Source organism: Nicotiana tabacum, chromosome 16 (genome assembly GCF_000715075.1).
Source record: "Nicotiana tabacum cultivar K326 chromosome 16, ASM71507v2, whole genome shotgun sequence".
NCBI lineage: Eukaryota > Viridiplantae > Streptophyta > Magnoliopsida > Solanales > Solanaceae > Nicotiana > Nicotiana tabacum.
In genome coordinates this window covers 10,726,069-10,870,247 of record NC_134095.1, presented here as the reverse complement: position 1 = coordinate 10,870,247, position 144,179 = coordinate 10,726,069, and positions in this window count along the sequence as shown.

Below are 144,179 nucleotides of genomic sequence, written 5' to 3'. Positions count from 1 at the left end.
ATTCTGATGTATTCTGTACAGTAACATCTCCGTCATTAGAGTTTAACAATCTGATTCTCATATTGGCTAGCTGATGAAGCTCTTTAGTCAACCCCCATCTACCTACCTTAATATGTACTAAGCTTCCCATGGATTACGGTTGAGAGCGTCTGCCACAACATTGGCTTTACCGGGATGATACAATATCTCGACGTTGTAATCTTTCAATAATTCAAGCCACCTACGCTGCCTCAAATTCAACTCTTTCTGCTTGAAGATGTATTGTAAACTCTTGTGATCTGTGTAGATGTCAACATGGATGCCGTATAAGTAGTGCCGCCATATCTTCAAAGCATATATTACTGCAGCCAATTCCAAATCATGGGTTGGATAATTCTTTTCATGCTTCTTCAATTGTCTTGATGCATAAGCAATCACCATCTCACGCGGCATTAATACGCACCCCAAACCTATACCTGAGGCATCACAATATACCACATAACCTTTTGTTCCTTCAGGGAGAGTGAGCACTGGTGCAGATGTCAATCGATTCTTCAGCTCCTGAAAACTACGTTCACAAGTGTCAGACCACTGGAATTTGGTAGCTTTCTGTGTTAACTTAGTCAATGGTGATGATATAGAGGAAAACCCTTCTACAAACCGCCTATAATATCCTGCTAGCCCCAGGAAGCTGCGGACTTCTGATGGTGTTGTAGGTCTCGGCCAATTCTTTACTACATCGATCTTCTGAGTGTCGACACTAATACCCTCATCAGATATCACATGGCCAAGGAACACTACTGAGTTCAGCCAAAATTCACATTTGGAGAGCTTAGCATATAACTTATGATCCAGAAGCGTCTATAATACTATCCGCAAGTGGCCCGCATATTCCGCCTCCGAACGAGAATACACTAGAATGTCATCAATGAATACAATCACAAACACATCAAGATAGGGCCTAAATACAGTATTCATGAGATCCATAAAAGTTGCTGGGGCATTTGTTAGCCCGAACGACATCACCAAGAACTCAAAGTGCCCGTATATTGTCCGGAAGGCTGTCTTTGGAATATCCTTCTCCTTAACCCTGACCTGATGATACCCTGAACGTAAATCAATCTTGGAGAAATACTTGGCACCCTGGAGTTGGTCAAACAGGTCATCAATTCTTGGAAGTGCATACTTTTTCTTTATAGTAAACTTATTCAACTGTGGATAGTCGATACACATCCGTAATGACCCATATTCTTCCGCACGAATAGGACTGGTGCACCCCAAGGTGAAGTGCTAGGACTAATGAAGCCCTTATCCAGCAAGTCCTTTAACTGTACCTTCAACTCTCGCAACTCTGCCGAGGCCATTCTGTATGGAGGGATAGAGATCGGTTGAGTGTCAGGCAACACATCAATGCTAAACTCAATCTCCCTTTCAGGAGAAAGGCCTGGGAGTTCATCTGGGAAAACATCTGGGAATTCATTAACCACGGGGATTGATTGTAAAGTAGGCGGTTTCGCCTCCGCATCCCTAACGCGAACGAAATGATAAATGTAACCTTTTGAGATCATTTTCCTTGCCTTAAGATAGGAAATAAACCTACCTTTTGGTGTAGCAATATTCCCTTTCCATTCAATGATGGGTTCACCAGGAAATTGAAACCTAACCATCTTCGTACGACAATCAACATTTGCATAGCATGAGGCCAACCAGTCCATTCCCATTATCACATCAAAATCAACCATTTCTAACTCAAATAAATTTGCCGAGGTTTGACGACTACAAATCATCACAGTGCAACCTCTATATACCCTTCTAGCAATCACAGAATCTCCTATCGGAGTAGATACCGCAATGAGTTTACTTATCAATTTAGGGTCAAGAACTTATCAGCTCTAGCTCGTCGTATCTCAACTGGCAAGTAGTAACGAAGAAAGGCCTCAGAAAATTCCTTTCACACAGCTGGAAGAGCGTCCGAACCCCTGGATCTCTCCCAACTATCATACTAGAGAACCGCTAAATCCCGTAGCCGATACGAAGCCAACTCTACTGCCTCTGTATCACTAATATGCATAACCCATAGTGTACGATGAACCTGGTCAATAAAAGTCAGCGGGTCCTCCTTGGGGTCTGATCCAGTAAACACTGGAGGGTCTAAATTAATAAAATCACAAACTCTCGTACTAACTGGTTTATCAGCAGCACCTGTATTCTGCCTCTGAGCCTGAGCAACTACCAAGCTAGTCAACAACTGCAAAACACTCCGCATATCCTGGTCTGTAGTGCCAGACGGAGGAACTGGAGGTGCTGGGTACCTCCTAATATCCTCTGGAGGAGACGGGGTAGATGAGGTATGAGACGACATCTCACTCTGAGCCTCACTTTGGCCTGCTCTAGCTTGGGGCACCTGACTGGTACCCTCTCCCGCAGTTGTATCAAGCCGTCTACTAATTGTTTGCTTCCTAGTCGAAGGCATTATTGAAAGAAAACATGGTGAATATTAGAGACGAACACTAACGACTCAACTCTACGCACGATCTAGATTCATGAATAAGGTAACAACCCTAGATGTCATGTAGCCTCCTGATTATAAATGTGGCGCGCTACACATCCATAATCAAGACTCTACTAGACATGGCTCATAGACAACCCCTAGGACAGACTTGCTCTGATACCAAGTTTGTCACGACCCAAACTGGAGGGCCATGACTAGCACCCGACCATACTTGCCGAGCACCAACGTACATTTTATCTAACCTTCTTTATTATCTTTTAGGGCTGATGAGATCAATATAAATGGTAGACATGGATCATGGACAACCAACCATAAAATATGATGGCATGAACATACATAACATGGGATGACCAGACAATCAAGAAACTATATATATATGGTACGAGCTACCACGCTACCATGAAAGACTATACAACAAAAACCAGCCGACAAGGCATACCAAACTATACATGAGTCGACACCTGTCTATGAGCCTCTAAAGGAACATAAGTGCTGCAACATAGCCGGAACAGGGCCCCGACATACCCATAACGTCTATAACAAAAATGCATACCAAGACCACGGCAAGTCCGAAGAAGGGATCTCGCCAATCACCGCTGAACTGGACTGCTTACTGTGGTGGGGGAGCTGCGCCTGACTGTCTATCAGGACATGCAGCATGACATGCAACATCCACAAACAAAAGGACGTCAGTACGAATAAAGTACTGAGTATGTTAGGCAGGGAACCATAAATATGAACAGTAATGTAAGCAGGGATAGAGAATATACAACATGTAACATCTGATTACCTCTGAGGGCTACTGACATGAAATGCATGATACATATACATAAATACATAAATATTTAAACCATACGCCTCTGTGGGCATCGCCATCATCATATCTTACCCGCCCATAATAGGCTCGGTAAAACATACCCGGCCATCATAGGGCTCGGTAGAATCGTACCCGGCCACGTGGAGCTCGGTAAAACCCAACTGATCAGTGGTTGCACAATAGGTGTCGTACCCGGCCGACTATAGCGCGGCTCGGTAGAGTAAAATAGATACATATATATAATGCATGCTCGACTCATGGAATCACATTCTAAACCTTTCGGAGTGGCGTAAGGTCGGTATCCTCTGTACACGTTATTAGGACTAACTCTTCACTATGAACCTTATAAGAATCAGGAAGTACCAACAACATTGATAACATAAGAATAAGAGAAGCAACATTAACATCAATCGTTCCATAAGAGGGAAACAATGTAAGTACTGCTAGTTTCTAAGAGTAGAGTATCTTGGAAGCTCGTTCATTGCATTATGTACAATCGGAGTCGTGCAAAAGAAGAAAAGGGATAGCCTCACATACCTTGTATATATTGCCCAAATCTCAAGCTATGCAATTGTCACAACTCCTTAGTCTACAATAAGAGAAACAATACTATCGTTATCATTTAAGCGTCATAACTATTATGTATTGACCACAACCTATTTTACGATGAAACGGACAACACCTCCCCTATATATATGACTTCACACCATTCAAAACAATCACCAAACAACCCAAACAACATCAATAATAAACATATTGAGCCTCCCAAAATAGTTCACACACAACCTAATCACTTCATACATATGACGACCACCGTAGTCGTGTCAAACGACCCGAAAATGTTACGAATAACTATCAGCCCACAACCCTACATATATATGGTGTTTCTCCACACCCTTCCTCCTCCAAAACTCCACAAAATAGTAGTAAAATTCGCAGCCCAACAGCAACGCAAAACAGTCCACAAAACAATAACATTACTACCAAGCCTTTCGATATATATTTCACAAGTTCTAGCTTCAATGGCTTAGCCGCTGTCACACCTCCTTTTTGCGCGCCCACCCCGAAGGATAAATGCGTGAGGGAGCTTTTCCAATTTAAGTGATAATATTCGAAATGGGATTATTTATTTAATTCAGAGTCGCCACTTGGGAAAGGTTTGTCTTTTGGTGTCCCAAGTCACCGATTTATCTTGAATCCCAATTCGAGGAAAATATTCGACTTTCCAAATAAAGTCTGTGAACCAGAAATTCTGAGTAAGGAATTTTGTTGACCCGAGGGAAGGTGTTAGGCACCCCCCGAATCCCTTGGTTCTAGCACGGTCGCTTAAATTGTTATAATGGCTAAATATCTGATTTTAATACATGTTATAACTTGTGTGCAAATTTTAACTTTTAGCCGCTTTTATTATTATTATTATTATTATTTTTCTTTTATAAGAATGTGAACATCGTTTAAAAAATGTCTTTGGATTGCGTCACATGAAATGCACCCGCAATCTGGAACACATTTTATTCAATGTTTTGGGATTTGGATTTGGGTCGCATGAAATGCTCACCGGAGTTTAAGAAGGTAAGATTATTAGAATGCGTGCCTAAAACAACTAGCGCGTGGTTATTTTTGGAAAAAGCCGTGAATTTCGCTAAGCGGCCGATCCCGAGTTCTAAGTAATTAATACATACATTTGTGAAGGCCCCACAATCTATACGTTTTACTAGGCGAGACTCATCTCATTTATTTTGACAATGGTCAATCCTAAAATGACTACATTTTTCTATTAAAATTAGTCTCTAAAATAAAGAAATAAAATCGTAATTAATTATGAGCTTTCAAGAAAAAATTAAGAAAACGTAACATACTAATTGCTAGATTAAGACAAATATTAAGGGAAAGGAATTTTACTAAAAAAAAGAAAATTCGAAATTATAAATAAAATAAGAAATTCGACAACTAATATTCAAAAGAAATCAAATATAGCTAGATTGAAGCTCGCATTGTTATATAAAAAAAACTATTGGAATTAATTATTCACAACCATTTGAAACTAGATTTAACCATAATTACTAAAGCTTATTAGAAAGTTTATTAAACTTAAACATTATCTAGTCTTGTTTGGCCTTAACTAAATTTAGCTACTCATTCATGATTAACCTACTGTTGACCATATTAAAACCTTCATAGCTAGTGAATTAACCCGTTTTGCCAAGCTGATTCACTAAAGACCAACTTATGTTATTTTCCTCTTATTCCAATTATTAAACAGTAATACATGAAATAGCCTAAATACAATCAGTAAAAGAGACGAAGAAAAAGGGAAATTAAAACTTCAAAGTTCCATTCTTCATATGTATTCATGCTTTCACATTTTCCAGCTTACAATATCGACAAGGTTACAGCCATGCACCTAGTATTGAATACAAGAGAAGAGGAAGATGAGAATCAGCAGCAGTAGTAACAACACGGCACAACAACAAACAGTCCAGCAACACAGGAATAGACCAGTAACAGAGTTAGCAAACCGATGGAGTAGTAGCCCAAGAAAGTAGCTTCAAGCTTCGATGAAAATAATAGCAATTAATGCTGATTTCAAACAATGAAGGAAAGTAGAAGATTTTCTTTTTAGTTTTGTTCTCTCTCCCTCTGTTGTTTTTTTTTTCTTTTTTCTAAGTGTTAAATGAGTCCTCTTATACCCAAAGCAAGACTATCCTTTTTTTTTACCTCCTTTCTTTTTCCCCAATATTCTTCTACTATGTATAACTTTTAACTTTTTATTATTACCTATACTATTTCTGATTTTTACTTAAGTAAAAGTAGTCAACACGGACCCCACGGTTCCCCCTTTTTGAATGGTCAAAGAAGACCTCATCATTAACCCCCACTTTTTGCTTTACATCATTTTGTCTTGTCCCCCACTACCATATGTCTTGTCCCCCACTATAATATTTTAATATTATTAATGCCTAGTGGACAGAGTACTTCAAATTAAATAAATTTGTAATTGATTAATTCCCGTATTACCCCTAAAACTACTGTTGTTGCCCTGATTCAAAAATCTGTTCAAACTTCAAACATTATCTAAAAACTAAAATCCAACTAACAGCTACAACCAATTCACCAAATCAATTAACCAAAATATAGTAGCTATAATCAATCCTTAATCAAATTCAATCAACAAATTCAAATTAAACGATGAACAACAAAGAAACAACTAGAATTATTTTAACTGAACAATATTTTTAAACAACTTCCTATTTTCAGATTCAACAACAATAACAAACAAATATATTCAAATTACTAAGTTCAAATTCAAATTAAGCTTAAACGGAACAAATAAACAGATTCAAATCACTGAACTAAATAACCAATTGAACCTCAAACTGAATCTAATAATATTACAGTCAAGATGAAGGATTCAAGTTATTAAACTAACATATTTCTATATTAAAACTAAATCCTTTTAAATGAACAAAAACAAACTGAAGAAATAATTAATTGAACTTCAATTTAAATCTAACAACATTATAATTAAACTAACAATTTCTATATTAAAAATAAATTAGAACAAATGAAACAACCTAAAGAAATAATCAAGAAATGATGAACACGAACAAAAATAAGAATCAAACATTTACTGATTCCAGATCCGAGAATATCAAACAAAATATGGACAGAAATGAAACTTAAACCCACTAACCGGATCGGAACGACGATGAACTCGAACGGAAACAAATCTGCCTGGAAACAATTATCGCACCAAAATAACTTGACGCCGAAGACGACCACGAACGGATGATCAAAGAAGATGGTCGTTTGGTGTCGTTTGAAGACGAAGCAGTGGCGGCGAGGAGGCGGTGAAGCAGTAGCAGCTGCTACTGCTGAACATGCTCGACGGAGGGCATCTTTGATGGTCGTCCATGGCTGGACGTAGCAGAAGGCAGCAGTAGCGACGCTGCAGCTCGTCCATGGCTGGACGTAGCAGGAGCAGCAGTGGCGACGAAAATGGGAGGTCGACGGACTGTCGTGATGAAGAAGATGAGGAGGGCAGCCATGGATGAGCTTGGAGCAGCTGCGTGTGGTTGGAGATGATGGAGAGGAAGCCATGGTCGTTCGACGAAGATCTGGTCGAGCTGCTGGATGTGACAGTGGTGAAGCAGCAGCGGTAGGGTGCTGGTTCGAAGGCAGTCGCGGGGGAGGCAGCCATAGTTGCCGGAGGTGAAGCTCGTTTTGGACTTGTTCGTTGCGTGTCGAAGAAGATGACGAAGCAGCGGTAGGTAGCCATGGTTGCCGGAGGTGATGGTGACGATGAGGAGGCAGCCATGGCTACTAGGGTTTGGAGGGATTTGGAGAAGAAGAAGAGGGAGGGGGTGAGTAGGTTCTTAGGTTTTTTTTTAGGTTTGTTTTTTTTTTGTGAAATGAAAGATAGGGAGATAAGGGTGTTGGGTTTTTTGGGTTATGGACTGGGTCGACCTAGTTTGAAATGGACCGGGTCGTAGGGGAAGGTTGGGTATATTTGGGCCTGTGGTTCAAAATTGAAGAAGAGGCCCAATTCTGATTTCCTTTGTATTTTTGCTCTCTTTTCTTTTACTTCCTAATTAATAAAACTAAAAATTCTAAATTAAGTTATAAACTAAATTGACTTATCAAAAATACTAATTAATCCCTAGCAACAATTATCGCACATTTGAATAGCAATTAACGATAAAATTGCACAATTTGGACATTAAATGCTAAAAATGCAACGTACATTATTTTTATGATTTTTTCATTTTGTAAAACAAACTTAATTAAATATCAAATGCGAATGCGACGTATTTTTATATTTTTTTTATTAATTTAACACATTAACATGCACAGGAAAAATACAAATAATTATCAAGAAATGCCAAAAATTGCGCACAAAGGAAAATTGTTTTATTTTGAATTTTTTGGGAGTAATTATCATATAGGGCAAAAATCACGTGCTCACAGCAACAACTTGGATAATATTAAATACATATAGAGTAAGAGGTTCCTTACCTTTATACATAAATAACAACTCCAATTTGACCTTAAATTTCCATAAAATATCCCTCCAATGCTGCCACGACAACAAGAAAGCGAAACTAGCGATCAATTAGTGTTTTTCGACACTAGAATCACTTTAGAAGACTTGAAATCACCTAGGATTGATATTAAGAACTTGGGGGAGTATTTAAAGAACATAAACCCTTTAAAAAAACCTCCCAAATGAGCTGGAACAACACAAAAATGAGCAACAACAAGAAGAACAAGAGACTTACTAGCGCCACGGAATTCCCGACACTTGATTTGTGTTGTTTGCCCTTTTTATGGGTCTTGAATCTTGAGAGAACCTTGAGAGGATATTCCTAGGGTTCTAAGGTCTGAAAATAGTGAAAATAAACGACTTAAAATGGGTTGGAGGCATCCTATATAGGTCCAAATATCTTAAACGGCCTTAGTGGGCCCCATAGAGAGGTGCTTGGCGCAGTCTCGCGAAAATGTGAATATCTCTCTACTACAAGATCGTATCGATGAACGGTTTAATGCGTTAGAAAATAGACTCATTGATATTTAAATTTTTGTGTAGATAATCCCGTAATTCCTTGTAAATTAGGAGAAAAGCTTAGAAACATTTGACCTAATGTTTAAGAAAAATGAAGAACCTAAGTTGCGACAACTTTTGTCGACTTTTGTTTCATAACTTGTTTGACTTCAAGACTTATGATACGGATATTATATGATTAAAATACCTTAATACATGACCTCTTGAGTGTATTAAGCACCGCTAGATTTACCTGAAAATACGAGTTACAACATCCTTGATTCGTTTAACTTCTAATACTTGTTAATCACCCTTATACACTCTTGTATCACTTAAGACCAATAGGATTAACTTCTTATCATCTCAAAGATAATTACTTCTTGGATTTATGTTAACTAATATATGGCATTGTAACAACAGACTCCTGCTACTCGCACTCCGGAGCAGGCAGCTCCCCGGTTTCAGACTCCAACAGTTCAGCTAGTTAGAGTAGTTTAGCCGGGTATGGTAGCTCAGACCGGTGATGGAGTAGCAATGTCTACCGATGCTTTGTGGAGGTTGGATAGGTTCACCAAGCTCTTCACTACTACTTTCAGCGGTGCATCTTCTAAGGATCCCCAGGGTTATCTAGACAACTGTCATGACGTTCTCAGGAACATGGGGATAGTTGAGACCAATGAGGTTGATTTTGCTACTTTTCTCTTGTCGGGATCCGCCAAGACTTGGTGGAGAGACTATTGTTTGGCTAGACCAGCTGGATCACCAGCCTTGACTTGGGAGTAGTTTACTTAGCTATTTCTGGAGAAGTTTCTCCCCATCACTCAAAGAGAAGCCTATCAGAGGCAGTTTGAGTGTCTCCAGCAGGGTTCTATGACTGTTACCCAGTATGAGACCAAATTCATCGACTTGTCTCGTCATGCTCTTATCATACTTTCCACTGAGAGAGAGAGGGTGATGAGGTTCATTGATGGAATTATTCAACTGATTCATCTTCAGATGGATGGGAGTGAGATATCTTTCCAGGAGGCAACCAATGTGTCCCGAAGAGTGGAGATGGTTCTGTCACAGGGAGATGGTCATGGGTCGGACAAGAGGCCTCGTCATTCAGGTAGATTCAGTGGTGCCTCGTCTGGAGGTAGGGATTCGTATGGTAGATGCCATCCTCCTAGGCTCTTTCAGTCAGAACTTCAGGTATCTCATGGTGCTTTAGGTGGCCGTTGTTCTCATATGTAGTATTCTGATCAGCAGCCCTATAGTGCACCGCCAGCTTCTATTAATGAACCGCCGCTCCAGAGTTTTCGGGGTGGTCATTCAGGTTGCCAGGGTCAGTCTTAGTTTCCTCAACCGCAGTACTCAGGTGGATGTTTCGAGTGTGGTGAGTATGGTCATATCAGGTGGGCTTGTCCGAGATTGGTGGGTACTCAGTCCCAGCAGCAGGGTTCCCGTGCTATGGTTCAGGCACCAGGTGTTCCACAGCCCGCCCAGCCAGTTAGAGGTAGGGGTAGAGGTGCTAGAGGTGGAGGTATAGGTGCTAGAGGTAGAGCTCAAATAGTTAGAGGTAGACGCCAGCCAGCCGCAGGCCATCCCAAAGATGTAGTCCAGGGTGGTGGGGCTCAACCCCGATGTTATGCTCTTCCAGCTAGGCCTGAGGCTGAGGCTTCCGACGCAGTTATCACACGTACTGTTCTGGTTTGTGACTGAGATGCTTCAGTTTTATTTGATCTAGGGTTTACATACTCCTATGTGTCATCTCATTTTACACTGTATCTAGTCATGCCTAGTGATTCCTTGAGTGCTCCTATATATGTGTCTACACCAGTGGGTGATTCATGGACTCTTGTATAGTTGTGATTGGGGGTTTTGAGACTCGTATAGATTTGTTGCTTCTGAACATGGTTGATCTCGATATCATATTGGGGATGGACTGGTTATCACCTTACCATGATATCTTGGACTATCATGCCAAGACTGCGATCTTAGACTTGCCGAGTTTACCTCGTTTAGAGTGGAGAGGGACTACTGGTCATTCTACCCGTATTGTTATCTCTTATGTAAAGGCTCGGTGTATTGTCAAGAATGGATGTTTGGCCTATTTGGCATATGTTCGTGATTCTAGTGTCGAGGTTCCTTCCATTGATTCTATGCCTATTGTTCGTGAGTTCCCTGAGGTATTTCTTTCAGACCTGCCGGGTATGCCACCCGATAGGGATATCGACTTTTGTATTGATTTGGCTCTGGGCACTAAGCTCATTTCTATCTGCCGTATTGTATGGCCCCGCCTGAGTTGAAAGAGTTGAAGGAGTAGTTGCAAGACTTGCTTGAAAAAGGTTTTATTAGACCTAGTGTTTTGCCTTGGGGTGCGCTGGGGTTATTGATGAAGAAGAAGGATGGATCGATGAGAATGTGTATTGATTAACGACAATTGAACAAGGTTACAATCAAGAACAAATATCCATTGCCAAGAATTGATGATTTGTTTGATCAGCTTCAGGGTGCCAAGGTATTTTCGAAGATTGACTTGAGATCTAGCTACTATCAGTTAAGGGTTAGGGCATCCAATGTCCCTAAGACAGCTTTCCGCACTCGGTACAAGCATTATGAGTTCTTGGTGATGTCATTCGGGTTGATAAATGCCCCAACAACTTTTATGGACTTGATGAACCGAGTGTTCAGGCCTTACTTGGATTCATTTGTGATAGTTTTTATTTATGATATTTTGATATATTCCCACAACCGGGAGGAGGACAAGCAGCATCTTAGAGTGGTTCTTTAGACTTTGAAAGATAGTTAGTTGATGCTAAGTTTTCGAAGTGTGAGTTTTGGTTGAGTTCAGTTGCATTCCTGGGTCATGTTGTATCAGCAGAGGGTATTCAGGTTGATCCGAAGAAGATTGAGGTAGTCAAGAACTAGCCTAGACCAGCATCAGCTACAGAGATTCAGAGTTTAATAGGATTGACAGGCTATTATCATCAGTTTGGGGATGAGTTCTCGTCTATTACAGCCCCGATGACTAGGTTGACCCAGAATGGTGCCTAGTTTAGATGGTCTAACGAGTGTGAGGCGAGCTTTCAGAAGCTCAAGACAGCTTTAACTACGACATTAGTGTTGGTTTTGCCCACAGGTTCAGGGCCTTATACAGTTTATTGTGATGCATCTCGTATTGGACTTGGTGTGGTGTTGATGCAGGATGGCAAGGTCATTGCTTATGCTTCACGGCAGTTGAAGATTCATGAGAATAACTATCAAGTTCATGATTTGGAGTTAGCATCCATTGTTCATGTGTTGAAGATTTGGAGGCATTATCTGTATGGCGTGGCATGTGAGGTATTTACGGATCACAAGAGTCTGCAGTATTTATTCAAGCAGAAGGAGTTGAATTTGAGGCAGAGACGGTGGTTGGAGCTATTAAAGGACTATGATATCACCATCTTATATCATCCGGTAAAGGCCAATGTGGTGGCCGATGCTTTGATTAGGAAGTCAACTAGTATAGGCAGTCTTGCTTATATTCCGGTCAATGAGAGGCCGCTTACTTTGGATATTCAGGCTTTGGCCAATCAGTTCGTGAGGTTGAATGTTTCTGAGCCCAGTCGGGTGTTAGCTTGCACGGTCGCTCATTCTTCTTTATTGGAGCATATCCGTGATCAGCAGTATGATGATCCTTATTTGTGTGTCCTTAGAGACACAGTGCAACACAGTGGTGCCAAGCAGGTTACCTTATGTGATGATGGAGTTTTGAGATTGCAGGATCGAGTTTGTGTGCCTAATGTGGATGGACTCCGAGAGTTGATTTTAGAGGAGGCCCATAGCTCCCGTACTCTATTCACCCGAGTGCCGCAAAGATGTATCAGGATTTGCGGCAACATTATTGGTGGTGGAGAATGAAGAAGGATATCGTTGCATATGTGGCTCGATGTTTGGATTGTCAGAAGGTTAAGTATGAGCATTAGAGGCCCGGTGGTTCATTCCAAAAGATTGGAAGTGGGAGCGGATCACTATGGACTTCATTGTTGGACTCCCACGGACTCAGAGGAAGTTCGATGCAATGTGGGTTATTGTTGATAGGCTGACCAAGTCAGCGCATTTCATTCTTGTGGCAGTCTCCTACTCTTTCGGTAGGTTAGTTGAGATCTATATTCGGGAGATTGTTCATCTTCATGGTGTGCCCGAGTCTATCATCTCGGATCGAGGTACGCAGTTTACCTCCCATTTTTGGAGAGAAGTTCAGCGATGGTTGGGCAAGGGGGTTGAGTTGAGAACATCATTTCATCCTCAGGCGGACGGGCAGTCCGAGCGGACTATTCAGATTTTGGGGGATATGCTTCGAGCTTGTGTCATTGACTTTGGCGGCACGTGGGATCAGTTTTTGCCGTTAGTAGAGTTTGCCTACAACAACAGCTACCAGTCGAGTATTCATATGGCTCCTTATGAAGCTTTATATGGTAGGCGGTGTCGGTCTCTGGTAGGATGGTTTGAGCCGGGAGAGGCTCAGTTGTTGGGTACGTATCTGGTTCAGGCTGCCTTGGCCAAGGTCAGGATTATTCAGGATAGGCTTCGTACATCTTAGTCCAGGCAAAAGAGCTATGCCGATAGTAAGGTTCGTGATTTGACATTCATGGTCGGTGAGCGGGTATTGCTTTGAGTGTCGCCTATGAAGGGCGTGATGACATTTGGGAAGAAGGGCAAGCTTAGCCCAAGGTTTATTAGCCCGTTTGACATTCCTGATCGAGTGGGAGAGGTGGCTTATAGACTTGCATTGCCGCCGAGCTTGTCAGCCATGCATCCAGTGTTTCATGTGTCCATGCTTCGGAAGTATCAGAATGATCCATCCCACGTATTAGATTCAGCAATGTCCAGTTGGACAAGGACTTGTCTTATGAGGAGGAGCAGATAGCTATTCTAGACCAACATGTTCGTCAATTGAGATCGAAGAGTTTTCCTTCTGTTCGTGTTCAGTGAAGAGGTCAGCCTGCCGAGGCATCGACCTAGGAGTCCAAGTCCGATATGCGGAGCCGTTATCCCCATCCTTTTCCCGACTCAGGTACTTCCTTCTTATGTCCGTTCGAGGACGAACGATTGTTTTAGAGGTGAAGAATGTAATAACCCAAAAGTTCATCACTTGTTTTTAAAATGAATTCTACGTTCTAAGTCCTTAAAAACTTCTTTCAGCATCACCTCGATTTACATGTGCAGTTTGAGCACATAACCAGAAAGCTATTATGTGAAAATATGTGTAAACGTTAAAATTTTAACTTAAAATACATTTAAGTTGACTTTGGTCAACATTTTAGGTAAACGGACCCGGACCCGTGATTTGATGGTCCCGGAGGGTCCGTGGAAAAAAGGGGACTTGGGCGTATTCCCGGAATCGAATTCCGAGGTCCCAAGCTCGAGAAATAAATGTTTAAAGAAAATTATTTTCTGGGAATTTCTATGAGTTTGGAAATTAAATGCATTTAGAATTTGATAGTATCGGACTCGCATTCTAGTTTCGGAGCTGGTACAGGTCTTATATCTGAATAAGATGAGTCTGTGAAATTTGGTAAGAAACGGAAGTCGTTTGAAGTGATTCGGTCCCGTAGTTGTGAAAATTCCTACTTTGAAAGTTTTAAAGATTTTCTTAGATTTCAATGCTAAATTCGTTGTTTAAGAGGTTATTTTGGCGATTTGATCGCACAGATAGGTTCGTATGATATTTTTGAGTTAGTGTACATGTATGGTTTGGAGCCTCGAGGGCTCGGGTGATTTTCAGAAGGTTTTGAACTGGGAAAGGATTGTAGGTTTTCAGTTTTCTGGTGAGCTGGTGTGTTCTTCTTCGCGTTCGCGGAAGGACTCTCGCGATTGTAAAGGGTTAGTCAGGCTGAAGGAAATCTCCTTCTATGCAAATGCGAGATGCAAGATGCGAACGCGAAGCCTTGGGGGTGTTTCCCTTCGCGAATGCGGACCTGCTATCGCGAACGCGAAGGCCTTTGGGCCTGGGGAGGGGGAAGGGAATTGTTTTCTACGCGAACGCGGCCACTGGCCTGCGAACGCGAAGGCTCGAGGAGTCAAAGCTCTGCGAACGCGAGCCCAATGTCACGAACGTGAAGGTCACTTAGGCCCAACTCTTCGCGAACGCGACAGGCCTATCGTGAACGCGATGAAGGCCTGTTAAGTGATTTTAAAACAGAAGCCAAATCGGGATTTAATCAAATTTCATAACTTCTTCTTCCAAACTCTAAATTGGGTGATTTTTGAAAGGGGATTTCACCATCAATCCTTAGGTATGTAATATTAGACTCATTTTCTTCAGTTTCCATTATCATCCATTAGATTTCTCTGCTTAAATCATGTTCTTAAGGGTAGAAAATTAGGGATATGGGTAGAGTTAGGGCTTTTTATATAATTGTGCTTTAGACCTCATTTTGGGGTCGAATTTTGGAACTAATTATATATTCGGTCTCGTGAGTGAATGTGTGATCGGGTTTTGGTCCGAACCTCGTATTTTGACCATGTGGGACCGGGGTCAATTTTTGACCTTTTGGAAAGAATGATGTGAAAGCTATAATTAAGCATTGGAATTGGATTGTTTAGGGTTTATTGAAGTTATTAAGTCAATTATGTCTAGATACAATTGATTTGAAGCCGAATTCAAAAGGAAAAGCGGTGTTTGAGGCTTGAGTTGGTCGTGGAAGTTCGAGGTAAGTGTTTGGGTTAACCTTAGCTTGAGGGATTAGGAGTTGTGTCCTATTTGCTACTTGTTTCTTGTGGAGTACGACATATAGGCATGGTAGCGAGTATCTATACGTTGGTGTCGAGCATGACCGTGAGTCTTGAATTGTAATTTATTGTGTTCTTAAATAATACTACGGATGCATAAGTTGATTATTCTCTGTATTGAGCAAGGATCGTGATTATTCTCGTGGAGATTACTTATGACTGAGTATTGGTGTTAGCTGAGGTAGTTAGATATTGGAACAAGTTTGGTTATTGCTGTTTCTCCCTTGCCGGGATGATGTTACTTATACTGTCGATTCCCTTACCGGGATAGTGTGGTTCTTTATTGATCCCTTGCCGGGACTCTTGTTATGATTATTGTTGACTGTATATGTGGATTGGGTTGCACTCCGCAACAATGATATCTTTAGATCGAGTAGCACGCCGCTATAATATTATATGTGGATCGGATTGCATGCCGTAACATTGTTATATTTGGATCGGGTTGCACGCCGCAACAATATAATATGTGGATCGGGTTGCAAGCCGCAACAATATTTTATGTGGATCGGGTTGCACGCCGCAACAATATAATATGTGGATCGGGTTGCACACCGCAACAATATTATATGTGGATCGGGTTGCACGCCGCAACAGTGTTGTTATATATTGGCATCAGGTTGCACGCCACAACAATTGTAGATACAAAGTGCTTGTAGATTGGATAGAATTTTCTTATTGTTTTGCCGTGAATTTCTAAGCTGTCCTTATGCCGTTACTCTTGATTTACTGTTGATATACCCCACAACATGTACCCCCTCCCAGCTTTACTTGTTTATTTATGTTTTATTTTCCGCTGTATATTATATAACTGCACAAGTTTATTTGGTAGTCTGGTCCTAGCCTCGTCACTACTTCGCCGAGGTTAGGCTAGGCACTTACCAGCACATGAGGTTGGTTGTGCTGATACTACACTCTGCATTATGTGTAGATCCCGGAGCTGGTTTTGGACCGTAGATTGGGTGGCTACCTTCAGTCCACGCGGAGATTCAAGGTAGACCTACAGGTGTCCGCAGGCCCTGGTGTCTCCTCTATCCATTTCCTGTTTAATTTCTTTGATTTGGAAACAGTGTATCTTTATTTTTTGACTTTGTATTTAGCACTCTTAGATCGTCTATGGTACCGTGACACCAGTTCTGGGTGATTAAGGCTTAATTAGTTGTATTAGATTCATATTTCTGACATTTTATTGCTTTTTCTTCCGCATTCTAAATTTCCGTTGTTTACACGTTATTGTTTTATAAATGTTAAAGTGTATAAAATGGGTAAATAGGGTAATTTTTTCAATAATTGGCTTGCCTAGCTTACATCAGTAGGTGTCATCACGACTCCCGAGAGTGAAAAATCCGGGTCGTGACAAATAGGATTGAAACTCTAAAGGCTTGGGCAGTGAGGTCGTCGCCTTAGGCCCCCAAAATTTTACGGCCCCAAATTTTTTTAAATTATTATTATTATTATTATTACTATATATTATATAAATAGTTAGTGTAAAGAAAAGTGTTATATTATTTTTTTTTTGTTATCTGATTGAGGTTAATTATTTTATATCAATATATTCATAAATTGCGATGATTTTCTTTACTAATTAATTAGTATATTTGCTTCAGTCTTCAATTTTAATTTTGTCCTTTTTATATAATAATTAAGTTATATATATTTACAGCATAATGAATATCTTTTACAATGTTCTCTCAAACTGCATGAACACAAAAGTATTCACGCATCGATTTTCTTTTAGTGTAATTCGACATATTATATTAGGTTATTTATAATTATTTTAGATATTCACCAATAAGTGTTGCTTAATAGAATAAACTACAATTATCGTTTAAATTGATTATAAGAGAAAATATTTTTTACACTGTTAATGCTCAAAACTTAAGCTATTACGTTATGTACGTTTATTTCTTTTTCTTGTTTTTGATGATAGCCAAATCAAAATTTGTGGACCTCAATATCCGATAGTCCACCACTTTATTTTGTGTTCTTCTTCCTATTTTTTTTATGAAATTCTTTTATTTTTGTCTTAAATGATTAATTTATTGTTTAGAAAGTAAATTTTGTTGTTAGTGTAAATTATTTAGAAAATAAATTTAAGGTCCTCTCAATATGATTTTGTCTTAGGCCACGAGATCCATTGAGTCACCCCTATCTTCCTCACAAATTTAAATCCCTCTGTAGACCAACTCTGTAAATAGAATCCAGTTAGATCATTGTTGTTTAAACATCTTTGTTTTTGGTAGAAAGACAAAAAAATTATTTATTAGCTAAACATCAAGTTGTTTAAACATCTTAATTTCTCTGACTATGGAAGAACTGTTGTGCCGTGGAAATCGTTCTCTATACAAGTTCTCGAACGAGGTTTTTGAATAAAACTTTGATAGGCGAAAGGTGTAAGCACCGAGAGGTGTATGCACCGAGAGGTGTAAGCACCGAGAGGTGTAAAGAGATCTCGTACAAAATGAAACGACTTTCAGTTTCCATAACAAAAATGAAATAAAGTCAACCTATTCCTGAAATTGCGGTCAGTCTCACTACCTCTCTAGTTACCGCCCCTACTTGCTCATTCGCAATTACTACCACTAGAAAGTCTCCCCTATCTCTAAAGGGGCTTATGCACTCCACAACTTTATTATATTAATGTGTCTCGAAGATTAAATTTAGTTGTCAACCCTAGTCAGCAAGCTGAAAAACTTTCTCAAGAACATGGAGAGCGGAGACTCTTTAATCTCGCAAAATATAGATAAAAAAATGAAAAAATAGGGGGGGGGGGGGGTCTATGCTGATTTTTTTTCTTAGATAGAATGAATGGAAAAAAGGGTGCTTGTGTTGTGATTTTCGTAGTTGCAAGAATGTTTTTTTCAAGAAAAGGTCCCCTCCTTCAATATCATGACTGGGTCAACCAGGCCAAATCATGAGTGAATAGAAAAAAAATGTACATAGCTATTCCATCTTAAATACTTGGAATAATTCTACCACTTCAACTAGGAGTAGACTTTTTAGTGTTAGCTGAACGTAAAGTAATGGCTTTTGTGCAACGTCGAAAGGGTCTTGATGTAGTGGGATCGTTTGGATTGTTACAACCTCTAGCAGATGGTTTCAAATTGATTCTAAAAGAACCTATTTCACCAAGTAGTGCTAATGTCTCCCTTTTTAGAATAGCTCCAGTGACTACATTTATGTTAAGTCTAGTTGCTCGGGCCGTTGTACCTTTTGATTATGGTATGGTATTGTCAAATCCGAACATAGGGCTACTTTATTTGTTTGTCATATCTTCGTTAGGTGTTTATGGAATTACTATATCAGGTTGGTCTAGTAATTAGTGGGCGGTCATTCGGTCGCCTATGATACTAGGACCAATAGGTTCAAAATGGGTTTGTGCCGCAGATGTTGAACGATCTACTCTACACAGGTGTGGGATTATAGGGCTAGGGCTCATAAACTCTTTCTTTCATTTATCAATAGGGCCCTGCCCTGATCGGTCACTTTTCTGGGCCGGGATCGATAAGTGGAAGTCATAAAAAAGAAATCTTTCTCTTCACACCTTAGATCAAGAGGAAGGGTTGCTTGTCAAGCTGGCCTATATATAATAATAAGAAATTTCTTTCTGTTTTATATTATTATATAATTATAAGAAAAATGGAAAGATTCGCTTTCTTTTAACCGGCTCCTTCTTCTTTGTCAACACTACTAAGGACCTATCGTTTTGCCTACTTTATTTATTAAAGATAATGAGAATGGGTTATTCAAACAAAAAGAAAAAGGCCCTATTGAGTTGACTGACAATGACAAAGGCTTGCGAAACTAAGAGGGCTTGAGGCCTCCTACGAATCCGTAAATTTGAGGAGCATGCCACAATAAAAGGATGGTCCCCTATGCATTTCATTTTTCCTTAAGGGAAAAAAAGTACCCCCATCATAGTGAACCTCTCATTGTGATCGAGATGAAGTAGATGACTCCCAGCCGGGGGGCAGATCGAATCGGAGTTTTGTTAGGTATCCACCGATCTACAGTTATTTTTAAACTTCCGTGCTTGGTAGAGAAGATGCGAACAAAAGTACGCTCACTTGTTGTCTTGTTCTCTATCGCGAACTGGGATCGTTCGCTAGCTAGGTCATATTGGAGAAAGATTTTATGAGAACATATTCCCCATATTCGGGGACAAGGAGCGGAACGACCTCTCTATCTACTTACTGTAGCCTAGGAAGAAAAACGTCGTCTAGGCGTTCCCTATTGCTCTGATCTTCCCTACGCCTAGGATGTTGTCTGGGCCAAGAGCCATAGTTGGTTGCTATTTCCATTTTGTTGTTTCTTCCTTGTTGTTGATACCGGCAAGACCCAGCCATATGATGTCTGCTGGTTGGTAGTGAGAGGACTCTTAGTACCTGTATACCCAAAAGAGGGCGCTGGTTATAAAACAATCATTCGATTTTCTTTCTTGCTCTCCCTTAGCTGCAGGAAAGGAGTCTATCTATCTGCCTAGCTTTTTTGTAGATTTCCCCCAATGCAATCCACAGAAATTCCACAAATCCCTTGGTGGATAAGTCCGATGACTTAGCAGCAGTGCAGAGTTGAGTTTCTTGTCTTGTTGATCTGACCTATAGTTAGGGGGAAATACATACCAAAAGGTTCGAAGAAGGAAGGCGCATAAGAGTATATAACCAACCTACCCTTCTGTATAACTTGTTCACATTAGTGAAGCGGTTGGATGCATAAGGGAAGTGCACGTTTGTGAGACCTTTGTCGGGATGCATAGGTGAGTCAACCTACGAGCACGAAAGAGCATGGTACCGCTACACCTCTCTAAGTAAAGGTAAGATTCTTAGCCCTGTAGATGACTCCATCTAAAATACAATAGGTATACCATTTTTGGATGCTCATTTCGTATCTTGAAGAAAGAGTAGGCTTAATTAATATAATAGGGGTCCGGTCAATAATAGCTATGCTATTGCCCTTCTGATTTAAGGCCTCCACCCGATCCCGAATGCACATTTTTTCGGGTTCATCTTCAATTGATATTTTCTTAACCTTTCGAAGACCTTGCATAAACTTTTGATGTGGTCGGTTTTTTCTTTTGAAAAGACTACCAAATCATCCACGTAAGGCTCGCATATGTTATGTAGGAGGTCAGTGATAATTTTTGTCAACGCTCTTTGATATGTTTCACTTATATTTTCTTTTTTTGGGCGTATCGTAGTAAAGAAAGGAAGTGAGGGCACTCATTCGAATCAAACAGCTGAAACTACTATAACTCCTATTTTTCTGCTTTAAAAGAAGCCTTTTAATTTATTTTTAAAGCATTGAAGAGAGAGATAGGACATTCTAAAGATAGTTGTTGAGGAAGCATATGATTTCTAACTACGAGTCCTTTTTCAAGCTAACTGAATGCCTAACTACTGCTAGTTCTGTTCCACTATCTGCTCTTAATGTTCTCATTGCTGGTGTGACAGTCAGAGTAGATGGTGCTCTCTTTTCTGTTGTTTTTAGGGTTCATAGCTGGTGCTATTGAATCTGCAGTTAAGGAAATATCACCAGTTCTTGGAATAAGATCTCTAGGACTTCATGGCTTTGAGGGAGGTTTAGCCTAACACTAAGCCTTTTCGGAATAGAATGCTTCTTTGACAGAGCTTCAAGCAAGAAGGAGGAAGGCCCTCTTTTTGCCAATGGATCACTTAGTCGGAATAAGCGGGCTTAGGTTGGTGCGGAATAAGCCATTTTCCTCCTGTTTCCATGGAAATGTGTAAAAGGAATAGGCACATTTAGAGCTGTGGGACTTGAAGGAATAGAATGCCCCGTTAGAATGGGCAGGGATAGTCGATCATTGGCTTAATTTCCTGGGGGACTCTAGTATTAAAAAATTCCGGATATTTCATCGTGAAAGTGTCACATTTAGATTGTTCTTATTAAAGGAAAGAGCCGAATAGAACAAAGGGTTTACATGACTGCTCGCTTTGGACAAGATGCCATAGTATAAGAAAAAGGCCTTTGTTTGCAAAGATGACTTTCCCGCTTTTCTTTGCGAGGGAAGTTTGTGCACATGAATTAATAGTCAAAGTATAAGGAAGATGTCATAGAGCATAGAATGAGATTGATGCTTCGAATGCCCAGTTTTCAGGGGTTGTGATAGAAAGAGCCGTGGCACTTTCGGAAAGAGGAATCATACTAGGCTGTCACTATTCTAGAAGAGGAAGCATAGTTGGCGCGTTGAACCATGTCTATCAACGGTGAAAGATATCCCTAAAGTGAGGGGCCTGGAGATAATATTTCTTGACTGTCGATCGACGTGACAATCATGCCTACTTGACAAAGCCTTTTTTATTCAGTCTCTTAATAAACGAAAAAGGATTTCTGGTGACACGAAAACTGTGCTCGATGCTCTCTTTCCTATTCCACTACGCTAAGTGGTATTTCCCTTTTTTGCTGGATGACTACTATGGAAAAAGATGACGACTACTCCTAGTCTCTGGTGAATCCATGCTGATGCTAAAAGAGCTATTCCTGCTGCCACCTGAAAGAGACGAGGAAGACTAACCGCCATCTTGCTCGAACCTTTGATGCCTGAGTTATATAGCTGACTGCGAGAAGGAAGGTTCAAGCTATGGCTGCCCTATGGGATGCTCATATGAAACCTTTGTCTGGTCAATGTGAGAAAGAGAGAAGTGATATAAACATAAGAATGGAAGGTTTGCTTGTCAGTTGTCGGGCCAATAAGGCTCTTCTAGCTTTACCTACACGGCAAGGGAAAGATTAAAGGCGAGGTGGGAAATTCCTCGCACGAACAATCTGATCAAGTTTTCTTTTTCCTATCACAGTCAGCTGGCAAAGCCGTGTTTGATCATGCATCAATCATTTGACAGTGAAGTAAAGAAGGACGAGTTTTGATCACCGTGTCGGTAGTCTCTATTAGGGTTTCCATTTCATGTGCACTAAAAAAGAAGGAAGACTGGTGCGACTATAGTAATGCCAAGCATACGAGCAAAGGACTCTACCTACCCCATACTGACGAATGAAAGAAGCTCATCGCGGATGATAGGACAAGAGGTAATAGTTCCATTCTTGCTCTTCCTATTCCATACCATAAACAAACACTTTTGAGTCATCGACATTGATGCTAGAGGCTCTACCCCCACCCACTATCCCTTTATGGAGTTAGCAGACCAAGAGAAAAAATTCCCTGATATAATAAAGAAAGTAAAAAGGGTTCCAAACTATTGAAATGGAAAACACTAAAGATTGTTACGACGTGACATAAATGATCACCTTTAAGCACAAGATTCAAAGCTGGAGTCTTCCTACTCTTGATACTTAGAACATAGCATCCTATCTTGTTGATTCTCCTTTCCCACTCCCTCGAGCTATCGCTTTCAGGGTGGATACGCAAGAAAATCACTATGAAAATTGACATGACACAAACCCTAAAGAGTATGATGTGCCCGACCTTGCTTATCTTGATCCCCACCCACCTCTCGTAAAGGCGGGTCAATATCAATATCTATACCAGAGATTGATTTTAGCTTTATCTTTTTAGAGACAGGAGAATTCCTTTTGTACTTACAAGAATGCTACTTAAGGAGAATAATCTCTTGAATCAGGAGCACCTGAATCTATTCTTTATGTGTCCCACATCTGCCTATGTTTAAGCATCCGCTCATTCCTCAGTGAAAGAAAATGCTACACAGTGATCAAAAAATAAAGTTGATTCCTCATCAGAAAGACTTGGTTCGTAAAGTAGAGGTCTTTTCCCAAGATATTAGTTTTAAGCTCCTGCGGGTGACTTTTTGTCTTACGACACGACATGGTAATTGATCAAATGCGATTTCCTTTCTCCTACCCCCACTTTGGGAAGGGAAGTGCTAAAGGAGAGCATGCTCGAAAATGAGAGGAAAGCTTCTTCACTTTCGACACGGGCGTAACTCCGTGATCTCTGGGTCGCCGAGGTTCCTTTTCTTCCACCTCATAAGATCCACTATCTCTATGACCTGATCCTTTGCGTATCGGTGCCATACATCTTTGATCTCCCTTTCTCCTAACATAAGAAAGTGACACAGGCTTGGCCAACTTATTTCAAACTTGACGGTCAAGTTCCCTGCTACTTCTGTAAATACGCCTTGGATGAGTCTAAAAGCCGTGTACCTGGAAGCACTTTTGTTTTCAACCGCCGGATGGTAAAGGAAGGCATCATCCCTCATTTCTCTTGCAATCACAATAGTCGTATAGTCAAATAGTTGAGTTAGACGGGGGATAACAGTCGAACTATCAAAAAGGTCCGCTACCAAAGAATTTGGAGTTATAACATTCATAAAAGAAAGAAAAAACCAATATAGGAACTTCAACTAAGAAAGAATAAGAAGAATTGCTTAAGTAAGGTAGTCGCTTTTTTTTTCCGGTATACCGATCTGCGAGCAGAGCGAATGAACATAAATCTTTCCGAATATCATGAATATACTTCTTCCCTTATCTCCTCACCTTCCTATTTATAAGCCACAACTTACTTCGACGTTTTCAATTTCCCATAGAATCTCCGGAGCTTTCCTAGCCATTATACTTTCTTTTTTTTTATCTTCTTTGTCTAAAAATTGGTTCAATTTATTTCTTTCAGGCCCTACTTGAAAAGGTTGGGTTCTCTGTGGGGCATCGATCCCTCTCCTTATTTTTTAGTAGGGAGATTTGATGGGAGGGGGAGCTCGAGCCCTCGAGAATCCGCGTACCGCCACGGGAGAGCATTCCTTGGAGAAATTTCATACTCTTCTTTCGGATCTCAAATCGAGGGGAGTTAATTTCGAGTCCTTCTCTCAATTAAAAGGGAAGGTACCCCTACGAAGGGGTAGGGACGAACACTCCACCACATAGTGGAGTGGATAACTATGACTTCTAAAATGGAGATCGTGTACAACAAAAAAATATATTTGATGTCAATTTATCCACACTTCCATTCTTTATAGAGGAAGGCTAACTGTTTGCTGGCTGGGAGCTGTATAAGCGGTAACGTCCACGTACGGCTCCATGAGAAGGGTAGTGGACAGAAATGGCCTTGTTGTACCTCACTCTCGTCTTCAATGGGGTCTGCTCTTTCTTTTTAGGATAGTATGCCAATATGATATTAATGAGGTGCGAGGCTTTGCATCTGACATTCGTGGGGCTTCTCTTTTCGGGAGTCTGCGCCCCAGCGTTTTTGCGCAATAAATCCCTCCGGCCGAAGACTAGTGGTAGGTGGTCCTGTGGAGCTTTCGAAAAAGGATAGCCTTGTGTGTTAGGGTAGATTATATTTGCATAACCCTCTACCAAGTGTTCCCTACTTATCTTCAAACAACAAAAGAAATATAGCTAAGATTTCTGCACAATTCAAATTAGTTTAAAATTATGCCTGGAGAAAAAACATAAGAACTGACTAATTTTTATAAATGTGATTACACCGAAAAGGATAGTCCAAATTAATCTTTATAAAATTAATTTTTTAAAATTAATTTTAGTAAATCGTTCCAGAGTGTTGAGAATTCGTTCATGAAGTGTCAAAATACAAAACAAAATGAATTTAAATGAGTTACAGTGATCGAGAAGTTATTGAATTCAAATTTATGACACTGTTCAAATGATGCTTTCTAATTATTCCACTTTTTTAGCAAATATACCTCTAAGTTGTGTGCATAATGATGTTTTTATTAATATTAATCAAAACAAAAAATAACAAAATATAAAGTGTCAGGAGGTCTCACAAAACGTAAATGAGTGAAATATGGAAGTACATCAATCCTATTATCAAAGTTGAATATAGCACTCAACTTTGATAGTACAAAAAGAACTATGAAGCATATTCCTTGAGGAGTCGCGCCCGGAGTTGAATATGTATAACCATTGCTTGCTAAGCTTGTATAACATACCTTGTACCTCTGCACGTGTGATTCTGGGCATAAACCTTTGAAATCCTAAGTATATGGTAGGTCCATATGACACCTAAAAAAAATATTCCACGCTTGACAAAGCCAATTTTGTAACTAAATTACACGCAATTAAGTCCATCATTAATGTCCAAGTCAAGGAATTGATGATGTAGTTATGACATTGCCTTTGCAGTTGCATATGTCATGTCTAATTACATTCCTACCAAAACTATCATCCTCATGTGTGATAGATGAGCAATGTACATGGCATTTCCTCCGAGTGGTACCTAACTATCCCGCAACATGTTGGAAACTCCCATGGCTTAAATTGCCCAGCCTTGGTAGTGGCACAGTGATGCGCATGTCCACAACCCTTGTGTCGTCATGGGATCTGCTAGTATTAACTTGTATGATCTCTAGGAAGCAGCAGATGCAATGGAATGTGCATCATCTAGTATAGTACTTCCCATCTTCACCAAACTGTAATTCAATAAGGCTTTAGTTTGGTTGGCTTATGTGTAGCCTTCTCCCTACCTTGTTAAGTGAGTATTTGGGCTGGTCTACGTAGTGCCTACACCTACAGCAAATGAGTATCCAAGATACTAATACCACCCTAATAGGCTTGACCAACAAATAGAACCAAGCACCCTCTAAAGTACCTGCAAAACTAGAAACTATGTTAGTGGAAAAAATCTTTCTACTCTCCTCACAATAGATTCGAGTAGAAAGTGCAGTGAGATCTCCTTACCCTAAGACCTTCCCATACCCTCCAGTATACATACGTATCAACTACCTTACTACCAAGAAACTCCCCATCGACCTCAGTTCATTAGAATACATCATCATTTGGAGTTTGGCTTGGCAGTTCTTACCCTAATGTAAGGTATCTGTAGCTTGTCACTGTTCAATATCTTCCTCCCATTATGTGTCCAAGTGGTACCTAATTGTCCCGCAACATGCTGGGAACTCCCATGGCTTAAATTGTCTGGCCTTGGCAGTGGCACAGTGATGCGTGTGTCCACAACCCTTGTGTCGTCATGAGATCTGCTAGTATTAACTTGTATGATCTCTAGGAAGAAGCAGATGCAATGGAATGTGCATCCTCTAGTATAGTACTTCCCATCTTCACCAAACTGTAATTCAATAAGGCTCCAATTTGTTGACTTATGTGTAGCCTTCTCCCTGCCTTGTTAAGTGAGAATTTGGGCTGTTCCATGTAGTGCCTACACCTACAAGGAATGAGTATCCAATATACTAATACCCACCATAATAGGTTTGACCAACACATAGAACTAAGCACCCTCTAAAGTACCTACAAAACTAGAAACTAAGTTAGTGGAAAAAATCTTTCTACTCTCCTCACAATAGATTCGAGTAGAAAGTGCAGTGAGATCTCCTTCCCCTATGACCTTCCCATACCCTCCAGTATACATACTTATCAACCACGTTACTACCAAGAAACTCCCCATCGACCTCAGTTCATTGGAATACATCATTATTTGGAGTTTGGCTTGGCAATTCTTACCCTAATGTAAGATATCTATAGCTTGTCACTATTCAATATCTTCCTCCCATTGTGTATCTAGTTCCTCAAATGAGTGTACCCATACCAAGGCCTGTTGTTCCAGTGTCAAGTTAGCTAAATGATCTGTTAACTTATTTCCCTCCCTCAGTACATGGACTATCTAAAATATTCCTCTAGGCAATAGTGTTTTCATCTCTTCCACTTGATTGACTATACTCCATGGTGGTTCCTAGACTTCCTATGGTACTCTCTTCATTAGTAAGGAATCTGTTTCAATTTGACATAGAGGGAGCTACATTTGATTTATGTTTCTGAGAGCTTTAAGGATAGCCTGTGCTTCAGCTATGTTGTTTGTGGATTTGAGTCTGCCTGGGCATATATAAGGTCACCTATTCAATCTCTTATGCAGAATGCATATGAAGCTCTTCCATTATCTTCTCTACCAGCACCATTAGTATTGCATTTGATCTAACCCACAAGAGGTAAATACCACAACACCTTAGTATACTTCAGTTTAGGGACATATGCAGTAACTTCTCATGAAGATCTAGCCAATTTGCTGTAACTCCCTTGAGGTTTGGCCTCCTTACCTTTAAGAGAATTTGTATTGAAGCTGAAATTAGAAAGATTAGCCTGTTAGTAGACACATTCTTCCCATGCATTCCTGAATTTCTCCTCTTCCATAGGTGCCACACAATCAAACTTGGCAAGGCATGATACACTGCTTCAAACTTGTATTAACTGGCCTACTCCACCATTCATTTATGATTTGTACTAACTGTCTCCCTGATTTTTTAATCCCTGTAGGTGCACCAAAGTAGTCCCAAATATATCTTGCAACTGGAGACTTCAAAAAGACATGAGGCAGTGTTTTCTCCTTAGGATTTCTACAGCACCAACACTTTGAAGTTCTAAAGTATCCCAGCCTTAAGAACCAGTCATCTAGTGGAAACTTTGCTTTCCTTAATCTCCATATAAAGAAACTAACTTTGAATGGTAAGTCTTTTACCCAAATGAATTTGTATAGCCTATTTTCTTCCCTTCTTTTCCATGTGTATTGCCATGCAGATTTCACTGTGAAGTGGCCTTTTGATTCCAGTTTCCACCATGTGTCTCCTTCATAAAATAGTCTGTAGGTGGTGTGATGTTCTTCAGTATATGATCAGCTATATCATCACGCAACAACTCCCTCAACAACACATCATTCCATGTTCCATTCTCCACAACTTTATCAACGTACCTTATGGATTCATCACACCAATGATCTGTCCCTAATGTATGGTAAATAGCTCCAAGTCCAATTCAATTGTCAAACCAGAAGAAAGAGTTGCCACTCTTCAATTACCACCACACCTGGTGCTCCACCTCATTCCTCATTTAAAGCATTTTCTTCCATACCCGAGAGTCACATTTCCATGGTACCAACACTTCATTAATCTTCTTGCAGTATTTGTTTTTCATAAATGCAGTCCACAGTGTGTTCTTAGTTCTGTAATTCTACCAGAGCTTGGCAAATAATGCCTTGGACACATCATGAAGTGACCTAAATCCAAGACCTCCTTCCCCCTTAGGTAGACACAAAGTATCCCATGAAGCCCAATGTCTTGCCCTATCATTCCCAGAATTGCTCTAGTAGAACCTACCAAACATCTTATACAATTGGTTAATAATATTTGCAGGTGGATTTACTGATGACAAGAGGTATATTTGCATACTTTCTAACACATGTCAGATCAATATAGCCTTACCACCAATTGATAAAAGCTTGCCCTTCCAAGATGATAGCCTCTTCTGAACTTTAAATATGATATTCTTGTAGAAATCCTTCTGCCTCCTACTGTAAAATATTGGACATCCCATGTATATAAATGGGAAAGGATGTCTTTGAAATTTAGTTATGAGATGGACAGTGTTCACTTCATCTGTATGAGCACTTTCATGTATATAAAAGAAAGATTTTTCCTTGTTGATCTTCTGACCTGAGGCTACCTCATATTCATCTAAAACATTCATTATAAGCTGTATTGCCCCATAATATGAAGAGCTGAAGATAATAGTATCATCAGCATATGACAGATAGTTGATGTTGTGACTCCACTTTGTGTTAGAAAATAATAAACAAAATTGGCTTTGAGGCGTGAAAATCGACTGTCCTTAAAGATTTATCGCATGTATACTAATTTAGGGAAAATACAAAACGATTCTCTTCAGGATACAACAAAGCCTGCAATAACACTTGTGATTTTCTATCTCCACTTCGTTGGAATTCTTGTGTATTTATAGGCAACCAACAGACCCTTTCAGAAAAATGTGTTGTTTCACAAACAGACACGACTATTTATTCGAATTTTGAATTCAAAATTCTAATAAATTTGATTTTTTTGTTAAAAATAATTAACTCTAGGATCTCGTGCCTGTTGAGTCAGTCTCAAGCCTGTTGAGACAATCTCGTGCCTGTTGAGTCAGTCTCGTGCCTGTTGAGTCAATCTCGTGCCTGTTATGTGCTATTTCATAATGATCAGTTCCGAGGCTAACAGGCACGGGACGAGTAAGGGCGTTCCCGGGAGTGTTTCACATGACAGGCACGGAACTTCTTTCTTCCGATGTGGGACGAATCCCACTTCCAACTTGCCAATAACAAACTATCTTACAATCCTCCACTAGTTTGTTATTTCACTTCATAACACTTGTGGATAATTGAAAGTATCTTTTACAGATTTGAACTTTCCTTTAGTGTAAGTATATTAAAGTTTTGACGAAGTTAATGGTATCTTAAGATTTGAACCACAAATCCTTGTGCCAAAACCGAAAGTACCACACACACAACGTTATCTAATAGCTTAGAAAATCCAGTATTCACTTTAGCACGTTTACGGCTATGTGCTCATCCTGAATTCATGAATATTTACAAGATCAACCCTTTAAATCTTGCTAGAAGCGACACAACTTCAATATTCATATAGGTGGAATTAGTTACTATGTCCCTGTTACTCCAGACATTAATAATTCCATTAAGATTAATCAACCTCTTCATGTAACAGTATGCACTTTGGAGTTTGTCTTTATGCCCCTGTTATAACAAGCATTTAACAACTCCTTAACTCCTCACATAACAGTAAGTAGTACAATAGAATTAGGGCTCCTAAAGAGGAGATCAGTGCTTAAACAATACAAGTAACTTGTTATTACCCATTGAACTTATATTGTTAGAGTGTATACTAACTCAAAGTGGGGTTCCTATTCCTTGTATTTAATTTAAGGGTCTCAGCCCCATCCCTCCACAAGTTTGTTGTACTACATCTCTACCTAATGGCTTCGTAAGTGGATCAGCCAAAATCTTATTTAATCTCACATATATTATAGTTATAGCTCTATTTGTAATTAATTCTCTTATATAAGCATGTCTCAAGCTTATATGTCTCGATTTCCCATTGTATATTTTATTGTGAGCAACACACATTGTAGTCTCACTATCACAGAATATGGAAATGGTTGGCATAGGTTGTGGCCACAACTTTATATCAAGTAACATATTCCTCATCCATTCTGCTTCTTTTCCAGCAGCTGCTAATGCAATAAATTCAGATTCCATAGTAGAATGGGAAATGCATGTTTGTTTCTTGGTTGCCCAACTAATGGCTCCACCGCCTAGAGTAAATATCCATCCTGATGTGGATTTATTATCATTAACACTTGTAATCCAACTTGCATCAGAATATCCCTCTAATACATTAGGAAAACCATTATAGCAAATGCCTAAGTGCTTTATATATTTTAAATATCCAAGTACTCTACTTATTGCTTTCCAATGATCATTACCTGGATTACTGGTAAACCTTGAAAGTTTACAAACAACAAATGCAATGTCGGGTCTAGTGCAATGCATTGCATACATCATACTACCTATCGCACTTGCATACTCCAACTGTGCTACTGCTCTTCCAGTATTTGCAGTTAGCTTAACACTAGAATCATAAGGAATATTATACCCCTTTATTCCTAAATGACTGAATTTAGTAAGGATTTTATCTATATAATGTGCTTGTGACAAAGTCACTTGCTTGTTATCTCTTTTGACCTTGATTCCCAAAATAGTATCAACTTCATTTAAATCCTTTATTTTAAAAACTGAGGTTAGATACTTCTTGGTCTCGGTAATTCCTTGTAGATTCGTACCAAAAATCAGCATGTCATCGACATATAAACAAATTATTACTCCATATTCTTTTGTAAATTTAGAGTAAATGCGCTTATCTGCATTATTATGTACAAATCCGGTTGATAGTATCACATTATCAAATCTTTCATGCCACTGTTTAGGCGCTTGTTTAAGACCATAAAGAGACTTTATCAATTTACAAACTTTCTTCTCGTTTCCCGGAAGAACAAAACCTTCAGGTTGTTGCATATATATTTCTTCACTAAGGTTCCCATTTAAAAAGACTGTTTTAACATCCATTTGATGTACATAAAGATCATAGATAGAGGCCAAGGATAAAAGGACTCTAATGGATGTTATTCTTGCAACAGGAGCATATGTATCAAAATAGTCTATGCCTTCCTTTTGAGTGAAACCTTTTGCAACTAATCTTTCTTTGAAAGTTTGGACAGAACCATCTGTATTGTACTTTCTCCTAAAGACCCACTTACAACCTATAGGTTTTGATCCAAGAGGAAGATCAACCAAAACCCAAGTGTTGTTGGATATAATTGAGTTCATTTCATCATTAATGGCCTCTTTCCAAAAAGCAACGTCTCTAGAAGACATTGCTTCTTGAAACGTCTTTGGGTCTTCTTCAACATTTAATACAATTAGAATTTGATTACAAACGTTTGTCCTATCTCCTTCAACAAGAAATACTATAGATTGTGAAGAAATAAAATCAGAACCAAGATGTTTTTTTTTTCTTATTCGTTGGCTTTTCCTTGGTTCTATCTGCATATCATCACTTCTTTCCTTAGTTTTAATAATTTCATAAAGCGACAATTTATTAGCATCAATACGTTTTCCATTTATTTCAGTCATTTCATCAACATTTTCATTTATAAATCTATTTTCAATAAATTCAGCATGTATAGATTCTATAATGACATTAGATTCTAGATCTAGCAGTCTATAAGCTTTGGAGTGCTGTGCATATCCTACAAAAACACTTTTAATTCCTCTAGGACCCAATTTTGTTCTTTAATGGTCAGGTACTCTATAATAGGATATACACCCCCACAGTTTAAAATAATTTAAATTTGGTTTTCTACCATTCCAAAGCTCATAAGGCAAAATATGCATACTTTTTGAAGGTACTCTATTTAAAATATAGCATGCAGTTAGTAGTTCACCCCATAAATTATGTGGCAGATGTGCATTAAGTAACATAGCATTAACCATATCCACCAAAGTTCTATTTTTTCTTTCCGCTAACCCATTCTGTTGAGGAGTATAAGGGGCACTAATTTGATGTATTAGGCCATGCTCTTCACAGAACTTATTAAATTCGTTAGGAAAATATTCTCCGCCTCTATCACTTCGAATAATTTTAATTTTCCTACTCCTTTGATTTTCCACAACAGACATGTAATCTTTAAACTTTTGAAAAGCTTCGTCATTAGTTCTAAGTAGGTAAACATATGTAAATCTAGAGAAATCGTCTATAAAAGTAATAAAATATCTTTTGCCTCCTCTAGTTAATTCTCCATTTAATTCACACAAGTCTGAATGTATTAAATTTAATAGTTCTGTGGATCTTTCAACTTTACGAAATGGTTTCTTAGTCATCTTTGCTTTTATGCAAATTTCACATTTTATATGTTGAGTGTTACATGAGATATAACCATTTTTGGACATATAATTTAAGGAGCCAAAATTTAAATGTCCTAGTCTAGCATGCCATAAACAAGAATCAGAATCAACGATGTAAGCAGAAACATAATTTATTTCATTAATACTCAATTTGAACATGACGTTACAGTTATAGCCTTTTCCAACAAAAACTCCATTCTTAGACACTATTACATGATCAGACTCAATAACTATCTTGAAGCCTTTCTTTGACAGTAAAGCAGTGGACATTAAGTTTTTCTTCATATCAGGAACATGATACACATACAGTAACGTCAACTTCTGGCCAGATGTGAAGTTAATCTCAATACTTCCTTTTCCAGCAACATCTGCCGCAACATGGTTTCCCATCAAGACTTGTTCAGAATCCTGCAACTCTGCATATGTCTTGAACATCTTCTTGTCATAACAGACATGAATAGTAGCACCCGAATCTAGCCACCAGTCTTGAGTATTTGTAGCAGCGGTAGCCACATTCAACTCTATGACCATACCAATTTGCATTGCGGTAACCATGGCAACCAGTCTTTGGGTAGAATTTTCCACTACGTTTGCCTTTTCAGAATTTCCAGATTTTTTAATCTTTCTAGAATTTTCGGTATTGCCTGCATTAAAATTTATTCCTGCCTTTCTATATCTGCAGTCCCGAATCATATGGCCTTTCTTTCCACAATGATGACAACTAAGGTTCTTTCTCTTTTTAAAAGAAGACTTTTTGGAAATTTTCAGATGTTTGTTCCCACTTCCTGAATTATTCTGACTGACAAAATTGACTGCGGAACTCGAAGGCTGACTAATAGCATCACGAGCACGAGTATCACTTTCAATTTGAATGTGAGTACGAAATTGTTCCACAGTCATTTTATCCATAGAATGTAGGATTTTCTTTCTATAGTCATTCCAAGAGGTAGGCAATTTTGAAAGAATAACACCTATTTGAAGTGCATCAGGAATTTTAACTTCAAGATCACTTAATTTTGATACTAAGATTTGCAGTTCATGAATCTGATCCATTAAAGGCCTAGTATCAAATATTTTAAATTCAAAGTACTGCAGAGCCAGGAATTTGTCAATACCTCTTTTTTCATTCTGGTATGCAGTTTGTAGAGCAGTCCAAATCTCTCTTGGTGACTTCAGATTGCAGTAAAGATCATAGAGTCGATCTGTCAAAGTATTCAGAATATGGCCACGACACAACAGTTCATCATGTTCTCGTTTCTTCCTTTCTTCCTTGACTACGTCAGAATCTTCTGTTGTGGGCTCAGGCATTAGAGGCAAGGAAGAATCAAGAACATAGTAGATATTGAGAGTGGACAACAAGAATATCATTTTGTCTCTCCAACGGGTAAAATTCGTTCCATCAAAGCGATCAAGTTTGATGAATTCCTTCGGATTCTCAACAAAAGACATCAATTTCTCCATAGCAGAATAACTCTTTAAGATTGTTAGAAAATAATAAACAAAATTGGTTTTGAGGCGTGAAAATCGACTGTCCTTAAAGAGTTATTGCCTGTATACTAATTTAGGAAAAATACAAAACGATTCTCTTCAGGATACAACAAAGCCTGCAATAACACTTGTGATTTTCTATCTCCACTTCGTTGGAATTCTTGTGTATTTATAGGCAATCAACAGACCCTTTCAGAAAAGTTGTCTTGTTTCACAAACAGAGACGACTATTTATTCGAATTTTGAATTCAAAATTCAAATAAATTTGATTTTTCTGTTAAAAATAATTAACTCTAGGATCTCGTGTCTGTTGAGTCAATCTCGTGCCTGTTGAGTTAGTCTCGTGCCTGTTGAGTCAGTCTCGTGCCTGTTGAGACAATCTCGTGCCTGTTGAGTCAATCTTGTACCTGTTGAGACAATCTCGTGCCTGTTGAGTCAGTCTCGTGCCTGTTGAGTCAATCTCGTGCCTGTTATGTGCTATTTCATAATGATTAGTTCCGAGGCTAACAGACACGGTACGAGTAAGGTCGGTCCCGGGAGTGTTTCATATGACAGGCACAGAACTTCTTTCTTCCGATGTGGGAAGAATCCTACTTCCAACTTGCCAATAACAAACTATCTTACAGTTGGCATTCCAAATCCTATGAAGTCAGGATTGTTAAACAAGACATCTAAGCCTCCCCCAAGCACTTCAGTTGCTAATATGAACAATGTAGATGAAAGAGGATCCCCTTGTTTAACACCCCTTGAAGATTTGAAAAGGGCTAAGAACAACCATGAGACTCTATCATAAGCCTTTGCCATATCAAGTTTGATAAATACATTTGATGGCTTGTCTCTCTTTCTTATGTCTGTTATGATCTCCTGTGTTAGTAGAATATTCTCTACTATGCTTTTACCCTTGACAAAACCTGCATGGTTAGGAGAGATTAGAGTAGGCAATACTTCAACTAGCCTTTCATGGATCACTATAGATATAATCTTGTTAGAGATGTTGCTCAGGGTAATTAGCCTTATGTCTGAAAATGTAGCCACATTCTCCTTCTTAGGTAGCAACACAAGATTTGTATGAGTGATGAACTCTGGAAGTCCTGCAGCAAAAAAGAATGCCCTAAATATATTAAGCATATCTTCACCAATAACCTCCTAGCTAGTCTGGTAAAAATGGACAATGAATGCATCTGGACCACTAGCACTCTCATCATTCAACCCAAACACTGCTGCCTTGACCTCCTCAATTATTGATTCTTCCTATAACCTCTCATTTTGATCATCTGAAATCATCCTAGGAACATGATGTATTATATCAAAAATTGATTGGAATTCTTCCTTCTATGAATAGAGCTTGAACAAAGTCCACTGCCTCCCCAGCCATTTCCGCATGTGTTTCAATCCAATTTCCATTGTTATCCAATATTCTGGATACTGCAACCTTTATCTTTTTCTCTTGACATGAGCATGAAATAATTTTGTATTTCTATCCCCATCCTTGAACCACTGCATGCCAGCCTTTTGCCTCCAAAATTCTTTTTCTAAGTGATAGTACCTTGTAAGATTAGCCTCAACCTTATGTAGCTTAGCTCTATTTTGAGCTGTTGGATTTAGTTCAAACTTCACCTCATGTACTTTAATGACATCTTTCAGTGCTGCAATTTATTTAAATATGTCTCCAAAAGTCTCCTTGCTCCAATCTGCCAGTGCATTCTTTACATTCTTCAGCTTGTTTTGAAACATAATAAATGAATTCCCCATACTATCTGTTGATCAATTCTCCTTCACCACATTCAGTAAAGTCTCATGTTTTGTCCAAAAATTTAGAAACTTGGACAGTGTCAATATTACAAGTTAACAAGATAGGGGCATGATCAGAACCATGTTTAATCAAATGCTCAACTTCCATTGTTGGGAATAGATCCTGAAATTGTTGATTAGCCAAGAATCTATCAAGTCTCTTGAAAATGCAATCATCATTGGACCTCCCATTTCACCATGTATATAGACTCCTTTTGAAGCCTAAATCATACAATGCACATGTATCAACACAATGTGAAAAGTCTTCTACTTCACTTGGTGATTCCATATATGAGGCTAAATGATAAATAGAATCCCACAATTCAATACTCTTTATAGCATCACATTTAGCAAACACTAGTGTAACAATTATCTCGTTAGTCAAGTTAGTCAAATTTCTACGAAACAACCTTAAAGTCATTTGTTGCTCCATATCTATCATAATTTCTACATCTATTTCCTCATCTACAAAAGCCCAGATTTTACCATTCATGCTTGCAAAGGCAGAGTGGATCCCCACCCTTCTTCTATACTCCTCCAGCTTATTAATATCTTGCCAAGGTTTCATCAAACCAATGAGATAGAAATTATACTTCCTATATAGGTTAATTAAAATTTGGAAAGATTTTTGTCTGTTCACAGATCTCACATTCCACACTAATACATTATCCATAAGATCACTTGGAAGTTGATAGGCCACTTCTCTTTGGTTGGACCCTTATAGGGACAGTCTTTTTTTTTGTGTTTCTTTGATTGTTTTCCAGTAGATTTCTTTTTATCAACACTCCTAGGTGAGATGTCGCCAGTCCTATTCTTCCTTAATATCCTCACCTAGTTCCTCTTGCTCACCTTCATCATTGTAAACAACTTGGAGTGCCATAAGATTTGGCTTATGTCTCTTAGCTATCATTACCAACTCCCTTTGGCACCTGTGATTGATGAGCATACCTTTTTCCAATATGCCACTAGTAATACTGAATGTTATCCAAGCTAGAATCCCAGGACCATCCACTGCCAGCCCTACAATTTCGATTGCCTTGTTTACATTTGACTGCCCAACTTCAGAAGCACAAGCTCCTGTTACTAGGTCAATTAGATCGTGTGGTTGCATTGTAGCCTCATTGAACACCAATGAATTCTTATTCATAGTTCCCAATGCCTCTTGCATCACCCTAAATTGAAGATCATAGACTGATCCTAATGTAGCAAACACTGTTCCATTGGTTTCCATCTCCTTGTCTTTAGCTGTTTGATGAGCTAGATTCACTGTATCCTTTAATACCTTAGTACTAGCCTTCTCAACATGATCACCACTCAAAATTTCCACCGGAGCACCTCCAATATCATCTACAACCTCAGCAGCATCCCTAGGGATTACTTTTCCATTAGATTTCTTCTTAGCTCCACCTGTTGATTCTCCAACAGTCTCAGATTGTTTATGGGATCTTTGAGCCTCTTGAGCTGATGGTGTACCATGCTTCTTGTCCAGTTCTTCAGAATCCTTGACCCTAGATTTCTGAGCACTAGGGTTAACTATAGCAGGAGGAATTAGGTCAACTATTTTTCCCTGCACTACTCCAATTTGTGCATGCATTCCTGCACTGTTTTCTTCATTGTTTTTCTCCATATTATCAACTTTATCACTCCATAATGGATATCCAGGTGTTGCTCTATTCTCAACAACATTCACTTTGGTAGACTCTTCAAACGTTTGTGATGGAATTTCATGGCATAAATGATTAACTATCACATTAAGTTGCCTCAATTCTTTTTTGTTTGTACCAAAGCTTCTGTGTACCCATTCAATGGTCGACTCCTTTTTGTTAGCTCTTCAATCCCAAGAAAAATAGGATTAGGATTCTTTTCTTTGGCCGCACTTGTACTCCGACCCTTCTTTGTACTAGTAGTCCTGATAGCAATAGGATTTGATTTGTTTCCCTTGTTTGCCTCAACTTTATCATTGTTCAGCGCCTTCTGCACTGCCTCCTTCTTTATCTGTATGGCTTCCTCAATTTCTCCTTCCTCTGGTAAGGCAAATTTGTTCTTTGTTTGAATTGGAGCCTTGGTTTTCTGCTCCACATTCTCAATCTCCTTTATAGTAACCTCATTGCTCTTCTCCTTCTCTTCCTTCCCAACGTGATCCTTCTTTGGCCTGTTGTCCTTGACCTCCATCCACTTACCATAAGGATGACTAACTACTTTTACACTATTTAGCATTTTAATTGGTGGCTTAATATTATTTAGTTGCATCTGCTTCTTATTAGTGGCATCACTTTGAACTTGTGCCTTCGATTGAGTTTCTACAGCTGGTATAAGCTCTGGATGTAATCTTCTACATTCCTCTTCATTTTGACATTGAATCCTGCATTCCTTACAATATTTGGCAATACAGTCATATTGCACCTTCACCCACTTAGTTCTGATCTCCAAGTTGTCTCATTCTCAATGTCTATCCTTACCTTTTTAGGCAATTCAGATAGCAAGTCAACTTGTACTTTGACTCTAGCAAAACTAGGTCTAGTCTTGTTGATTGTGGCCATATCAAGATGCAATGGTGTACCAACTACCGAGGCTAATGAGAATAAACACTCCTTTACAAAATAAGTTGGTAACAGATTAGGGAATGAAATCCATGCCATTACTACAGGTATTTCCTAACCAACTTTGAATTTAGCATCATAAATTAGAGGTCTCATATGATATTGGTAGCCATCTTTGGCTTTCACATAGTAACACTATTTGATGTAAGATTAACATAATCTTCCAATAATGTAAGCCTGATCAACACATGCCTATCTCTGAGGACACCAACATTGCACTCACCTTTTATCCCATATTGCGTAGGAATCAACCTACGCAGCTCCTGCAATTTTGGCCACCCATACAAAAATTTACCAATGACAGCATATTGCAATCCTTCAATGATGTTCATATGAGTAACTTCTGCTTCTGTCCATTTGATTAATGACTGCCCATGTAGGAAAGTAACAGGTTTGATGGGGATAGGGGCAACTGTTATCATATTAGGTTTTACGTACATAGTTGTATTTAATGCACTAAGTTTGAGAATATGTGTGTAATCTAATGGTTGGGGAATTATATGAGTATTGTTTGAAGATGGTGTAGGGTTGTTAGGGGGCTGACCAACAGGTAACACAGGCTGGTCGCCTCACGAGTTTTTTGCCCAGTCTTCGCAAAGTCGCCTATCGCTAGAGCTCTAGGGTTGGAATTTAACTATTCTACTTAATGCCTCAGATCACTGTTAATTTCTTTTTAAATAAATTTTCATCATTTTTATGTTCCCTTCATAATAGGAGTGGATAATGCTACGAAATATCACAGTTTCTAAAGACATAGCAACCAACATTCAACTAGCCACTGGCTCGACCACTTTAATTTTACCAATTCTGATTTTTATTTTTGTTTACCTGTAAAATAGTACAGTTGAATTTATACGTGGTTTATAGACAAGTGAATCAATTTGATCCAAAAATAATAAAATAAATTTAGACAAAAATGTAAGACTTAGCCTTGGAATTGAAATGAAACAGCAAATATCTTAGTTTCGGGCGCAGAGCTACCAGAGAAGTAAAAACAGTATAAATAAGCAAGAGAGTAAAATGTTGTTGAGATTTTGATAGAATATATTGTATGCTTATCCGAATATTTGTCCCCCTTACAATGATAAGAGAGCTCACTATTTATAGTTGTACTTAGGAAACAAGGTACTAGGATCAAGCCTCTCTTTAATGACAATTATAAAGGCTATTGAAAAATGTGTAACGGTAGGCAGTAAATGTCATATTCTCTATAACAGGCTACGTACTTAATGATATAGAATATTCTTCATTAAATGCTACGGGGCGACAGATATTTATTTTACCTTTATAAGAATCATTCTCTCTAGTTACAGATGAGATTGCTGCCTCCGGATTCGATTATCTTATGTATTCGGCTTCATGTGTCACTCACTCACGCTAACATTAAGTACGAACTCATTTTACCCCCATACAGATAGCCCCCTGCTTTAAGGTGGCATAACTCTGTGTTACCTGGAAGTTGGTAGAGATACCATTTTTGGCGGGAAATTCTCTGACCCCCCTTCCAAAAAGTTTCTGACGGTTGAATAGACGCACGTCTCTTCGCATCTAATGCCCAAAACACCCGTCATCCCATGAGTTAGCATCACTTCTGCCAGTTATCGAGGTAATTATGGCCATGATTTTAGCCGCATATTCTTTTACTTATACACATCAAATTTCTTTATTTACACTTCATAATTCTTCAAACTCTCTTTACTGAACTTGCACTTTGTCTTCAATTTTTCCTTAACATTTTTTTTCCAGAGAAACCCTTTATACCTTTCTGATAAAAATGGCTTCTTCTTCCAGAAACCCTTTCTCCTAAAAAAACAAAGGTAAAATTGATGATGTTGCTCCTCCTACGGTGAACACCATTATCCCAAGAAGCCTTATCACAACAAAAGATTTCGAAGAGAAGTATCCTTCCACTAACCCTCGTATGTGGGTCGTTGGGTGTATCCTTCTTGCATTCCTGCTATGAAGGAAGACTACCATTTCCATGATTAGATATTATCGCTCCTGATCTAGCAGAGCGGATAACCTTACCCAAGAAGAGTTTTACGTATTTTTACACGTATCCCTCCACTTTAGGGTCATTTTCTTTGAGTGGGGATCTTGATTCCGTTATTGTGGAGTTTTGCATCCGTTACCAGGTGTGCCTGGAACAAGTAAGTCCTTTTGTATGGAGAACAATTGCTTGCCTTTGGCATCTATACTAGGAGATGAGAGAGGAGCTAGCCATAGCTCGACTAATGAACCTTTACTCCCCCAAAATTTTTCGCGAGGGAATGATAAATTTTAGAAAACGTGGCCATCATGCTCTGTTAGACATCATGGATGTTGATAATGACCGTGGGTGGATGGAAAGGTTCGCTGCAGCTGCCACCAAGGACATCATTCCGGCCACAGTTTCATTCTTTTATGAATTGTGGAACCGCACTCGTAAGTTCATCGTTTGCCTCTTCTTTTAGTTAAAGGCCATCCCATGTTGTTACTGATTCCTCTTCTTTCACTTGTTCCAGCGAGTCGGTGGGTTCCACCGAAGGTCGAAGGCTTGGACTAGTAGGTCTAGAAGATTTTGGATGTCACTATGCCTGAGACCCATACGTGGAAGGAACTGGCCCTTAAATATGGGTGGAAGGCCAGACATGGTAAGTTAGATTCATCTTGTTTTTACCTTTCGTATATGGTAGTTGATTAACCCTTCTCTTATGTTGAATTCAGGTCTACCCCAGGCTCAGTTGTCGTCCCCGAGGAGGATGTTTTGGCTAGTCCTGCTGACGTAGCGAGGCTACTGCAGGAAGCAATTACACGAACATGTATATATGGGCCTACTTCTGGTGCAAGTGCTTCTTCTCAGAGTCCCGGCCGAAGAACAAGCAGCCAAAAAAGAGACGTTCTTCCGTGGCCGGGTGAAAAATTAAAAGGCAAAGAAAGACGCGTTCGAGCCGTCTTTAGATGCTGTGGTGATGAGTGCCGCATCCGAGCTGGCCATAGACACCGTGGTGATTGACGATGATGGAGAAGCCAGTGAGGAGAGGGTTTCTCTACATAGAAGAAGACAACCTTCCTCAGCTGAACATGATGCTCAATCTGTTGAGTTAGATACACCAATCGTGGACGATGGCTCGACGCTCTGGAGGGAGTATGATATGGTGGAAAATGCTAACTCTCGTTTCCGAATACCAGTTGTCGTGCCCGATATTATGAGGCTGAGTACCGGTTCCCTTCTGTTTTCGGTTGATGAGCCACCAAAAACCAGCACTGCATTCGCCGCAGCTGCTTCTCAGCCTACAACACCATCAGCTTTATCTCCTTCTTCTCCCACTCTGCCTTTACCACCAGCAAATACTACATCATCTCTACCGGCTGAAGCTTCCCGAGATGAGGTTGTCCCTCTTCCCAGTCCCCAGTTTAGGGCAAAATTATGTTGTCCCCTCCGAAGATCCCCAAAGGAGGAGGAACGTTACCCTCTCAGTTTCAACCAGATGCCATATGTTATCTCGACCAGTGGATCTTGCTAACTATCTGAAGTCTTTGGCTTCAGAAAAAGATAGAGATAAGATACAAACTCTCTCGGGAGAGTGTTTGTTGAACAACACCATGCACAATGTAGCAACGGTATATTCTTTATTTTCTGCATTGTTTCTTATATCTTTAATATGGTATGATTTTGAATTTGCATTTTTGTTTTGTATCCCATATTCTTTGCTTCCAAGGGCCTTCAAAGGCTGATTTGTGATAAGGAGAAACTTAGCTCCGAATGGGATCAGCTTTTGACCGAGCGAGATCAGAATGATACTCGCCTCCTAGAGCTGGAAGCACGAGCTACTGAGGCCGTCGAATTGGAAGCTTAATTACAGCAAAGCGAGCAAGAGGTGGCAATCCTTAGCCAGGAGGTCACCCCGTTAAGGGAAAAATTTGAAGAAACTAAGGCCAAATGGGTTGAAGTCCATAATATGGTTCTTGTTGCATACGATCGTGAGGCTACCTCCGCTGAAAGAAAGAGGAGTTTTTGGAGGTAGCCTTAAACTTTGAAATTGAAGAAGTTACTGCCGAGGCGAAGTATGTCCGGTTAGAGAAGAAGCATAAAAGGACCATTGAGCACAATAGAGTTTTCAGCTCCACTGTCCGCGACCTTGATGTCAGCCTTCAAGCTGCTAGATCCGTGCAGGATAACCTTTCTGTTGAGGTTGGCCAGCTTAAAGAAGAACTTCAGCATCGAGCAGCTTCCCTCATTATTAAAAAAGCATATGCTATGTACAACATGAGGAGAATAACCTTGGAAAAGGCCAAAGCGGGTGTCATTGACTTTGATGTCGAAATTGCTAAGGACCGGGAGTTGGAGTCAATTGCAAAAAATGGGTCTTTCGAGCTGGCTTGATGCTACCAATTCTTCTAGTTTCGGTTCTGAGTTCTCGAGAATTGAAGAAGAACCGGAAGGTGATAATGCAAAGGCCAAAATGATGAAGTCCAAGATATCGAACCGGTAACGGATCTACCCACCTCTCCTAGGGGCGCAAGTACTTCTCTTCCTCCGGGTCCCGGAGATGCAGCAGCTTAATTTTTACTTTCTTTTTTACACTTTTGTACTTGTGCTATTTGGCACATTTTATTGTAAATAAAAGTATCTTTTCGTTCAAGTGTCGTGCAAGATTTGCTCTTTGTGCCTTTTTATTTAAGTATTCGCGCAAGTTTTACTCTTTTGCGTATGTTTTCATTTAAGTGTTTGTGCAAGTTTTGCTCTTTTGCTTCTTTTTTCGTTTAATTGTTTTCGCAAATTTTTCTCTTTGCATCTTTTCTTTAAGTATTCTCGAAGGTTTTGTGCCGAGATATGTGTGGCTTCGGGTATATTTTTCCTCAGTAGTTTTTGGATTTCGGGCATAAGTTCTTCCAAAAACAACCCTTTAACGTAAGGGTTCTACTTAGTATTTGGATTCGGGGAACAAATTCTTCCAAAATAAACCCTTTAACGTGAGGGTTTTATACGATAGGACCCTCTTATGTTTACGGTGCTCTTGAATAGGACGTCTCATGTTCATAATGACACTAGCATTTCAAGTACTTGTTTAACTTTTAAATGATAAAATTAATTCACCGTTCAAACAAGAAACAAGATAAAAACAAAAGGAATTTACTTTATTCCTTCCATTTTCAAAAGTATATAAGAATTCATTGTTCTAAAATCAAATTGCCATTTCTTTTGGCTAACTTGTACAACTTGTTTCTACGGGGCTGGCAGCGCAGTCCCCAATCCCGATGATACAGCTATGTTTTTTGATTTCATACTCTGGTTGACGTGGCTGTCATTGTTGTTGTTTCCTAATATCATTCCCCCTAATGTTCGAATGCGAAGAATGCGAATTTGAACACTGGAAGTTTTACACCTTTGAGGATTCCACTAGTGAATTGCTAGACACCTTTGAGGATTCCATGTTGGACCAAGCTTCCCCGCACTAAGCTCCCGGGTGTTCTAAGTTACTTTCCTTAAAACCAAGTTTCCTACTTTGAACTAATGGAGGTTGGCTCTTCGATTATAATATTTCTCTATTCCTTACTTTTGGGTTGCCATCCTTATATGCACGAAGTCCCTACGTTCATCGAATAGCTCCAAATTGACTAACATTGCTTAATTGTTTGCTTCTTCATTTGCCAGGAAATACCTCAGGGTAGGCTCTCTTACTTCCAATGGGATCAGGGCTTCTGCCCTGTACACAAGAGATAAAGGAGTCTCCCCGTACTTGATTTGGTCGTTGTTCGATATGCTATAGTACAAATAATAGCTCTTCGGCCATTTATCTTTAACTGCTTCCAATCTCTTTTTGAGATTTTATAAAATCACTTTGGTCATTGATTTTGCTTGGTTGTTTGCGCTCTAATGATAAGGTGATGATGTGATCCTTTTGATTTTCAAATCTTCAAGAAGCTTCGTGATCTATGCGCCTATAAATTGTGGCCCGCCATTGCAGGCTATCTCTTTTTGAATCCCAAATCTGCAAATTATATTCTCCCACAAGAAATTTATCATTTCACGTTCACCCGTTCTTCTAATAAGGACCTTCTTCAACCTACATAGAAAAATAGCTATTTAAATTCAAAATAAATCTTACCTTACCGAGGGCTGGTTGCAGTGGTCCGACAATATCTATTTTCCACGTCATGAATGGCCATGGTGACAAAACTGATCGCAATGGTTCTGTCGGTTGATGTATCAATGGTGCGTAACGTTGACAGTTATCATATATTTGAACATAAGCTTTGGTATCTTGTTCCATCTAGGGCCAATAGTATCCTGCCCTAATTAATTTTAATACTAAGGAATTCGTGCCTAAATGATTTCTGTAGATCCATTTGTGGACTTCTAGCATAACATAATTAGCTTCGAAGTCTCCCAAACATCAGGCCAAGTGGCCTTGGAAAGATCTTCTGTATAATTGACCCCCCTTGAAGCTGTATAGAGCTGCTTTAGTGCACAGTGCCCGAGATGCCTTAGGATCTTCAGGCAATTTTCCATGCTCGAGATATTCAATTATCTCGTTTCTCTAGTCCCAGACCAAATTAGTTGCGTTTACCTCATAATAGCTATCCGCGTCCAATATTGAGTGCATAAGTTGTACTACCATACTAGAATCCGATCCTTTCATTTGAGTGGACAATCCAAGGTTGGCTAATGCATCCAATTCTACATTCTCTTCCCTCGAGATATGTGTAATTGACCACTCCTAGAACCGAGCGAGCAAAGCCTGGACTTTCATTAGATATTGTTACATGCACTCTTCTTTGGCTTCGAAGATCTCATAGACCTGATTTACCACCAACTAGTGTCACACCTCCTTTTTTACCACTCGAAGAGGGTATAAGGGAGTTTTTCCAATTAAAGTGGCAATCAGTACGGGATTATTTTATTTAGAAATCAGAGACGCCACTTGGAATAATTTATGGTGTCCCAAGTCACCGGTTCAAATCTCGAATCGAGGAAAATTGACTCTGTTTTATAGTCCGGGAACACAGAAATCCGGGTAAGGAAGTCTGTTAACCCGGGAGAAGGTGTTAGGCATTTCCGAGTTTCGTGGTTTTAGCACGGTCGCTCAACTGTTAATGTTGTGCTATTTATCTGATTAATCACATGTTTAAAACCTATTGTGCATTTTTAGCTTTAACACCGCTTTTATTTATTTAAAGAATTAATTCAAGGTTATTTAAAACACATCGCAAGCCACACTACATGAAATGCTCCTGTGATTCACGACACGTTCTATTTAACCTTGTTGGAAATTAGAACCGGGTCACATAAAATGTACACCTGGATTTTAGTAATAGCCGTGATAATCATATAATTAACGCGCCTAAAGCAAACTACGAAGTTCATTTTTTAATATTTAAGTTATAAAATTAGTATGAGGGCCATAGGTGATTTAATTACTATGGCACACCTCACTCTAAAAATAACTACGTTCAACTAGGAGGTTGTAAGGCTCTTGATTAATCTAACTCAAGATTTATCTAACTCGAAATTTAGTCTAAGGCCCTAATTATGGACATGCAGAGAGGTAACTAAATGACTTTGATTACTTAAAGCAAATTGAACCAGCTGCAGACCAGCCGATAAATTCACAAATCATGCATTAGGTTGGGCTCGAAGTTGAGCCCATCTCTCAGAATGAAAGCCAACTACACCTAGCATTGAGGTTGGGTCAAATACAGGTCCAGCGAAACACTGGACTTCCGTTACAAACCAGTCCCTTAAACATAAAATGCAAGGAAAAGAAGAAGGGGTAGGGTTAATATTCTTGGGCCTGACATTGAGCCCAAACATGGCATAACAAAATAGAGGCAAAATCTAGAAAACCAACAGTACGTAAATTATTATGGAACCCTTTGGGATTTCCAGCAGGTTTAAACATCAAAATAAAACTATCTGAGGCATTCTCTTCTGACCATCACAACTTATTTATACATTACATTTACTTACATGTAGGCTCAGTATTATTTAACAAGACTTTGAGCCATTGAAAAACAATTAACTAGTAAATGAAGACTAAACAAGACTTGTCCCTACGAAATAACAAACAGAATTAACCTAAACTATTAAAACCAAATATACATTTGGATTGTAATCCTCCATAAAGCTTCCAGCTCTTCCCACACGAGTAATATCAATTTCAGCTTCTAACTCTCATGGATCTGATCATGTCGATATCAGATCCACCAAGAGCCATGTTGCACATATGTTGACCCTAGCTAACACACACAACTCAACCCATGAAGCAAAATATTAGGCATGAATGATCAACAAAACAGTGTACATATAAGTCAAATCCAATGGATATCACTAATGCAATTGAAAAACAAGAAAAACATGATTTTAAGCATAGGAAACAAGAATCAACAGAGAATAATACATCTTATTACTCAAGAAACACTTCTAACATTAATGTGAGGTCAAGATTACAAAGATTTTGGCATAAGGCTATGGTGTGTACCTTGGTGCTTGAAATTCTGCTCCAAAATACCAAAAGAAAATAGATACTTTAGCAGCAGAGAGCAAAGAAGCAATAACCAATAAAAAGCTTCAGTTTTAAGTCAAAAGAGCTCCGAAAACCTAGAAATACCAAGTAGGATTGTTCAGTTTTTTTTTTGTTTTTTCAACCAGAAGAAAAGAAGAGCCTACTATTTGAGATTCTTAAAAGATTTTTAGGGGTCTGTCTTCCGTCTGTAGGGAGTGAGGAGAGTTCCCTATTTATCCCCAAAATCTGTTGTGTGCCTCCCAAGTCAAGGAAATAGAAATTTTTTCCAAAATACCCCTCACAGGGCATCTTTTTTCTAACAACAATTGGACAGCTGACCAATTCTAATCGGCTTTAACAACTTATACTGGCAGAATACCACCAGCTGTCCATACCATAGAACCTTCTAGATACCTTATCCCTTTAGTACACTCTAAAATTACCCCCCTTAAGTTTTTTATTGTCCCTTTAACCCCTCCTAAATTTTTGCTATTCCCAAATCAAGACTAACTCATTCAAGCAATGAACAAATCGAAATACAGATTGAACAAACAAAAATCACTAAACCTTTGGACCTTTTAAGCTAACCAAAAAAAACAATTCAGGAAACAGAACCATTCAAATCTAAGACCAAATGAGTCTAAAAAAAGTATTCAAACTTATTGAAGCTATCTATTGAGATGAAAGACTTAATAGAAATCTAATGAACATAAAATTAAACTAAACTAAAATATGCAAACTAAGCAAGGAACAAATGCAAAAGGAAAGATTAACTAGGGAAACAATAGAAATCATGAAGGAACAAATCCGGATTCAGAAGATTTCCCATCAGTTAATCTTGAATTAACCTAAAAACAAAATTAAACCTATAACAATTTCAGAAAAGAGAGAAGAAGATACCCTCTGAAAACGGAAAACTCTGGACTTCGAATGCATTCTGTCCAGTCAAAGGCAAATTGATCGGGTCTTGACAAAGCCGAAATGAGTCAAAACTCATACTAATCAACGACTCTTGACAAAAGCCATTAACTAATGTTCGTTTTGACTCAAAGCAAGCTAAAAATAACCGAAAATTTGAGGGAAAAAGGCTTGATATTCCAGACCACTTTGAGATCCAAAAACCAAGTAATTTCAGGGTGTTTTGGGGATAATCAACAAGGTATTTGTGTTTAGGAGAGTGGGGAGATTATAGGGTGCGAATTTGGGTGGGTTTGGAGACCTAGGATTTTTGGACATGAATCTCATATTCGAAATTTGAGATCTTAGGTGGTGATTTGAAAGAAACTAATGGGAGATTTGGAACGAGGAGGTGAGGGAGATTCTGGGGTTTAAATTTGGGTGGATTGAAGAGTTTATGGCGTCGTCGCCGGCGGAGACGGTGAGGATTTTGGGGGTGGCGGGTCTCTAGCGTTTTGAAGTTTGAGATGAATTGGGGTCCGGTTTGGGTGGTGGGTGAAGGGTTTCAGACAGTTTTATATGGGAGAGGGATTAGTTCAGGGTCGTTGGATCTCAAGGATCCAACGGTTGAGATGGGGGGTCCAGAAACGGGGTCGTTTGGTTTGAGAGTGGGAGTTGGACCTGGTTATTTGGTTGGGCTGGGGTGGATTGGGCCAAAAAAAGGGTTTGGGTCCAATTAAAACAACCTCTTTTTCTAATTCTCTTTTCCACTTTTTCAATTGTTTTTCTTTTCCTTTTCAATTAATTAAAAACCTAAATTAAATTAATTTGCAAAATTAAGCTAATTATCTACTATAATATTTACAAAAATTAATTACTCCTAGATTAAATGAGGAAATCACTAATCTAAAATATAAAAAGCTAAAATGCAAAAGTAAGCCATTTTTTTTATTTTCCTTTTTAAATAAATAACTAATTTACTAATTAATCCTCAAAATATGAAAACAAAATCTCAATGCAATGCGTTTTATTTTTGACATTTTTCATGATTTTTAACAAAAGTAAACATGCACAAAAATACAAACAATTAGCACAAAATTCCACAAAATCCAATAAAATTGCAAAAAATGGAAGAAATTATTTTCTTATATTTTCTGGGAGTAATTCCTATAGGGCAAAAATCACGTGCTCACAGCTGCCCCTCTTTGTTCGGAAGCACGAAGAGTTTTCATGCAAAGATAAGTGAGCAGATACGAGCGATTTTTGCCCATTTGAATACTTCGTGGGAAGCATTTTTGAAAGATTTGACCGCACCTTGCTTCCGAGGTTGCCTACATATCCTTGGCTATAAAGGAATCATGTCAGTGTAGTTTGAGAAGATTTGGTAGCTGGGACTACCAGGAAGCTGTGATTTCACTTTTGCTACATGCTGCTACTAAACTATAATCTATGAATTATAAGAATCCTATCTACGTATCTTTAAACTTGATCTTGTTGTTTCTGTTGCTCTGTTGACTTGTACTCTCCAGGTTAGCTTCCTTTGTTGCTAACTTGAATTGCATTCTGAACTGAATTCCCTTATTCTCCAGGCGGGCGCCTGATTGCCAGCACTAGAACTGTATACCCGTGTTCTTCAGGTGGGCGCCTGATTGACAAAACTTGAACTGTCTTCCTTTGAAACTTGAATTGCTTTCCCCTTATTCTCCAAATGGGCGCCTGGTTGCTGAACTTGAACTACTTTCCCTTGAAACTTGAACTGTTTTCCCTTATTCTTCAGGTGGGCGCCTGATTTCCAACATTTGCACTATTGTTCCCTCGAAACTTGAACTATTTTTCCTTGTTCTCCAGGTGGGTGCCTAATTTCCAACACTTGCACTGCCTTTCCTCGAAACTTGAACTGTTTTCCCTTGTTCTCCAGGTGGGCGCCTGATTGCCAATACTCGCTATTTTTCCTTGAAACATAAATTGTTTTCTCTTGTTTTCCAGGTGGGCGCCTGATTTCCAACACTTGCATCGCTTTTATTCAAAACTTGAACTATTTTCCCTTATTTTCCAGGTGGGTGCCTGATTGCCAAACCTTTTAATTGTATTGCCTTGCTCTCCAGGTGGGCGCCTGATTACCAAAACTTTTAACTGTATTCCCTTGTTCTCCAGGTGGGCGCCTGGTAGCCAAAACTTGAACCGTGTTCCCTTGTTCTCCAGGTGGGCACCTGATTACAACAAAACAGACAAACAAAAGAAACTTTTCTGCACCAGTTTGGTATCTGGGCACATTTGTGAGTGTTAATCGAATCATGTTGTCACACCTCCTTTTTCCGCCCCCGCGAGGGTGCGTAGGGAGTTTTCTCCAATTGAAGGACAGTCGAAACGGGATTTGTTTGTTTGTTTCAGAGTCGCCACTTGAGAATTTTAAGGCGTCCCAAGTCACCAATTTTAATCCCTGAATCGAGGAGAATATGACTCTGTTTATTATTCTGCGAACCAGAAATCCTGAGTAAGGAATTCTGTTAATCCGGAAGAAGGTGTTAGGCATTTCCGAATTCCGTGGTTCTAGCACGGTCGCTTAACTGTTTTTATTCTTGGCTTAATTATCTCGATTTTACATTTTTATTGCATGATTTTGTTACCGCTTCTGTTTAGATTGTTTAAAATTAAAGACCCTTCTTTGAATCGAATCACGCGTACGTGTATTCGTTTTATATATTATATATTTTTTAACGTGGGAAATCGTGTCACGCGTACGTATACACAATGATATTGATAATATAATTATTATTTTTTCGAATTTTTTTTTATTATAAAAATAGACTTAAGTTCGAAATTGTGCTTAAATAAAATTAAGAACGTCTGTCGCTCTTGTATGATTAAATAGTGAACTGCACATCTCGGGTTATATGAAATTAATATGGATAATCTCCGAAAAACCCCTTTTTATTAAATGTTCGCTCGAAGTTGCGCGAACGCATAATCCGAATTGCTTTTAGAAATATAATCAGGCCACACGAACGTATCCCTAATTTCACAAAATATTCTTGATAAAATTCTCTACAAATTGTTTATTGCATCCACTTATTTTTATATGAAAGCCATAGAGAAATATTGATTTAGCCGTCTCTATATTTCTTGAAAAGCATTCAAAAATTATTATGTGTTCACCGCAAATCTTATTTTATGCGTATGAATTATATTCCTCCAAGCCATTCAAATTTTAAAGAATTAATGATATGAAAAAGAAACAAACAACATGTAACTAAAAATACTATCATTTTTTATCGTGGATACAACATTAATATATCCAAAAATCGAATCGCATATAAAAATGGAAAAAGAATTAATTTGATAAACAAATTAATAGTTTCTGAAGAATTTTCATTGTTTCATTTAAGGCGAACTCTTCTTCTATATATCTTTTACATAAAATGCCACGATTCGTTTATAAATCCTATGTCCTTCTCATGTATTTGTTTTAGTCCAAAGTTGCAATGGTTTGGTTAATGTTTGCAATGGAAGATAAGAGTCAAGTTGATAAGAAAGAGAACTATTATACAAATTGATTCAATAAAATTACATCACATGCAATATAGTTATACGTTTGAACCATTCCTAATATTGTATCAACTCACCTTCCACATATGATTATATATATACTCATCATCATGCCATATATGAACATACAACTTATATCAATCTAAACAAAAATCAGATTTTTTACAAGATATACTAATAATGTAATTTATTGATACTTCCATTCTACTTTACATTTAGCTAACAATATTACGAGATGTAATTAATGGCCCATTTTATGCCATGTTCCCTACCTTGATATTTTAATCATGACTTCACTTAATGAAAATTCCGAAATAGATGATATTATTACAACACTTAAACGAATTTTAAGAGGTAACAATTATCTTATATTCATTACGCCAAACGTACTACTATATTAATCAACTGAAACAAAAACCAAATTTTTAACTACTGAACTTGAATGAATGGAAAACAGAATTATAATTCCCGAACTTCATTAATTTGTCATGTTGAAGCTTTTCGTGACATGAATTTACAGATATGTACCTGATATTGGAAGCAAAAGAAAATGATGATGAGAATCAGCAGCAATAATAACAGTACAATAGCAACAACTGCCCAACAATAGTAACAACCCAGTAACAGACCGGTGGAGTAGTAATCCCAAAAACAAAAGCTTTAAGCTTTAAATGAAACAACAACCATTAATACTAATTTCAAACAAAGAAAGAAAGAAGTAGATTTTTTTTTAGTTTTATTTTTATTTTGAAAGCTTAAATATTTTTCGGAATTTTTCTCTCTTCTATTCTCTGTCCGTTTTTTTCTCTCTATCTGTGTGTATTTTTTCTCGTATCTTTTCTGTTCTCTATCTGTATATCTTGTTCTTCTCTTGTGTTCAAGACTTCACATATATATAATCCCATCCCATAAATCCTTTAATCAATTAAATCAATACTTTTTCTCTACCCAACCCATTATCTTTCCACTCATCCCCATTACATTAAATAAACATATCACACCACCCCATTATATTTTGTCCCCCATGCTTTATTTAAAATAATGCAAGATTCCCCTTTAATTTAAATCTTGTCCCCCCTTTATATTAAATAATCATATCACAACCCACCCCATTTCATTTTGTCCCCCATGCTTCAAATAAACAATTTCAAAATGTACAATTCCTAAACTACCCCCTCCGACCTTACTGAAATTACCAAACTACCCCTAAACGTACTACAAATTTACCAAACTACCCATCAGCTATAACACATCAATTAATCAAACTTAACCAAAATATAGACAATATGATCAATTTCTAACAATGTTCAAACAACAATATGAACATGGATGAACATCATAACAACAATATCACATGAACACGATTTTAACAACATTTCAACAACAAATCACATGAACACGAATTGAACAACAAAGAACAACTAAAACTTGATTGAACAATATTTTAGCAACAAACAATCCTATTTTCGGATTCAACAACAACAACAAACAAAGTATGAAGATTTCTAAATTCAATCATATTGAACTTAAAATCAACTCTAACAACATTACAACAAACAATTCTTATATTAAACTTTAAACAAGATTATGAGAACAATTCAAGCAATAATCATAAATGGTAAACAAGAAATCAAACTATACAAAATTCGGATTCAAGATCATCCAAACAAAGTATGAACATGAATGAATCTATTTTAAGACAACAAACATGACGGATTAAACGATTAAAACAATATATTCCTTTAATACAACTAAATTCTTTAAACAAATAACAAGATCGACGAAGAAACAATTATGAACTTAAACTTGAACTTAACAATATTAACAATTTCTAACTATACATAAACACATGAAACAAATTGAAGAAATAGTTGATTAAATTTCAATTTGAATCTAACAAACATCAAACTAACAAATATTCACTTAAACAATAATACAAAACATGACATGAATATGAAAACAACTAATTAAACTTCCATTTTAAAATCTGAAAATTAATTTAACAAATAACACATGAACATGAACTAAAAATTAATTTAAACGATAAACAAAACAAACAAGAATCAAATACTTATCGGCTTTTACTTCGAAAAATATAAAAACGAAATAGACTCAAAACCAAACTAACCGGTTTAAAACAACTATGAAGCACGAAGAAGATGAAGGAACAGCAGAAATGGCAACGTGCGCAGCAATCTAGCTGTGTCCATGGCAATGAAAGAACCGAAACATGGCCATGGAAGTCGTTGAAACAGCAGACAAGGCAGTAAAGGACGGGCTGGCAGCGTTGCGGCAATGGAAGAGCTTTGTCAACGTATTTTGGTGAAGCAGTAGCAGTTGATCGATGCCGAACAGCAGCAGCAGCGGAGGCCATGGCAGCAGCAGTCGCGAGGCAGCTGGAGCAGTTGTTCGTGTGTTTGGCTAGCGACGGAGTAAGCAGCGACGAGCCGCATCCATGGAATCCATGGTGTTTCAGAAACAAGGGCAGCAGCGAGACACAGTGGCGTCGACTTGTTCGGCTTAAGGACATCGAAGGAGAAGGACGCAGCAACCTGAGCAGCTGGTCGACGATGAGCTTGGCCATGGAAGCGACTGGGTGTAACAGTGGAAGGAGGCGACGGAACAGTAGGGTCGACGGGCCAAGCGACTGGGTGTAACAGTGGTGTTTGGTGGTGGTTTGGACGTGATGCTGGTGCTGGTCAGCCATGGATGTTGATGGCGAAGCTCAGTGACGACGGGGATGAAGCGGGCAGCGGTGGGTTTGATATTTTTTCTTCTTTGATTGAGGGTTTTCCGGCGATGCAACGGGGAGGTCGACGTGGATGGTGGTGACGTTGGTTGTTCTGAGTGGACGAAGAAGAAGGTAAGCGCAGCCATGGGAGGTAGCCATGGATGGGGTGTGAGGAAAGCTTGGAGAAGAAGAAGCAAAGAGAGGGGGGGGGGCGGATGTGTTTTTAGGTTTTTTAGGGTTTTTGGTTTTTGTCTTTTGTTTTGTTTTGTTTTTGTTTTGTAAAAATGAAAAAATGAAAATGAAGAGGGGGAGTTGGGTTATGGACTGGGTCGACCCAGTTCGAAATGGACTGGGTCGTAGGGAAGATTGGGCCATTTTTTTGGGCCTATAGCTTGAAATTGAAGAAGAGGCCCAATTCCGACTTTCTTTATATTTTCGCTCTCTTTTCTTCTTTTATTTCTCTAAAACTAAATTATAAAAATACTTAACTTATTATTAAGAACTAAATTAAGTTATAAAAGCGCAAATTAACTCTCAATAACAATTAACGCACAATTAAGTAATAATTAAGCATAAAATTGTATATTTGGATATTAAATGCTAAAAATGCAAACGATGCCTATTTTTGTAATTTTTAATTTTTGTAAAACAAATTTAATTACTAACAATTGTAGAATTAAATCCTACATGCAAAATGCGACATATTTTTGTATTTTTTATTAATTTAGCAAATAAACACGCACGGACAAATACATATAATTATTCAAAATATCACAAAATATCACAAAATTGCACACCAAAGAAAAATCATTTTATTTTTGGATTTTTTGGGAGTAATTCTCATATTGGGCAAAAATCACGTGCTTACACATGTTACCCAAAAAAATTTATGAATTTAAAAGTAAACTCCCATTATCCAGGAGGGTCCTGAAAACTTCAAATTAAATATCATCTTAAGAGTGACAACTTTAAAGCTAAATTATATTTCCTAACGGTAGAACTTACGCTAAATCTTGTTATCTAATGGAGGTCTTAAAGCTAAGTCTCATTATTCAGAAGGGTCCTGAAAATTTTCAATTGAATCTCATCCTAAGAATGAAAACGTCAAAACCAACTTATATTTCCTCAAAGTAGAACTTATGCTAGATCTTGTTACTCATGAATATTTTGAGTTTTAACTAGGTCCCATTGTCCAGGAGGGTCCTGAGAACTTCAACTTAAATCCCATTATTCAGGTGGGCCCTGAGAATTTACAGTCGAACCTGTTCGGTACATGCTTTCCCCATGGAGGATTCCTCGGAATAAACGACATTTCCGACCCCTGTTTTAATCAAAGAAAATTTCATCAGTTTAAAAAAGTGGTGGTTAGTTTGCGGCATTCTTGCTAAAGGTGGTCCTTTTACCGCCGTGCTTTACTTTGACTGGCTGCCTTGAACTGGGTAAGAATTGTTTGACTTTTTGACTAAATCTCAACCACGGGACCCTGAATGACCCGGGTGCTCTACACCTAACCCGTTGTTTTACATTTTTGTCCTTCCTACCTGAACCTCTATATGTTTTGGCCGCATTTTGCTTCGTGCAATTTGGAAGTTGGTAGTAAGCTTTGAAATCCTTCCTCACTTGCTTAAACAAGGCTAACATTAGAAAATTTTTAGAGAAATAAACCTAAAAGAAATGAAATGCAATGACTTCGAGAGTTAGGAAATAAGAAGAAAATCTAAAACTGGATGACTGTTTGAGGGAGAAAAGGAAAAGAGACTTATCTGAGTGGAGCAACTGGCACCAATGATTATGACATACATTTCGGATTAATCAGCCTAGCCTATTCAACCAATCACCTTTCAGTTGTCATACTTTAATGCCCTGGGAATTCCATAACCCAATCTCTTCGCCAAGTCACTAACCTTGTTCGGTTTGCGGTGCCCCGAAGGGTTTTCACCATCAAACCTCTCTCATTTGTTCATCTCTCAACTCACTGTCGCCTTTCGGTTCCCGTGAAGGTTTTCACTAATAAGACTCTCTCATTTTAATTTCTCTCATCTTTCCATCGTCCTAAGGTGCCCGTGATATTTTTCACCAATATGACTCTCTCATTTATTCATTTTCCTTTGCGCAGCACGGAGTATTGCCCATGGTGCGAATCAAACCTCTATCTCGCTTGCTTGGCACTCTCAAATATTGGTCAGAAGGTCTTTCTTTGGACCGTAATGTGGACTTTTGGCTGGGTTAGAAAGAAAGGATAAAGACTCAAAACAAGTTGAGTGGGTTTGCAATTACAACTTTTGGAATGAGATCTTTTACATAACCACAACTTTTTGCCCCAGTTTCTTTGCTTGGGGACTTTTGAATTTTTATTATATGGGACCAAACCGTGAGGCTGCCTATGTATCCATAAAAGAAATCAGGTCGAACGTAGTTCATGTCATAGGAATTGCTTTGTTGTTGTTACTTTTCTCTTTTCTCTTTCTTTCTCTCTTTTTCTTTTCTTTTCTTCTTCTTCTTCTTCTTCTTCTTCTTCTTCTTCTTCTTTTTTTCACTCTTTTTCATTCTTTTCTTTCTCTTTTTCTCTTATCTTTTCCTCTTTTCTTTCTTTATTCAGCTTTTGTGTCCGTGTTTATGAACTTTGCTACTGATTCCAAAAGAGGGGTATGAAAGAAAATAAATAAGGCTCAAAGGGGTAACAAAGGATAAAGTATTTAAATAGCAGAATAAAATGTCTTCGTCATTCTAATCTTCAAAACGTGCCAAGTACAAACAACATAATTTAAACCAAATAAATCATACATAATATCTTTTGACTACATTAGAATTGATAGCCATATCTAAATATTTGCCTTCTATATATATTAAATACAAAGCACCATTGGACAACACTCTAGATACGATGAACGGCCCCTGCTAATTTGGGGTGAACTATGCCTTTTGCTTCAGCCTCATGTGGAGGGATGTGTTTCAATACTTGTTGACCCACTTCAAATTTCTAGGGATGCACCTTCTTGTTGTATGCTCTTGCCATTCTCTTTTGATACAACTGGCCATGACACACCGTCGTTAGTCTTTTCTCGTCAATCAGACTTAATTGCTCCAAATGGGTTTTGACCCACTCATCATCATTAATTTCAGCTTCAGCAATAATCCGAAGAGATGGAATTTCAACTTTCGCGGGTATTACTGCTTCAGTACCATATACCAACAAATAAGAAGTTGCACCTACTAAAGTACGAGCAATAGTGCAATAACCTAACAAAGCAAAAGGCAACTTCTCATGCCATTGTCTGGAACCTTGCACCATTTTCCGAAGTATCTTGTTTATGTTCTTGTTGGCCGCCGCGACTACTCCATTCGCATTGGGGCGGTATGGGGTGGAATTTTGATGCGCAATCTTAAACTGTTGACATACTTCTCTCATCAAATGACTGTTAAGATTAGCACCATTATCCGTGATGATCACCTTTGGGATTCCGAACCGACAAATGATATTTGAATGAACAAAGTCGACCACTGCCTTCTTGGTCACATATTTGAAAGTATTAGCTTCAACCCACTTAGTAAAATAGTCAATGGCCACCAGAATGAACCTGTGCTCATTTGATGCTGTGGGCTCAATTGGTCCAATGACATCCATGCCCCAAAGAAAAGAACGCCACGGTGCGGACATTGTGTGCAACTCTGATGGCGGAGAATGAATCAAGTCTCCGTGTACCTGGAATTGATGACACTTACACACAAAGCTGATGCAATCTCATTCCATGGTGAGCCAATAATACCCCGTTCGAAGAATCTTCTTTGCTAGAACATATTTGCTCATATGCGGCCCGCAAAATCCGGAATGTACCTAGGTCATGATAGTCGTGGATTGCTTTTCATCGATGCACCTCAACAACCCAAAATCTGGAGTTCTTTTGTACAAGAGTCCCCCGCTTAAGAATAATCCACTAGCCAAACGCCGGATTGTTCTCTTTTTATCACCTGTGGCTTGTATCTGATATACCCCCATCCTGATATACTCCCTGATGTCATGGAACCATGGTTCACTATCAAGTTCTTCCTCAACCACATTACAATAGGCATGTTAATCACGAACTTGAATATGCATAGGGTCAACATAAGCTTTGTCCGGATTGTGCAACATTGACGCCAAGGTAGCTAAAGCATCGGCAACCTCATTATGGATCCTTGGAATGTGCCTGAATTCTATTGAGTGAAACAGTTGAAAAAGATCATGCAGAGATTGTCAATACGGTATAAGCTTTAAATCTTGTGTCTCCCATTCTCCTTGAACCTGGTGCACCAGAAGGTCCGAGTCTCCCAAGACCAAGACTTCCTGAACTCCCATATCTATAGCTAGCCTCAATCCCAAAATGCATGTCTCGTACTCGATTATGTTGTTGGTATAATAGAAACAAACCTGGTCTGTAATAGGGTAGTGATGCCCTATCTCAGAAATAAGCACGACCCCTATTCCGACACCTTTCATGTTAGCGGCTCCGTTAAAAAATAGTTTCCAACCTGGTTTTTCAACCTGCTCCACCTCGTCAATATGCATCACCTCTTCATTGGGAAAATAAGTTCTCAATGGTTCATATTCTTTATCGATCGGATTCTCGGCCAAATGATCGGCCAATGCTTGGGCTTTTATCGCGGTCTGAGTCACATAGATAATGTCGAACTCTATGAGTAAAATCTACCACTTCGCAAGTCTACCTATAGGCATAGGCTTTTGAAAGATATACTTTAAAGGATCCAGGCGAGAAATGAGGAAAGTAGTGTAAGACGATAGATAATGCTTCAACTTTTATGCTACCCAAGTCAGGGCGCAACATGTCCTTTCAAGGGGAGTATACTTAAACTCATAAGATGTGAACTTCTTGCTGAGATAGTAGATGGCTTGCTCTTTCCTGCCAGTGATATCATGTTGACCCAACACACAACCAAATGAATTATCCAGCACTGTCAAATAAAGAATCAAAGGTCTCCCATGTTCCGGTGGAACCAACATAGGTGGGTTCAACAAATACTATTTGATCTTATTGAATGCTTCCTGGCACTCATCAGTCCATTTGACCACAACATCCTTCTTTAGAAACTTAAAGATGGGCTCACAAGTTGTTGTAAGTTGAGCAATGAACCTGTTAATGTAGTTTAATCGTCCGAGCAAACTCATCACCTCAGTCTTGTTCCTTGGAGGTAGCAATTCTTGGATAGATTTGATCTTTGATGGGTCTAACTCAATACCTCGATGGCTGACTATGAATTCCAACAGTTTTCTGGATGGAACACCAAATGCGCACTTGGCAGGGTTAAGCTTAAGATTTTACCTACGGAGCCTTTGGAAAAACTTCCTTAAGTCTTTGACGTGGTCGGACTGCTTCCTGGACTTTATGATCATATCATCCATGTAAACCTCAATCCCTTTGTGTATTATGTCATGGAATATGGTAGTCATTGCCCTCATGTAAGTTGCCCCAGCGTTTTTCAAACCAAATGGCATGACTCGATAGCAATATTTTCCCCACGGCGTGATGAATGCCGTCTTTTCCACATCTTCCTCATCTATTAAGAGTAATGATACCCTGCATAGCAGTCCAAAAAACCTAATCTCATGCTTGGCACAATTATCAATCAAAATGTGGATATTTGGCAGTAGAAAATTGTCCTTTGGACTTGCTTTATTATGGTCACGGTAATCAACACACACTCTGATTTTACAATATTTCTTTGGCACAGGCACAACATTGGCTAACCACGTGGAATACCGCGTGACTCGAATGACCTTTGCATCAAACTGCTTTGTGACTTCTTCTTTAATCTTCACACTCATGTTAGTTTTGAACTTTCTCAACTTCTGCTTAACGGGAGGGAATGCTGGATCAATTGGCAATTTGTGGACCACCAAATCAGTACTCAAACTTGGCATGTCGTCATACGACCATGCAAAAATATCCTTATATTCAAATAATGCTTTAATTATTTCTTTCCTAATTTATGGTTCAAGATGGACACTAATCTTGGTTTCTCTAACATTATCTGGATCTCCTAAATTGATTTCTTCCGTTTCATTCAGATTAGGCTTGGTTTTTTCTTCAAAATGATTTAGTTCCTTACTAATTTCCTCGAATGCCTTATCCTCATCATATTCTATTTCATCATCACACTCTATTTCTTGAATTCTTATTTTAGAATTATATTGACTTTTAAGACTTGGCCGGAGATTCCTCATGCATGTCATGTCATTAAAACCAGCATAAAAAGAACTGTACAAAGAAGAAAAGAAAACAAAAAACAAGAATTATCAGGAAAGATGGAAAAGGGAAATTGCATTTCATTGAAAATAAAGGATAACATGGTTTGTACATTAGACAAGCGAAAAATAAAAATTTGGGTCACAACCCTAGAATAAACCAGATAGAAAGGAAAATAAAACAAACTACCAAGACTCATTCCGAGTAGGGAGAGGAGTAGTCTTCCAATTGTTAAGCTTTACATTCGGCCCGGCGAATTACATGTCTGCTTTGCTGGACCCTTCTCCGACTTCTACCATGTTCACATTATCAAACAATCTCTGGAACCTTTCACTCTTCATAAATGTCAATCACAGAACTTGGAACTACTGTCACTGGGCGTTTCCTGGCACCGGGCTTGATAAAGGACCTGGAGAGATGCGGGATAGGCTTTGGAAGTGCCCACGCCTTCTGTTTCAAACTTTTAACCCTTTTCACATCTACCACTGTGGGTTTGAATCCAAGACCGAAGGTACCCAAATTCTTAGAGAGGGACATTGGTTGTACGATACCCTGCAAAGATGCACCCAGACCCTTACCTAGCACAAAGCCATTTTTCAACATTTCAGAGGCCACCATGACGGATGCAGAGGCTATCTTTGGAGTTGGAATACATTTCCCTTCTGGAACCTTCTCGACCAGCACTGTTTCAAAAACTTGATAGACCCAAGGCCCTTTGTCATCTTTGGCCTCAATAAACAGGACAGAGGCATCACTGTGAGCACACAAATTCTCCTCACCATGCATGACGATCTCCTGTCTATCCCACTCAAACTTGACCATCTAGTGCAAAGTGGACAGGAATGCTTTGGCGGCATGTATCCAAGGCCGACCTAACAACAAATTGTAAGAGACAGCTACATTAAGTACCTGGAACTCCATGGTGAATTCCACCGGTCCTATTGTCAATTTAAGAAATATATCACCAACTGAGTCTTTTACCCTCACATTGGAATGCTGTCCACTAAAAAAGATACTACTTTTGAGAAAGTACCTACGGTCAGGTATCATCGTGTTAAAATTTCTCTCTTGATTTATTAGTATTTTACTAACGATTTTAGATGCTAGGCAAAATATCCTAACTCGTGCCAAATGATGAGTCACAACCTGCAAGGCAAAATGGAGTATTCTTAAATTCCTAGCCCAGGGTTACAATTAATCTGATGGAAATACACACGAGTTAGGCGGTCTTCATCTATAATCGCACCTTCGGGTCCCGCATATCTTTCTGTTTCAGGAAAAAGGGCCAAAATAAAAGAAATAAACAAGTGCTCGAGGCTTCATACTTCACCGCTCAAACACTTGGGGGACTACAATATTGTACACAGATACGTGTAGAAATGCAGATACGCAGATACGAATATCGAACGATAGAAGTCAAGTGTTGAGAAAAAATTATGAAGTCTTCAGCATTCATGAGAACAACAGAGTCATCTCTCAAACTCATAAACAAAGTCACCTCTCAAAACCCTTCTTAATATGTAAAGATAGGGTCATGACTATGTGCTGAAACAGGTTATGAAGAAAAACCTTGTTTATTTTATATTATTCACAAATTTGTTACAAGAAAAACAGTTACGAGAAAGTTTAGATGTATTGTAATACATGTAACAGTCAAACACTTGATAAAAATTTATAAAAAAAACTTGCCAAAGTTGTTTCATACAAAATGTGTGTATTCCTATTTCTTTCATCGTATTATAACACCATTATGAAGTTGAGACGTCTTCTTCAATAAGTGTCGATAAAATAAAAGGGCCCTCTTTTATAAACCTCATGTTAATAAGTCATGAGAAGAATCATAAAGCATTTTCAAAGGATAAAAATGCTAAACTATTCTATAAGTCCTAAATAAGTAAGGAAAAGGCAAGAATAGAACACATTGAAGTACTAACAAAACTTCTTAATATAATTAAAAAGACTAAGTAGAAACTTAGTCAATAAAAGTTTATACAAGTGCCCCATTATGATAACTGGGGACTTTCACCAAAAAATCCCTTAAAAACTAAGGGATAAAACCATCATCCAATTGAAGGGGTTAGCACATCAGAAGTTGCAATATTAATTTCACTTTCAGCCACAGGCACGGTGGCAACTTCTGAAGAAGCAGCAACAGGAACGGTTTCAGCTGAGCTTCAAATGTTAGGATCAATGAGGGAAACAAGAGTCACAGAAGCTTCAACTTACACAGACTGAGTCATAGAAGTTTCACCCTCTGAAGCTGGAATTGCAACATTTTCAGCTGAAGCAGGAATTGTAATCCCAATTACTGCAGTATTCACTTCTTCATTTAAAAGTTCTTCTGTTCCAGGAACTTCAAGTGCAGGAGAAGGAGTATCAATAGACTGTTGGCTTTTCTCGATGGTATCTACGACTTTGGCCAGTTCAGACTGCAAGTCAAAACCTTCTTGAGCAGCTTCTGTCAAAGCATCACGACGAGATTTCAGGAAAGCCCAACTCACCTTTATGTTAAAATTTTCCTCTAGAAGTCCATATTCCTTTTCCCACATAGCAAGATCGTTTTTTAAGATTTGATATTCAGCTAAATGGGAATCAAGGGAAGCTTCAAGAGAAGCATGAGAACTCTTCAAGGCATGAATCTCGTCAGAAGAAGTCTGTAAGTCAGCCTGAGCTTGAGTCAAGCTTTGCACTAACTCTCCTGCATATTCTTCCTTCCTAGCCAAAAGTGCCTTCAGCTCCCTAACTTCTTCACTAGCCCTGGATAATTGTTATGACAAAGAGCATTCAAAAAGCTTTTTGTCTCTTTTCAATTGACTTGAAGAGGCTTTGACAGTTGCCAGTTCAGAAGTTAAACCACGGTTTTGCTGCTCCAGGAGATTTTTATCTTCTTGCAACTCCTCTATGGTCCCTTGAGCATTCTCGAACTGCTCCTTCCAATTGGTTGCTTCAAGCTGGGCTCCCCTAGCTATTTCTTCGGCCTTGTGGACAGTCTTTTCAGACTCACGAGCTTTTCTTTCCAGTAGGGAAATTCTTCCCATTAATTCCGTGCCAATAAAGTTAGCCTACAGAGATAAGTCATAGAAATGAGAGATTGGAGATAATTAAAAAAAACTTGTTGGTAAAAATACCTTCAAAGTAGAATGAACTACGTCATTCATCAGAGTTAAGCAGCTATGGCTCTCCATCTTCTTCTTCTCGATATCTCCAATTAGAGGTTCAAGCCAAACATCGGCTCTGCCGGTCTTCCTCAAGAGGCTATGATTGGCAGGAACCTCCAAAGTAACACTTCTCATAGTCATACTTCCACTGCTCGAACCTGTCTCTATATGATGAACAGAGGGAAGAGGAGCAGTGGAAGGAATGGAAGGAAAAGATGTAGAAACCAACACAGGAGCGGAAGCAGGTGCGGTAGAAACAGCCAAGGGAACGGATATAGGAGCGGTAGAAACTGGAAAAAGAACGGAAGTCGTCAAAACTGGTAAAGAAATACTTACGGTTGGCAGAGGAATGGAGGAAATAGGAACAAATGAGGAAAGAGGAGCTTCATCAAAAACAGGGTCGAGCTCGCCACTCCCGAAACCACTGTCAAAAAGATGCTGAATTGAACTCATTATTATCTCTTGGTTCGGCGTCCTCGTCAGATTGAATCAAAACAGGCTCGGTGGTGGAGGTTCGAGCAGGAGTGTTTTCAATTTCATCATCAATGATTATTCGTCTCCTGACCCTTGGCCTGGTAATTAGGGAGGTACCCTCCTCTTCTTCTTCGGAACTTTCCTTTGTAGCTTTCCTTTTAGGCAGCAAGGCTCGAGCCTTATCCAAATCAAGAGCAGCATTCGCAGACATGCGAATGGCCATAGCTACTTCAGCCGTCATTCCTCTAATGCCAAATCCCGATTAAAGGATGGATATACATGATTAAAGTTGAGGAAAAAGTGCTTAACATGTAAAAAAAAATTCATATAAAAAGGGGGATACCATGTGTTTTGACCTTCCAGCCATGTAAGGAAGAAATTGATTTCCAAGTTCTATGCTCCCTAGAAGCAATCTTCAAAAGTGAGTCTACCCAACCACGAAAGTTGGGAATAGGTTCCACATCTCCCAGGGTTGCTACAAAAAACCAAGAAGGGACGAGGTTAAAAACAACTTTCTTTTGAAATTCTCAAAAGTAGGTACGGTAAATAAAAGGAAACCTACGTTCAAAATTCCACTTCTCAGGGAAGGGAATATTTGTTTCGCCAATCAAGTCCATCGTACGGACAACAACGTAACGGATATACCATCCACGATCTTTGTCATCCTCAGGATTTACCAAAACTTTTTTGCTCCTTGCAGTTAAGGTAAAAATCCCATGGCGTATTAAGTTAGGATGGTATAGATGAATGAGGTGAGAAAAGGTGAAATTGACATTGGCCTTGGAGGATAAATATCTCAAACAAGCCACTGTTCTCCACACCAATGGACTGATTTGGGCCAAACAAATTGTAAAGAAACAACAAAAATCGAGAATAACTAGGTCAATTGGAGGATTAAAACCTAAAGTGAAGGGATAAGTGTAAACAGAAGAATACCCACTTCTAAAAGAGGAAATTCTTTGATTTGGGGAAGGAATTGACATTCGGAGACTATCCTTCCAGTTACAATCTCTTCTTATGGTGGGGATTGTAAGCTCGGTTACTATTGTTGGTTAAGTATCGGCGCTTTCTAAATTTTTAATTTGTTTTTGAAGAGACGTTTTGTCACTTTCAAAAGACAAATCGCTGGGAACTATATCATCAACTGAGGGTTCTTGAGAAGAATCAAGAATTTCCCTACTTTTAGAAGAAGGGGCTTTTGGGATAGAACTCCTTGAAGAAGAACCTGAGGAGCCGCCTCGCGTAGATTCTAACCCTGTTCGAAGCCTACCTCCTCCACCTCTTCTGTGTCTAACAGGGGCGTTGGGGAATTGATCTAGAATTGGAACTTTTTTACGGTTAGGGTTTGAAGAAGACATTGTTAAGAAGGAAGTATGTGCTGAAGATTTGTGAAGAAGACAAAGGAAGACAAAGTTATGTGTAAAATGGGAACCGTCAACTTTAGAAGTGTAATGATGAAAAGCCTATAATAAAGGCAGTTATCACTTCGTAAATAGTGAGAATGAAGAAGTCTTGAAAAAGGGTATGAATAGCGGAATCAATTAGAAAATGACACATGGGCAGAACATTAAATGGAAAAGACTGCTGAGACGTTAATACTGTCATGAGCATTAATTGTGGCAAAAATTTCTTTTACATGAAGATCCACTTCCCAATTATTTAATTGATAAAAAAATAGAAAGTGGGGGGACTATCTGTATTGGGAAAAAACTGAGTTTATATTAAATATGATGTGGCATGACACGTGGATTAGTTAAATGGTCAAAGCGCAGCAATTGACTAAAGAGGCACGGATGGAGACAGCCACGGGAAGAAGAATTTAAATAGGCAAGAGACGACGTATAGATACGAGTCTCGTACCAATTTAAATTATTTACAGCCAACGGATTAGAAGGCATTGAAGGCAAAGATCTGATAACAGAAAGGAGTCCAAATTCATTATTAAATACTTGATACGTTACAAAATTGGTATTTAATAGGAATGATTGTATAACGGCTTATTTAATGTCATTTATTACTCATGATTATATCATTAAAGTTGAGGCTTCATTCCTTTACCTAGAATTATCTATAAAAGGAAGAAGTATCATCATTTGTAAGGACAGGGAATACTATTGAGAATTTATTGAATTACACATCTATTTGCTTTTTTACCATCGTTCTCAAAAGTATTTTATTTTTGTCTCCTGATTATCAGTAACCAGAATTTCTTTTTAGCTTTGACCAAAGACTCAAATTTTTGGTTAAACAAGGAGACTGGCACCTACAAAATGGAGACGAAGAGTCATATTGACTTGGTTATTGATATCGAATTGCTTGATACATTCCTTTCCGGAAACATATGGAGAAAAAAAATTAAAACGAATGGAATCTCTTGCTTGCAATTTTACTGTCTCTTGATAATAAAGTCTTTATACAAAAATAATTACATACGTTGTTCATTGATTAATTCTATATATACATACACTAAATGCAAGTTATAAAGTATTTTTTTCTCTTGCCTTTATATAAATTTGTATAAAGCGTTTAGACAGCGTAAAGTATTTCTAACTTTCTAAAACTCATTATCTTGAAGGTCTTTTAGTTAAAATGAGTTAGTTTTTGGGTCTGCCAGCCAACTATCCTATGTCTGTCTTTGCGACCGTTTTCGGATAGAATTGTGTGCCCAGTTTGGTAATTAGGGTTCTAACTTCTTCGGATCGAATAGTTGAGCTCACAGTTTTTAACGATTAAACTGACCACGAGTTCTAACTTTTACTGTTTGGTAATTAGGTATTCACTAGTGTTGTTCTTGTTGCAGTTTGTTTGGTGTGTTTAAATTAACTAGTCTCAGGGTATGCGCGTTGCGCGTGTGCCCTATCTCAATGACTAACTTTTTTCTAAAAATAATCACATGCTTATAATATTAAAGTCTTTGATTCATAAAATAAAACACGTAAATTTTGAGGATGATGAATATTGATTATATATCACCAACTTAATAAAAGAAGAAACTGTAAAATAGAATTCCTCAATCATTAGTTATTATCCTACTGTGGTTGTATGAGGATTTCTATAGGAATATTTTGTGAAAATTATTGTTATGTATGCGACCTACCGAAAACAAATAAGTAACATAAAAATCCGTTTATCATGCTTTTTTTAAAATTTATGAAGTAACATCTATATCTATCTATCTATATCTATATCTATATTATAACATGAATAAAATGTTGGATTACAAAAATAACCTTATTAAGCATAATAACTTACAATAAAAGGACATAATCGGAATTCTAGACAATAGCCTTGTAATCCAATTAGTGTTAAAACATAATACTATACGTTAGGAATCCTACATGATTACTTTTATGAATTAGATTTTATTCTTTTTATTTAAAAAAAATCAATGTATGTTACTACTAAAATTCATATATAAAAGAATCAAATTTACACTACGCAGTGTCAGCACACTATTATGAAAAATCCAAGAATCTCCTTAACAGGACGTTTCGTAAATGTCCAAAAGTCGCTTTCTTTTATTTTTATATTATTAAATAATTAAATAAGGTACATTGCAATTATTTAGAAGGTTATTTCAATAATTTAACTTTTAAACTTTTGGGGTTCCAACTTTTATAAAGACACATGATGGTTTAAATATTTATTTATATGAATGAACAATAAAATTTAATTAATGAGATAAATTTATATATATAATAATACAACAAGCATCTAAATTATAATAGCTCATAATAAAAGGATATAACCAGAATTCTAGACATTAGCCTTGTAATCCTATTAGTTTTATGACATAATACTACACGTTAGGAATCCTACATGATTACCTTTAGAAATCCCATTAGTGTAATTATGTTCGGGCATTGTAACGACCCGACCGGTCGTTTTGAGCTCTAGCGCGTCGTTCAGCAGTCTGAGGCTATTAGCAATTTCCTTTCAGGTATTATGACTTGTGCGCGTGGTCGAAATTGAACTTTGGGAAGTTCAGGGTTGATTTGGAAAGAGAATTCTTATTTCGGAAGCTTAAAGTTGAAAGAATTAGCTAGGACTGGATTTTCGAGTAAACGACCACGGAATCGGAATCTGAAGGTTCCAACAGGTTGGTATGATGATTTCAGACTTGGGCGTATGTCCAAATCAGATTTTGGATGACCGGGGAGCGTTTTGGCGCCTATTATGGAAGTTAGCATTTTGGAAGAAATTTCAAAAGTTTGGCTTGAAGTGCATTTCAGTGTTATCGATGTCCGTTTGAGATTCCGAATCTGGGAGTATCTCCGTATGGTGATTCTGGAGTTGGAAGCGCGATCGGAAATGAATTCGGAGGTTCGTAGGTCATTTTGAAGTCATTTGGCTAAAGATAGAAATTGAAGATTTTTGAGAAGTTTGACCGGAAGTGGACTTTTTGATATCAGGGTCAGAATCCGATTTCGGAAGTTGGAGTAGTTCCGTAATGTCAAATATGACTTGTGTACAAAATTTGAAGTCAATCGGACATGATTTGATAGGTTTAAACATCAACAGTGGAAGCTTGAAATTCTAAAGTTCATAAAGCTTGGATTGGAGGTCGATTCGTGGTTTTAGCGTTGTTTGATATGATTTGAGGCCTCGAGCAAGTCCGTAATGTGTTTTAGGACTGGTCGGTATGATTGGTTGGGATCCTGAGGGCCTCGGGTGGATTCCGGATGGTTAACGGATCGAAAATGGAATTTATGGAAGGCTGGACTTGCTGGTTGTTGCTGTCATAACCGCACCTGCGAGAATTGGGCCGCAGGTGCGGAGCAGCAGAAGCAGCTAGGAGGGCACATATGCGGTTTTGGGTTAGGAGCGAAGGGACCACAGATGCGGTCAGGGTGCCGCAGAAGCGGGACCGCACCTGTGGTAGACGAGGCGCAGAAGCGGAAATAAGGGGGCCTGGGAAGGACCGCAGATGAGGTAGTGTGGACGCACCTGTGGAACCGCATAAGCGGTTGAGTGATCGTAGGTGCGGAAAGTGCTGGAAGCAGAGGATGTTTTAAAATCGGGGTTTTGGCCAATTCCTCTCATATTTTCTTGGCTTGGACGATTTTTGGAGAGCTTCAAGAGGGGATTTTCTTCATCAACGTTGAGGTAAGCTAACCCCACCTATCTTGAGTTAAATATATTGATTGGGTATGGATTTTAGCATGTAAATTGGTAGAAATTTGGGGGTTTGAGGAAAACCTAGAAAATTGATATTCTTGGAATTTGACCACGATTTTGGGTATGAAATTAAGAGTAAATTATATATTTGAGTTCGTGGGGATATGGGTAAAGTTTATCCTCGGAAAATTTTGGAATCCGGCCACATGGGCCCGAGGGCGTATTCGTTAACTTTTCGATCGGGGTTAGAAATTGTTATAAATTGGATTATAATGAGTAATTGAACATATGTTAATGGATTTGCATAATTATTGGCTAGTTTTGGGGCATTGTGCATCGATTCGAGTCTTCGGAAGAGCGTAGAATGTCAGTTATGGATCTTCGGAGCGAGGTAAGTCTCTTTTCTAACCTTGTAAGAGGGAATTGTCACCATAGGTGAGTTAATTGATTATGTGCTCCTATTTGTGGGGGCTACGTACGCACGAGGTGACGAGAGTCCGTGCGTAGCTACTATTATGCTATTGCCCGGGTAGTCTAGGACCCAAAAGCATGTTATACGTGGATTAACTGTAAAGTTATTAATAGCTTGAATTGCTTAAATCACATCGAATTAGTAAATGAATTTCTAAAAGTATTAAACTTCATTTTTTTAAATTGTTAAAAGAGAATTGGTTTTTATTTGGATAAATGTTCCCCGATAAATTCATAATTGGTTGTTTGAGCATGTATTTCTATGTGTACTTGCGTCGCATGTAGGATTCGCGAGCAGGTTATTTGTTTATTTATGTTGACCGCGTCGCAGGTATGATGCGCGAGCGGGGTAATAGATGCATCTATGGTTTGCGCCGTTCGACCCTCGGCAGTGTACATTTTACATTTCTGTTGCATCGGGCCGTACGACCTCGGCAGGATTTGCGCATGCTTGTAGAGCTTGCCTTGAGACTTATTGATATTGATATTTGCTCTCCCAACTTGAGATATTTGAAAACTAGCGGATTTTGAATCCGGAGACTTTTAATATAAAAAGGAACTTTCACATGTTTGTGACTTACTTGAAATTTCTGTCATTCTTAATAAATCCATGAGTATTTGCATTAATAATATATCATTATTTGGACCACTAGTAAGTGTCGAAGTAGACCATCTTGTCTCTACTTCTTTGAGATTAGATGGGATACTCATTGGGTACACGTTGTTTTCATACTCATACTGCACTTCTGTGCATTTTTGTTGCACAGGCACATGCGTCTCTAGTGGCCTTTTGGGCGTGCCAGCATGGTTGATATGGAGACTTAGGTGAGATGCACTTCTCGAGGAGACCCACAGCCAGCAGAGTCTCTTTCCGATTATTGTATTTATTTCCTGTCCAAAATTGTATTACGAACGGTTGTTGTACTACATTATTTCGTAGAAATTGCTCATGCACTTGTGACACCGGCTTCTGGGATGTCTTTGGGTTTATTCAGGAAATTTTAAGAGTTGTTAAACGTTTCATTATTTATTCAGAGGAATTTACTATGTATTGTTTTAAACGTATAAAAGAAGTGTTTTCGGAAAATATTTAAACGAGAATGTAATTAAGTATTTTGGTTGGCTTGCCTGATAGTGGTGTCCGGCGCCATCACGACCCTTAGTGGATTTTGGGTCGTGACAACATGGTATCAGAGCACTAGGTTCCCTTAGGTCTTACGAGTCATGAGCAAGTCTAGCAGAGTCTCGCGGATCGGTAAGGAGACATCTGTACTTATCCTCGGGAGGCTACAGGGCTGTTAGAAGTACTTCCCTTATTGATTCCTCATCGTGCGATTTTATTCCTTGAGTCTTAGGCCCATGTTTCCTTCCTATTCAATCTTACGCGATGCAAACCGCTTGTTATAAATCGAGAATTGAAGAATTGTAATCGTACTACAAATGTGGCGCGGGTGTTTCTCCCTACGGGGTTGTTTGAGCTATTATCGTCGCCTTGTGGAAGGATATTCTATTGTTTTGGCTTAGTAGCGGTACTTCTGAGAGCTCTAAGGTTAGGCACAAGTTGCCATGATGCTTATGAACGATTGTTCCGCAGCATTGATATGATGGTAGGATGGTTGCCTACGTGTGAATGACTTGAAGGGAGGTTTACTCAGTATATGATCTAGAGATTCGATGTTTTATTCCCGGTAGGGGAAAGGCAATCGGGCAGAGAATGTTTAGGGTTTGGGTTGATGAGGTATTGAGACTCGGTATTTGCTAGTGTGGTAGAGTTTTCTTCTATAATGAGGTGTCGTTGTCCTTATTAAATGTACTAGATTCGCCGAGGTTATGATCTTCTACAATTCGCCTTTGGGGCAGGATGTTGCGAGGCAGTATTGAAGAAGCGACAGTCAGAAATCTCGGAGCGCAATGGTTCAGGATTGAGTCGGTGTTTCTGATGTCGATGACTCGAGAAAGATGATCCCTGAAAAGGTTTGAAGTTAGTAGTGCTTTGTGGGTTCAAGTGCTACGGAGATAGATTTTATCTAAGGCAACAGCTGAGCAGCAAAGTATGAGGAAGTACATGTGGGAAGTGTCAGACAGTGTTTAAGACTTCTAGAAGGCCAGGCATAAGAAGCGCAAGTCGAGTAGTTGATTAAAGAAGCGAGTTTGCCCAAAGTGGGAGAGTGGCAAATGTTGCATATGGGCTTGGTGGTAGGATGACTACGCACCTTAAGGAGAGTTGGAACGATTTGGGAATTTTAGTGATTTCGTGATTGGGGTCTGTGGATTTAATTTTGAGTAGGGGCTATTATGCGGCAGGAGATTTAATATAACGGGAAGGAGCTACTGGAAAGGAAGAAGGATACAACATGACTTTGAATTGGAAGGATGTTGCCGCACATTTAATTGATGTCCACGAAGGGTTAATGGACTCGTGTAGCTAGAGAGTGAGCTCAGACTCAGGATGGGTTATTGATGTCGTAGTAATTGTACCCCGTGCAGTAGCGTTGGAAGATGTCGGCAAGTGATTTCCACAGGTGGGTTATTTCCTGAGAGCAGGTTAGCGGTCATGTGGATGGCGAGGCTTCTGCGAAGAATTCCATGGGTTATATAGCAAAGAGATCGGTCGTGCGAATGTAGTTGATGATTCAGGGTATAAAAAGGGAGTTTTACAGAAAGATTCCGAGAATTTAGGCGGTTGATTGCGCAAGGTTATGTTAATAAGAGATAAAAAATTCCGGTGAGTTCCAGAGTTGTGTAATAGTGGCTTCAAGCTAAGTGGGAGAGTCCCCCCGCCTATGATTGGGTTGTATGGTTAACTACTTGCGAGGTTTTCTGGTTGTTAGCATATTTTTGGGTTATTTCGGCTACGGGAAAAGAACATAAGTGGGGATTTGGGCAAATGAAATGTTAAAGGTGTGCTATGGTAGGCCTTATTGGCTCATGTTCAGACTTGGGGAAGGATTCAGGATTTATGCCTTGTATAAATGCGGGTTTCAAGGGAAGTGATTATGTCGGGTGCTTCGTCGAGAGGATATTCATGTGCTATTAGATTCATGGAGTTGATTATGTTCGGGGCCAAGTCAGAGCGGGTGGCTCTCAGTAACGGTCCTAGTGGATTCAAGGGGTGAAGTGTGGTGCCTAATGATTTCGAGCCTATAGGTACGGTTAATATTCAAGCTTGGTAGCAGCTTATGAGAAGATGCCCAGGATGTTCTATGATGTCTTGACTTGTAGTGTAGCATTTGGGAAATACAAAATGATTCGTGGGATTTGAGACAGTGTGGTCTCGTGATTCAAGGTCACTCGGGATGAGTGCGGATGGAGTGTGCTATATGTTGAATGGAGTTGTTATTATTTCTAAGGAATTTAGGGTAAATCGAAAGAAAATAGGTGGGTTAGCCATAGTTGAGTTGGCATATTGGTGGTAGAAATCAGTTTCTTCAGCGTGATCAAGTTATATGTGTGATTTGTGGCGGTACGTGTGAGGCCTCTCGGCCGCCGTAATTGATGTTATTTAGGAGTGTTCTACTGTTATGGCCCGTTATGTGTAGGCGGATCCCGGAAGGGCTATGGTGGCTTAGACCACTACTTAGATGTTTGCATATTCTACGGTTATGAGAATTTACCTGTGTGTTGCTATGGTTCTTTTGAAGTGAGTTCAGTGAAAAGCTTTTATGTGATCAAGGTTGCAGTTTAGTGTTAACAAGGATGTCACAAGCTCGGATGAGCAGGAAAGGAGTTTCGATGTTTAAAGTAAGTTGGTATTGTCTTCAGTGTCACCTGAGATCGGTGTTTTGTGAAAAAGGCTTTGCTTCCTGGCTAAATATTTTTGATCACTTTTTAGCCTTAGTGCGGCCGGTGGTTTGGTGTGCAGACCTGTTATTCGTCACGGAAGGTCATGGGAGCGTGCCCTACGGGAAGGTTGTAAAAGTGTGGCATGTAGCCACTTGATTGATTGAGGATTTAAACCAAGTATGAAGATTGTAGAGATGTCGTTAAATTGAGAATTGATGCCTGGAGGGCACTCGGTTTATTGGGTTGTTGGTTGTGGAGGAGTACTCCAGTTTTGATAGTTGTTCTTGTATGTTATGAGAAAAGGGAAGTTAGTATGGACCTTTGAAAGGTTATTGGCCTAGTTTGGTATGATCAGGATCGACTTGAGGTCTGTGGATGGATTTAAACGTGAGTATGGGCTCTATATCAGGCCAGATATGTTCATTTCAACAAAGTGCTCCTTATGAAAGAGTAGTCAGGTTGTTATTTTGTCGTTAGCAATTTCATGTAATGATATATTGCGTCGTGCGAGTTGTAAGACGGCTTGGTGAATTTCCTATGTGTTGAGATTCCACGTAGAGATGATGTTATGAGAGCAGGATGGCTTTGAGATTCAGATTGTATATCGCACCTCAGTTGTGCTCGAGTTTAGTAGCTTATGGCGTTATATGTCTCCCCAGGGATGGAATTGTGTACTTAGTGTGCTTGTGACCGATATTAAGTAATTCATTGAAATGAGCAATCTAGCTCGGTGTGTATAACCTTATGTGAGTTTTATGGGTGGATCGTGTGGCACGCCGCCTTGGTTATGTTGTTTGGATCGGGTTGTGCGTCGCAATAGTGTGATGCTGAGTACAGTTCCCCGTATATGTGTTTATGTGTTTGGTTTCCTATTTTCGGTGAGGAAAGCTCATATTAGCTGTGTGTCGGCGTCGCATGTATGATTCTCGAGCGGGGTGTTTGTTTAATTATGTTGTCCGTATCGCATGTATGATTCACGAGCGGGGTGCCTGTTTAGCATGTTGACCGCGTCGCATGTATGATTCACGAACGGGGTAATTGGATTTCCTTTTCAGAGTAGTTTTCCTTTTGTATCGCGTTTGAACTGGTAGCCTATTGGCACATTGTGGCATCATATGAGACTTTCGATTATGTTCGGGGTGGCTTATTGCCTAAGTAGTTCGTACTAGGTGAGACAAGATTATTGGATTTAGGATCAGTGCAATCTGATTATATGAAGTATATTAAGGAGCTAAGACCATTATTTGGTTCAGGATGAGGTGATGGTTCTTGTCAGGAGTATAGACCCAATGATTTGTTGATTCGCCAGTTGGTTATGAATTTCTACATATCATTTCCATCATGGCGGTATTGTAAGAGCAAGACCTATGCAGGTCATAAGGTGCAATGGGAGCATCAGATTCATGGAATTTCGAATAGTGTGATCAGAGAACGTTATTGTGGTCCTGTGAGTAAAGTGGTGCAAGGTGTGAATTCAGCTAAGGTATGCAGTCATCTTTTGTTGTTGCGTGTAGTTATTGATACGATGAGTGTATGCTGGAACAGGCCTAGCAGAGAATTCCGGATGTTGGAATTGGGCTCTAAGGCTTATTTGCTTAAGTGAAAAAGGATATCTTCAGATTGATCAAGCTAGGGTGCTCAGCTGAGTTGTGGTAGCACGGGTAAGTGCTCGAGGTGTTAAATAGTGATTTTAGACCACTCCAGCGCAGTTCTTAGCACGTTCGAGGACAAACATATGTTTAACTGGGAGAGAATGTAACGACCCGACCGGTCGTTTTGAGCTCTAGCGTGTCGTTCAGCAGTCTGAGGCCATGAGCAGTTTTCTTTCAGGTATTATGACTTGTGCGCGTGGTCGAAATTGAACTACGAGAAGTTCAGGGTTGATTTGGAAAAAGAATTCTTATTTCGGAAGCTTAAAGTTGAAAGAATTAGCTAGGACTGGATTTTTGAGTGAACGACCTCGGAATCGGTATCTGAAGGTTTCAGCAGGTTCGTATGATGATTTCGGACATGGGCGTACGCCCGGATTGGATTTTGGATGACCGGGGAACGTTTTGGCGTCTCTTGTGGAAGTTAGCATTTTGGAAGAAATTTCATAAGTTTGGCTTGAAGTGCATTTCAGTGTTATCGATGTTCGTTTGGGATTCGGAGTCTTTGAGTAGCTCCGTATGGTGATTCTGGAGTTGGAAGCGCGATCAGAAGTGAATTCGGAGGTCCGTAGGTCATTTTGAAGTCATTTGGCTAAAGATAGAAATTGAAGATTTTTGAGTAGTTTACCCGGAAGTGGACTTTTTGATATCGGGGTCAGAATCCGATTCCGGAAGTTGGAGTAGTTCCGTAATGTCAAATATGACTTGTGTACAAAATTTGAAGTCAATCGGACGTGATTTGATAGGTTTAAACATCGACAGTGGAAGCTTGAAGTTCTAAAGTTCATAAAGCTTGGATTGGAGGTCGATTCGTGGTTTTAGCGTTGTTTGATATGATTTGAGGCCTCGAGCAAGTCCGTAATGTGTTTTGGGAATGGTCGGTATGATTGGTTGGGATCCCGAGGGCCTCGGGAGGATTCCGGATGGTTAACGGATCAAAAATGGAATTTTTGGAAGGCTGAACTTACTGGTTGCTGTCATAACCGCACCTGCGAGAATTGGGCTGCAGGTGCAGAGCAGCAGAAGTGGCTAGGAGGGCGCAGATGCGGTTTTGGGTCAGGGGCGAAGGTACCACAGATGCGGTCAGGGTGCCGCAGAAGTGGGACCGCACCTGTGGTAGACGAGGCGCAGAAGCGAAAATAAGGGGGCCTGGGAAGGACCGCAGATGTGGTAGTTTGTCCGCACCTGCAGAACCGCAGAAGCGGTCGAGTGACTAAAGGTGCGGAAAGTGTTGGAGGCAGAGGATGTTTTAAAATCGGAGTTTTGGCCATTTTCTCTCATATTCTCTTGGCTTGGGCGATTTTTGGAGAGCTTCAAGAGGGGATTTTGTTCATCAACATTGAGGTAAGCTAACCCCACCTATCGTTAGTTAAATATATTGATTGGGTATGGATTTTAGCATGTAAATTGGTAGAAATTTGGGGGTTCGAGGGAAAACCTAGAAAATTGATATTTTTGGAATTTGACCACGATTTTGGGTATGAAATTGAGAGTAAATTATATATTTGAGTTCGTGGGGATATGGGTATTATCTTCGAAAAATTTGGAATTCGGGCACGTGGGCCCGAGGGCATATTCATCAAGTTTTCGATCGGGGTTAGATATTGTTATAAATTGGATTGTAATGAGTAATTGAATATATATTAATGGATTTGCATGATTATTGGCTAGTTTTGGAGAATTGTGCATCGATTCGAGTCTTCGGAAGAGCATAGAATGCCGGTTATGGATCTTCGGAGCGAGGTAAGTCTCTTTTCTAACCTTGTAAGAGGGAATTGTCCCCATAGGTGAGTTAATTTATTATGTGCTCCTATTTGTGGGGGCTACGTACGCACGAGGTGACGAGAGTCCGTGCGTAGCTACTATTATGCTATTGCCCGGGTAGTCTAGGACCCAAAAGCATGCTATATGTGGATTAACTGTAAAGTTATTGACAGCTTGAATTGCTTAAATCACATAGAATTAGTAAATGAATTTCTAAAAGGATTAAACTTTATTTTCTTAAATTGTTAAAAGAGAATTGGCTTTTATTTGGATAAATGTTCCCCGATAAATTTGTAACTGGCTGTTTGAGCATGTATTTCTATGTGTACCTGCGTCGAATGTAGGATTTGCGAGTAGGGTATTTGTTTATTTTTGTTGACCGCGTCGCAGGTATGATGCTCGAGCGGGGTAATAGATGCATCTATGGTTCGCGCCGTTCGACCCTCGGCAGTGCACATTTTACATTTCTGTTGCATCGGGCCGTACGACCTCGGCAGGATTTGTGCATGCTTGTAGATCTTGCCTTGAGACTTATTGATATTGATATTTGCTCTCCCCGACTTGAGATATTTGAAAACTAGCGGATTTTGAATCTGGAGACTTTTAATATAAAAAAGGAACTTTCACTTGTTCGTGACTTACTTGAAATTTCTGTCATTCTTAATAAATCCATGAGTATTTGCATTAATAATATATCATTATTTGGACCACTAGTAAGTGTCGAAGTAGACTATCTCGTCTCTACTTCTTTGAGATTAGACGAGATACTCATTGGGTACACGTTGTTTTCGTACTCATACTGCACTTCTGTGCATTTTTGTTGCGCAGGCACATGCGTCTCTAGTGGCCTTTTGGGCGTGACAGCATGGTTGATATGGAGACTTAGGTGAGATGCACTTCTCGAGGTGACCCACAGCCAGCAGAGTCTCTTTCCGATTATTGTATTTATTTCCTGTCCAAAATTGTATTCCGGATGGTTGTTGTACTACATTATTTCGTAGAAATTGCTCATGCACTTGTGACACCGGGTTCTGGGATGTCTTTGGGTTTATTCAGGAAATTTTAAGAGTTGTTAAACGTTTCATTATTTATTCAGAGGAATTTACTATGTATTGTTTTAAACGTATAAAAGAAGTGTTTTCGGAAAATATTTAAACGAGAATCTAATTATGTATTTTGGTTGGCTTGCCTGATAGTAGTGTCCAGCGCCATCACGACCCTTAGTGGATTTTGGGTCGTGACAACATGGTATCAGAGCACTAGGTTCCCTTAGGTCTTACGAGTCATGAGCAAGTCTAGCAGAGTCTCGCGGATCGGTAAGGAGACGTCTGTACTTATCCTCGGGAGGCTACAGGGCTGTTAGGAGTACTTCCCTTATTGATTCCTCATCGTGCTATTTGATTCCTTGAGGCTTAGGCCCATGTTTCCTTCCTATTCAATCTTACGTGATGCAAACCGCTTGGTATAAATCGAGAATTGAAGAATTGTAATGGTACTACGAATGTGGCGTGGGTGTTTCTCCCTATGGGGTTGTTTGAGCTATTATCGTCGCCTTGTGGAAGGATATTCTATTGTTTCGGCTTAGTAGCGGTACTTCTAAGAGCTCTAAGGTTAGGCACAAGTTTCCATGATGCTTATGAACGATTGTTCCGCAGCATTGATATGATGGTAGGATGGTTGCCTACGTGTCGGGGCAGTGAATGACTTGAAGGGTGGTTTACTCAGTGCATGATCTAGAGATTCGGTGTTTTATTCCCGGTAGGGGAAAGGCAATTGGGCAGAGAATGTTTAGGTTTTGGGTTTATGAGGTATCGAGACTCGGTATTTGCTAGCATGGTAGAGTTTTCTTCTATAATGAGGTGTCGTTGTCCTTATTAAATGTACTAAATTCACCGAGGTTATGATCTTCTACAATTCGCCTTTGGGGCAGGATGTTGCGAGGCAGTATTAAAGAAGCGACAGTCAGAAATCGCGGAGCGCAATGGTTCAGGATTGAGTCGGTGTTTCTGATGTCGACGACTCGAGAAAGATGATCACCGAAAAGGTTTCAAGTTAGAAGCGCTTTGTGGGTTCAAGTGCTACGGAGATAGATTTTATCTAAGGCAACAGTTGAGCAGCAAAGTATGAGGAAGTACATGTGGGAAGTGTCAGACGGTGTTTAAGACTTCTAGAAGGCCAGGTATAAGAAGCGCAAGTCGAGTAGTTGATTAAAGAAGCGAGTTCGCCCAAAGTGGGAGAGTGGCAGATGTTGCATATGGGCTTGGTGGTAAGATGGCTACGCACCTTAAGGAGAGTTGGAACGATTTGGGAATTTTAGTGATTTCGTGATTGGGGTCTGTGGATTTAATTTTGAGCATGGGCTATTATGCGGCAGGAGATTTAATATAACGGGAAGGAGCTACTTGAAAGGAAGAAGGATACAACATGACTTTGAATTGGAAGGATGTTGCCGCACATTTAATTGATGTCAACGAGGGGTGAATGGACTCGTGTAGCTAGAGAGTGAGCTCAGACTCAGGATGGGTTATTGATGTCGTAGTAATTGTACCCCGTGCAGCAGCGTTGGAATATGTCGGCAAGTGATTTCCACAGGTGGGTTATTTCCTGAGAGCAGGTTAGCGGTCGTGTGGATGGCGAGGCTTCTGCGAAGAATTCCATTGGTTATATAGCAAAGAGATCGGTCGTGCGAATGTGGTTGATGATTCAGGGTATAAAAAGGGAGTTTTACAGAAAGATTCCGAGAATTTAGGCGGTTGATTGCGTAAGGTTATGTCAATAGAGATAAAGAATTTTGGTGAGTTCCAGAGTTGTGTAATAGTGGCTTCAAGCTAAGTGGGAGAGTCCCCCCGACTATGATTGGGTTGCATGGTTAACTACTTGCGAGGTTTTCTGGTTGTTAGCATATTTTTGGGTTATTTCGGCTACGGGAAAAGAACATAAGTGGGGATTTGGGCAAATGAATTGTTAAAGGTGTGCTATGGTAGGCCTTATTGGCTCATGTTCAGACTTGGGGAAGGATTCAGGATTTATGCCTTGTATAGATGCGGGTTTCAAGGGAAGTGATTATGCCAGGTGCTTCGTCGAGAGGATATTCATGTGCTATAAGATTCATTGAGTTGATTATGTTCGGGGCCAAGTCAGAGCGGGTGGCTCTCAGTAACGGTCCTAGTGGATTCAAGGGGTGAAGTGTGGTGCCTAATAATTTTGAGCCTATAGGTACGGTTAAGATTCAAGATTGGTAGCAGCTTATGAGAAGATGCCCAGGATGTTCTATGATGTCTTGACTTGTAATGTAGCATTTGGGAAATACAAGATGATTCGTGGGATTTGAGATAGCGTGGTCCCGTGATTCAAGGTCACTCGGGATGAGTGCGGATGGAGTGTGCTATATGTTGAATGGAGTTGTTATTATTTCTAAGGAAATTAGGGTAAATCGAAAGAAAATAGGTGGGTTAGCCATAGTTGAGTTGGCATATTGGTGGTAGAAATCAGTTCCTTCAACGTGATCAAGTTATGTGTGTGATTTGTGGCGGTACGTGTGAGGCCTGTCGGCCGCCGTAATTGATGTTATTCAGGAGTGTTCTACTGTTATGGCCCGTTATGTGTAGGCGGATCCCGGAAGGGCTATGGTGGCTTAGACCACTACTTAGATGTTTGCATATTCTACGGTTATGAGAATTTACCTGTGTGTTGCTATGGTTCTTCTGAAATGAGTTCAGTGAAAAGCTTTTATGTGATGAAGTGTTAACCTATTAGTGGTTCCGGAGTTATGATAAAAATCGTGTTCCATCGTATATTGGCATGTTGGGTATAGTGAGTGGTATGGAATTTGAAGTGAGGATCAAGGTTGCAGTTTAGTGTTAACAAGGATGTCACGAGCTCGGATGAGCAGGAAAGGAGTTTCGATGTTTAAAGTAAGTTGGTATTGTCTTCAGTGTCACATGAGATCGGTTTTTTGTGAAAAGGGCTTTGCTTCCTGGCTAAGGATTCTTGATCACTTTTTAGAGTTAGTGCGGCCGGTGGTTTGGTGTGCAGACCTGTTATTCGTCACGGAAAGTTGTGGGAGCGTGCCCCACGGGAAGGTTGTAAAAGTGTGGCATGTAGCCACTTGATTGATTGAGGATTTAAACCAAGTATGAAGATTGTAGAGATGTCATTAAATTGAGAATTGATGCCTGGTGGGCACTCGGTTTATTGGGTTGTTGGTTGTGGAGGAGTACTCCAGTTGTGATAGCTGTTCTTGTATGTTAAGAGAAAAGGGAAGTTAGTATGGACCTTTGAAAGGTTATTGGCCTAGTTTGGTATGATTAGGATCGACTTGAGGTCTGTGGATGGATTTAAACGTGAGTATGGGCTCTATATCAGGCCAGATATGTTCATTTCAACAAAGTGCTCCTTATGAAAGAGTAACCAGGGTGTTATTTTGTCGTTAGCAATTTCATGTAATGATGTATTGCGTCGTGCGAGTTGTGAGATGGCTTGGTCAATTTCCTATGTGTTGAGATTCCGCGTAGAGATGATGTTATGTGAGCAGGATGGCTTTGAATTCAGATCGTATATCGCACCTTAGCTGTGCTCGATTTTTGTAGCTTATGGCGTTATATGTCTCCCCAGGGATGGAATTATGTACTTAGTGTGCTTGTGACCGATATTAAGTAATTCATTGAAATGAGTAATCTAGCTTGGTGTGTATATCCTTATGTGAGTTTTATGGGTGGATCGTGTGGCACGCCGCCTTGGTTATGTTGTTTGGATCGGGTTGTGCGCCGCAACAGTATGATGCTGAGTACAGTTCCCCGTATATATTTTTATGTGTTTGGTTTCCTATTTTTGGTGAGGAAAGCTCATATTAGCTGTGTGTCGGCGTCACATATATGATTCGCGAGTTGGGTGTTTGTTTAATTATGTTGTCTGTGTCGCATGTATGATTCGCGAGCGGGGTGCCTGTTTAGCATGTTGACCGCGTCGCATGTATGATTCACGAGCGGGGTAATTGGATTTCCTTTTCAGAGTAGTTTTCCTTTTGTATCGCGTTTGTATTGGTAGCCTATTGGCACATTGTGGCATTATATGAGACTTTCGATTATGTTCGGGGTGGCTTATTGCCTAAGCAGTTCGTACTGGGTGAGACAAGATTATTGGATTTAGGATCAGTGCAATCTGATTATATGAAGTATATTAAGGAGCTAAGACCATTATTTGGTTCAGGATGAGGTGATGGTTCTTGTCAGGAGTATAGACCCAATGATTTGTTGATTCGCCAGTTGGTTATGAATTTCTACATATCATTTCCATCGTGGCGGTATTGTAAGAGCTAGAGTAAGACCTATGCAGGTCATAAGGTGCAATAGGAGCATCAGATTCATGGAATTTCGAATAATGTGATCAGAGAACGTTACTGTGGTCCTGTGAGTAAAGTGGTCCAAGGTGTGAATTCAGCTAAGGTATGCAGTCATCTTTTGTTGCTGCGTGTAATTATTGATACGATGAGCGTATGCTGGAACAGGCCTGGCAGAGAATTCCGGATGTTGGAATTGGGCTCTAAGGCTTATTTGCTTAAGTGAAAAAGGATATCTTCAGATTGATCAAGATAGGGTGCCCAGCTGAGTTGTGGTAGCACGGGTAAGTGCTCAAGGTGTTAAATAGTGATTTTAGACCACTCCAGCGCAGTTCTTAGCACGTTCGAGGACAAACATATGTTTAACTGGGAGAGAATGTAACGACCCGACCGGTCGTTTTGAGCTCTAGCGTGTCGTTCAGCAGTCTGAGGCCATGAGCAGTTTTCTTTCAGGTATTATGACTTGTGCGCGTGGTCGAAATTGAACTACGAGAAGTTCAGGGTTGATTTGGAAAAAGAATTCTTATTTCGGAAGCTTAAAGTTGAAAGAATTAGCTAGGACTGGATTTTTGAGTGAACGACCTCGGAATCGGTATCTGAAGGTTTCAGCAGGTTCGTATGATGATTTCGGACATGGGCGTATGCCCGGATTGGATTTTGGATGACCGGGGAGCGTTTTGGCGTCTCTTGTGGAAGTTAGCATTTTGGAAGAAATTTCATAAGTTTGGCTTGAAGTACATTTCAGTGTTATCGATGTCCGTTTGGGATTCGGAGTCTTTGAATAGCTCCGTATGGTGATTCTGGAGTTGGCAGCGCGATCAGAAGTGAATGCGGAGGTCCGTAGGTTATTTTGAAATCATTTGGCTAAAGATAGAAATTGAAGATTTTTTAGAAGTTTGACCGGAAGTAAAGAAACAACAAAAATCGAGAATAACTAGGTCAATTGGAGGATTAAAACCTAAAGTGAAGGGATAAGTGTAAACAGAAGAATACCCACTTCTAAAAGAGGAAATTCTTTGATTTGGGGAAGGAATTGACATTCGGAGACTATCCTTCCAGTTACAATCTCTTCTTATGGTGGGGATTGTAAGCTCGGTTACTATTGTTGGTTAAGTATCGGCGCTTTCTAAATTTTTAATTTGTTTTTGAAGAGACGTTTTGTCACTTTCAAAAGACAAATCGCTGGGAACTATATCATCAACTGAGGGTTCTTGAGAAGAATCAAGAATTTCCCTACTTTTAGAAGAAGGGGCTTTTGGGATAGAACTCCTTGAAGAAGAACCTGAGGAGCCGCCTCGCATAGATTCTAACCCTGTTCGAAGCCTACCTCCTCCGCCTTTTCTGTGTCTAACAGGGGCGTTGGGGAATTGATCTAGAATTGGAACTTTTTTACGGTTAGGGTTTGAAGAAGACATTGTTAAGAAGGAAGTATGTGTTGAAGATTTGTGAAGAAGACAAAGGAAGACAAAGTTATGTGTAAAATGGGAACCGTCAACTTTAGAAGTGTAATGATGAAAAGCCTATAATAAAGGCAGTTATCACTTCGTAAATAGTGAGAATGAAGAAGTCTTGAAAAAGGGTATGAATAGCGGAATCAATTAGAAAATGACACATGGGCAGAACATTAAATGGAAAAGACTGCTGAGACGTTAATACTGTCATGAGCATTAATTGTGGCAAAAATTTCTTTTACATGAAGATCCACTTCCCAATTATTTAATTGATAAAAAAAATGAAAAGTGGGGGGACTATCTGTATTGGGAAAAAACTGAGTTTATATTAAATATGATGTGGCATGACACGTGGATTAGTTAAATGGTCAAAGCGCAGCAATTGACTAAAGAGGCACGGATGGAGATAGTTACGGGAAGAAGAATTTAAATAGGCAAGAGACGACGTATAGATACGAGTCTCGTACCAATTTAAATTATTTACAGCCAACGGATTAGAAGGCATTGAAGGCAAAGATCTGATAACAGAAAGGAGTCCAAATTCATTATTAAATACTTGATACGTTACAAAATTGGTATTTAATAGGAATGATTGTATAACGGCTTATTTAATGTCATTTATTACTCATGATTATATCATTAAAGTTGAGGCTTCATTCCTTTACCTAGAATTATCTATAAAAGGAAGAAGTATCATCATTTGTAAGGACAGGGAATACTATTGAGAATTTATTGAATTACACATCTATTTGCTTTTTTACCATCGTTCTCAAAAGTATTTTATTTTTGTCTCCTGATTATCAGTAACCAGAATTTCTTTTTAGCTTTGACCAAAGACTCAGATTTTTTGTTAAACAAGGAGACTGGCACCTACAAAATGGAGACGAAGAGTCATATTGACTTGGTTATTGATATCGAATTGCTTGATACATTCCTTTCCGGAAACATATGGAGAAAAAAAATTAAAACGAATGGAATCTCTTGCTTGCAATTTTACTGTCTCTTGATAATAAAGTCTTTATACAAAAATAATTATATACGTTGTTCATTGATTAATTCTATATATACATACACTAAATGCAAGTTATAAAGTATTTTTTTCTCTTGCCTTTATATAAATTTGTATAAAGCGTTTAGACAGCGTAAAGTATTTCTAACTTTCTAAAACTCATTATCTTGAAGGTCTTTTAGTTAAAATGAGTTAGTTTTTGGGTCTGCCAGCCAACTATCCTATGTCTGTCTTTGCGACCGTTTTCGGATCGAATTGTGTGCCCAGTTTGGTAATTAGGGTTCTAACTTCTTCGGATCGAATAGTTGAGCTCACAGTTTTTAACGATTAAACTGACCACGAGTTCTAACTTTTACTGTTTGGTAATTAGGTATTCACTAGTGTTGTTCTTGTTGCAGTTTGTTTGGTGTGTTTAAATTAACTAGTCTCAGGGTACGCGCGTTGCGCGTGTGCCCTATCTCAATGACTAACTTTTTTCTAAAAATAATCACATACTTATAATATTAAAGTCTTTGGTTCATAAAATAAAACACGTAAATTTTGAGGATGATGAATATTGATTATATATCACCAACTTAATAAAAGAAGAAACTGTAAAATAGAATTCCTCAATCATTAGTTATTATCCTACTGTGGTTGTATGAGGATTTCTATAGGAATATTTTGTGAAAATTATTGTTATGTATGCGACCTACCGAAAACAAATAAGTAACATAAAAATCCTTTTATCATGCTTTTTTAAAAATTTATGAAGTAACATCTATATCTATCTATCTATATCTATATCTATATTATAACATGAATAAAATGTTGGATTACAAAAATAACCTTATTAAGCATAATAACTTACAATAAAAGGACATAATCGGAATTCTAGACAATAGCCTTGTAATCCAATTAGTGTTAAGACATAATACTATACGTTAGGAATCCTACATGATTACTTTTATGAATTAGATTTTATTCTTTTTATTTAAAAAAAATCAATGTATGTTACTACTAAAATTCATATATAAAAGAATCAAATTTACACTACGCAGTGTCAGCACACTCTTATGAAAAATCCAAGAATCTCCTTAACAGGACGTTTCGTAAATGTCCAAAAGTCGCTTTCTTTTATTTTTATATTATTAAATAATTAAATAAGGTACATTGCAATTATTTAGAAGGTTATTTCAATAATTTAACTTTTAAACTTTTGGGGTTCCAACTTTTATAAAGACACATGATGGTTTAAATATTTATTTATATGAATGAACAATAAAATTTAATTAATGAGATAAATTTATATATATAATAATACAACAAGCATCTAAATTATAATAGCTCATAATAAAAGGATATAACCAGAATTCTAGACATTAGCCTTGTAATCCTATTAGTTTTATGACATAATACTACACGTTAGGAATCCTACATGATTACCTTTAGAAATCCCATTAGTGTAATTATGTTCGGGCATTGTAACGACCCGACCGGTCGTTTTGAGCTCTAGCGCGTCGTTCAGCAGTCTGAGGCTATTAGCAATTTCCTTTCAGGTATTATGACTTGTGCGCGTGGTCGAAATTGAACTTTGGGAAGTTCAGGGTTGATTTGGAAAGAGAATTCTTATTTCGGAAGCTTAAAGTTGAAAGAATTAGCTAGGACTGGATTTTCGAGTAAACGACCACGGAATCGGAATCTGAAGGTTCCAACAGGTTGGTATGATGATTTCAGACTTGGGCGTATGTCCAAATCAGATTTTGGATGACCGGGGAGCGTTTTGGCGCCTATTATGGAAGTTAGCATTTTGGAAGAAATTTCAAAAGTTTGGCTTGAAGTGCATTTCAGTGTTATCGATGTCCGTTTGAGATTCCGAATCTGGGAGTATCTCCGTATGGTGATTCTGGAGTTGGAAGCGCGATCGGAAATGAATTCGGAGGTTCGTAGGTCATTTTGAAGTCATTTGGCTAAAGATAGAAATTGAAGATTTTTGAGAAGTTTGACCGGAAGTGGACTTTTTGATATCAGGGTCAGAATCCGATTTCGGAAGTTGGAGTAGTTCCGTAATGTCAAATATGACTTGTGTACAAAATTTGAAGTCAATCGGACATGATTTGATAGGTTTAAACATCAACAGTGGAAGCTTGAAATTCTAAAGTTCATAAAGCTTGGATTGGAGGTCGATTCGTGGTTTTAGCGTTGTTTGATATGATTTGAGGCCTCGAGCAAGTCCGTAATGTGTTTTAGGACTGGTCGGTATGATTGGTTGGGATCCCGAGGGCCTCGGGTGGATTCCGGATGGTTAACGGATCGAAAATGGAATTTATGGAAGGCTGGACTTGCTGGTTGCTGTCATAACCGCACCTGCGAGAATTGGGCCGCAGGTGCGGAGCAGCAGAAGCAGCTAGGAGGGCACATATGCGGTTTTGGGTTAGGAGCGAAGGGACCACAGATGCGGTCAGGGTGCCGCAGAAGCGGGACCGCACCTGTGGTAGACGAGGCGCAGAAGCGGAAATAAGGGGGCCTGGGAAGGACCGCAGATGAGGTAGTGTGGACGCACCTGTGGAACCGCATAAGCGGTTGAGTGATCGTAGGTGCGGAAAGTGCTGGAAGCAGAGGATGTTTTAAAATCGGGGTTTTGGCCAATTCCTCTCATATTTTCTTGGCTTGGACGATTTTTGGAGAGCTTCAAGAGGGGATTTTCTTCATCAACGTTGAGGTAAGCTAACCCCACCTATCTTGAGTTAAATATATTGATTGGGTATGGATTTTAGCATGTAAATTGGTAGAAATTTGGGGGTTTGAGGAAAACCTAGAAAATTGATATTCTTGGAATTTGACCACGATTTTGGGTATGAAATTAAGAGTAAATTATATATTTGAGTTCGTGGGGATATGGGTAAAGTTTATCCTAGGAAAATTTTGGAATCCGGGCACATGGGCCCGAGGGCGTATTCGTTAACTTTTCGATCGGGGTTAGAAATTGTTATAAATTGGATTATAATGAGTAATTGAACATATGTTAATGGATTTGCATAATTATTGGCTAGTTTTGGGGCATTGTGCATCGATTCGAGTCTTCGGAAGAGCGTAGAATGCCAGTTATGGATCTTCGGAGCGAGGTAAGTCTCTTTTCTAACCTTGTAAGAGGGAATTGTCACCATAGGTGAGTTAATTGATTATGTGCTCCTATTTGTGGGGGCTACGTACGCACGAGGTGACGAGAGTCCGTGCGTAGCTACTATTATGCTATTGCCCGGGTAGTCTAGGACCCAAAAGCATGTTATACGTGGATTAACTGTAAAGTTATTAATAGCTTGAATTGCTTAAATCACATCGAATTAGTAAATGAATTTCTAAAAGTATTAAACTTCATTTTTTTAAATTGTTAAAAGAGAATTGGTTTTTATTTGGATAAATGTTCCCCGATAAATTCATAATTGGCTGTTTGAGCATGTATTTCTATGTGTACTTGCGTCGCATGTAGGATTCGCGAGCAGGTTATTTGTTTATTTATGTTGACCGCGTCGCAGGTATGATGCGCGAGCGGGGTAATAGATGCATCTATGATTCGCGCCGTTCGACCCTCGGCAGTGCACATTTTACATTTCTGTTGCATCGGGCCGTACGACCTCGGCAGGATTTGCGCATGCTTGTAGAGCTTGCCTTGAGACTTATTGATATTGATATTTGCTCTCCCCAACTTGAGATATTTGAAAACTAGCGGATTTTGAATCCGGAGACTTTTAATATAAAAAGGAACTTTCACATGTTTGTGACTTACTTGAAATTTCTGTCATTCTTAATAAATCCATGAGTATTTGCATTAATAATATATCATTATTTGGACCACTAGTAAGTGTCGAAGTAGACCATCTTGTCTCTACTTCTTTGAGATTAGATGGGATACTCATTGGGTACACGTTGTTTTCATACTCATACTGCACTTCTGTGCATTTTTGTTGCACAGGCACATGCGTCTCTAGTGGCCTTTTGGGCGTGCCAGCATGGTTGATATGGAGACTTAGGTGAGATGCACTTCTCGAGGAGACCCACAGCCAGCAGAGTCTCTTTCCGATTATTGTATTTATTTCCTGTCCAAAATTGTATTACGAACGGTTGTTGTACTACATTATTTCGTAGAAATTGCTCATGCACTTGTGACACCGGCTTCTGGGATGTCTTTGGGTTTATTCAGGAAATTTTAAGAGTTGTTAAACGTTTCATTATTTATTCAGAGGAATTTACTATGTATTGTTTTAAACGTATAAAAGAAGTGTTTTCGGAAAATATTTAAACGAGAATGTAATTAAGTATTTTGGTTGGCTTGCCTGATAGTGGTGTCCGGCGCCATCACGACCCTTAGTGGATTTTGGGTCGTGACAACATGGTATCAGAGCACTAGGTTCCCTTAGGTCTTACGAGTCATGAGCAAGTCTAGCAGAGTCTCGCGGATCGGTAAGGAGACATCTGTACTTATCCTCGGGAGGCTACAGGGCTGTTAGAAGTACTTCCCTTATTGATTCCTCATCGTGCGATTTTATTCCTTGAGTCTTAGGCCCATGTTTCCTTCCTATTCAATCTTACGCGATGCAAACCGCTTGTTATAAATCGAGAATTGAAGAATTGTAATCGTACTACAAATGTGGCGCGGGTGTTTCTCCCTACGGGGTTGTTTGAGCTATTATCGTCGCCTTGTGGAAGGATATTCTATTATTTTGTCTTAGTAGCGGTACTTCTGAGAGCTCTAAGGTTAGGCACAAGTTGCCATGATGCTTATGAACGATTGTTCCGCAGCATTGATATGATGGTAGGATGGTTGCCTACGTGTGAATGACTTGAAGGGAGGTTTACTCAGTATATGATCTAGAGATTCGATGTTTTATTCCCGGTAGGGGAAAGGCAATCGGGCAGAGAATGTTTAGGGTTTGGGTTGATGAGGTATTGAGACTCGGTATTTGCTAGTGTGGTAGAGTTTTCTTCTATAATGAGGTGTCGTTGTCCTTATTAAATGTACTAGATTCGCCGAGGTTATGATCTTCTACAATTCGCCTTTGGGGCAGGATGTTGCGAGGCAGTATTGAAGAAGCGACAGTCAGAAATCTCGGAGCGCAATGGTTCAGGATTGAGTCGGTGTTTCTGATGTCGATGACTCGAGAAAGATGATCCCTGAAAAGGTTTGAAGTTAGTAGTGCTTTGTGGGTTCAAGTGCTACGGAGATAGATTTTATCTAAGGCAACAGCTGAGCAGTAAAGTATGAGGAAGTACATGTGGGAAGTGTCAGACGGTGTTTAAGACTTCTAGAAGGCCAGGCATAAGAAGCGCAAGTCGAGTAGTTGATTAAAGAAGCGAGTTTGCCCAAAGTGGGAGAGTGGAAAATGTTGCATATGGGCTTGGTGGTAGGATGACTACGCACCTTAAGGAGAGTTGGAACGATTTGGGAATTTTAGTGATTTCGTGATTGGGGTCTGTGGATTTAATTTTGAGTAGGGGCTATTATGCGGCAGGAGATTTAATATAACGGGAAGGAGCTACTGGAAAGGAAGAAGGATACAACATGACTTTGAATTGGAAGGATGTTGCCGCACATTTAATTGACGTCCACGAGGGGTTAATGGACTCGTGTAGCTAGAGAGTGAGCTCAGACTCAGGATGGGTTATTGATGTCGTAGTAATTGTACCCCGTGCAGTAGCGTTGGAAGATGTCGGCAAGTGATTTCCACAGGTGGGTTATTTCCTGAGAGCAGGTTAGCGGTCATGTGGATGGCGAGGCTTCTGCGAAGAATTCCATGGGTTATATAGCAAAGAGATCGGTCGTGCGAATGTAGTTGATGATTCAGGGTATAAAAAGGGAGTTTTACAGAAAGATTCCGAGAATTTAGGCGGTTGATTGCGCAAGGTTATGTTAATAAGAGATAAAAAATTCCGGTGAGTTCCAGAGTTGTGTAATAGTGGCTTCAAGCTAAGTGGGAGAGTCCCCCCGCCTATGATTGGGTTGTATGGTTAACTACTTGCGAGGTTTTCTGGTTGTTAGCATATTTTTGGGTTATTTCGGCTACGGGAAAAGAACATAAGTGGGGATTTGGGCAAATGAAATGTTAAAGGTGTGCTATGGTAGGCCTTATTGGCTCATGTTCAGACTTGGGGAAGGATTCAGGATTTATGCCTTGTATAGATGCGGGTTTCAAGGGAAGTGATTATGACGGGTGCTTCGTCGAGAGGATATTCATGTGCTATTAGATTCATGGAGTTGATTATGTTCGGGGCCAAGTCAGAGCGGGTGGCTCTCAGTAACGGTCCTAGTGGATTCAAGGGGTGAAGTGTGGTGCCTAATGATTTCGAGCCTATAGGTACGGTTAATATTCAAGCTTGGTAGCAGCTTATGAGAAGATGCCCAGGATGTTCTATGATGTCTTGACTTGTAGTGTAGCATTTGGGAAATACAAAATGATTCGTGGGATTTGAGACAGTGTGGTCTCGTGATTCAAGGTCACTCGGGATGAGTGCGGATGGAGTGTGCTATATGTTGAATGGAGTTGTTATTATTTCTAAGGAAATTAGGGTAAATCGAAAGAAAATAGGTGGGTTAGCCATAGTTGAGTTGGCATATTGGTGGTAGAAATCAGTTTCTTCAGCGTGATCAAGCTATGTGTGTGATTTGTGGCGGTACGTGTGAGGCCTCTCGGCCGCCGTAATTGATGTTATTTAGGAGTGTTCTACTGTTATGGCCCGTTATGTGTAGGCGGATCCCGGAAGGGCTATGGTGGCTTAGACCACTACTTAGATGTTTGCATATTCTACGGTTATGAGAATTTACCTGTGTGTTGCTATGGTTCTTTTGAAGTGAGTTCAGTGAAAAGCTTTTATGTGATCAAGGTTGCAGTTTAGTGCTAACAAGGATGTCACAAGCTCGGATGAGCAGGAAAGGAGTTTCGATGTTTAAAGTAAGTTAGTATTGTCTTCAGTGTCACCTGAGATCGGTGTTTTGTGAAAAAGGCTTTGCTTCCTGGCTAAGGATTTTTGATCACTTTTTAGCCTTAGTGCGGCCGGTGGTTTGGTGTGCAGACCTGTTATTCGTCACGGAAGGTCATGGGAGCGTGCCCTACGGGAAGGTTGTAAAAGTGTGGCATGTAGCCACTTGATTGATTGAGGATTTAAACCAAGTATGAAGATTGTAGAGATGTCGTTAAATTGAAAATTGATGCCTGGAGGGCACTCGGTTTATTGGGTTGTTGGTTGTGGAGGAGTACTCCAGTTTTGATAGTTGTTCTTGTATGTTATGAGAAAAGGGAAGTTAGTATGGACCTTTGAAAGGTTATTGGCCTAGTTTGGTATGATCAGGATCGACTTGAGGTCTGTGGATGGATTTAAACGTGAGTATGGGCTCTATATCAGGCCAGATATGTTCATTTCAACAAAGTGCTCCTTATGAAAGAGTAGTCAGGTTGTTATTTTGTCGTTAGCAATTTCATGTAATGATATATTGCATCGTGCGAGTTGTGAGACGGCTTGGTGAATTTCCTATGTGTTGAGATTCCACGTAGAGATGATGTTATGAGAGCAGGATGGCTTTGAGATTCAGATTGTATATCGCACCTCAGTTGTGCTCGAGTTTTGTAGCTTATGGCGTTATATGTCTCCCCAGGGATGGAATTGTGTACTTAGTGTGCTTGTGACCGATATTAAGTAATTCATTGAAATGAGCAATCTAGCTCGGTGTGTATAACCTTATGTGAGTTTTATGGGTGGATCGTGTGGCACGCCGCCTTGGTTATGTTGTTTGGATCGGGTTGTGCGTCGCAACAGTGTGATGCTGAGTACAGTTCCCCGTATATGTGTTTATGTGTTTGGTTTCCTATTTTCGGTGAGGAAAGCTCATATTAGCTGTGTGTCGGCGTCGCATGTATGATTCGCGAGCGGGGTGTTTGTTTAATTATGTTGTCCGTATCGCATGTATGATTCGCGAGCGGGGTGCCTGTTTAGCATGTTGACCGCGTCGCATGTATGATTCACGAACGGGGTAATTGGATTTCCTTTTCAGAGTAGTTTTCCTTTTGTATCGCGTTTGAACTGGTAGCCTATTGGCACATTGTGGCATCATATGAGACTTTCGATTATGTTCGGGGTGGCTTATTGCCTAAGTAGTTCGTACTAGGTGAGACAAGATTATTGGATTTAGGATCAGTGCAATCTGATTATATGAAGTATATTAAGGAGCTAAGACCATTATTTGGTTCAGGATGAGGTGATGGTTCTTGTCAGGAGTATAGACCCAATGATTTGTTGATTCGCCAGTTGGTTATGAATTTCTACATATCATTTCCATCATGGCGGTATTGTAAGAGCAAGACCTATGCAGGTCATAAGGTGCAATGGGAGCATCAGATTCATGGAATTTCGAATAGTGTGATCAGAGAACGTTATTGTGGTCCTGTGAGTAAAGTGGTGCATGGTGTGAATTCAGCTAAGGTATGCAGTCATCTTTTGTTGTTGCGTGTAGTTACTGATACGATGAGTGTATGCTGGAACAGGCCTAGCAGAGAATTCCGGATGTTGGAATTGGGCTCTAAGGCTTATTTGCTTAAGTGAAAAAGGATATCTTCAGATTGATCAAGCTAGGGTGCTCAGCTGAGTTGTGGTAGCACGGGTAAGTGCTCGAGGTGTTAAATAGTGATTTTAGACCACTCCAGCGCAGTTCTTAGCACGTTCGAGGACAAACATATGTTTAACTGGGGGAGAATGTAACGACCCGACCGGTCGTTTTGAGCTCTAGCGTGTCGTTCAGCAGTCTGAGGCCATGAGCAATTTTCTTTCAGGTATTATGACTTGTGCGCGTGGTCGAAATTGAACTACGAGAAGTTCAGGGTTGATTTGGAAAAAGAATTCTTATTTCGGAAGCTTAAAGTTGAAAGAATTAGCTAGGACTGGATTTTTGAGTGAACGACCTCGGAATTGGTATCTGAAGGTTTCAGCAGGTTCGTATGATGATTTCGGACATGGGCGTACGCCCGGATTGGATTTTGGATGACCGGGGAGCGTTTTGGCGTCTCTTGTGGAAGTTAGCATTTTGGAAGAAATTTCATAAGTTTGGCTTGAAATGCATTTCAGTGTTATCGATGTTCGTTTGGGATTCGGAGTCTTTGAGTAGCTCCGTATGGTGATTCTGGAGTTGGAAGCGCGATCAGAAGTGAATTCGGAGGTCCGTAGGTCATTTTGAAGTCATTTGGCTAAAGATAGAAATTGAAGATTTTTTAGTAGTTTACCCGGAAGTGGACTTTTTGATATCGGGGTCAGAATCCGATTCCGGAAGTTGGAGTAGTTCCGTAATGTCAAATATGACTTGTGTACAAAATTTGAAGTCAATCGGACGTGATTTGATAGGTTTAAACATCGACAGTGGAAGCTTGAAGTTCTAAAGTTCATAAAGCTTGGATTGGAGGTCGATTCGTGGTTTTAGCGTTGTTTGATATGATTTGAGGTGCTATAAGATTCATGGAGTTGATTATGTTCGGGGCCAAGTCAGAGCGGGTGGCTCTCAGTAACGGTCCTAGTGGATTCAAGGGGTGAAGTGTGGTGCCTAATAATTTTGAGCCTATAGGTACGGTTAAGATTCAAGATTGGTAGCAGCTTATGAGAAGATGCCCAGGATGTTCTATGATGTCTTGACTTGTAGTGTAGCATTTGGGAAATACAAGATGATTCGTGGGATTTGAGATAGCGTGGTCCCGTGATTCAAGGTCACTCGGGATGAGTGCGGATGGAGAGTGCTATATGTTGAATGGAGTTGTTATTATTTCTAAGGAAATTAGGGTAAATCGAAAGAAAATAGGTGGGTTTGCCATAGTTGAGTTGGCATATTGGTGGTAGAAATCAGTTCCTTCAACGTGATCAAGTTATGTGTGTGATTTGTGGCGGTACGTGTGAGGCCTGTCGGCCGCCGTAATTGATGTTATTCAGGAGTGTTCTACTGTTATGGCCCGTTATGTGTAGGCGGATCCCGGAAGGGCTATGGTTGCTTAGACCACTACTTAGATGTTTGCATATTCTACGGTTATGAGAATTTACCTGTGTGTTGCTATGGTTCTTCTGAAGTGAGTTCAGTGAAAAGCTTTTATGTGATGAAGTGTTAACCTATTAGTGGTTCCGGAGTTATGATAAAAATCGTGTTCCATCGTATATTGGCATGTTGGGTGCAGTGAGTGGTATGGAATTTGAAGTGAGGATTAAGGTTGCAGTTTAGTGTTAACAAGGATGTCACGAGCTCGGATGAGCAGGAAAGGAGTTTCGATGTTTAAAGTAAGTTGGTATTGTCTTCAGTGTCACATGAGATCGGTTTTTTGTGAAAAGAGCTTTGCTTCCTGGCTAAGGATTCTTGATCACTTTTTAGAGTTAGTGCGGCCGGTGGTTTGGTGTGCAGACCTGTTATTCGTCACGGAAAGTTGTGGGAGCGTGCCCCACGGGAAGGTTGTAAAAGTGTGGCATGTAGCCACTTGATTGATTGAGGATTTAAACCAAGTATGAAGATTGTAGAGATGTCATTAAATTGAGAATTGATGCCTGGTGGGCACTCGGTTTATTGGGTTGTTGGTTGTGGAGGAGTACTCCAGTTGTGATAGCTGTTCTTGTATGTTAAGAGAAAAGGGAAGTTAGTATGGACCTTTGAAAGGTTATTGGCCTAGTTTAGTATGATTAGGATCGACTTGAGGTCTGTGGATGGATTTAAACGTGAGTATGGGCTCTATATCAGGCCAGATATGTTCATTTCAACAAAGTGCTCCTTATGAAAGAGTAACCAGGGTGTTATTTTGTCGTTAGCAATTTCATGTAATGATGTATTGCGTCGTGCGAGTTGTGAGATGGCTTGGTCAATTTCCTATGTGTTGAGATTCCGCGTAGAGATGATGTTATGTGAGCAGGATGGCTTTGAATTCAGATCGTATATCGCACCTTAGCTGTGCTCGATTTTTTTAGCTTATGGCGTTATATGTCTCCCCAGGGATGGAATTATGTACTTAGTGTGCTTGTGACCGATATTAAGTAATTCATTGAAATGAGTAATCTAGCTCGGTGTGTATATCCTTATGTGAGTTTTATGGGTGGATCGTGTGGCACGCCGCCTTGGTTATGTTGTTTGGATCGGGTTGTGCGCCGCAACAGTATGATGCTGAGTATAGTTCCCCGTATATGTTTTTATGTGTTTGGTTTCCTATTTTTGGTGAGGAAAGCTCATATTAGCTGTGTGTCGGCGTCACATATATGATTCGCGAGTAAGGTGTTTGTTTAATTATGTTGTCTGCGTCGCATGTATGATTCGCGAGCGGGGTGCCTGTTTAGCATGTTGACCGCGTCGCATGTATGATTCACGAGCGGGGTAATTGGATTTCCTTTTCAGAGTAGTTTTCCTTTTGTATCGCGTTTGTATTGGTAGCCTATTGGCACATTGTGGCATTATATGAGACTTTCGATTATGTTCGGGGTGGCTTATTGCCTAAGCAGTTCGTACTGGGTGAGACAAGATTATTGGATTTAGGATCAGTGCAATCTGATTATATGAAGTATATTAAGGAGCTAAGACCATTATTTGGTTCAGGATGAGGTGATGGTTCTTGTCAGGAGTATAGACCCAATGATTTGTTGATTCGCCAGTTGGTTATGAATTTCTACATATCATTTCCATCGTGGCGGTATTGTAAGAGCTAGAGTAAGACCTATGCAGGTCATAAGGTGCAATAGGAGCATCAGATTCATGGAATTTCGAATAATGTGATCAGAGAACGTTACTGTGGTCCTGTGAGTAAAGTGGTCCAAGGTGTGAATTCAGCTAAGGTATGCAGTCATCTTTTGTTGCTGCGTGTAATTATTGATACGATGAGCGTATGCTGGAACAGGCCTGTCAGAGAATTCCGGATGTTGGAATTGGGCTCTAAGGCTTATTTGCTTAAGTGAAAAAGTATATCTTCAGATTGATCAAGATAGGGTGCCCAGCTGAGTTGTGGTAGCACGGGTAAGTGCTCAAGGTGTTAAATAGTGATTTTAGACCACTCCAGCGCAGTTCTTAGCACGTTCGAGGACAAACATATGTTTAACTGGGAGAGAATGTAACGACCCGACCGGTCGTTTTGAGCTCTAGCGTGTCGTTCAGCAATCTGAGGCCATGAGCAGTTTTCTTTCAGGTATTATGACTTGTGCGCGTGGTCGAAATTGAACTACGAGAAGTTCAGGGTTGATTTGGAAAAAGAATTCTTATTTCGGAAGCTTAAAGTTGAAAGAATTAGCTAGGACTGGATTTTTGAGTGAACGACCTCGGAATCGGTATCTGAAGGTTTCAGCAGGTTCGTATGATGATTTCGGACATGGGCGTATGCCCGGATTGGATTTTTGATGACCGGGGAGCGTTTTGGCGTCTCTTGTGGAAGTTAGCATTTTGGAAGAAATTTCATAAGTTTGGCTTGAAGTGCATTTCAGTGTTATCGATGTCCGTTTGGGATTCGGAGTCTTTGAATAGCTCCGTATGGTGATTCTGGAGTTGGCAGCGCGATCAGAAGTGAATGCGGAGGTCCGTAGGTCATTTTGAAATCATTTGGCTAAAGATAGAAATTGAAGATTTTTTAGAAGTTTGACCGGAAGTGGACTTTTTGATATCGAAGTCAGAATCCGATTTCGGAAGTTGGAGTAGTTCCGTAATGTCAAATATGACTTGTGTACAAAATTTGAAGTCAATCAGACGTGATTTGATAGGTTTAAACATCGACAGTGGAAGCTTGAAGTTCTAAAGTTCATAAAGCTTGGATTGGAGGTCGATTCGTGGTTTTAGCGTTGTTTGATATGATTTGAGGCCTCGAGCAAGTCCTAATGTGTTTTGGGACTGGTCGGTATGATTGGTTGGGATCCCGAGGGCCTCGGGTGGATTTCGGATGGTTAACGGATCGAAAATGGAATTTTTGGAAGGCTGAACTTACTGGTTGCTGTTGTAAGCACGTGATTTTTGCCCTATATGAGAATTACTCCCAAAAAATTCAAAATAAAATGATTTTCCTTGGTGTGCAATTTTGAGAATTTTTGTGACATTTTTGGATAATTATTTGTATTTGTCTGTGCATGTTTATTTGTTAAATTAATAAAAAATACAAAAATATGTCGCATTTTGCATGTAGGATTTAATTCTACAATTGTTAGTAATTAAGTTTGTTTTACAAAAATTGAAAATTACAAAAATAGGCATCTTTTGCATTTTTAGCATTTAATGTCCAATTGTACAATTTTATGCTTAATTATTACTTAATTGTGTGTTAATTGTTATTGGGAGTTAATTTGCGCTTTTATAACTTAATTTAGTTCTTAATAATAATTTAAGGATTTTTAGAATTTAGTTTTAGAAAAATAAAAGAAGAAAAGAGAGAAAAAATACAAAAAATCGGAATTGGGCTCTTCATCTAATTCAAACCACAAGCCCAAAAAATTGTCCAACCTTCCCCACGACCCGGTCCATTTCAAACCGGGTCGACCCAGTCCATGACCCAACACCCCTATTATCTTACATTTTTACAAAAAAACAAAACAAAACAAAAAACCCTAAAAAAGGCCTAAAGAGATCCGCCCCCCCCCCCCCCTCACCTATTCTTCTTCTTCTCCAAACTCTAAAACACACACAATCATGGCTGCCCACCGTTGCTTCGTCATCTTCTTCGGCACGCAGTGAACCAGTCCAAAACAAGCTTCACCTCCGGCGACTATGGCTGCCTCCCCCCGCGACTGCCTTCGAACCAACACCTCCCCCCTCGTTGCCTTTCCACCTCCTCACGCCCAGAACAAGCTTCACTTCATCGTCTTCGAAGCTCCCTCGTCGCAATGGACAACTATGCAGCTGCTGCCTCGTCGCTGCTGCCTTCTCCGCCACTGCTGCATTTGCTGCTGCTTGCTTTTGCTACGACCAGCCATGGACGAGCTTCATCGAGCTCGAACTCGAGCTCCCATGGCTACCGCTTCATCTTCTCCATAAGTTGTTGTTGCGTCGTCTGCTTCGTCGCTGCTTCTGCTGCATCGTCTGCTTCTTCTACTGCTGTTGCCCGTCGAGCAGCTGGTTCGAAGCCACCCCGTCGCCACTGCTTCGTCGTCAACCAAGCAGACCACGCTGTTGTTTCTGCTTTCATCTTCTTCGTACAAACAAACCAAACACACCCCAGCTGCTTCTGCTTCTGCTTCATCGCTGCTTCAGTTGCTTCTTAAATTCGTCTTCGTCGTTGTTTGTTCGAGTTTTGGTTAGGGTCATCAAAACAGTCCATACGAGTTCGTCGTTGGTCAGTCATTGTTCGTCGTTTCGATCCGGTTAGTGGGTTTTGAGTTTTATTTTTGTCCGTATTTTGTTTTGAAATTCTCGAATCTAAAATCGGTAAATGTTTGATTTTTGTTTTGTTCATGTTCATTGTTTTGTTAATGTTTCAGTTTGTTCATGTGAAATTGTTAGTTTAATGTTTGTTAGATTCAAATTGAAATTTAATTAATTATTTCTTCAATTTGTTTCATGTGTTTTATGTATTTTTTTCAGAAATTGTTAACGTTGTTGTTGTTTGAATCCGTCATGTTTTGTTGTTTAAAATAGATTTTAATGCATGTTTATTCTTTGTTTGAAGTTCATCCAGTGATTTAATGTGAGTTTGTTTTTGTTTTTGATTTGTTGATTTAGTTTGAATCATGTATTGTGTTGTTAATATTGTTGTTTCCTTGCTCATCCATTTTTGGTCTAAGTTAACCAGGATTGGTTCCCAATATGATTAATTTATTTCCATTAATTTGAACTTGAATGATTCATCTGTGTTCATATGGTTTGTTGTTGAGTTTGTTTAAGAAATTGGTCTTATTGGCTATATTTTGGTTGAGTTTGATTAATTGATTGGTTATAGCTGATGGGGGTAAAATGGTAATTGCAATAAGGTCGGAGGGGTAGTTTGGTAATTGAACATTTTGAATAATTTTTTATGTTAAGCATGGAGGACAAAATGTAATAGGGTATGGGTGATATAATTGTTTAATATAATGGGGGACAAGACATAATGTAGTGGAGGGGAATATTGTAATTGTTTATACTAGGCATGGGGACAAGATGTAATGGGGTGGGGTTGATACAATTATTTAATATAATGGGGGACAAGACACAAAATAGTGGGGAATAATTCATTTGTTTAAGAAAGTGGGAAACAAAGCATTCTTTGAGGGGAATATTTCGGGTTGGGGATTCAAGACAAGAGTCTTGTTATATATAGGGTCATTTAACACATTATAGAGGGAGACTTTTACTTTAAAAAGAAAGAGAGTTTTAGACTAAAACTTAACTGGAGAAGATTATTTTTTAGGAGGACTTTTGACACTTGAGTTTTAAGACTTGAGAGGAGAGAAAAGACTTGAACTAAAAAAGTCTTACTTAGAAAGAGAGGAATACATTCTGAAAATCCGAAGAGAGTGTTGGAGAGTTTAAAAAGAGAAAACAAAAACAAAGTGAGAAACGTGTTTAGTTTTCAAGTTTAAAACACGCGTGGTTTGTTGCTGTTTAGTTTGTTTACAAACTTTTGGGTTTGCTCTATCGAGTTGTTCGATTTTTCTTCAAAGTTTTCTGAGCCTCGAATCCGATTCGAATTGTTGCTGTTGGGTTGTTGTTGTTGCTGTGTTATTACTGCTGCTGACTCCTACTTCTTTTCTTCTTGTACTGCCATTTCCAAGTACACATTTGTACACTCTCGGCTTGAAGCGAAATGAAATATTAATCAGGCTTTGTTCCTGTTGAATCCCTCCTGTTTAGATTTGTGTTTGAATATAATTTTCCTTTCTTTGTATAAAAATGTAGTCGATTAATTAATGAGTAATGGGGTTGCATATGTATAACTTCTTCATCTAATAATGTTAGTTTAAATTAATCAAATACTAGTTAATTTGTTTTGATATTATGGTGTGTCAATCTCATGTTCTAGTATTATTGAATAATAGAATATAGAATGAAAGCAGTTTTTCTTTGTACAAACTCGATCGCAATTTTCCATTCACATTAGCCGTAAACTAATAACTAATAAGTTACGTTTTTCAGCATGTAATTAATTGAGAAATTTTCTTTTATTTTTAGAGACAAACTTAATAGAACAAATGTAGTCACTGTAGGTTCATCCTTTAAAATAAAAATGAGACGAGCCTCGCCAAATAAAAATGCAAATTGCGGGGCCCTCAATAATTAGTCATAATAAATACTTAGAATTTGGGATGGACTGTTTAGTGAATTTCAATGCTTTCCCCAAAGATAATAACGTGTTAGCTTATTTAGACGCGATTTAATTAAATTACTTTCTTAAACTCGGGTGCACATTTATGTGACCCAAATCCAAATCTCAGCGGAGTTGAAATGTGTCTCTAATCACGGGTACATTGATTGTGACGTGGTTCGAGATGCATGTCCACGACGTTGCAAATTCCTTTAAAAAATCAGAATGAGATGAGCCTCGCCGAATAAAAATACAAATTGCGGGGCCCTCAGTAAATATTGGCTTAAAAATTGCTTAGACTTCGGGATGGACCATTTAGCAAAATTCCACGGCCCTACCCAAAGTAAATGATACGCTAGTCACTTTAGGCGCGTATTTAATAATGTTATCTTCCTAAACTCGGGTGCACATTTATGTGACCCAAATCCCAATCTCAACAGAGTTGAAATGTAGCTCAAACCGCGGGTACATTGATTGTGACGTGGTTCGGGATGTGTTTTCCACGATGTTGCAATTCTTGATAAAAATAACAGTAAATGATAAAAGCGGTTAAAAGTTAAATTTTTCACATAGGTTCAACATGTATTAAATCAGATAATCAAGCCAAATATGACAGTTGAGCGACCGTGCTAGAACCACGGAACTCGGCAATGCCTAACACCTTCTCCCGGGTTAACAGAATTCCTTATCTGGATTTCTTGTACGCAGACTGTAATATGGAGTCATTCTTTTCCTCGATTCGGGATTAAAATTGGTGACTTGGGACACCCTAAATCTCCCAAGTGGCGACTCTGAAATAAATAAACAAATCCCGTTTCGATTGTCCTTTAATTAGAAAAAACTCCTTCACCCCTCGCGAGGGCGGAAAAAGGAGGTGTGACAGCTCTGGTGACTCTGCAGGGGATCAAACCCAGAACCACTGGTTTAGGGTTAGAAATTCGAGCTTAGATAAATTGTTATATTTGGTTTATCTGATTTTGTTACATGTTTGGGATCAATGTGCTAAATGATGTTTTTACCGCTTTGATATTATGTGAACTGTATATAAACTGTGCTGAAACCCTTCTCTTCTTACCTCCGGGGAGAAGCTCGCTGGTCGAGACTCCCTATTCTGTTAGTGTCAATACCTAAAATAAGAAAGAGGCCGGATAAGTTACAAAGCCGGACGACCCCGCGGGTCCTCGGTACGTAGCCCCCTCCTCGACTCGAGTTGTCCGCTCGGGTACACAGTCTAGAACAAATGCCCAGGTTATGAACTTAGAATAACTCAGCTTCATGTCGGATCCCTAGTAGGAACGTTTGTTTGCATCACGTGCATTTGACTTTGGAGGCTCAACATAGGGGTTGGGTCTGTCTAGGACAGGTGTACCAAAAAAAAATGAGCATCCTGATGCATCTTACCTGCTGCTACTTGTGCATTTATTTGATTCAGACTTTTGTGTTGACCGATTTTTGAATATCAGAAATATTGTGAAATTGAAAAAAAAAAGAGAAAAAAAAAAAGAAATAGCGGTTAGGGAATTGATTGTTTATTTTTGAAAAAACCCAATGCCCAAATACTGTCAAAACTCTGCCGAAATTTTGAGAAAATGAGAAAAAAAGATGTCTTATTAGTTTGTTTTATTAAAAGCAAAGGAAAAATAGAAAAAAACGGCATTGTTCTGTCTTGTTTTTCAAGAAAAAAAAATAGAAAAAAATAGTTTGTCTCACCATGAAAAATGAAAATGAAAAAAAAATCTTGTTTTTAAAATAATTTTTTTATTTATTTATTTGTTTATGAAAATGCCAAAAATGAAAATAAAAAGTGTCTTGCGTTGAACGTGGTTTTATTATATATATATATATATATATATATATATATATATATATATATATATATATATATATATATATATATATATATATATATATATATATATATATATATATATATATATATATATATATATATATATATATATATATATATATCTAGAAAAGTTTTTTTAGACCCCCAATTTTCAAAACAAAAAATTCAAAAATATTTTCCATTATTGACTTCTTTAGAAAGTCTTTTTAATTATTTAAAAAAAAATAAAAAAAATAAAAATAAAAAAATATAATGAAATAAAAAATCCGAAAATATTTTCCTTTTTCTTTCAAAATTGAAAAGAAAATTCAAAATTCAAAAAATACTTTTAGAGGCATTTCTTTCATTGAAAGTGAAATTCCAAAAAATATTTTCTTAGAAATCCTTCTTTGCAAAAATGCTCCCTTTCTTCTTTATAAGTCTCTCCTTCAAAAAATAAAATAAAATAAATAAATAAAAAAAGTTAGTTCATTTTCTTATTCATGATCTGCCCGAACTACGCGGGTTTGATTCTCACCGGATGTGAGATACGTAGGCAACCCTCATCGGGTCCAACCTCCCCTTTTGCTAAAATAACCAAAAACAAAAAAAAACATGTCAAAATTTTAATTTTGTCATAAATAAGTCGGGTGATGTCCAAAGTCGGATGATGTCCAACCTCCCCTTTTGCAAAAAAAAAATATAGCAAAATATATATATATATATATATATGTCAAATTTTAAATTCATCATAAAGAAGTCGGGTGACGCTGTTTTGTCAAGACATAGCCGAATGTTCCCGAAAGGGATGCCGGAAGGCTGACTTTGCATAAACAGCCACCTTTTGGGTCATGTTTAAGATTTGGTCCAATTGACCCACACAGCCTTAAAAATCTTCGTCCCCGAGGCGTTGAAAGGTCGTGTCTGCAATATGGAGTTCTCTATTTTGAAAAACGATAAAGAGAGTCATAAATAAGTCGGGTGATGCTGTTTTGTCAAAAATAGCCGAATGTTCCCGAAAGGGACGCCGAAAGGCTGACTTTGCATAAACAGCCACCTTTTGGGTCATGTTTAGGATTTTGGTCCAGTTGACCCACACAGCTTTAAAATCTTTGTCCCCGAGACGCTGAAAGGCTGTGTTTGCAACAGCAGGTCTTTTATTTTAATTTTTTTTAAAAAAAAAAACAAAGAGTCAGCGGTCAGGTGAATACCGTTTGGTTTTTAGTCAAAATAAGCCGAGCCATCTTCGGCAGTGTCTTAAACCGTTCTTGCCGAAATAACCTTAGAGTATCTTTCAGTTGTCGAAAGACTATTTTCGTAAAAGAACGGACAAGTTTGTAAAGTGTCATAAAATAATCCTCCCCGGCCTCAAAATTCGTGTGAAATTTGGAAGGGGCCGCATTTGCAAAAATAACCGCTTGGTTGCATTTGTCAAACGGAGAAAGGAAGCTAGCCATTTGTTTTTGGAGTTTTGTAAATCTTTTAATTAGAATATGTGGGTTGTTTGATCTTCGAGTTTGTAGGTCATCTTCAAACCTTTGAAACCCAGTTTGTTTTAATATGAAAATTGAAAAAAAAATGTTTAGTATTGTTTATCTTTTATTGGTCCGAACTACGCAAGGTCTGATTCATGTGGGGTCATGATACGTAGGCAATCTCCATAAGATTCGACCACAACGAAAAAAAAGAGAGAAAAAAAAGAGAGAAAAAAATCGAAAAAAAGAAAAAAGAAAAAAAAGAAAATGAAAAAAAATGTTGTTAATAATGAGGACCGACTGAGTCCATTCTAACCTGTTTGTTTCGCAAAGAAAGTTAAGGTGGCTGGTTTGTGGTAAGCCGGACAATGACACCCAGAATCCTTTGTTTACACCTCATGATACACACTCTGCGGGGATCAGGCCTGATAACAGAAGCACTTGAATCCTATTGGGAACTTGGTGACGGAGGTTGATGATATTGAAGCTTGTAATGGTCTTGGCAGTATTGATGCGAAGCTTAGTGGCTAAGATGCCAGTTTTGATAAAGTGGGAGCACGCTCCGTTCCTTGGTTAGCAAGAGAGAAGCTTTTGGTGGCTTATTTTGTTGTCATTTCTGTTGTCCGGATTATTCTTAAGGTTGTAATCCGGATATTGTCTTGTGTCAAACCTTCTTATCTTTCCATTTCGTCATAGCGGTCTGTTTAAGTTTTGTCCAGTTTGTTTTAGGATTTTATTCTGGTTTGTTTTGTTTGTCTTGTTATTCAAACCATTTCACCGGTAATCTAATGCAAAATCCGGTCTTTTATTATTTCCAGTTTTCTTTTGTTTAGTCCTTTTATCGTATTTATTCAACGCCGATTCTAGTGACATGACATACGCACACAGTTTGGTCCTAATCTTAAAAGTTAATCATAAAACACTGGGAAGGTGATCAAAGCATTTAAAGGAAATAAGAAAGGTTTGAGATTATTTGGAGCCCGAGTCATGTGGAACTAGGGCGAGTAAAACACAAAGAAAACCGTTAAAAGCAAGATTCGCCCAATTGGCATGAGGGTCGTTCATGATAACGAGAGTGAGAGTGTCGCCCAACGGTGCTTTAGAAAGGACAAATGAAAAAGCAAATGTTGAATATAATTGTCAAGTCCAGCACCATCAGAAGAGGCTACAAATCTTTGTTTAAATTATGTTGTTTGCACTGGGCATGTTTTGAAGACTGGAATGACGAAGGCATTTTGTTCTGCTACCTAAACACTTTATCCTTCGTTACCCCTTTTGAGCTTTATTTATTTTTCTTTCGTACCCCTCGTTCGGAATCATTAGCAACGACTAGAAAACACAAGCATGGCAGGTAAAGAAAAAGAAAAAAAAGAGAAAGAAAAGAAAACAACAAAACGAAAAAAGAAAAAAAAGAAAAAAGAAAAGAAAAGAAAAGAAAAATGATAGCAAAAAAAAACAAAGGAAAGTCAAATGAAAAAAAAGAGGAATTGGGAACTACGTTTGACCTGATTCCTCAAAGAGGATACGTAGGCGCTTCACGGCTCGGTCATAGGGTGCATAGGGTGCATAATGTGCATAGTATGCATAGTCTAACATAGTATAAAAAAAATTAATTAAAAAAAAATCCCCAAGCAAGAAACTGGGGCAAGGGTTACGCTTGCTGTAAAAAATATGGTTCCGAAGGTTGTAATCTTGAACCCCCAAATTGATTTTTTTTTTGTCGAGCCTTTAATACCCTTTCTTTCTAGCCTATCCAAAACCCACATTACGGTCCAAAGAAAGACCTTCTGATTGGTCTTCAAAGGATGCCAAGTCAGACAAATGAGAGTCTTACCGGCGAACATAACATTCTGTTCCACAGCAGAAAGGACTCGAATCTCCAGCAGAGAGAGTCATACTGGCAACACTCCAAATCCCCAGCTGGAAAATGATATAAATGAGAGAGTCTTATCGGTGAAAATCTTTACAGACACCATAAGGCGATGAAAGCTGAGAGAAAACCAAAATGAGAGAGGCTTGATAGTGAAAACCCTTCGGGCACTACAAGTCGAATAAGATTGGGAATCAGATGGAGAATTGCCAATTGAAGGTCTTGAAAGACGATTAACGGCAGAGGATAGGCCACATGTGCATGTCACGACCATTAGAGTCGGTGTCAGCGTTTGATAGGTTTTTTTATTTATAGTTTCTTTTGTTAAAGAGTCGTCTTTTTCCTTTGTCTTTTATTCGGTTCCCCTTTTGTTTATCTTTCTCCTTTCATAGAAAAATTCCCCAGTAGAGTCTGTTTGGTCAGAACAAGTGAGAATTGACTTCAAAATATGCCATCAGCTTTACAATTATGCAAGATGAGATCTGGCTAGTACATCCAAGTGGTGTAGTCAGCAAGGAATAAGCGCGAGGCCAGTGTCAAGAAAGATATCCCTAGCAAAAGGGAATTGACAAAAGGATTGACGAGTGTTAAGAGGGATATCCTCAGCCGAAATCAAAGGTTATAAACTTCAAGGCCGAGGCCCGTGGACAAAGCAAGGAGAGCAATGAGCATGGTGTGGGAAATTCATACTAGACTAAAAGGTCGGGGAAATGCTAGTTTCCGAGTTGTGCCACAAAAGAAGAGGGATATCCCTAGCAGAAAGGGATCATCCCCAGCAAATAATATCATCCCCAATAAGTTGTGGAACGCAGAGCAAGGAAGGAGAAAGGAAAAACCCATCCCAGTATGAGTATCACAACTAACCACCGCGTTTTAAACTAACAAATTTTGTTTGATTTGAAACAGGTAAAGGAAATGGCATTGATAACGGAAATGCATGCCACAAGAAAGATCATCAAACTGGGGCAGAAAATTTTCCTTCCATTTAGAAAATTTTCTGGAAGTCAGGTACCCATTCGGAGGAAGTTGTTCCCCAGTGGACAGAAAAAGCAGAAGGCCAGTATCATTCCCAACAGCCTTCAGAAGAGTGAAGCACTAGTTTTGAAGGAATTAAAATCCCCCAGCAGTGTTATCCTCGACAGCGTTATCCCCAACTGATAACATTTTATCCTCCAACAAGTAAGTAAATAATTCCCCAACAGTGTTATCCCTAACAGTTTCGAGGAGTCCAACACAAGTTTGGTGAAAATCGGTACCCTCAGCGGTTCCTTTCGGGGAAAAGCAAAACGAGTCTTAAGGGAGGTAGTCTTCGAAGGAAGAAGCTAAAAAAAGGGGGGGGGGAAGTAGTTTGCAGAGGAATGAAGCATCCTACTTAAAAGGAGGTAATTTTGGAAGGAGTAAGATAACATATTTACTCAGCAGAGTTATCCTCAGCAGTGTTATCCCCAGCAGGGTTACTCAGCAGTTCGCAGTGTTATCCCCAGCGGATCATCGAGATGTAGAAGCATCCTCGACAGAGTTTCGACCAAGTTTTAAAAAGGTCGGACAACCTAGAATGGGTAAGGAAGAAAAGGAAAATTCATCCCCAGCAAAATAATCCCCGGCAGTTTCGAGGGAAGACAACACAGGTAAGTAAATAATTCAGGAATAAGGAAATGGTTTACCCATAGGAGAGGCATTTCCTCCTAAGTTTATTTTTACCCATAGGAGACGCATTTCCTCCTAAGTTTATTTTTACCCATAGGAGATGCATTTCCTCCTAAGTTTAGTTTCACCCATAGGAGAGGCATTTCCTCCTAAAGTTTAGTTTTACCCATAGGAGAGGCATTTCCTCCTAAGTTTGTTTTTACCCATAGGAGAGGCATTTCCTCCTAAGTTCGTTTTTACCCATAGGAGAGGCATTTCCTCCTAAGTTTAGTTTCACCCATAGGAGAGGCATTTCCTCCTAAAGTTTAGTTTTACCCATAGGAGAGGCATTTCCTCCTAAGTTTGAAATCAGGAGCCCGCTTGAAGAGAGGAAAGGCGTTCATTTTTAAAGTTGTTGTTGAAGTCAGGAGCCCACCTGTAGAATGGCATTTTATTTTCAGAGTTGTTTTTGAGGTCAGGAGCCCGCCTGAAGAGAGGAATGGCGTTTATTTTTAAAGTTGTTGTTGAAGTCAGGAGCCCGCCTGAAGAGAGGAATGGCATTTTATTTTTAAAAAAAAAAGTTGTTGAAATCTCGCCAGCCTAAAGAAAGGAATGACATTTTATTTTTAAAGTTTTTATTGAAGGAGCCCGCCTGAAGAGAGGAATGACGTTTATTTTTAAACAAAAAGTTGTTTATTTGAAGTTAGGAGCCCGCCTGAAGAGAGGAAAGGCGTTTTATTTTTAAAGTTGTTTAAATCTCGCCAGCCTAAAGAAATGAATGGCATTTTATTTTTAAAAATTGTTGTTGAGGTCAGGAGCCCGCCTGAAGAGAGGAGTGGCGTTTATTCTTAAGTTGTTATTGAAATCAGGAGCCCGCCTGAAGAGAGGAATGACGTTTATTTTTAAAGTTGTTGTTGAAGTCAGGAGCCCGCCTGAAGAGAGGAAAGGCGTTTATTTTTCAAAGTTGTTGTTGAAATCAGGAGCCCGCCTGAAGAGAGGAATGGCGTTTATTTTCAAAGTTGTTGTTGAAATCAGGAGCCCGCCTGAAGAGAGGAAAGGCGTTTTATTTTTCAAAGTTGTTGAAGTCAGGAGCCCGCCTGAAGAGAGGAAAGACATTTTATTTTTAAAAGTTGTTGAAATCTCGCCAGACTAAAGAAGGAATGGCATTTTATCATTAGGCGCCCACCTGTATAACAAGGGAATACATTTCTGTTCTAGGTCGCCCACCAGTATAATGCGGGAATACATTTCTGTTCTAGGTCGCCCACCAGTATAATGCGGGAATACATTTCTGTTCTAGGTCGCCCACCAGTATAATGCGGGAATACATTTCTGTCTTTTCATTTCTGTTCTAGGTCGCCCACCAGTATAATGCGGGAATACATTTCTGTTCTAGGTCGCCCACCAGTATAATGCGGGAATACATTTCTGTCTTTTCATTTCTGTTCTAGGTCGCCCACCAGTATAATGCGGGAATACATTTCTGTTCTAGGTCGCCCACCAGTATAATGCGGGAATACATTTCTGTCTTTTCATTTCTGTTCTAGGTCACCCACCAGTATAATGAGGGAATACATTTCTGTTCTAGGTCGCCCACCAGTATAATGCGGGAATACATTTCTGTCTTTTCATTTCTATTCTAGGTCGCCCACCAGTATAATGCGGGAATACATTTCTGTCTTTTCATTTCTGTTCTAGGTCGTCCACCAGTATAATGCGGGAATACATTTTTGTCTTTTCATTTCTGTTCTAGGTCGCCCACTAGTATAATACGGGAATACATTTCTGTTCTAGGTCGCCCACCAGTATAATGCGGGAATACATTTCTGTTCTAGGTCACCCACGAGTATAATGTGGGAATACATTTCTGTTCTAGGTCGCCCACCAGTATAATGCGGGAATACATTTCTGTCTTTTCATTTCTGTTCTAGGTCGCCCACCAGTATAATGTGGGAATACATTTCTGTCTTTTCATTTCTGTTCTAGGTCGCCCACCAGTATAATGCGGGAATACATTTCTGTCTTTTCATTTCTATTCTAGGTCGCCCAGCAGTATAATACGGGAATACATTTCTATTCTAGTTCGCCCACCAGTATAATGCGGGAATACATTTTTGTTCTAGGTCGCCCACCAGTATAATGCGGGAATATAATGCGGGAATACATTTCTGTTCTAGGTCGCCCACCAGTATAATGCGGGAATACATTTCTGTCTTTTCATTTCATGTTCTAGGTCGCCCACCAGTATAATGCGGGAATACATTTCTGTCTTTCCATTTCTGTTCTAGGTCACCCACCAGTATAATGCGGGCATACATTTCATAATTTTTGCACTCAGGCGCCCACCTGTATAACGAGAGGAATGTTTTTCAGTCTTATACTGCAGATCTTGAAATCAGTAACCCACCAGAAGGCAGAAGGTTACAACAGGAATCCTCAGCAGGAAACAATAAAAACCCCCAGCTCCGGAAAGCGGAAGGTCGCAATAGGAGGTCCAGCACAAATTCAAGCGCATGAGTCAAAAGGAAGAAAAGACGCATCTTGAAAGAAGCGGCTTGTGAACATTAAACTATGCCCAGCATAACAAATCTGATGAAGAGAGTCGTATCCCCAGAGGAACCACCGAAAAGCTTAATGAAGAAAGATTGAGTTCGTGGGGATATGGGTAAAGTTTATCTTCGAAAAATTTGGAATCCGGGCACGTGGGCCCGAGGGCATATTCGTCAACTTTTCGATCGGGGTTAGAAATTGTTATAAATTGGATTGTAATGAGTAATTGAATATATATTAATGGATTTGCATAATTATTGGCTAGTTTTGGAGCATTGTACATCGATTCGAGTCTTCGGAAGAGCGTAGAATGCCGGTTATGGATCTTCGGAGCGAGGTAACTCTCTTTTCTAACCTTGTAAGAGGGAATTGTCCCCATAGTTGAGTTAATTTATTATGTGCTCCTATTTGTGGGGGCTACGTACGCACGAGGTGACAAGAGTCCGTATGTAGCTACTATTATGCTATTGCCCGGGTAGTCTAGGACCCAAAAGCATGCAATACGTGGATTAACTGTAAACTTATTGACAGCTTAAATTGCTTAAATCACATCGAATTAGTAAATGAATTTCTAAAAGGATTAAACTTTATTTTCTTAAATTGTTAAAAGAGAATTGGTTTTTATTTGGATAAATGTTCCCCGATAAATTCATAATTGGCTGTTTGAGCATGTATTTCTATGTGTACTTGCGTCGCATGTAGGATTCGCGAGCAGGTTATTTGTTTATTTATGTTGACCGCGTCGCAGGTATGATGCGCGAGCGGGCTAATAGATGCATCTATGGTTCGCGCCGTTCGACCCTCGGCAGTGCACATTTTACATTTTTGTTGCATCGGGCCGTACGACCTCGGCAGGATTTGCGCATGCTTGTATTGCTTGCTTTGAGACTTATTAATATTGATATTTTCTCTCCCCGACCTGAGATATTTGAAAACTAGCAGATTTTGAATCCGGAGACTTTTAATATAAAAAGGAACATTCATTTGTTCGTGACTTACTTGACATTTCTGTCATTCTTAATAAATCTATGAGTATTCGCATTATTAATATATCATTATTTAGACCACTAGTAAGTGTCGAAGTCGACCATCTCGTCTCTAATTCTTCGAGATTAGACGGGATACTCATTGGGTACACGTTGTTTTCGTACTCATACTACACTTCTGTGCATTTTTGTTGCACAGGCACATGCATCCTCTAGTGGCCTATTGGGCGTGACAGCATGGTTGATACGGAGACTTAGGTGAGCTGCACTTCTCGAGGCGACTCACAGCTAGCAGAGTCTCTTTCAGATTATTGTATTTATTTCCTGTCCAATATTGTATTCTGGACGGTTGTTGTACTACATTATTTCTTAGAAATTGCTCATGCACTTGTGACACCGGTTCTGGGATATCTTTGGGTTTATTCAGGAAATTTTAAGAGTTGTTAAACGTTTCATTATTTATTCAGAGGAATTTACTATGTATTGTTTTAAACGTATAAAAGAAGTGTTTTGGGAAAATATTTAAACGAGAATCTAATTAAGTATTTTGGTTGGCTTGCCTGACAGCGGTGTCCGGTGGCAACACGACCCTTAGCGGATTTTGGGTCGTGACATGCATAGATATATAATACTACATGTTAGCATGTAAACCTATTAAATTTAGGAACATGTTAGATTTTCTATTAGTATAATTACTTTCGGGATATGGATATAATTTTAGACATGTAATCCTATTACTTTTATGATATACTTCTTAAAAAATTCCTATTGCTAATTTAATTTGAAAACGTATTATATTGTCTAAAAACATTTTGAAACAAGAGATCCTATATTATTATAAAAGCACAAATATAATATTGAATAAACCAAAATAACCCTGAAATATTAAACAGAAGAACTCACACGGAAATGACATAGTTGTAATAACTTATTTTTTTGAACTACAATAACTTCTATGTTAATTTTTGTAATATTTAAGATTTTAAAATCAATACAATCTTATCTATTGGATTCTTATTAAAAATATGTAGGAAGGTTTAATAAAAATAAAATTTCATAAGAATCCTCCATAGTGGTGGTAATACATTACCACTCTATAATATTCAATACCAAGATAAAATAAAAGAAATGCTAAAAGGATTGCATAGAGCGTTGAAATTGAGAAAACAATCCCTGCAATAATATATTATTATATTATATCTGAGCCGCTTTCTACTCAAATAATATTTTTTTATTATTAATTTTCCGTGTAATGTAGAAAAATATATCCAATTATTAAGAACAACTAAGAAAATTTTTAAGAATATAAATGTATGAGAAACAAAGAGATTGGTAAGAGCCAATACTACTAATGATTTGCAAACATAAAGATCTAAAAGTGGAATGTCAAATTGATCTTTTTTCTCTTTAAAAATAAATTTATGGTGGATAAAATTATAATTACGGTTAAATATTCAAATATGAGATGAACTATTATTAAGAATGTAAATCAATAGAAAATAAATTATATTTTATGTTAAACCAAATAATCAAAAAATTTAATTAATTATTTAGCAAGAGAATACAATTAGATTATTTTTTAAAATCTTTATATGAGTAAAATTATTTTTCAAGTTAAAAAAAGATTTTAGGGAGGTGATTTCTGTCAAGTACGAAAAATTGACGAAATCAGAAACCGTAAAAGCTAGCTTGCCTTAATTATACTTATGACCTCAAATGAAAAATATTCAATTGACAAGAAATATAAAAGTAAGAACATATTCAACATTCAGTGACTTCTTGCTTCGTGTCAGAAACGAAGAAGAACATCTAATAAAAGATTATTTGGTTCTTCTAGAACACTTGATTATCAACCTCAATGGTAATAGGAGAGCATTTAATAAGGAGAATAATTTCATTATTGGATTAAAATGCAATTTAGGAGAATTACATGATTGAAATTAAAGAGCTATCTTAGATAGCAGGAATGAATTTGTTGATCAACTAAATAAAAGGTTGATTGATAAGTTTTATAGTAAAAATAAAATACTTTTTAGTTTTGACTCAGCAGAAGATGATACCAACAGTTATTACCAAGAAAAATATTTAAATACTTTAATACCAAATGGTCTTCTAACGTACATGTTTGTTGTCAAGTTCATTATTTCTTACGTATGTTAGTGTCACTATATATATATAATTATATATAATAGACTAAGTTAAAATTGATCTTCCATTTTTCATTGCATATAGGTTGATTTTAATGCCAGTCATGCTACTGCAAATTTAGATCCGCTGAATAGCTTATGTAATAGTACACATACGGTATATAGAAGTTTTGACAATAACGTCATACATGCAAAACTTATGATACTGATCAATGTGCTCCTAAGTATGTGTTTATCACCGAATTCAACTTTCGTCTTTCGAAACTAAAGAATATCCTTCTAAATTTGTGTAGAATAATTTTCAATATGTTTATGTTTTGTAGTTATAATAAATAAAGCACAAGGGCAAACATCCTAAATATTGGACTATATTTACCATAATATATTTTCTTATGCGAATAACTATATGTTGCACTTTCAATAGAGATATCAATATCGACAACATGAGTTCTGGTTATGGCAGAATAACCAAAGTATTATAAGGAAACATATACAAAAAAAAACATCGTCTATAAAGAAGTGTTCGGTAATATGTCATCACATTAGATACCTTTAAACTACAATACGTAATTATCTACTTAACATGACTAAAATTGATCATTTATGTAAGTTAGATGATGTCATTTCCTTTTGAATTCACGTATTATGCTAATGTAACAATATTTTTCGGTATTTAGATGATTGTTGTAGTATTATATATAAAATTTCTCTCATTAATTAAATTTTATTGTTCCTTTATATAAATAAATATTTAAATCATCATGTGTCATTATTAACGTGCAATGCACGTTTATAGATACTAGTTATTATAAAAGCATGAATACAATGTCGGTTTACAAAAAAAGCCTTACACATTTAATTTATATAAGGACGAAATTGTAATCACTTATAATATAATATTAAATTTTGGATGAGTTATATATAGGATAGGATATATGACGAACCGAATATATACTTGCCATCAATTATGAAGTAAATCGAATCCAACTTTGATTAGAAACACGTGTCCATAAAAAGTTTCTTTTTAAGAACAAAAAATCTTGCACCAAATCTTCTGGATTTTTTAGGAAAACTATTCCTATTCATATTAATCGTTCAACTTTTGCTTCTTCTCAATTTTTATCTACTAAATTTTTGAAAGCTAAAGTGTTATTTCAAATAGATAATCTATGTTGTATAAAATTATACGTTTAGAATTTTACTAAAAAATTAGAATTTTGAAGTCCACTAATAATAATTTTTTTTATCTATCTATATCTATATTATTATAAAAATATGAATACATTGTTGGTTTACAAAAATAACCTTATATTATTAAGCATAATAACTCATAATAAAAGAACATAACCGGAATTTTGGATATTATCCTTATAATCCTATTAGTATCATGATATAATACTACAAATTAGGAATCCTACATGATTACCTTTAGGAATCATATTAGTATAATTACTTTGGGGCTGTTTAATACATATAAAATTAAAAAAGTAAATATAGTTAGTCATGTAATCCTATTGCTTTTAGGATATACTTCTTTAAAATTTCTATTATTTATTTAATTTAAAAACGTTTTATAATGTCCTATTACTAATTTAATTTAAGAATGTATTATATTATCCAAATCTATTTAGAAGAATGAGAGCCTATATTATTATAAAATCATAATACAATATTAATATATTAAAATAGCGCTAAAATATTAAATGGAAGAACTCATAAAGATAGGACATAACTGCAATAACCTATTTTTTAGACTACATACATTCTATGCTAATTTTTAATATTTAAGATTTTAAAATTAATAAAATTTTGTCTATTAAATTCTCATTAAAAATATGTAGGAAGGTTTAATAAAATAAATTTTATAAGAATCCTCCGTATTGGCAGTACATTACCACTACATAATGTCTAATACGAAGAAAAAATAAAAGTACTATTAAATGGACTGTACAAAGAGTTGAAATTAAGAAAAAAATACCCCTACTATTATTTTATTTTATATTCGAAATATTTTTTTAGTCAAATAATATTTTTTTTAATCAATTTTTCGTGTAAAATTAAAAAAATACCCAATTATTAAACAACAACTAAGGGGTCGTTTGGTTTGAATACGACTTATGCTGGGATAAGTTATACTGGTATAAGTTATGCTAGGAAAAGTTATGCTGGGATCCTTTTTTATCAATTGTTTGGCATGTTGTATTAAATATGGCAATCCCATAATTTGTAAGAAGAATGTATAAGTTATACCGGTGCTAATTACCCCACTCTCTATAAGGTATAAGTTGTCACACCTCCTTTTTCCGCCACCGCGAGGGGTGAAGGAGTTTTTTCCAATTAAAGGACAGTCGAAACGGGATTTGCTTATTTATTTCAGAGTCGCCACTTGGGAGATTTAGGGTGTCCCAAGTCACCAATTTTAATCCCGAATCGAGGAAAAGAATGACTCTATTTGTCGTTTTGCGAACCAAAAATCCGAGTAAGGAATTCTGTTAATCCGGGAGAAGGTGTTAGGCATTCCCGAATTCCGTGGTTCTAGCATGGTTGCTTAACCATTTTTATACTTGGCCTAATTATCTTGATTTACTAAATACATTTTTCTTGTTACATGATTTGGTTACTGCTTTTGTTGAGATTGTTTACAATTATAGACCTTTCTTGAAATGAATCACACGTACGTATATTCGTTTTATATATTTTTATAAATGTAAAGAATCGTGTCACGCATACGTGTACACAATAAGATTGATAATATTTTTTATATTTTTTTATTATATAAAAAATTATGGCCGAAATTGTGCTTAAAATAAAATTACGAACATTCGTTACTCTTGTATGATTAAATAGTGAACTGCACATCTCGGGTTATATGAAATTAATTTAATATCCTCCGAAGAACCCCCTTTTATTAAAAAATTTGCTCGAAGTTGCGCGAACGCATAATCCGAATTTTTTTTTAGAAATGTAATTAGGTCACGCGAACGTATCCCTAATTACACAAAATATTCTTGATGGTAATATAAAATTTCTACAAATATTTATTATATCCATCTATTTTAAATATGAAAGTCATGGGAAATCACCGATTGGGACGCCTCCACATTTCTTGAAAAGAAATCAAAATTTATTAGGTGTTGACCACAAGTTATATTTTAAACATATGAATTATATACCTCAAACCTATTTAAATTTAAAGAATTAATGAGATGAAAAATAAATAACGTGCAACTAAATTTACCATTTTTATCGTGAATACAATATCCGTATTTTGTTTATGTATTTTTAGTACTTGATAATTATATGCACAATTTATTTGTTATTTTCCTAGGCTTAAGACTAAATGTATATGTTTGAAAAAAAAAAGCGAATTACGTGCAAAACTAGGAAAGAATTAATTGATAAGCAAACTAATAGTTTTCGAAGAATTTTCATTGTTCTATTCAGAACGAACTCTAGTTTGTATATCTTTGACTTAAATGTTGCATTTTTAGTATTTATAAATCCGACCTTCTTCTACACAACTAGTTTTTAGTCCAAAGGTCAAATTATTTGGTTAATTTGCTTACGATGATTGAATTTGGGATAGGTAAAATTAAACCAATTTTTTTTTCTCGGCTTATGCAAGCTATTTACAAATACTAAATCTACACTTTGTAAAATCATTGACATTATTGTATATACTATTTTTAAGAAATGAATTAATCGCATTCCTAAAGTAAATGGGCCATTTGTTATTAAGAAAGAGACTACAAATTGATTTAATAAAATGACATTACATGTAACGTAATTATACATCTGAACCATCCGTAATATTCCAATATCTTAAACGTAATGGATTATATCAATTCACCTCTTACCTGTAGTTATACACATAACCGTTATCATGCCATATACGAACAAGAAACAACTTACATCATCTAGCTTTAAACAAAAATCGGATGCTTGACGAGATATACTAGTAATGTGGTTCCTTGATATTTCCATACTATCCTATACTTAGCCAACAAGATTACAAAATTTAATTAATGGTTAGTTTTCTGCCGTGTTGCCTATCTTGACAATTCGAAAATAAATGTTACCACTAAACTTCAGAATAAATAAGATTACAACAGAGTTTATACTACTCCAAAAGGCCAGTTGGCTAATAGCTCCTCATGTCAAGTATAATACTACATTAGCTAACTAAAAGAAAAACTGAAACTTAACTAATAGATTTAAATTAGTAGAGGACATAATTGCAATTCCAAACTTCATTTATTTGCAATATTGAAGTTTTTCATGACATGAGTCTACAGATATATACCTGGAAATGAGGGTAAAAGAGGTAATATTTTAGCATCAGCAGCAACAGAAACCCAACAGCAGAAGAATGCTAATCAATTCAGCAGATTTGAACAAAACCGACAGAAACCATGAAAACCAGATGAACAGTAGCAGAAATTTTAAGAAAATTTCAGATTCAATCAAACAGTATCACCAAACAAGCCCAGACAGATATGAGGAAACAATATTTCTGATTTTTCTCTCTTTCTTCCTTATTTTTCCGTGTTCTGCCTTTCTGTGTGTGTTAATCAGTGTTTTTGTTCTCTTTCTTTTTTTCTATCTCTTTTTTCTGTCTATATTTTTCTGTGTGTCCTCCCTGTGTCCTCTCTTTTAAATCATTCCCAATACCCCCTCTTATACAACTTATTTTTTCCTCCCCAGCCTACTGCCCAGACCCCTTTTCCCCTTTTAAAAATCAGAAATTTCCCACTTCCCTCAATTTCACTTTTAGTTCCACTAAGAAAACTTTTCCCTTATTTTCAGCACTCTCAATCCCCTTTGTCCCCCATTATTGCATTAATTAATACCCTATTTAACAAAGCACTAAACTAAAGTATTATCCCTACTGTCTCATTCCCAAATTGCCCCTGAGATTCGAGAAACTCCAGGAAGATTCGAGCTCAGTGGTTACCAAATTTGGATAGAGGATGGTCAGGTGATCTTAGGGTGTTGGTTTGGTGACCGGCAGCGTAGTTGCCGCCGGGTTTCAGGCGAGGGGGAGCTAGGGCGGCTAGGGTTTGGGGGCATCGTCTTAGGGACGATGATGAATAGGAGAAGGAGGGGGGGTGTTTGGTTAGGGGGCTGGGTTAGGAATTTAGCTTATATAGGGTAGGGGTGGTCTGATATGAGCCATTAGATCAGGCAAGATAGATGGCCATGATCTATCCACTTAAAGGAACGGTGTCGTTTTGGTTTAGTGGGGATTGGGTCGGTCTCAGATGGGGATGGGTCGGGTCAGGAGGGAAAGCCTGAGAGCCATTGGATTAATAACGATGAACGGTCCTGATCAAATAAAGCCATATGGTGTCGTTTGGTTTAACAAGAGAATTGATCTGGACCATTAAATTATCTTGATCGACGGTCCAGATGTAGGTTTCCAATACGACGTCGTTTGGATTGGATGCAGGTGGACCGGATTTGGCCTGGTATAGAGAAAGTTTTGGGCCTGATTTTTTGTTTAAAGTTTCTTGGCCCAGATCTGATTTGCCTATTTTTCAACTTCTTTTCATTTTCTACTTTTATTCCTAATTAAATTGTAAAAATTAATTAACACTTTGACAATAAATATCATACAAATTAAACAAGTAGTTAAAAATCACAACCACAAAAAGGCATACTTAAATGACAAAATTATAACAATTATATATTTTTTTTGATTTTCCTTCTTTCAAAACCAAACCATAGTTTATAATTTCCTAAATATATTATTATTATTATCCTTTTATATAAACTAATGATTAATTAATTCTAAAAATGCAATATTAATTCCGGAATGCATACGCATCTACATTACCATTTTTGTATTTTTCCTTAATTAGAATAAAGATGAACATGCACAGACGAAATGCCAAGAAAATTCAAAAAATTGCACACAAAGAAAAATTATTTGTGATTTCTTTTGGAGTAGTTCTTGTGAGGCAAAAATCACGTTCTCACAGCTGCTCCTCTTTGTCCGAAAACACGAAGAGTTTTCGTACAAAGATAAAGTGAGCGGATACGAGCGATTTTTGCCCGTTTGACTATTCCGAGTAAAGCATTTTTGAAAGATTTGACCGAACCTTGCTTCAAAGGTTTCTTACATATCCCTGGCTAAAAGGGAATCAGGTCAATGTAGTTCGGGAAGTTTTGGTAGCTGGGACTACCCTGGGATTGCTGTTACTCTTGTTGCTTGCTGTTGCTACTGCCTCCCGATCTCCTTATTACACTGTGCCAAAAGAAAATAAGAAGCTAGACTAAGCCAGGAATTACAAAATCTTATCTGTCTTCCCTTTGCTCTGGTTGCTTCACTCTTGTCATCTTGTGTTTTCCCTGGTGCCTTTCTTTCAAAAACTGTTGGGGATGACACTGGCCTTTTACCTTTCGAGCGTAAACTTTATTCCGTTTTGTCTGTTGGGAACAACTGCTTCCTATGTTAAAGCTTGTTATGCTGAGGATTTTTGTTGTAACCCTCCTCATTACTGCTTTCCGCTTGATCTTGACATGTATTCCTCTGTTTTGCAGGCGGGTTCCTGACTTCAACCAACAATATCAAAAATAAATCGCCATTCTGTTCTTCAGGGGGGCTCCTGACCTCTTTTGAATTATATTCCTTTGTTCTCCAGGTGTACGCCTGATTGCTGATACTTCAATTGTTCTTCCTTGTTTTCCAGGTGGATGCCTGCATGCTGCTTCAATTGTTCTTCCTTGTTCTCCAGGTGGACGCCTGCTTGCTACTTCAATTGTTCTTCCTTGTTCTCCAGGTGGACGCCTGCTTGCTATTTCAATTGTTCTTCCTTGTTCTCCAGGTGGACGCCTGCTTGCTATTTCAACTTTTCTTCCTTGTTCTCCAGGTGGACGCCTGCTTGCTATTTCAAATGTTCTTCCTTGTTCTCCAGGTGGACGCCTGCTTGCTATTTCAATTGTTCTTCCTTGTTCTCCAGGTGGACGCCTGCTTGCTATTTCAACTGTTCTTCCTTGTTCTCCAGGTGGACGCCTGCTTGCTATTTCAAAGGTTCTTCCTTGTTCTCCAGGTGGACGCCTGCTTGCTATTTCAAAGGTTCTTCCTTGTTCTCCAGGTGGACGCCTGCTTGCTATTTCAACTGTTCTTCCTTGTTCTCCAGGTGGACGCCTGCTTGCTATTTCAACTGTTCTTCCTTGTTCTCCAGGTGGACGCCTGGTTGCTATTTCAAAGGTTCTTCCTTGTTCTCCAGGTGGACGCATGCTTGCTATTTCAAATGTTCTTCCTTGTTCTCCAGGTGGATGCCTGCTTGCTATTTCAAATGTTCTTCCTTGTTCTCCAGGTGGACGCCTTCTTGCTGATACTTCACACCGGGTTAGTTTAAGGCATGGTGGTTAGTTGTGGCATTCTTGCTGGGGGTGGGGTTTCTCTTTGTCCTGTTTTACTGCCTGGAAGCGGTTAAAAAGACTGTTTTGTCCTCATAATTGATCCTTAACCGTAGGATCCCCAACTGTTGTTTTCACTTCAAACCCTTTCAATCGTAATCATATGTCTCTCCTGACATTACTGAACCACTTTTCTGATTCAACTTTTCTCACACCCATATCTTATTTTCATCATATTACTTCCCGCCTATCATGGCCGTATTTTGCATTGTGGAATCTTGGTAGTATACCTTGACATTCCTTTTTATTTGCTTGGAACGAAACTTACCTCAAAAACTTTAGAAGAGTAAGATTATTAGTGGCGAAACATGACGATTTTGACAATTAAGAATGAAAAGAAAAATCCAAATTTGGATGATTATTGGAGATAGGAATAAGGAACTTATCTAATTGGAGTTACTGGCACCAATGATCAGGGTATGCATTGTGGATTAATCAGCCCAATCTATTTAACCAATCTCCTTTTCAATCTTTCCAAAATTTCCACAACCCAATTTTACTTTTTGCCAACTTACGGACCTTGTTTGACTTGCAGTGTCTTAAAGAGTTTTACACCGACAAACCTCCCTCATTTATTTATTTCTTAATTCCTTTTCACCTTAGGGTGCCTGCGAAGGTTTTCACCAATAAGACTCTCTCATTTTACTTTCTCTCAGCTTCCGTCGTCTCATGGTTCCCGTGCGGGTTTTCACCTATAAGACTCTCTCATTTTCATCGCTTTTTTTTTTTGTTTGGACCAGAGTGTTATGAATTACCTTCATTTGCTTGACTCGGCATTTTTCTAAGATTGATCGAAAGGTCTTTTGGTATGTGGTTGGAATGAAAGGGTATCAAAAGTTAAACAATTTTGATATGGGTTTAAAATTACAACTCTTGGAATCATTTTTCTTATTGCCAATACAATTCCTGCCCCAGTTTCTTGATTGGGGGTCTCTTGATGTTTCATTTTATGCACATTATGCATATAATGCACCCTATGACCGAGCCGTGAGGCACCTACGTATCCTCTTTGAGGAATCAGATCAAACGTAGTTCACTTTTATAATTTTCCTCTTTTTTTTATATTTTTTTTTTATTGATTCCAAAAGAGGGTAGGAAAGAAACAAAATATGGCTCAAAAGGGGGAACAAAGGATATAGTGTTTGGATAGCAGAATAAATTGCCTTCGTCATTCCAATCTTCGAAATAATGCCAAATACAAACATTCAATAACTATACCAAAGAAAAATCATGCATAATATCTCTTTACTACATCAGAGTTAATAGCTATGTCAATGCATTTTCCTTCAATATCTGTTAAACATAATGCACCATTGGACAATACTCTGGTCACAATGAACGGTCCTTGCCAATTCGGGGCAAAGTTGCCCTTTGCTTCAAACTGATGTGGAAGAATACGTTTCAACACCTGTTGACCCACTTCAAACTTTCGGGGGCGCACCTTTTTGTTGTATGCTCTTGCTATTCTTCTTTGATGCAATTGGCCATGACATACTGCTGCCAATCATTTTTCATCAATCAAGTTTAACTGCTCCAAATGGGTTTTGACCCATTCATCATCGTCAATCTTAGCTTCGGTGACGATCCGAAGAGAAGGAATTTCAACTTCTGCAGGAATTACCGCCTCAGAGCCATATACCAACAAATAAGGAGATGCTCCTACCAAATTGCGAACAGTAATGCGATATCCCAACAACGCAAATGGTAATTTTTCGTACCATTATCTTGAACCTTCTACCATTTTCCAAAGTATCTTCTTTATGTTTTTGTTGGCTGCCTCGACTGCTCCATTTGCCTTGGGCCGATATGGGGTAGAATTGCGATGTATAATCTTAAACTGTTGACATACTTCTCTTATTAAGTTACTGTTAAGATTAGCACCATTATCTGTGATGATCACCTTTGGGATTCCGAATCGACATATGATATTTGAGTGAACAAAATCTACCACAGCTTTCTTGGTCACCGATTTGAATGTTTTGGCCTCAACCCATTTGGTGAAATAATCAATTGCTACCAGAATGAACCTGTGCCCATTGGATGCTGCCGGCTCAATTGGTCCAATAATATCCATGCCCCAAGCGACGAAGGGCCATGGTGCCGACATTGTGTGCAACTCGGATGGTGGAGAATGAATCAAATCTCCATGTATCTGGCATTGATGACATTTGCGCACAAAACTAATACAATCTCGCTCCATGGTAAGCCAATAGTAACCAGCTCGGAGAATTTTCTTTGCCAACACATATCCGCTCATGTGGGGTCCGCAAACTCCCGAATGTACTTCAGACATGACAACCGTAGCTTGTCTAGCATCTATGCATCTTAATAATCCAAGGTCTGGTGTTCTTTTATACAAAACTCCTCCACTTAAGAAGAATCCATTTGCCAACCGCCTAATGGTTCTCTTTTGATCCCTTGTGGCTTGTGCTGGATATATCCCCATTTTGATATACTCCTTGATGTCGTGGAACCATGGTTCACCATCAAATTCTTCTTCAACCATGTTGCAGTAAGCGTGCTTATCGTGGACTTGAATATGCAATGGATCCACATAAGCTTTGTCCGAATGGTGCAACATTGATGCCTGGGTAGCCAATGCATCGGCAACCTCGTTATGGATTCTTGGAATATGCCTGAACTCCACTGATCGAAACCGTTGACAAAGATCATGTAGACATTGTCGGTAGGGTATGAGCTTCAGGTCTCGTATTTCCCATTCTCCTTGAATTTGGTGTACCAGAAGATCCGAATCTCCCAAGACCAAGATTTCCTGGATATCCATGTCTGCAGCTAGCCTTAACCCCAAAATACAAGCTTCATATTCAGCCATATTATTAGTGCAATAAAACCGAAGTTGAGCCGTAACAGGATAGTGATGCCCGGTTTCAGAAATAATCACAGCTCATATCCCGACTCCTTTCATGTTAGCAGCCCCATCAAAGAAAAGTTTCCAGCTAGGTTTTTCAATTTGCTCCATCTCACCGGTATGCATTACTTCTTCATCGGGAAAATAAGTTCTCAATGGCTCGTACTCTTCGTTAATGCTGTATTTTGTCCCGGGCCCGGGCCTTAGTGGGCCTAACGGGCCGGGCCTCGCGGTCCCGGGCTTCGTGGTCCCGGGCTCTGGCGGTCCCGGGCCTGGCGGTCCCGGTCTTCGTGGGCCTAATGGGTGGAACCGGCCCGTGACGGGCCTAAGCCCACATGGTCCTGTGCTTAACGGGCCGGGCTTGTGGGCTTCGCGGGCCTAGCGGGCTTTTTTTTTTAAAGACAATTTCTTGTAGTATCATGGCTATATTAATATGTAGTATATATGTATATCTAATTATTAAAGTGTTTGACGAAAAAGAAAATAACAAAACAATAGTAAAATACTAAATTGTCATGCATAAATATCACTTCTTGAAGTATATTATATTGTATCTTATGTATATATATTCTCTTATATATTTTCTTTTAGTATATGTATTGTATCTTATGTATATATATTCGCATAATAATATATTTTCTTGTAGTATATATATTGTATATTATGTATATATTGTAGCATAATATATTTTCTTGTAGTATATTATATTGTATCTTATGTATATATATTCTCTTATATATTTTCTTGTAGTATATATATTGTATCTTATGTATATATATTCGCATAATATATTTTCTTGTAGTATATATATTGTATCTTATGTATATATTGTAGCATAATATATTTTCTTGTAGTATATTATATTGTATCTTATGTATATATATTCTCTTATATATTTTCTTGTAGTATATATATTGTATCTTATGTATATATTGTAGCTTATAAATATATTTTCTTGTAGTATATATATTGTATATTATGTATATATTGTAGCATAATATATTTGCTTGTAGTATATTATATTGTATCTTATGTATATATATTCTCTTATATATTTGCTTGTAGTATATTATATTGTATCTTATGTATATATATTCTCTTATATATTTTCTTGTAGTATATATATTGTATCTTATGTATATATTGTAGCTTATAAATATATTTTCTTGTAGTATATATATTGTATATTATGTATATATTGTAGCATAATATATTTTCTTGTAGTATATTATATTGTATCTTATGTATATATATTCTCTTATATATTTTCTTGTAGTATATATATTGTATATTATGTATATATTGTAGCATAATATATTTTCTTGTAGTATATTATATTGTATCTTATGTATATATATTCTCTTATATATTTTCTTGTAGTATATATATTGTATCTTATGTATATATTGTAGCTTATAAATATATTTTCTTGTAGTATATATATTGTATATTATGTATATATTGTAGTATATAAATAATTCTAAGTATAGACAAAGAAATATTGCGAAAAGAAGCTCATGGGTAGAAGCAATAAATTTTATTACCAAAAAATGACATATCTTTCTTAGTCATCCTTCCCCCAATGGAATGAGCACAACAAGGTACTAATACCACCATTAGAAGGAAAAAAACTAAGGAAGATGTGCCAAAATACAAGTTACATATTATTCTATGTATTATCTCTAACAAATCTCATAAATCCTTCAAGGTTCGGAGGAGGTTGCGTTGGTGGTGGTGGAAAAGAAGCTTGTTCATCACCACTTCCGGGCGAAGCCGAATCCTCCGTAAGTTCCACTATCATTTCTTCATAAGCTTCATCTATCGCCGGTTGTGCTTCTGCAATTCCAAAGTTTCTTCTTTCCGAGCGGATCCAATCTCTAAACAATACTGATTTTTCCAAGCTATCCCTCATAGACGCTCTATGATCACCTATTTGCAGTCTTGCTTGACTGAAAGCGCTCTCTGATGCAACAGTTGAAGCTTGAATTGATAAAATATCCCGAGCCATCCTTGCAAGAACAGGAAAATGTTTTTCCCTTGCCTTCCACCATTCCAAAAGATCAAAAGAGCCGTCTGGATTCTCCTTTTCAAGTCCCTGAGACAAATAAACTTGAAGCTCATTTAGATGTGAAGTTTCATCATAATTTTCACCTTGAGACCCCTTGAACTCCGTCCAAGATTTAAGAGCTTTTAAGCCCGCAACTCTTTTAGAGGATTGTGAGCTAGACGAAGTAGGGGTTGGAATAGTTGGCCTAGCATGCTCTAAGGCAAGTTGATAAGCATTATAAACTGTTTGAGCGTTAATCTTAATTGAAGCTTTTGCATCTGCAAGTGTCGCAATTTCCTCATTTGAAAGATCTAAAGCCTTATAAATATTTGAATACCAAAAATGAGGACCTCCCAATTTCATTGTAGGATTTAGCATTGCAGCAAGACCATAAATAGGAGGGATAGGAAAAAAATATTTTTTAAACTTTTGTTTCATTTCATTTATAGCAAGTTCATAAATATCCCCACCCTCACTAAATTCAACAAACAAATCAGATAGTGCTGCAATATAAACTAAACAGTTTGAAATAGTAGGATAATATTGCCCAGAAAATGCATTTGTTGCAATTTGAAAATGTTCTAAAAAATCTAAAAGAATTTTAACATTAGTCCAATCTTGAGTGGTAAGCATTTCATCATCATCTTCACCACCTACCCGAGAATTAAACGTTGCATTAATTGGGTTTCTATATTCATATGCTACTACTAAACTTTCGTACATACAATTCCATCTAGTCGGGCAAGGTTTAGGAACCTTTCTTTCTCTAAGGCCATATTCATCACATTTTTTAAAATACTCTCTAAGTCTACTTCTACGGTTTGAATAAAAAAGCCAATTAAGAGCCATTCTAACCTTTTCAATTTCTATGTTTAATATTCGCATACCATCACCGACAATTAAATGATAAATATGACAAATACATCTAACATGGAAAATATTAGTAAATGCAGGATTTAGTGTTGTTGTAAGCATGCCTATAGCACTGGTGTTACTAGAAGCATTATCCATTGAAATTGCCATTATTTTATCGCTAAAGCAAAAATATCTACAAATATCTGCAACAGTGTTAGCTATAAATTTACCTGTGTGACGCGAATTAATTATTCTATATGCAATTATGCGTTTTTGCATTATCCATTCTTCATCTATCCAATGACTTGTAACAGTTAGGTAATCACAATCATTACCACTTCTACCAATATCAGTAGTAATAGAAATCCGATTAGGTATATGAGTAAATAAATAACGCAAATATTGTTCATATTCATGTTTGAATTTATAAATATCACTCTTAACTGTTGCGCGAGGCCAACCTTTATAAGTAGGATTAAACACTCTTCTAATATAATGAACCCAATTAGGATTAGAAGCAAAAGTATAAGGTAAGCACATAACAGTAATCATCTTTGCTAATTCTTCACGATCTCTATTTGGATCGTAATATAAAATACCTCCAGTGACAGTGTTAATTCCTGGTTGAACTAGATTTGAACCTGTACTAGGGTTAATCGCAGAATCTACACTTGTCCCCTCTAGATGCGCTTTCATTTGAAAAAATCTAGCCTTATCTCTAGGGTGTGTTTTTATGTGCCTAGTCAAACTACCTGTGCCGCTACGGTCTCCTACATATTTATGCGACATTAATTTCCCACAAGTTTTACACTTAGCCTTATTTTTTTCTCTTACTTGAGTAAAAAAATTCCAAACTAATGATGTTTCTAAGCGTTTAGCAGGTTCTCTATTAAAAGTAGGAGTTTCTACAGGTGGGTCGACCGGTGCATCACTTGGGTTATTAAGAGGACTAGTAGGTGTATCATCTAAATCCGGTGCTTGAGTTTCATCATCATCCTCATTTTCCTCATTATTTTCTAAGATGGTTTCATTAGGATAAAGAGCATTCATAATTTCATCATCTAATCTATCACCTGGTGCAACATTATGATAAAATTCACTATCGGTAAATTGAAAACAAGGGTGATCACTATCAAGAATTACGGAAGGAGGAGGACGTCTAGGTTGGTGACTACTTTCAATTTGCTTATCTTTTCTAGGTCGGGGAGCCGGGGAAGGGTAGTTGGTTGGCCACTACTTTCACCGGTTTTATCTTTTCCTTTACCAAACATTTTTTTCAAAGTAAATGCCATATTAATTATAATTATGCAAACTAAACCACACAAAAATATATTCTAAAAACGTAAGAGTTGAAACGAGTTTACCGGATTGCCGAACAACTTCTTGAAAATTGAAAATCGTTGAACACTTGAAAACTTCAATTCAACAACTTCACAATTTTTCACGAAATTTCAACAATAAATTAAGTAATTGTAGTAGAGAGATTGAGAAAGATTGAGAGATATTGAGAGATATTGATGAATTGGTGAATAAAAATGAAAGAATGAGGGGGTATTTATAGTTGAGAAATGGGAAAAAGTGTAATTATATAAAGTTTGGGGTTAAAATAAAGTTTGGGGGCCAAATGGCCATTTTTTTAACTTAAAAAACGGTCATATTTTCAGCCCAAACGGCTAGATTTTAAATATGGCCGTTTGATTTTTTTTTTTTTTTTTTGAAAAATAGCCGTTGGGCCCGCTGGGCCCGCCTGCCGGTCCCGGGCCAAACGGTCCCGGGCTCGTGGGCTCAACCATGGAGACCAGCCCGTGACGGGCTCAGAGGCCCACCAAGACCGGCCCACCCAGGACCGGCCCACCAGGCCCGTTAGGACCGCGGGCCCGGTCCGGTCCGGTTCAGGCCCGGCCCACCGAGCAGCATTACTCTTCGTCGACCGGGTTTTCGGCCAAATGATCGGCCAATGCTTGAACTTTTATTGCAGTCCGAGTCACATAGATGATGTCAAATTCTGTGAGCAATATCTGCCACTTTGCAAGTCTCCCTGTTGGCATACGCTTTTGAAAAATATATTTCAACGGATCCAGACGCGAAATGAGGTAAGTAGTGTAGGATGACAAATAGTGTTTCAATTTCTGAGATATCCAAGTTAGGGCGCAACATGTCCTTTCCAGATGAGTGTACTTAACCTCATAAGTTGTGAACTTCTTGCTAAGGTAGTAGATGGCATGTTCCTTTCTGCCGGTGATGTCATGTTGCCCCAGTACACAACCAAATGAGTTTTCCAAGACTGTCAAGTAAAGAATCAAAGGTCTTCCTGGTTCTGGCGGAACCAGCACGGGTGGGTTTGACAAGTATCCTTTTATCTTATCAAACGCTTCTTGACACTCATCAGTCCATTTGACCACAGCATCCTTCTTCAACAATTTAAAAATAGGCTCACAAGTTGTCGTGAGCTGAGCAATAAACATGCAGATGTAGTTCAACCTCCCTAACAAACTCATTACTTCAGTCTTGTTCCTTGGAGGTGGCAATTCTTGGATGGCTTTATCTTTGATAGGTCCAACTCGATGCCTCGCCGACTGACTATGAATCCTAGCAGCTTTCCAGATGGAACGCCAAATGCGCACTTGGCAGGGTTAAGCTTGAGGTCATACCTGCGAAGTCTCAAGAAGAATTTCCTCAAATCCCCAACGTGGTTGGCCTGATGCTTTGATTTTATGATCACATCGTCCACGTATACCTCAATCTCCTTATGTATCATATCATGAAACACCATGGTCATTGCTCTCATATAAGTTGCCCCAGCATTCTTCAAACCGAATGGTATTACCCGGTAGCAATAAGTTCCCCATGGGGTGATGAATGTCGTCTTTTCTGCATCTTCTTCATCCATCAGAATTTGATGACCCGGCATAACAATCCACAAAAGATCCTATCTCATGCTTGGCACAATTATCGATTAAAATATGGATATTGGGTAATGGGAAGTTATCCTTTGGACTTGCTTTGTTGAGATTGCGGTAATCGACGCATACTCTAATCTTGCCGTCTTTCTTTGGCACAAGAACAACATTAGCCAACCAAACAGGATATCGACTGACCCGAATGACCTTTGCATCCAACTGTTTGGTGATTTCTTCTTTAATTTTCACACTCATATCAGTCTTGAACTTCCTCAATTTTTGCTTGAAAGGAGGCACCATTGGATCAGTGGGCAATTTGTGAACCACTAAATCACTACTCAAGCCTGGCATGTCGTCATATGACCATGCAAAAACATCTTTGAATTCGATGAGTGTTTTAATTAACTCTTCCCGGATCTTTTGTTCGAGGTGGACACTTATTTTAGTTTCTCGGATATTATTTGTATCTCCTAGATTGATGTCTTCGGTATCACGCAGGTTAGGTTTGGTTTTTTCTTCAAAATGAATTAACTCTTTACTAATCTCTTTGAAAGCTTCATCCTCATCATATTCTGATTCATAATCACAATATACTTCCTGAATTATTATTTCGGAATCAAATTGATTTTTAAGACTGGGCTGAGAATTCCTTATGCATGCCATATCACTAGAGCCAGCGTAAAAAGGACTGTACATAAAAAGAAGAAAAAGAAAAGAAAACTATCAGGAATGATAATGAAAAGGAAACTGTATTTCATTGGATGATGAAAGATAACAAGGTTTGCATACTTCAAATAAACTGTAAGATAAAAATTTGGATTACAACCCTGAAGTAACCCAAACAAACTGAAGGAAAATCAAAATAAACTACCAAGACTCCTTTCGAATGGGGATATGAGTGGCTTTCCAGTTATTAAGCTTTGTATCTGGCCCAACGAATTGAACTTCCGCGTTGCTAGAACCTTCACCGTTTTCCACCATGTTCACATCGTCAAACAGCTTTTCGAATCTTTCAATTAATTCCTCCTCAGGATTAATCATGGATTTAGGAATTGTTGTTATCGGGTGATTTCTGGTACCGGACTTGACAAAAGATTTTGATAGATGTGGGACTGGCTTTGGAAGGACCCATGCCTTCTGTTTTGGCTTCTTGGATTTTCTCACGTCTGCGACGGTGGGTATAAATCCCAATCCAAATGTTCCCCAATTCTCGGGAAGTGATACTGGTTGTATAATGCCTTGCAAAGATGAGCCCAAACCTTTTCCGGGTACAAAACCATTCTTCAACATTTCATAGGCTACCATGACTGATGCGGCGGTTATCTTTGGATTCGGAATGTATTTCCCCTCCGGAATTTTCTCTACCAACATTGTGTCGGAAACCTGGTAAACCCATGGTCCCTGGTCATTTTCTATTCCCTCGACCGGTACAATGGCACTGCTGTGAGCATTTAAACTGTCTTCCCCATGCACAACTATTTCTTGTTTATCCCATTCAAACTTGACCACCTGGTGTAGTGTTGATGGGACTGCTTTAGCAGCATGGATCCATGGTCGACCCAACAGTAAATTATAAGAAACAGCTATATCCAACACCTGAAACTCCATTGTGAATTGAACTGGTCCTATTGTCAGCTCCAACACTATGTCACCAAATGAATCTCTGCTTCCACCGTCAAATCCCCGTACGTAAATACTATTCTTGTGGATTCTCTCCTCTTTTATTTTTAACTTGCTCAGAGTGGAGAGAGGGCAGATGTTTGCGCTTGACCCGTTGTCAACCAATACCCGGGTCACTACGGAGTTTTCACACTTCAATGTGAGGTAAAGAGCTCTGTTGTGCTCAATACCTTCCACAGGCAATTCATCATCAGAAAATGTGATTCTGTTTGCCTCAAAGATTCTGTTGTCTATTTTTCCCAAGTGATTCACGGAGATCTTATCAGGAACGTGTTCCTCATTCAAGATCTTCATTAAAGCTTGACGGTGCTCGTCCGAATAGATCAGTAATGACAATAATGAAATTTGAGCGGGCATCTTTTTCAATTGTTCCACAATAGAATAGTCATGGAGCTTCATCTTTCTCAAGAATTCTTCCGCTTCTTCTTCCGTCACGGCTTTCTTTATTGGTGTTGGATTATTTTTAGTTTTTCTTAACTCTTTGGGAGTAAAGCATCTTCCCGAGCGAGTCAAGCCTTGCACCTCATAGACTTCTTCCTTGACTTCTTTTCCTTTGTACATTACGGTTACCCGTTCATAGTTCCATGGAATGGCCTTGTTGTTGATCACTGGTAACTGGGTCACTGGCTTGATAATAACCCGATCTACACGGGCTCCTTCCACGACTATGATGGGTTTGCTGGCGACCCCTGGTACAATCACTTTTGATCCTTCCTGCTTCGCAGCAACTTTGCTTGAAGATCCCTTCTCAACTACCACAGATGGCTCATCACCATTTTTGTTCTGCTTAGGTACCGACTTCTCCTCTGCTAACTGTTCATCTGGCTTGGCTTCATGAGACCGAATCATCATGACGGTTTGTGACAGCTTCTTTGTTTCCCCATCAGCCCGTACTATTTCTATCATATTGGCCTCTTGATGGGCTGGCATTGGATTTCTATTGATATTGGGAGCTTCGGGGGTTTGAACTTCAATTTTATTAGTATCAATCAGCTCTTGTATTGCATTCTTTAAATGCCAGCACTTTTCTGTATCATGGCCTGGTGTACCAGAACAATACTCACAGCTAACGGTGTAGTCCAGATTCTTTGGAGGAGGATTGGGCAGCTTGGATTGTATCGGCCTTAGCATATCTAGCTGTCTTAGCCTGTGGAATAGACTAGTGTAGGATTCTCCAAGTGGAGTGAAGGTTTTCTTTTTCTGCACCCTTTCACCCCTGAGTGCTTGATTAGGCCTGAAACCTGGTCTGGGATAGATTCGCGGATAAGGGTAGGTATTTGGTATGACAGGAGCACGCCAATGAGCGTGGGTAGGTGGCCGATTGTATGCTTGCGCATGGTTAATGGAAAAATGAGGTTCCGATGGGTGATAGTAGTGTTGGGGTTAATTGTGGTGATAAGTTGGTTGGTGGGATCGATGTTGATTGTAGTAATGAGGTGAACCTCTGGATCCCGACCAAGTTCCTGAATTAACCGTCGTCGCTTCCTCCCTTTTCTTCTTTCCAATCCCTCCTACTCCGCCTTGAATAGCTTGAGTAGTTGCCTTAATAGCCGAATAACTCATGATTTTATTCGTCTTGAGGCCTTCTTCCACCATACCTCCCATCTTCACTACTTCGTTGAATGATTTTCCTATCGCTGAAACCAAATGGGCATAGTAAGTTGGCTCCAAGGCTTGTAGGAAGTAATCTACCATCTCACTTTCCTTCATTGGAGGATCCACCCTTGCTGCATGTTCCCTCCACCGGAAACCATACTCTCTAAAGCTTTCATTGTGCTTTTTCTCAAATTTTTTCAAGGATAGTCGATCTGGGATGATTTCCAGATTGTATTGGAAGTGACAAGCAAACGCCTGTGCCAAGTCATCCTAGGTGTACCATCTCCCATGGTCCTGGTGGGTATACCACTCCAAAGCTGATCCGCTCAAACTTTGACTGAAGTAAGCCATTAATAGTTCGTCTCTTCCCCCAGCTCCTCGCATCTTGCTGCAGAAACCCCTCAAGTGGGCTATTGGATCGACGTGCCCATTGTATAGGTCAAATTTGGGCATCTTGAAACCAACTGGTAATTGCACATTTGGGAACAAACATAGGTCCTTGTAGGCCACACTGACCTGCCCTCCTAACCCTCGCATGTCTCGGAATGATTGTTCTAAGCTTTTGACCTTCCTGAACATCTCTTCTTGTTCAGTATTTTTGACTGGCTTGCCAATTTCTATTGGGAGGTCAAAACGGGGAGTGAATGAATGGATTTCGGAAGCTTTGAAAGTGGGCTCCGGGGGGTAGTATTGGTTGTCCTAGGTCTGGAATATAGGCTCACTAGGAGATTTGTGGAGTGTAGCTGGGGGAGGTGCCACGAAGACAGGAGTTATTGGTGGAGGAGGGTATGGAGCTGGTTTAGGAGGTGGAGACTTTGGTGTATGAGAGGTGGTGCCTCGGTAGTGCTGGTAGATGGGGAAACTCGGGGATAGTTCAGTGGCAGGACTATCTTGAGTTTGGGCTAGTGATGGGGTGGAGGCAGGGTTAGCTGGGTAAGATGGGGGTGATTGCCCAGTGGACTAGGCCCGATACATCTCAGCCATTTGTTGCTTAAGTTTAAGCATCTCTTCTTTCATTTTACCGACGTCCATCTCCTCTATCTCAATACCTGTGTCTACATCCGGGATAGACATGCTTTCGGGTATCGGTCCTTTTGATCTGGTGTGATAATGATAATATGCCAGTATACTCTTAGAAAAACTAACTGCTTGAATTCTGGAAATGAATAAACTTGTTAGTTTTGAGAGTTTAACACATATATAATTACACGTTGAGATGCAATGTTCCCAAACAAGTAACCTTTTTCTATCATGCATTTGCTCGGCTGCTTGTGTCATCCCAGCTTTTCTTGATATTTCTTTTTATTGTTACTCAATCTTTATTTTATTCCTTTTTGTGTTTATGGTCGAATCTTATAGAGATTGCCTATGTATCATGTCCCCGCATGAATCAGACCGTGCGTAGTTCTGGCGTAAAACAATTGTCAATACTTTTATTTATTCTTGAAATAATACAAAGATGGAACAGACATTACATTTGGAAAACATTATAAGAAAATGATTTTAAAAAAAACTCGACACAAACCCAAATCAAACAAAAGACATAACTTGTGAATATGCTCCATTCCCCACTTTTGTTTTCAATCATTGGATCATCTGCTCATGGTGGGGCTTGACCCGGATGACCTCCCAGCGTACGATACATTCTTTCTAACTCCATTTCCAGATGACGGGCAAAAATAGGTGCATACTCTATAAACCTTTCATAATCCATCCCTTGGCAGTTTACATAATTTTGAGAGGTGTAAACTGCTAAATCATGGATTTGGGCCCTGAAATCTTGGAGACGTTGGTCTTGGTTTTGCAGTTGCTATTGGCGAGTGGTGGATATATATCTTATACGGTCTTCGCGATCTAGAGCTGACTCTAATTGAGCTCGGAGTCTGGCCTGATCGAGTCTTGCATGTGCTCTTTCTCTGTCGATGTCCGCGTGCTGATGTTCCCTATTGTACCTTCTAGCCTCTTCCAATTGTGCATGGAGTTGAGCTTCTGAATGTATCCAACGGTCTTTCTCTTTCTTGAATTGTGCCATGTCTTCTTCGGATTGCATTTATTGGCGTTCCTTTTTTGACTTGGCCTCCTCGTTTAATTGTATGATTCTTTCTTTAGCTTTGCCCAACGTCTTTTCGGTTTTTGCCAAAATGGAATCATAATCTTGCATTTTTTCCAAAAGACTGGCAATTATTTTTTTATCTTTCCAACTTCTCATTGGTGTTTCAGAAGCTTTCTTCATTTTTTGAAATTGAGCGTGAAGATTTTTATTTTCACAAGCCAGACTCTTCTTTTCACCTTCTGCTTCTTGTGCTTGTAAGTCTTTCTCCAAATTGAGGTTCCTTAGACTTTCCTTTAAGGCATGAATAGTTGCTTTGTATCCCTTTTCCTTTTCTCCCCAAATCAATCATTCTTGGATTTTATCGTTAAAGGTTTGAACATGGGGTCTTTTTATAGGCCTTCTCAGATCGGTTTCTGGTGCATCATCCACGCGGGATCGTTTCTCAAACCACCTTGCATATCCTGGATTTATCTCGCCCTTTGTAGTGTCTGGAACTTGAGTATCATCTTTCAAGTATCGACATCCATTCCACATCTGCTGAATTAAAGCCTCGGGAAGAGTGGCTTCGGGGTGTAACTCGATTACTTGCATACTCAAATCTTCATCATCAGGCACCACTTGGTATCTCCATAGTTGTCTTAGAACTCTCTGTGGCGCATATGGATGGACGCTTCTTAATCCCAATAGCAGCAAATAACTATTCAAGGTTGACATGTGTATTACTTCCCTTACCGGGAGCCATCCCAAAGTCCACTCAATTTGACTTGCCGTTAAAGATCTTAGATGAGATACCCAGGCTTCCACCCCTTCTGGAGACTTATAATCTTTTATTCTTTCTTCATAACCCTCGATAAAATTATCATTGCTTGGACCATACTAAATGAACTTGGGCTGATGTTGGAGATGTTCAATCATCCACATTTGCAACAAAAGTTTGCACCCTTCGAAGACTTTTCTCCCTGATTTACATATAGTCAACGCCCGATAAATGTCTGAGAGAATGATCGGGGCAAGGGTGTGATTTTCCTTGGTAGTGAGGACCTGTACGACTTTCGTTGTGCGAATATCAATTGTTCGTTCTTTGTTTGGGAAGACCATGATTCCCAGAAAAGCCACCATGAAAGCGAAGCGACGGTGAATCTGCCAGGTGTCTTTGTTCTGTTTGTTAGTAAGACCCTTTTCATAAATTTCAAATCCGTCCGGCTTTCCGAACCTTGAATATAGGAAGTTGAAAGAACAACACCCGTTGACAACATTGCTTTTTCTGATTTGATTACTGATGTTCAGGAGCCCAAAGAATCGATGCACTGAGGGAGCTTTTGGGAATATAAGACATTGGTTTCTTAAATCTCCGTCAAAACCGGCATATCCAGCTATCTCTTCTAATGTAGGAGTAAGCTCGAAATCAGAGAAGCGAAAGACATTGTGAACAGGGTCCCAAAACGTTACTAACGCTGCAATCAAATCATCACGTGGTTTAACTTTCATAATATCTGTGAGAGTTCCCAAATGCTTAATGACCCATTTCTGACCATCTTCTCCTAACTCATGCCACCACATCTGAAGCCGAAATAGAAACTCATCTATATTTGCGAATGGTGGGTTTTGGGTGGTGCTCATTTTGTATCTGCGATTAATTTTAACAAAATCAAAACTCATTTTGAAAACAGACACTCATAAAAAGAAGAATCATTTTTTTTATTTAACACTTCTTCTTCTTTTTTTTTCAAAATTTAAAACTATTTTGGGAATTTTCTAAAACAACCCATTTTATTTTTCGGCTCTCACAATGATTTTTTCAATTAAGCTGGTCAACAAGCAAATCCGAGGCAAATGAATGCACAAGTAGCAAGTAGGATGCATCAGGATGGTCTTTTCATTTCGGGTTCACCTGTCCTAGACAGACCCAACCCCTGTGTTGAGTCTCCAAGGTCAAATGTACATGATGCAAATAGACGTTCCTACTAGGGATCCGGTATGAGGCTGAGTTATTCTAAGTGAAAAACCTGAGGCATATTGTTCTAGACCTGGCTTACCCAAACGGACAGCTTGAGCCGAAATGGGGGCATCGTACCGGGAGCACGAAAGTCTACCCGGCCTAGTTACTTGTCCCAACTTCGTCTTATTTGGTATGACTTCTAACAGAAAGGTGGGCCACGCGCACGTGTGCACCATAAATTCAGAAGACTCAGAAAGAAGAAGGGTTTCGTAGCAGTTTTATATACACAATTCAAATAATATTAAAGCGGTAAAAAGTAACCCTTAGCACATTAAGCACAAATATGTGAAAAAATCAGATAACAAACAAAGCCAACTATAACAGTTATTTTAAGCTCGAATTCTTGAACCCTGAACCAGTAGTTCTGGGTTCATCAAGTCCCCAGCAGAGTCGCCAGAGCTGTCACACCTCCTTTTTCCGCCCCCGCGAGGGGTGAAGGAGTTTTTTCCAATTAAAGGACAGTCGAAACGGGATTTGCTTATTTATTTCAGAGTCGCCACTTGGGAGATTTAGGGTGTCCCAAGTCACCAATTTTAATCCCGAATCGAGGAAAAGAATGACTCTATTTGTCGTTTTGCGAACCAAAAATCCGAGTAAGGAATTATGTTAATCCGGGAGAAGGTGTTAGGCATTCCCGAATTCCATGGTTCTAGCACGGTTGCTTAACCATTTTTATACTTGGCCTAATTATCTTGATTTACTAAATACATTTTTCTTGTTACATGATTTGGTTACTGCTTTTGTTGAGATTGTTTACAATTATAGACCTTTCTTGAAACGAATCACGCATACGTATATTCGTTTTATATATTTTTATAAATGTAAAGAATCGTGTCACGCATACGTGTACACAATAAGATTGATAATATTTTTATATATTTTTTATTATATAAAAAAAATTATGGCCGAAATTGTGCTTAAAATAAAATTACGAACATTCGTCACTCTTGTATGATTAAATAGTGAACTGCACATCTCGGGTTATATGAAATTAATTTAATATCCTCCGAAGAACCCCCTTTTATTAAAAAATTTGCTCGAAGTTGCGCGAACGCATAATCCGAATTACTTTTAGAAATATAATTAGGTCACGCGAACGTATCCCTAATTACACAAAATATTCTTGATGGTAATATAAAATTTCTACAAATGTTTATTATATCCATCTATTTTAAATATGAAAGTAATGGGAAATCATCGATTGGGACGCCTCCACATTTCTTGAAAAGAAATCAAAATTTATTAGGTGTTGACCACATGTTATATTTTAAACGTATGAATTATATACCTCAAAACTATTTAAATTTAAAGAATTAATGATATGAAAAATAAATAACGTGCAACTAAATTTACCATTTTTATCGTGAATACAGTATCCGTATTTTGTTTATGTATTTTTAGTACTTGATAATTATATGCACAATTTATTTGTTATTTTCCTAGGCTTAAGACTAAGTGTATATGTTTGAAAAAAGCGAATTACGTGCAAAACTAGGAAAGAATTAATTGATAAGCAAACTAATAGTTTTCGAAGAATTTTCATTGTTCTATTCAGAACGAACTCTAGTTTGTATATCTTTGACTTAAATGTTGCATTTTTAGTATTTATAAATCCGACCTTCTTCTACACAACTAGTTTTTAGTCCAAAGGTCAAATTATTTGGTTAATTTGCTTACGATGATTGAATTTGGGATAGGTAAAATTAAACCAATTTTTTTTTCTCAGCTTATGCAAGCTATTTACAAATACTAAATCTACACTTTGTAAAATCATTGACATTATTGTATATACTATTTTTAAGAAATGAATTAATCGCATTCCTAAAGTAAATGGGCCATTTGTTATTAAGAAAGAGAACTAATCTACAAATTGATTTAATAAAATGACATTACATGTAACGTAATTATACATCTGAACCATCCGTAATATTCGAATATCTTAAACGTGACGGATTATATCAATTCACCTCTTACCTGTAGTTATACACATAACCGTTATCATGCCATATACGAACAAGAAACAACTTACATCATCTAGCTTTAAACAAAAATCGGATGCTTGACGAGATATACTAGTAATGTGGTTCCTTGATATTTCCATACTATCCTATACTTAGCCAACAAGATTACAAAATTTAATTAATGGTTAGTTTTCTGCCGTGTTGCCTATCTTGACAATTCGAAAATAAATGTTACCACTAAACTTCAGAATAAATAAGATTACAGCAGAGTTTATACTACTCCAAAAGGCCAGTTGGCTAATAGCTCTCATGTCAAGTATAATACTACATTAGCTAACTAAAAGAAAAACTGAAAGTTAACTAATAGATTTAAATGAGTAGAGGACATAATTGCAATTCCAAACTTCATTTATTTGCAATATTGAAGCTTTTCATGACATGAGTCTACAGATATATACCTGAAAATGAGGGTAAAAGAGGTAATATTTCAGTAACAGCAGCAACAGAAACCCAACAGCAGAAGAATGCTAATTAATTCAGCAGATTTGAACAAAACCGACAGAAACCATGAAAACCAGATGAACAGTAGCAGAAATTTTAAGAAAATTTCAGATTCAATCAAACAGTATCACCAAACAAGCCCAGACAGATGTGAGGAAAAAATATTTCTGATTTTTCTCTCTTTCTTCCTTATTTTTCTGTATTCTGCCTTTCTGTGTGTTAATCAGTGTTTTTGTTCTCTTTCTTTTTTTCTATCTCTTTTTTCTGTCTATATTTTTCTGTGTCCTCCTTGTGTCCTCTCTTTTAAATCAGTACCAATACCCCCTCTTATACAACTTATTTTTTCCTCCCCAGCCTACTGCCCAGACCCCTTTTCCCCTTTTAAAAATCAGAAATTTCTCACTTCCCTCAATTTCACTTTTAGTTCCACTAAGAAAACTTTCCCTTATTTTCAGCACTCCCAATCCCCTTTGTCCCCCATTATTGCATTAATTAATACTCTATTTAACAAAGCACTAAACTAAAGTATTATCCCTACTGTCTCATTCCCAAATTGCCCCTGAAATACCCTTAAACTGCAGCCTTAGCCAACAGCAGTAAGTTTTGGACTGAATTTTAACTAAAACTGCAACCTTCTAACCCAATAATATCTAATTAACACTTGTAAAACTGAATTCAAACCAAACATCGCATTAACATCACACAGAACTCAACAGAATTATTGAAGCTGAAATTGAAACTTGAATCAATATGCACATGAATGAAGGTAATGTGAATGCAGGTTCATTGTCAGCTTAATGACAATGTCCTGAAACTGAAACTGAAATATGCACATGAATACAAATATCAGGTATGCAAGTTCATTCCTGAAATCAAATGGCCCTGGATCAAATATACACAACAATATTTGACGAACTTGCTGACTTAACAAACAAGAGTGAATTAGTTGACGAGGACTAATTTAATTGACTACTTAAAACAAACGATAACAGTTAATACAAAATAAACGAACAGGCTGTTTCAATCAACAAATAATAGGAACAAGAATTTAAAATAACTAATCGACGAACTTAATCGAGTCGATTACACACATTGTAAACAACTACAACAAACAGAAACAATAAACAGAATTTTATCTAATAAACGGGTATAGTGGATATGACAGAATAATAAAAAAAATAGGAAAATTATACAAACTACTACAACAGGCAATAATACATACATAGCGTACAAAAGAAAATAGTGAAAATACCTCTGAATCTTCAAACCCGGAATATGTTTTAATCTTGAATTGATTTGAACCTTATTGAGGTCGAACGGACCTGAATCGAAGTATTCTAATTTGAGAATACTTTGATTAAGGTCCATTAGACCCCAAACCTTCTTTTAATCGGACAAATTCCCTGATTTGGAATTTTTGGGTTCCACTTTCCCCAGATTTAGGGTTCGATCATTTCTGGTCAGATTCGAACCAAACCAAGTTTGGTTTGGTTACGAGTGAGGTTAGGAGAGTGACTGGTGTGAGTTTGGGGTACATCGGGGTAGGTTTAGGTTATGCTCGAATCTTCGATTGAAGATTCAAGACGATGTAGGGTGATTCGAGGTGAACAACTAACAGATCTGTAACGAGGGTGGTTAGGGGGTGCTGCGGTATTAATTAGGGACTGGTTGGTTTGGATCTGAGTTTGGATCGAATCTTCAAATGAAGATTCGAGAAACTCCGGGAAGATTCGAGCTCAGTGGTTACCAAATTTGGATAGAGGATGGTCAGGTGGTCTTAGGGTGTTGGTTTGGTGACCGGCAGCGTAGTTGCCGCCGGGTTTCAGGCGAGGGGGAGCTAGGGCGGCTAGGGTTTGGGGGCATCATCTTAGGGACGATGATGAACAGGAGAGGGAGGGGGGTGTTTGGTTAGGGGGCTGGGTTAGGAATTTAGCTTATATAGGGTAGGGGTGGTCTGATCTGAGCCGTTAGATCAGGCAAGATAGATGGCCATGATCTATCCACTTAAAGGAACGGTGCCGTTTTGGTATAGTAGGGATTGGGTCGGTCTCAGATGGGGATGGGTCGGGTCAGGAGGAAAAGCCTGAGAGCCATTGGATTAATAACGATGAACGGTCCTGATCAAATAAAGCCATACGGTGTCGTTTGGTTTAACAAGAGAATTGATCTGGGCCATTAAATTATCTTGATCGACGGTCCAGATGTAGGTTTCCAATACGACGTCGTTTGGATTGGATGCAGGTGGACCGGATTTGGCCTGGTATAGAGAAAGTTTTGGGCCTGATTTTTTGTTTAAAGTTTCTTGGCCCAGATCTGATTTGCCTATTTTCAACTTCTTTTCATTTTCTACTTTTATTCCTAATTAAATTGTAAAAATTAATTAACACTTTGACAATAAATATCATACAAATTAAACAAGTAGTTAAAAATCACAACCACAAAAAGGCATACTTAAATGACAAAAATTATAACAATTATATATTTTTTGTGATTTTCCTTCTTTCTAAACCAAACCATAGTTTATAATTTCCTAAATATATTATTATTATTATTATTATCCTTTTATATAAACTAATGATTAATTAATTCTAAAAATGCAATATTAATTCCGGAATGCATACGCATCTACATTACCATTTTTGTATTTTTCCTTAATTAGAATAAAGATGAACATGCACAGACGAAATGCCAAGAAAATTCAAAAAATTGCACACAAAGAAAAATTATTTGTGATTTCTTTTGGATTAGTTCTTGTGAGACAAAAATCACGTGCTCACATAAGTTATCCCAGTGTTAATTTTAATCCTGGAATAACTTATGCCTGGTTTGCTAACCAAACGAAGTATTAAGGTGATATTAAATTTTTGTACCAGCAATATATCTTCTTATACCTCATACCAAACGACCCCTAAGAGAATATTTAAGAATATAAATATAAATATATGAGAAAGAGAAAAAATGGTTGGTAAGAGTCAATACCACTAATGATCTACAAACATAAAGATCTAAAAGTGAAATGTCATATCAATCTTTTACTATTTGAAAATAAAATTTATGATGAATAAAATTATAATTAAGATTAACTATTCAAAACAAGAGATGAACTATTATTAATATCTGAATCAACACAGAAGAAATTATCATTTATGTTAAAACAAAATAATTAAATCTTTTAATTAATTATTTAGCAAAGAATACAATTCAATTATTACTTAAATTCATCATTTGAGTAAAATTCTTATTCCATAAAAAAGAGCGTTAGAACACAAAGTAAAAAGGTTAGTATATTATTATGTGATGACCCAAAAGGTCATCACTTGTTTTAAAACAAAATTTCGTATTCCGAGGCATTGAAAAATCTCATTTAGAGTCACCTCGATTTGTGTGCGCAGTCCAAGCGCGTAGCCGGATAGCTTAAATATGATAATCTGTGAAAAATAATAAGTTTTGATTATAAAATGAGCTAATTTGACTTCGGTCAACGTTTTGGATAAACGGACCTGGACCCATGATTTGACGGTCCCAGAGGGTCCGTAGGAAAATATGGGACTTGGACGTATGCCCGGAATCGAATTCCGAGGTCCCAAGCCTGAGAAATAAATTTTTAAAGGAAATTATTTTCTTGAATTATTTAAAGAAATTTGAAATGAAATTTGATTAGAGCATGATGATATCGGGCCTGTATTTTGGTTCCGGCACTCGGTACAGGTCTTATATATGATTTAAGACATTTCTGTAGAATTTGGTAAAAAAACGGATGTCAAGTGACGTGATTCGGACTTAAATCGCAAAATTTATGTTTAAAGAAGTTTTGAGAAAATTTCATTGATCTTGAGACTTAATTTGATGTTCATGATATTATTATGATGTTTTGATTACACGAGTTGGTCCATATGATGTTTTTGAATTAGTATGCACACTTGGTTTGGAGTTCCGAGCGCTCGGGTGAGTTTTGGGTAGGTTCAGGATGTTTTAGACTTAAAACCAGAAGTTGCATGTCTCTGAACCCGCCAGTGCGGTCCGCACAAAAACGTGTGTGACCGTGGAAGGGGGCCAGTGCGGTCCGGGGTCAGTTTCGTGCGGTGCATGGTGGAGGCCTGTGCGGCCGCAGTCCATTTCATATGGTCCGCACAGGGCACTGGACTGCAGTACCTCAGGAAGGCCTGCGGCAGCAGTCCATTTTGTGCGGTCCGCACAGGGGTCTGAGAGGGGTATAAATAGACGAGATTTTCAGTTATTTTGCATTTTTCAAAAACCCCAAAAATATAAGAGGCGATTTTTCAAAGAACCTTTCTTCTCCAAATCAATTGTAAGTTATTTTTAACTAGTTTTCTTCAATCATTAACATCTTTTAACATGATTTCAACTTCAAATCAATTATTTTCGTGGGGGAAATTGGGTGTTTTGGGTAGAACCTAGGTTTTTTTCAAAAATTGGGGATTTGGACCTCGATTTGAGGTCCGATTTCAAAACAAATTATACATTTGAGTTCGTGGGGGAATGAGTAATCGGGTTTTGGTTCGAACCTCAGGGTTTAACCACGTGGGCCCAGGGGACGATTTTGATTTTTTGGGCAAAACTTTGGAAAACTCATTTTCATGCATTCAAGTTGATTCATTTAGCGTTTATTGATGTAATGAAGTAAATTGTGACTAGATACGAGCGAATAGACGGTGGAATCAAGGGGTAAAGCTATAATTGAAACTTGAGTTATGTTCGAGGCATCGAGGTAAGTGTTTGGTCTAACATTAGCTTGAGGGATTAGGAGTTGAGTCTTATT